This window comes from Coenobita brevimanus, chromosome 69, assembly GCF_032717465.1.
Source record: "Coenobita brevimanus isolate Jiangsu-jjx chromosome 69, ASM3271746v2, whole genome shotgun sequence".
In the NCBI taxonomy this organism is placed as follows: Eukaryota; Metazoa; Arthropoda; class Malacostraca; order Decapoda; family Coenobitidae; genus Coenobita; species Coenobita brevimanus.
The window spans coordinates 2399355-2522500 of NC_137022.1; the positions used below are offsets into that span (position 1 = coordinate 2399355).

At 42.1% G+C, this 123146-nt stretch overlaps 4 protein-coding genes across 4 annotated transcripts; 3 read left to right on the top strand and 1 right to left on the bottom strand.

Annotated features, from left to right (window-relative positions):
- The first annotated feature begins 21253 nt into the window (after positions 1-21253).
- LOC145405994 (cytochrome P450 3A41-like) lies at positions 21254-29877 on the top strand. The gene is made up of 6 exons (XM_080277177.1): positions 21254-21266; positions 23695-24379; positions 24982-25200; positions 26749-26809; positions 29374-29564; positions 29708-29877. Exons 2-6 carry the CDS (start codon positions 23695-23697, stop codon positions 29875-29877), a joined length of 1326 nt encoding a protein of 441 aa, XP_080133303.1. The 5' UTR covers positions 21254-21266.
- Positions 29878-61884: 32007 nt separating this feature from the next.
- On the top strand, positions 61885-70929 carry LOC145406037 (cytochrome P450 3A31-like). The gene is made up of 7 exons (XM_080277225.1): positions 61885-61963; positions 62323-62513; positions 64915-65599; positions 66360-66578; positions 67714-67774; positions 70444-70634; positions 70760-70929. Exons 1-7 carry the CDS (start codon positions 61885-61887, stop codon positions 70927-70929), a joined length of 1596 nt encoding a protein of 531 aa, XP_080133351.1.
- Positions 70930-85903: 14974 nt separating this feature from the next.
- On the top strand, positions 85904-100012 carry LOC145406076 (cytochrome P450 3A11-like). Its single transcript, XM_080277261.1, has 6 exons — positions 85904-86080; positions 89318-90002; positions 91986-92204; positions 96719-96779; positions 97875-98065; positions 99843-100012. The coding sequence occupies exons 1-6, from the start codon at positions 85904-85906 to the stop codon at positions 100010-100012; spliced, it is 1503 nt and encodes a 500-aa protein (XP_080133387.1).
- A 4980-nt stretch (positions 100013-104992) lies between these two features.
- On the bottom strand, positions 104993-121375 carry LOC145406038 (uncharacterized). The gene is made up of 8 exons (XM_080277226.1): positions 121091-121375; positions 116471-116702; positions 113889-114022; positions 111645-111815; positions 110023-110157; positions 106982-107170; positions 105775-105893; positions 104993-105224 (listed from the first exon to the last, which is right to left on the bottom strand). Exons 1-8 carry the CDS (start codon positions 121373-121375, stop codon positions 104993-104995), a joined length of 1497 nt encoding a protein of 498 aa, XP_080133352.1.
- Between the last annotated feature and the right edge of the window lie 1771 nt (positions 121376-123146).

Below are 123146 nucleotides of genomic sequence, written 5' to 3' on the forward strand. Positions count from 1 at the left end.
TCAACTTGGCCAAAATTTATCCTTTAGCAGTTAATTCAGTGGCAGAATGAGACAGTAAAGGCTCTACATCCTTCCCAAGGCACTTTGTGACTAGCATGGTAATCTTAGGCCAAGTTAAAGCAAAAGAGAAGCAGTTTTAACACATTACCAATCTTCTTGACACCCAAGGCATTTTCCATTACACAGCTGGGTTGATCCTGCTGTCTTGATGCATCTTCAACCATCCTGTCAGAAGTCAGCTCATCTCCTGCAAATATAGAAAAACGTTAACTGGTTTGTTTGCATCTGCTGGAACTGAACCATTCCAAAAACTGAAATATTATGCTGTGGTTGCTAAGGCACCTAGCACCCAAACTTACTAAACCACCAGGCACACAAACACTGGACCACTAGGCACCCAAATCCACTAGACTACCAGGCACCCAAACACTGGACCACAAGACACCCAAACACTGGACCATGAGGCACTTAAACACACTGACAATGTCAACACACTAACACACAACTAACTCTCAAACACCTGTCAACTGGATCACCTGAACATCCTAAGTTTAAATTCCGTACCTAAACAACAAGCGACTATCTTCACAGCCCTGTGGCAAAACTCTTGAAGCCAATTTTGTGATGTCTGAAACTCTTAGAATGGGTGAAATTGTTTTAAAATGCCTCCTTATGGCCAAAATTGAACAATGCTAAATAATCAGCTGATGTAACAGCTGACACGTCAAACTCAATTCAAGTTGAGAAACTTTGTATTTCATAAAAGAGTTTCTATAATGCCTCCTTATGGCCGAAAATGAAAATCACCTAATAGTAAACTGATGCTTCAATTGATGTAACAGCTGATGCTAAATAAAAACTTCAATCTGGGCAACTACTGTATTTCATAAGAAAATTGCTTAGCTCTTCATGGAGATATTTAAACTCTCCTTGGAAGAGAAAAACAAACAGGTGTACCATTTCTAAACCTGCCAACTTTGTGACAGGTGAAAAGACCCATTACTGTATTCCAAAGCACAGTAACTCAAAGACAAACTGCCACCCCTTATGGGATCATGGCATCTGGCTATAGACAAATATCCAGGACACCCTTAACCTACTAGACCACCAGGCACGTACAGTAAATATAGTAACAAACAACCACAAATTCCAAACATCAGCCAATGGGAGCACCTTGGCCCACTAAACAACGACTACGACGAAGACGATGATGGCCACATTTTTCAGGAAGGCAAAAACTGTAAACAATGCTGATAAACCTAAAGACAATCCACCATACTCCCTGTGCTTTATACCTACCTACATGTAATCCTGGAGACATTATTTTAAAGCTCGGATTACACGAGAAATAACAGTTAAAATCTTACCAAAAAACATGAACATTGATGCATTCACTGCGAGATGCCTGGACACTGTATTTAAGGGACTGGTCACTGGCAGAGGGAAAAACAGTCACAGGCAGGAGGGAAAAACAGTCACAGGCAGGAGGGAAAAACAGTCACAGGCAGGAGGGAAAAACAGTCACAGGCAGAGGAAAAAAACAGTCACAGGCAGAGGAAGAAAAACAGTCACAGGCAGAGGAAGAAAAACAGTCACAGGCAGAGGAAGAAAAACAGTCACAGGCAGAGGAAGAAAAACAGTCACAGGCAGAGGAAGAAAAACAGTCACAGGCAGGAAGAAAGAAAAACAGTCACAGGCAAGGAAGAAAAACAGTCACAGGCAGGAGGAAAAAAAAACAGTCACAGGCAGAGGAAGAAAAACAGTCACAGGCAGGAGGAAAGAAAAACAGTCACAGGCAGGAAGAAAGAAAAACAGTCACAGGCAGGAAGAAAAACAGTCACAGGCAGGAAGAAAAACAGTCACAGGCAGGAAGAAAAACAGTCACAGGCAGGAAGAAAAACAATTACAGGCAGGAAGAAAAACAATTACAGGCAGGAAGAAAAACAATTACAGGCAGGAAGAAAAACAATTACAGGCAGGAAGAAAAACAATTACAGGCAGAGGAAAAAGTCACATTGGTGAATTCAAACTAAGGCATACCTTCTAATTCCTTAACTCCCCTAGCACCTCTTCCTAAGTGATTTATTTTTGGTTTTATTCCTGCTACTATCAGACTATTTACAACCCAGGGAGGGCCTATGGCTCTGATGTATGAAGGAATGGGACAGTGAAGGTATAGTAAGCACATTAAATCACTTAAGAAAATGTGTTAGGGGTTAATGAGGGCTACATCTTCCACTTATGATGAATATAATCTGGAAACAGTTTAAAACTACCAATGGAACTTAGACAAGCATAAATCTGCAGAAAGATGAGGCTTTACTATCACAACACTGCTGTCTCCACAATAAATAGCTAGGGAACAGGTGTTAGGGAGCTTCCTTTAAAATGCCAGGGGCTCAAGCTTATTCTGGTTCAATCTCAGGAAATCACTGGGAAAGAGGTGTTATGGAGGTTCCTGTCATTCCTATCTATATACCTAGGCTGTTTCCCCTGTAACTGGGAGTAGCCCCATTGATTCATTCCTGCCAACCCAAAATTACTTTATCCAGTTTAGGGGACAGTTTCTTTAACGATGGGGTAATACTGGCAATATCCAGCCTACTGTTAAAAGTCTTCAAAGCTTTTAAAAGTATATAGTGTTAAAAATGAAAAGGCACATAGGGTGACAATGATCATTCTGGGGATATTGTTGTTAGCACATAATTTAACTGCTACACACACACAATTCCACTTAAAAAGGTGAGTTTTTAACATTCTGCAAGATTCTTGCAACTTTAGCTTTCTCAGTTATTAAACCACAGGCTTCAGTGCATACTAACACCCACTGAGGCAAGTTTTGCAATCAGCTTGCAATAAAGGAAAGCTAATACCATGGCAAGATTTACAAAAAACTATACAAGATGTGTAGAATACCACTAGGCCCATCAATGGTTATTTCAACAAACTGGCATCTAAGTGATTAAGTACAGTAGCTACCAGGGTTGGGGATTTTTTTGATTAAAAAAAAAAAAAAAAAAATCAAAATTAAAAAATTATTATTATTTTTTTTATTTTTTATTTTTTTCATCATATATGGTAGGAAAGATTTCAAAAGCAGTATTCTGAATACTGTTAACATCATGTCACGTCTATCCACTGATTGTTCAGGCTGAAAGTCACTGTCCAGAATCCAGATACCAGTACATACCTGTTCAAGTCCTGTCTGTACTGTATGCTACTGGTTAAGGGTGAGTTGCCAGTGATAATAAAGACAGTATATTCCACAGCTGCCTGATTAGGCTATACTGTATTACCACACACAAACATTCCTGTTCAGGTCCTGTCTGTACACTATTGGTTACGGCCGAGTTGCCAGTGGTTTTCAATACAGTATATTCCAAGGGACCAAAGCTGATTATATTACCACAGAAAAAAATCTTAAGCTAACATCATTATAACAGACAATGTAACAGTTTCAAATGGCACCATTCCTTAAAAATCTGCTTACTTAATGCCTAAGTATAAAATCAGAATAAATGAATGAAAAGTTATACACAACTTTTATAAACCCTCAGATTCTATTTGTTAATCTTTAGGTGAAAAAATAAAAAAATAAAAAATTAAAAAAATATCATGATTTTTTTAGTAAAAAAATCACTGATTTAATCACATGATTAAATCAGTTTGATTTAATCAATGCCAACCCTGGTAGCTAAAACACATTTACCACCTTTTTAGTATCCAGCAGAGTTGCTCCCCCATATCAAAGGTGGTGGATATCTACCAACAGCCACCATTCCATCAGGGGTAGCCTCCTCTGCTATTATGCTGCCTCTCCCCTCCAACAGCTCTGAAGTACAAATATGCTTTACAACTCATTAACCGTTTAACTACAATGGCACTGCTACCTCAACACTTGTTAAATCTTATGCTGAAGGACAAAACTGAAGGCTATAGATCCATACATCAACGAGTCTACCAGCTACAGTAATAGTCTGCACCTATCCCTCAAAAATAGGATGGTGGATGGCGGAAGGGCAATTTCATCCTGAAGTCCCACAGATTCATGTGCAGGTAAGCATGAACCCACAAATGAGTTAAGGGCCTCTATTAAGTAAGTAACTGTCACTGAATATTCACACCAAAATTTGCCTACTAACCAATGCATCTATTCCTGTACAATATAATGCTGCTTTCCTATTCAAGTTAATTTAATGCAAGCAGTTAATTATCTAGGAACAATTAATTTTCCTTCATCCCGATTTTTCCACCTCATGATGGGGTGAGGCAGGGTGCAGAAAACAGGGACAGGGAAAGAAACAATAGAGGAAGCAATTAAATTTATATATCAACCTCTTTATCCACACAAGGCCTCAGAAAAACAACTAATCAACATTCCCTCCATTTCTTCATTTATAAAAAACTTCAAGATGCTTGCATACATCGGCCTTGATCACCTAATGGCGGTTTTTTATGCTGCCTGATCTCTAGCATCCTCTCTATTCAGTCTCTTATCCCTGAAATCACACTGACATCATCCCAGGTCTTTTTCAGTCTTTCTCTCACAATTCTACCCTAACGTTCACACCTCTCACCCTCTGCACCCAACTGTCATCCTCCATCCTCTTCACTTTCCCAAACAATTTTAATCTACCCAATCTCATCATAACACTAATACACTCAAGTTCTATCCTTCCTCCCAAACCATCTCAATCTACCCCTTCTCATTCCACCTTTTCCTTTTAAATGTAACCTCAACATTCACACTCTTACCCTCTGCACCCAGCTGTCATCCCCCGTCCTCTCCACACTCCCAAAAATTCTCAATGTACCCCTTCCCTTCAACCCTACCCTCAACGTTCACACCTCCCACCCTCTGCACCCACCTGTCATTCCCCATCCTGTTCACACTCCCAAACCATCTCAATCTACCCCATCCTCTCAACTCTATCCTCAACGTTCACACCTCTCACCCTCTGCACCCAGCTGTCATCCTCCATCCTCTCCACATTCCCAAACCATCTCTTTCTACCCCTTCCCTTCAACCCTACCCTCATCGTTCACACGTCTCACCCTCTGCACTCAGTTATCCTCCATCCTCTCCACTTTCCCAAACCATTTCAATCTTCGAGCTTCTTACCCTCTGCATCTAGCTGTCATCCTCCATCCTCTCCACATTCCCAAACCATCTCAATCTACCCCATCCTCTCAACTCTACCCTCATCGTTCACACCTCTCAGCCTCTGCACCCAGCTGTCATCCTCCATCCTCTCCACATTCCCAAACCATCTCTATCCACCCCTTCCTTTCAACCATTCCCCCAACATTCACACCTCTCACCGTCTGCACCTAGATGTCATCCTTCATCCTCTCCACACTCCCAAACCATCTCAATATACCCCTTACTTTCAACTCTACCCTCAACATTCACACCTCTCACCATCTGCACCCAGCTGTTATCCTCCATCCTCTCCACATTCCCAAACAATCTCACTCTACCCCTTCCCTTCAACCCTACCCTCATCGTTCACACCTCTCACCCTCTGCACCCAGCTGTCATCCTCCATCCTCTCCATATGCCCAGTCAAATCGACCACATTGAATTTCTATGACTGCACCAACGTAGTTATTCTTTGCCTTCCTCCTCACTGGATAAAGCTTAGGTCTCAAGGTTTTAGTCACACCTGTCCCCAAATATTTCTTGCATAGTCTACTGTATCTTGTTACGCTGCTCAACATCAGTATCTAAATGAAGGTTAATTATATTACTCTGACTGGTGCTATGGCAAAGGTGCATGGGCAAGGTGGTGACGTTCTGGCATTAAGCTATATATATTAAAAAATGACAAAAAAATCTACAAATTAAGGCTAAAAACTACCACCATCTCAATTCAATTTCTTAACCGTGAGAAAAATTGTCTTCACTAGAAAATTCTTATCAGATGGAACTGATCTAATCCCACAACTTTAGTACGTAATTGACTATACCAAACTTCATTACAGTTATGGAGGTAGGAATGAGTCTCCTTGGTTACTATAATTTTTTTTCACTGGATAGAACTAACACTTCCACATCAATAATGTGTGGTAGTTTGAATTCAATTATCTATTTAGCACCAGACACTTTAATCCCAAAGGGGGTAGCTACAGACAAAAAGCCTCCACACTGCCCTATCCTCTACCATTTAGCTGCCTTCCCTCCAACTCGCACACCCCTCCCCTTTCTCTCCACTCCATCCTTCCATCCCATCCTTGGCTATAATGTACGAATGAGAGTCCTGAGACAAAATTTTCCCTAACCACCCAACTACACTAACTGCTGAAAATGTTAAGTCAGGTAAAAATGCATAACAGTCCTGTACTTATCTGAACAGACTTCTGCCACTCTCCTCCAAGATCCCTCGCTCCTTGAGTTCTTCAGGGAGTCTCCCATCACTCCTCTTGAACCAAAATCAGGCTGCCCTCTCTCTGGAACCAGGATATTTCGATACTTCTTTTTCACCCACACGAACCCAGGGCCACCATAGGAACACCACTGCAATGACTGTAGAAATATAGTACAAATTATTTACATTGAGAGCAGGGAATTATACAGTAAATAACACTAGTACTTCTACCTTCTATTTGGCCTTGATTTTGCTTTATCTAGTCCACTTCACCTAGTTCACTGGCAGAACAAGATATTGCTACAGCTGGTTATCCTGTCCACAGCACCACCTCATAATATAGAGCCGCGTTTTTGTGACATTAAAAGTGGAGATTTTGACTAATCTTGATACTATACTGCATACTGACTACCGTGCTGATACCAGTTTTAGATAGCAACAAAAGTCAAAATGATTTTGACTTGAGCATGACGAGTCAAGATTAGCCAATGTTCCTCCCGAGGTATTTTGACTGATATTGACTTTCCATTTTTAAACAAACCTAGCGCTACTGAAGTCGAGCCAAACTAGAAAGGAAGACAGCTTATGGCCTATTGGGACGTAAGTGGTCCCGTGTAAGTTTATTTGACATGGAATAAAACTTTTGTTAGGCGACACCTGTGGTGGCACCATCTAGCAGCAACTTAAAGTTCTTCATTTAAGTCCATCGAGGCATAAAAGTGGTCCCATATAAGGTTATTTGACATGGCTTGTTACTTTTTACAGCAAACTGTTTGAAACAAAGAGCCTTGCCACAGGCCCCAGAGCAATGATGCTCGTTTTTCCCTAATGCAACGTGAGGGTCTTGAGGATTTTGACCATTTTACCTTGTGTCCAACAACAATGGTACCGGTACAGCTGCCCTTTCATTTGACGCCAAAATTTCAAGCAAAAGCCCAGTCTGGTCGGTCACATGAATAATTTTAATTCCTCTACTTACAGTAAATCTCCCAAGGCAGCCACATGACGCACGAACGAATGTTTATAGATGGCACTAAGGTAAAGGCAATACAATCTTGCCGACCAGTTTTCGCTAAATCCACTTGAAACTAAAACAATATCAGTCATAATGGATTTCAAGATTAATCTTGACTTGAAAATGTCACCAAAATGCGCTTCTGTATTCATCTACTGTTACAACTCAAAAATCAAGATGCCGGCTAAAGTGAAGAGCACAGCATCATATTCTACTAAGTTTTTGTTGTACAGTAATTAAGTACTCAGAGTGAGAAGTTGTCACATTTCATCCTATAGCTGGTTTTTCTGACAATGGGTCACTTCCACAAAAAATATGAGGATGTGGTTGCATGGACTTACAGCCGTTGTTATGGGTTGGGAATAAGTCCTTGGTTACCATACTGCTTTTACTCTAACAGCCTAAAATTGCCATCCCTCCATCGAATACCACATTGTAATAATACTCTGACAGTCATGAAGTGTTACAGGAAGAATGTAGAGCCATACCACTGTCTTTGTGCCACTAAGCTATGTGAAATAAATTACGAAAGAATGAAAATCTATGCTGTGATTGTGAAAGTCAAAATTACCATCCCAGTCTGACTACACTTGACCATCAATGAACTGAAAAAGGGCTGGTGATCTATACGAAGTCTGTCATGAATTGCGAATGTCTCCTTGGTTACTAATCAATTATCATCCCGGGCTGAGTACAGGTGGCCACAAAGTGGGAAGTGTGGGAAGTGACAAGGGATCATTAATGAGATTTGCTGTACAATATGAGTTTTAGAATTCGAGTTAATATACCTAAACCTTCCAGAAAAGCCATGTGGAAGTACCTATCATAATCATAATCATCATCATAATAATAATAATAATAATAATCTGAAAAGGCTTAGCATACTCACCAAATCAGTATCCAGTTAAAAGTTCCCACCAAAGTGATGGTTGTGGTTGCCCTCAACAGCTAAATGCCTTGCAGCCGGTGTGGGGCAAATTTTTCGACTTCAATGTCATGCTGTTTTTCGCAATCATGCTGAAAAAAAAAAAAAAAAATTATAAGCCATCACACCAAAAACCCATAAAACAACAACATAAATATCCATAAATACATCCAAAAAATTCCACCCAAAACGTCCATCTCAAATCTCTACACACACACGCCAACCTAACTCCACACAGCTTTGTTGCCCTGTTTCAGCTATTACGATTTTGGGTATCTGAGTAGGCTTTATAAGTACTCAGGAATGTTTCGAGCACAAATTATGATCAATATTATCTTCAGAAAAGCACTTGGTGAGAAGAAAAAGGAAAAATGTCTTACCAATATCGTAGACAACCACCCTACACCAAAGCCCAAGCCAGACTGACCAAACCACCACGGTACCACCAGCCGGCGAATTCCACCTCCCTCCCTCACTCTCCTAGATCTCCCCCGCCCCCCTCCACCAACTTGCCTCTTTCCTCCACCTCCTTTCACACCTCTTCTTCCTCCTCTCCTTCTTTCCTGCACCCCCCTCCCTCTCTCCTTTTTCAATTTCCTTTCTTCCCTTTCCTCTCTTTGTCCTTCCACCTCTCGTCCTTCTCCTTCCCTCCACCTCTTCCTTCTCCCTGACAAACAAGCTTCCTCCATTCCCCCTCCCTCCTCCTTCTTCCCCTTCAACCCCCCCTCCCCCATCTCTCCCCTCTCGTTCGTTCAAACTCTGTCTTTCTAGAATGTTCGATATTTTATGAACATATTTATACACACACACACACAGCTACGTCAGAGCTGATAAAAACGTAAGGAAATTCAGTTTCCCAAATAGGGCAATTGATCAGTGGAATGAACTACCGAATGAAACAGGGTGTGCCCAAACAATAAATTTAAGGATATGTATGATACAAGTGATTTAATACATAGGACAGTACGAACTTAACTCATTCCTGTTATGATACAATTAGGTAAGAACACACACACACACACGTTCATGGTAGTCGTATTACTAAACATTTCCTTCCCTTGTAGTAGCACGAGGAAATACGTAGTTGAACTGGTATATGTTAAAAATTCTTTCCCTTCGTTAGGTGTTCAAATGAGTTTCCCTTCGAACAGCAACAGAAATTACTGGAACCTGAAGGAATTATCTGACCAGTCTTCAAAAATTCCTTCGCAGTTTTTGTGCTTTCTGTTGTGGTTCCTTGTATCATATATATTAAAAAAGTGAAGAGAAGTTACTGTTTTATTGTATTTAGATTTACAACGTTACACCAATCTTTAAGCGCTATCTGTATCTCTAAGTGTTACGCATACTCACAGCTCAGTAAAATCCTTTGACGTTAAATGAATGCAGTTGTAACGGTACAGGGAGGTAGCTAGGTAGGTGGGCAAGCAGATAAGTAGGCAATGTGGCAGATAAGTAGGTAGGTTAGTTGGTAGGCAGGCAGATAGGTAGGCACTGTGGAAGACAGGTAAGTATGAGGGTAGGTAGGCAGGTAAGTAGGTAGGCAAGCAGATAGGCAGGTATGAAAGTAGGTAGGTAGGTAGGCACTGTAGTAGCTAGGTGGGTAGGGAAGTAAGTAGGAAGGTAGGTAGGTATAACACTGCAGCAGATAGGTAAGTAGGTAGCACTGTGACAAATGAGTGAGCACAGTGAGAAGATAGGTAAATAGGTAGGTAAGCAGTCACTGTAGTAAGTAGCTAGGCACTGTGGGAGGTAGGAGGGTGGGCACTATGGGAGAAAAGTACGTAGGTAGGTAAGCAGGGAATCTGTGGGAGGGAGGTAGACAGATGGGCAGGTAGGCAGGGACTGTGGGAGGACAGGAGGGAGGTAGTTGGGTGTTTAGGTTTCTATACTTCATCCATGTACTACACCTATATGCACAAATCATTAGGCCAAGATATAAAGACATTATGACCAATTGCTCATGTGAAAAATTCTCGGATTCTGTAGTCACATTTTTTTTTTTTTAGGCTTCTTTGGCAGTGGATCTGATATAGGATGTCCAGCTTAGGTTAGTATTTAGTGTCACACCGAGAAAGTCAATATTATACGTGGGAATATTTACATTATTTAAAATTACGTGGGAGTTGGAAGAATTCTGTCGGTCAGAAATTTGAATTACTAGAAACTTCTGATAACAGGACATAGCATATTTAACCTAACAATAAACAATGAACTATAGGCTATAAGAAGCAATTAATGACATAAATCTTTATCTAGGTAAAACTTATACAGGTGCCGTATTCAATAATACAGATACCATTTTTTCTAATGCCACGAACACATAAAGGCTTAGGCAGTCTAGATCATAATAAGCCTAAATGTGGAGCATGTAGAGTGCAGCACCAAAAATCCGAAACGGCAGTTATCCCTGATGTTCAAGGAATATTCATATCTTCTACTACTGTGGTATATCATATCACTATGGTTTTGTTTCCTTACCTTTATTAACAGGATATCCAGGCTTACGCTAAGCTATGCATCCCTTAGCCAAACGAATTGGTTAAAATGACGGCTGCTGCAATTCCTCAGTACCTAGAAATGTAACTATGGATTCTTATGGAGGCTGCAGGCATAAAAAATGCAAAAACAAATTCCTAAGAGATAAATAACACGTTATAAAACAAAGAAATAAATTACCGCCCCCGACGCTTTTCTCCGATTGTAAACAATGAACGTTCTCCAGCACTCGAAAGACAAAATTATAATAATAATAATCGATTGTCTTGTGAGTCTCTTATATAGGAAAGTAACCAGTAAGAAGACCATTGTTTTATCAAATAATAATTTGGGTGACCAATTATCCAAAATAGCAGAGATACCGAAATATAGCATTCGACTTTGTATAAAACAAGATTATGGTAACCAAAGAAAACCATCCCGAACGTAAGGACGGGGGTAACCTTAATTTTCTATACAATACACTTTTAGTTAGGGAGCTAGCTTGAGTTTAATTACACAATTGCGTACGAAAGGTCTGATGACGGCAATCGATTGATATTAGCTGAGTAACAAAGAAAATCCATTTCTTGAGTTTCGCATTCCTGGCGTTATGGGGTGCGGCACCCCCCAAAACCCCAAAATTTCACCTTCAGTTACACTTTTGCGTACAAGTCTGAAATTTATGTCATGAAACTAGTGATTGTCAGTGAATCAAAATATATAACTCAAGAAAAGAAATTGTCTGGCGTTTTCACTTAAGAAGGGTCGTTTTAGGGGGATAAATAGGGGTTCAATTACACTTTTGCGTACAAAAAATTCACTTTGCTACTCTTGTCCAATTATACGTATATAAAACAAAAATAATGCTTGAGAAAGGCTCTTTCCTGGCATTTTGAGATAAGAAGGGGTCAATCCCTTGTGTCTACTTCTATTATGTGAAAAAAAAAAAAATGTGGCAGGGAATGCATTGTTAAAAGCGTTAATTGACTTCATCACAATAAGTCTATGAAATGCAAATGGGTATTAGTGCAGTGTGAATGAGTGAAATGGTAAATATATATCCGAATATCCCTCGCAAAGGCCATAGCTGTGGTCTATTATGTCAGTATAATCACATTATCTTCACGCTGTGCTTCCAGGTGTAAGGTATGTTGTCCACCCCGTTACAGGCTACATCTGACTCATTTCGGTCAATCGTTTTCAGATGCATTGGTAATTGAGAGGTCTGCCAGATTTTCATAAAGTGAGAATTTCTGCCAAGAATATATAGTCATGTGTAACCAGTAGCAGGGATGAGAATAAATAGCTACCAACATGCTTGTTGCTGGACTTTTAATCATCCGGCGCACAGATAATCAGTTCAGTATTCTGCCTGTTGACCTTAGATTGGAACAAACTGTTAAAGCAGATACAGCCTCTCGTATGACTGGATATACTGCTGCCACAAACAACTACAGTGCCCGCCTCTACTGGAGTGTCACCAAGGGTAGCAGAGCAGCTATAATTAGTGCTGCACTTGAAATGGCAGGGATGCAAGGGAGCAATGATGCTGAGGCCGAGTTATCACGAAGTCGTATCCGGCGTGACAATGATGACCTCAGAAAAGTTATGAACGTCATCATGACTTCTGCTGATCCCTTCAACTTGGAATCTGAAGTATTGATAAATATACATACTGGGAAAAGTGCAACCATTGAGATATCCAAGTCTCTACTTAGCACTGAAGAAGAGGGAATGAAACGGCACAGTGCATTCGTTCAGGAATGTGCTGATGACCCAGCTCGCTTTGAGAAGGCTATTCCAAGAAACAGCCTGAAAACCTTCGTGGACCAAGGAACAAAGAACACACGATCACATGATGCCGTCATCAGACGGCTCCGATGCACTAGAGATATGCTTGGGCAGATTGCAGTCATTGAAACAAAAAAGCGAGTTGATCTAGAGTTCCTACTTACATATCCGTTGACATCAGTGCCACTCACACTATGTAGGTCTGATGGGACAATGGTACATACAGACAAAAGTGCACTGTTTTCTCTGCTGGAAGAAAAGATTCAAGAACACGTTAACCCCAAGGAAATCTGCTCACATCTGATTGATGGTAACTTCCTGCTCTATTGCTTACCACCAAATTTACCTCCATCATATGGCGGGTTATCACGTGTAGTATTGCATACTATTTTGGCCCATCCATCAAAATGGGTGGATATCGTGTTCGATGCCTATGACGAGCCCTTAATAAAGGACTCTGAACGTGAACGTCGGGGTGCTGAAGAGACAATATACATGATTGCTGGTCCAGACCAAGTGCGACCTATTGATATCGGAAAAGCTCTCAAATCACCATCATTCAAGTAACAGCTTCCTTGCTTCCTTATGAAGGATTGGGCCTCAGAACATCATGCATCAGTATTGTGTGACAGAGAGGTTTACCTAGGTATTGATGGAGAATGCTTCAAGTACTGTGTGGTGAATGGCAGAGTAGAGAGAACCGATTGCACATTTAAACTGTAACCACCCAGAAGCAGATACCAGGCTGTGTCTTCATATGATCGATGCTGATGGTGACATGCCCAGTGGTGACAGTTGTTAGGGCGGCTGATACTGATATTTTGGTCATACTATTATACCACTTGCATAGAATCACATCAAATGTCTGGATGGATGTGGGAACATCAGGACACGGAAATAGACGTTATGTTAATATCTCAGCAATTGCCTCAAGGAAAGGTCCTGAGTGTTGCTCAGCACTGCCTGGTTTTCATGCGAACACCGGTTGTGACTACACTGCAGCATTCGTACGAAAAGAGAAGAAGCGCCCATTTGCTATACTTGAGAAAGATGAAAGATTCCTGCAAGCATTTTCTGCAGTAGCAACGGGACCTGTGGATGACATCACAAGCAGAGTAATTGACGACTATACATGCGCTCTGTATGGTGCACGGAAAACTGTTCCTATCAACCATCATCGGTTCAGAGTATTTGAGAAGGCATATGGACCAAGGGACGCAACAAAGCCATTCCAAAGATTGAAGGGGATAGATGCTAGTGGTATCCCACCTTGTGCGGCTGTTGTCAAGCAGAAAATTGCCAGAACAAGCTTTGTGGCAAGAATGTGGAATGCTGCCTGTACCAACAGTTTGCCAAAGCACCCAGCCTTCGGATGGGAACTGGTAAACAATTCCTATAATATCATATGGTTTGATGGGGCAGAGATGGCAGATTCTGTTGTTCCTGAAACAGTTCAAAATGCTGATGACAGCGAAGATGAAGAAGATTACTATACTGAAGAGGATAGTGAGGACAGTGATTAAGGTTAGCCTGACAGGATCAGCCTGAATGCAGTGGACATTGGATACCCACCCATCACACATTCATTATCAAACCAGTACCTCTTATATGTTCATTATGATAAAAGTTTGCTGAGCTGTGTGTAACTGAGGATTCATTCACTGTAAAAGATACATTTTTTATTTGAAACATAATTGTTTTTCAAACAATTTTTACTTGTCACTTATCATATGTTATCAATATTTTAAGATATTTCCTGTTGGAGATAAGAGGGCAGTACCTACTTGTTTGGCAATAAGTATGGCATTTTTTTTTCTTTAGTAGTAGCTACCAATGAAGTTCATGTATTTCAGTACATTTCATCAATATCACTGAATTAACCAAATTGATTTGTCGTCTAACCTAATATTTATTACTAAAAACAAAGAAAACTAATAAAACAGTATATATTTCTTATGTGCAAGTGAATTCCATTTAGTTTGGTCATTTATCAATTGTCTGAGCAACTTACCAAAGATGAAGTCGTTTTGTTAGTGAAATGAAACTTTATCTTGATTTTTTCAATTTATCCTAAAGTTTCATGTGTCAGTTCAAAAGACACCTTCTTATCTGAAAATGCCAGGAAAGAGCCTTTCTTAGGCATTATTTTTGTTTTATATACGGATAATTGGACAAGAGTAGCAAAGTGAATTTTTTGTACGCAAAAGTGTAATTGAACCCCTTTTATCCCCTTAAAAGGACCCTTCTTAAATAAAAACGCCAGGCAATTTCTTTTCTTGAGTTATATATTTTGATTCAATGACAATCACTGGTTTCATGACATAAAATTCAGACTTGTACGGAAAAGTGTAATTGAAGGTGAAATTTTGGGGTTTTGGGGGGTGCCGCACCCCATAACGCCAGGAATGCGAAACTCAAGAAATAGGTTTTCTTTGTTACTCAACTAATATCAATCGATTGCCGTCATCAGACCTTTCGTACGCAATTGTGTAATTAAACTCAAGCTAGCTCCCCGTCTATTTTACATTATATGTTCTTTCATTACTTACATAATGATAAAGTTATCAAATTCTTTTAATTATTGCGTATAGGTTTAGGTAATATATTTGATTATATTATACTATTTATTGCTCAGTATGAGGTTTACTTAAGTTAGGTTGAGGAGATTTCCCTAACAGGACCCCGGGGGGCCCTTTCTTGCCTGGGGGCCAAACAGTAGACACACGTGCGTCCGGTGCGTCCTCCTGGGGGCGCCCCTGGTAGGTAGGTAGGTAGGTAAGCACTGGGGGAGGCTGGCGGGTAGGTAAGTAGGTACTGTGGTAGGCAGGTAGATAGATGGGTGGGTAGGCAGACACATGGGCACTATGATAGATAGGTGGGTAGTTGGGTGGGCACCCACGACGAATGTTTACACGACCCACCATCCACTCACCTTATGTAGCACCGCTCTTATTGATAGGGTAGGCAAGGGCACCCTCCATCCACTCACCTGATGTAGCGCTATCTTCAGATGACTGTACTGGCAAACTAAATGGATTACTGTCAGGAAGCCATTTGTTACGCTGGGTGGTGACCATATAACCAAACGGGCGCCTGGTGGCCTAGTGGGGTAAGATGCTCCAATAGATAAAATGCTACGAAAAATTACTGTATATCACTGCCTGTTGACCCAGTAGAGAACCAGTGTAGGGCAAAGCTATTTTTTACTGCTGTTTTTACTGATATTTCTGTTTATCTGTCTGTCTATTGCCAGACGCCTTAATCCCGTAAAAGGTGGCCACAAACAAATCGCCTCCATGTCGCCCTGTTCCCCGCCATTTCATTGCCCTGCTCCCAGCTCACACCCTCCTCTCATATAGCCTACCTCTCCACTCCATCCCTCCATCTCATCCTTGGCCTCCCCCTCCCTGATATTTATAGTATTAAAATCTAGTCCAATTCTCCACAGGTCTGTTATATAGGAGGTAGAGTACATTTTTTTTTAGCACTTTTTGAGGTAGAGTACAATTTTAGCACTTTTTGAGGCAGAGTACAATTTTTAGCACTTTTTGAGGTAGAGTACAATTTTTAGCACTTTTTGAGGTAGAGTACAATTTTTAGCACTTTTTGAGGTAGAGTACAATTTTTAGCACTTTTTGAGGTAGCGTACAATTTTTAGCACTTTTTGAGGCAGATTACAAATTTGAGCACTTTTGAGGAAGAGTACAATTTTTAGCACTTTTTGACGTTGAGTTCAATTTTTAGCACATTTTGAGGTAGATTACAATTTTAGCATTTTTTGAGGTAGAGTACAATTTTAGCACTTTTTGAGGTAGAGTACAATTTTCAGTACATACGTAGAGTACAATTTTTAGCACTTTTTGAGGTACAGTACAATCTTTAGCACTTTCTTTAGTTCTAAAAGCGCACTTAGAGTTGACCTAGCTTTCTGAAATTTTCCATGCAGGTCACAGAGGTCAAGGAAGGTCAAGGGATTGTTGAATAAAATGGGTCTGGGTTTGTAAATAAAGTGATTTGCGGAAGGCGCCGAATTCCACGATCCGACCTTTTGAGCAGACGAATTTTCCTGATGATGATGATGATTATTATTATTATCATTATATCATTATTATTATTATTGTTGTTATTGTTATTATTGTTATTGTTACTGTTGTTATTGTTGTTGTTTTTGTTAGTTTTATTATTATTATTATTGTTATTATTATTATTACTATTATTATTATCATTATTATTATTATTATTATTGTTATTATCATTGCTGTTATTATTATTATTTTTATTATTATTATTATTATTACTACTACTACTACTACTACTACTATTATTATTATTACGACTACTACTACTACTACTACCACCACCACCACCACCACTACTACTACTACTATTACTATTATTATTATTATTATTACTACTACTACTACTACTACTGCTGCTGCTGCTGCTGCTACTACTACTACTATTATTATTATTATTATTGATATTATGATTATGATGATGATGATGATGATTATTATTATTATGATGATGATGATGATGATGATTATTATTATTATGATTATTATTATTGTTACAAGTTGTTTTTCCTCACTAAAACTAATACCAAAAATATCGTGTAACTCCCAATTGAAGATGTGACGCTAATACTTACAATGCAAAGATATGAGGCGTGATAAAAATATGTTAGAGTCACAGTGAGAGGAGCTTTGTAATCTGCTTTCTCCCCCTCCCCCCTCCACCACACCCTCCCCTCCAGTCTCATCCATTTTTCCTTCCCTCCACTATCCTTCTCTCTCCCTCCTCCTTCACTTGCATTCTCTCCCCTTTCCCATCCATCCCCATTTTCTCCCCCCCTCCCCCTTCATCTCTCATTCATACCCCCTTCCCCACTCTCATCCTCTCTCTCCCTCCCCCTCCACCTCCATCCCCCATTTCCCCTTCACTGTCCCCCCCACCTCTCCTCCCCCTCCCCCCTCCCCCCCACCCTGTACATCCAACCCACCATCTGTCCCAATCCCTATTCTTCCCCTTGCATCCTCCAATACCTTTCCTCGACCTCATTATTTCTTCTTCCACCCTTCTTACCTCCCCCTCCCCCTCCACTCCTCACCGTCATCCACTACAACCTCCCCCTGAACTCTTTTGCACTCCCCAACCACCCACCCTAGCCCCCACCCCTCCCCAGGCATCCTTCCTTCCCCTCCCCTCCCTCCTGTTCACCCCCTCCTCATCCCCCACAACTTTATCTCTTCCACTGTCATTGCCTCCACCTCCCCCTGCCCTCCCCTCCTCCCTCCCACCCCTCCATCCCCACACCACACCCACACTCTCCACCACACCCAAGCTTTGACCCTGTACCCTAAACTGTATCCTCCCCTCTCCCCCTGGCATTCCCCATCACCCCGTCAAGGTCACAGGCCAGGCAAAGTCTTCAGTGGCAACCTCTCGTGTCGCGTCAGTGCCTCTTTCACTCTCGCAGCGACAGTGCCCACCTCCTCCTCTGGCTCTCAGCGTAAGCACAACCTCGAGCAGTACTAACAGCGCGTAAGTACAACCTCTAGCAGTACTAACAGGGCGTAAGTACAATCTCTAGTAGTACTAACAGGGATACTTACAGACCCACATCACCGTTAGTATGAATGTCACCTGCTACTGACATGATGTGCGTGTAACTTGTAATCGGATACAATGTTATGACCGCTCGTGACTGCTGAACCACCATGACTCAGCGACACCATTTATGCCTCCTTCATCATGACTACAGCATCGTCTTAAGCCCCAGCACCCCTACATGGAGGGAAGGGGCTCGGAAACACCAACAGGAAAGCACAAAGGCGGAACTATCAACACAGCAATCAGGAATTACAGAACGCACATCCATCGACTCATCAGAGAACTGAAATTCTTGGATCTATTTCGTGAGAGAAGCGAGCCACACCAAACTGCGCTCCTGTGAGATGGAACCACTCAAAAAAAAAAAAAAAAAAAAAAAAGAAAAAAAAGAAAGAAAGATGGAGAGAAAGAAGGAAAGGATGACAGAAAGGATGAATGAAAGATAGATAGATAGACAGATAGAAAGAAAGGAAGAAGGAATGAAGGAAAGAGAGAATGAAAGAAAAATAGATGCACAGAAAGACAAAGAAAGAAGGAATGAAGGAAAGAAAATTAAAGAAAGAAGGATAGACACACATAAAGAAAGAAGGAAAGAAAGAGAAAGTGATGTAGCCTTCGTCACGCATATCTCCTTACCTATCTCATCCAGCCACTTCCATCGCTCAAACAATTCATAGTCACTGCAAAACCCCGTGAGAGAGTCTTTGTGAAATGGAACACAGAGGAGAGCAAACAGCAACACTCCTACAGTACTTGTCTCTTCGTGTCCATGTATGACAGAGAAAACTATAGCTGTGGTATCTTTTTTATGAGACGAAGATGGAGAAATTTAAGAATATTCCCCCACCCACCAGTCCTTCCATCAGAGGTCAGCAAGACAAAGTAAAATGATCACCATACAACATTGTATATTCTCATGGAAATATCACAGGATGGAGTGCTATATTCTTCACTGCCTTAATGTAGAAAGGTGTGACGCTAATCTCTTAATGATGTCGAGGTCTTGGCCGTGTTCTCCCCGACCTGGATGGAAGGAAAACACTTAGCTTTTGTGATAGCCAGTTGAGGATGAGAAGGTGGATATATCAAGGCCACTTTTAAATGTTGTTACTGTATCGTAGTCTCCCATATTCCTTGGTAATTAGTTCCCTGTTTACAATATCCCAGAAGAAATGCTTTGCATAATTAACTGGCAATTTTGTAACCATAACTATCTATCTATCTATCGCCAGATGCCTTAACCCCTACACACCAAGGTTTTTTCCATGTCGTACGCTCCTCCCTACAGAGGATTTCGGGATTTTGGAAAAAAATCCTAATATCTGCCAAACTATAACAGCTAGAGAAAAAAATTGAAGATACATAAGATTCACCAACTCTTCCTCTTTCAAATGAAAGTATCCCCACATCTTCAGGTGGTCTCGTCGATGAGTAAGGATAAGTTAAATTTCAAAGGGTGGCGGGAAGATGCTTGTGGCTATACACGTCAACCGGCATTGCCCCATGCCCAAAATTATGATGGCTATACACGTCAACCGGCGCATAGGGGTTAATCCCGCAAAGGGTGGCCACAAACAACTCGCCTCCACGTCGCCCTGCCATTTCTCTGCCCTCCTGCCAGCTCACACCCCTCTCTCATATACCTTTCCACTTCATCCCTCCATCTCATCCTCAGCCTTCCTCTTCCTCTCCCCCTTACCTCACTCACAAACCCTCCCCTCGTTAGTCTCTCGCTCTCCATCCTTTCCACATGGCCAAACCACCTCAGTGTTTAATTTTCTTCTACCCATATTAAAGAAATCAGAATGTAATATTATTGTGTTTAATAGCTGTGATGTGGAATGGAACCATAGATAGTACACACCACTGCTTTCCCACCTCAACCACCTGTTTAAGACTGTACTTTTCCTGTCATTACTAAATTTCCTTGCTGGTCATCAGTTTCTTTCAGCACATTCTAAAATACTTCCTTTCCTGAGGTGCTGATACTCTTTTACTTATCTTTTATTGGTGTTGTCAGTGTGTGAATGCAGGACTCCACAATCGCACCTGTCTCTCTTTGCTGTCTGGCACGTAAACACATCACAGTCCTGGGGTATGGGCAGTGTCGGGAGCGGTGGTGGTGACAGTGTGGTGATTTCAAGATTATGTACTCTAAAAATCCGTCATCTTACCGACTTGCAAGAGTATGTGCCCTAAAAATCCACTACCTTAAAGACCTTTGTGCAATTGCTAGGCTAAATCTGCACCTTTATCCTTTTATTCTCTTCTTTACCTAAAACTGAAACAGAAGCGGCGCGTAATTTAAACAGAGGTGACGCATAAATTAAAGAGTCATGGCGCGTAATTTAAAGAGAAGTGGTGCTTAAATCAACGAGAAGTGGAGCGTAATTTAAACAGACAAGTGGCACGTAATTCAAACGGAGTCATGGCGAGCAATTTAAACAGAGAAGTGGTGCGTAAATTAAACAGAAAAGTGGCGCATAAACTAAACAGAGAATTGGCATGTAATTTAAACAGAGGAGTGGCACGTAAATTAGAGAAGTGGCGTGTGATTTAAATAGACAAGTGGCGCGTAATTTAAAGAGAAGTGGCACGTAATTTAAACAATGGGCTCTCGTAGTCTAGGAGAGGACTGGAATTTAAATGATTCTCCTCGTGTACTCGATACCCATAAATACGAGCTGCTGCCTTCTAATTTCCTTCACCTAGTTGCATGTAAGGTCAATGGCTGTGTGTGTGTGTGTGTGTGTGTGTGTGTGTGTGTGTGTGTGTGAAACTTGAGGTAGATGGGACTGGGAAGTACTGACAGCCTGTTTGAAATGACCATCACATACTTGACTGGCTTATAATTCAAGCATTCTTCTTCTTGTTTTTGCCAGGTAAAGGGATCAGGATGTTGGTGACGTGGGTAATGTTGGTGCTGGTGCTGGTGACGGCGTGGTTATACTCAAGATGGCGCTACAACTACTGGGCCAGCAGAGGAGTTCCATCCCCACCAGCTCTCCCCTTCCTCGGCCACATCCACCGGACTATGTCACCCTTCGAAAATCGCTGGGTGGCCCTCGACAATGTGAGACATTAACTAGAAGAACCTGGTATCTCTCCACAGATGGTTATTTTGGCTTAACCCTTACATGTAGGGGTTTTCTGATGTTGCAGGCTCCTCCCTATGGGGGATATCGTGATTTTGGAAAAAATACCTTTACTTCAAACCCTAATATTTGCCAAATTATAACAGCCAGAGAAAAAATTAAAGATGCATAAGACTCATCAACTCTTCCTCTTTCAAATCAAAGTATCCCTATGTCAGCAGGTGGTCCCGTTGGTGAGTAAGGATACGTTAAAGTTCAAAGGGTGGCGGGAAGATGCTTGTGGCTATACACGTCAACCGGCATTGCTCTGTGCCCAAAATCGTGATGGCTATACACATCAACTGGCACATAGGGGTTAAACTTCTCATAAACCACTGATAAGTGATCCCAGTCTGTCTAGCTGAGCAAACCCATCAACCACAGACAAGCAACCACCCTCACAGAGCCATCCAGTGTAGTGAACTGATCTTCCCCTGCAGCAGACATCTCACCACAGCAAGGCACGGGGAAGATTGTGGAGGTTTGGTTTCTGGATGGATGCCGCATTTGCGTTACTCCACCCAGTTAACAAGGGCACCATAGTAGACTCCACATCACTCCGTTATGTTATGATAGGGTTACCACCCAACACCATAAATTGTTTCCTAAGATACACGAAACCATTAGACTTGTCACTCAGTGTAGAGCCACCTGGAGTGGAAAGAAGAGTGATAAAAAGTGACAGGAATGAAGGAAGAATAAGAAGAGAGGAGGGCACTCATGGAAAGAATGATACAGTTGAAGGAAGAAGGAGGCAGCACCACATCAAGTGAGTGGATGATGGCTGCCACCAGGTATCAGCAGCCTCTCTGTCTTAAATACCATGTACTGCCACACAACGTTTGAGTGTCCCAGTATGAAGACACAGAGGCTAAAGCCTTGTCCACATGAGCGGGCAATGCCCGCGGGCACAAGCGAGCTGTTTGCCTGTTGACGGGCTCACCGCTTGTGCCCGCGGGCAAATGCGTAAATTGCGCTCGCTTGTGCCCGCGGGCATTGACCGCTCGTGTGGACAGGGCTTAAGACATGGCAATATAAAGGGTTCACAACTCAAATCCACTGGTGTGTGTGTGTGTGTGTGTGTGTGTGTGTGTGTGTGTGGATAATAATCGTAGCTAGGGGTTGGGATTGTAGATGTAGGCTGGCGAGGCACCTTTGTCACCAGTAGTGTGGGCTGTTACCGATATAAGGTTATGAGGCTTTGGATAGTTCGTTGTGGGTTTTATCTTGAGGTAAGTATTTCTCTGTCTCCCTTGCCCCTCCGTCTATATTGTATCGTAAGTGAAGATGAGGTATAGACACTCTGGGGTTAAGGGGTTTTTACTGTGATGCAATTATGTGATGGACAGAGTGACCTGATCCACGTATTGTCAGTGTTATTGTGAACATCCTACTCTACCCTATCCCCTGAGCTTCCTTCCCTTGTCTCTCCAGTCCCCTTCTGCCTTCTCTGGTTCTCTCATTTCAAATTTCCCTTGATATATTACTGGTTGGTTTCTGGCAGGGAGACACGTGTGTGTGTGTATGTATGTATGTGTGTAATATCTGGTACGTTTCCATCACGTGAACTAACTGGTTTTCATCAGTTACCCCATGTCTTTGATTCACCACGAAATTCTTAATCATCTGGTATGTGTTTGTCATACATTGTGTGCTTGCATTCTGGGCTAGAGGATGTGTACGTCTTCCTGAACACCAGACATTACATAGTGTGCTGGTGTTACATATTGTGCAATGAAATATTAATGCCTATATTCCTTTCTTTCTCTCTTTTCTCCCTCTTTCCCTTTTTCTAGCTTGTATTTTCAGAAAGGCATCCGGTTTTTGGCAATACAGAATTTAAGAGGGGTAAGAATGAGGACAATCCATTACACAGTGTTTGGTTGAGCTGACCTGTTTCCGTGCCAACAATGTATTGGTCTTTCAAAGTACATACCTGAATCACCAAACTCTCTAAATTTACCTGCTGGCTACCTCTTCAGAGTTGAGAAAAGTGTAAGACAGGGTTTACAAAATATACAGTATTTATGGTTACCTCATCCCTTAATATCGCTTCTGTATCCTGCCTACTCTCACTGACATCACCTCTCGTCTGCCATGTCCTTTTAGTATCTCAATTACAAAATGCATGTTTTATAGTGCCCATGTTAAGAAACTGTATTTAAAAGAGAGAATAAGTTACAGGGAATTGTCTTAGCTAAAGGAGGTTACTAATCACAGTTGCTGATTTCCAGAGAGACGGATTAAGATATTTTTCTCCTCCCAAGGAAGCTTCTGGTGTATGGGATGTTATATAAATATTTTGTGTACTTAAATAACTATCATACTTTACTGGGGCTGAGAGTATTTTAGTTTTCTTGGTTTCAGATGTACCACACCTACAAGAACAGTCCCTACTTTGGCCTGTATGAGGGCTTCATTCCCGTACTGACAGTGTGTGACCCGGATATAATGAAGAACATTTTCGTAAAGGACTTTGATCATTTCGTGAACAGGCGGCCCTTTGGTGTGAACCAGCCTGACAGCTACTCGAGTCAGATGCTGGGAAGTAAGAAGGATCAGGAGTGGAAGGACTTACGTGCTGTCCTATCCCCAACATTCACCAGTGGGAAGATGAAAAGCATGTTCCCGCTCATGTGTGGACTTGCTGACACATTTGTATCTTCCTGCCTGAAAGGTGCACAAAAGAATCCGTCTGTTGACATGAAGGACAAAGCTGGACGGTTCACCATGGATACTATCGCATCTTGTGCTTTTGGCATCGAGTGCAACTCTCTCACACAAGAAAAACCTCTTTTTGCCCAAAAAGCAGACTCTTTTTTTGCTGCAAGTCCACTAATGCTACTGAGGTTTTTTATGATGAGGACCATGCCACGACTGTTCAACGCTTTGGGCTTCAAGGAGGACTCAGAGGAGATTGGGTTCTTCCGGAGTGTAGCGGAGGAGACCATCAGGGCCCGCAAAGCCGGCGAAAAGAGGGGGGACTTCCTTGACCTCTTGTTGGAGGCGCAGGCTGAAGACTCAGACACCACCACTGCCTCCCCTAAGCACGGTGATTGACCTTTGCCTTTTATTACTACACTATCTCTTCATAGGTCTTCTATTCTACCATATCTGTAAAAGTTTCATCTGCGGTGCAAGTGATGTAATCGGGAGTACACTAGGACCATGGACGTGAGGTCCCGGGTTCGATTCCCGGGCCAATGCTGTGATCTTTGTCCAGGGTCTATTTCATCCTGTCCTATTCCTACGTAGAGCTGAAATAGGTACCATATCGGGACCTGGATGGTAAATTTGAAAGATTGTATTTCGTTGTCTGGGGAAAATTGGGACTTGATATTTCTGAGTGACTGTCTTAATGGCTCTCCAGTTACCAACAGTCATTACACCTTCTTGTTAACACTCTAACTAGCCCAAGACAAACTCTGAATTACTAAGTTTTTGCACACCTTTATCTTTCCCAAAATCGTTGATGGCTCTCTCTCTCTCTCTTGATTTCCTCACATTCACTCTTCATTTTCTCCGAATCCATGTCTTGCTAAATTTCATCCCTCAGATTGACTTTAAGATTATATTAAGTAATGTATTCAAAACTGGATTATATTAAGTAATTCATTCAAAATTGGGTTATATTTTGATCTCGTCCACCGCCAGTCCTCACCGACAAAGTGCTGGTGGCGCAGTGCATCCTGTTCCTGGTGGCTGGCTACGACACCACCGCCTCCACTGTGTCCTTCTGCTCACACCTCCTTGCCAAGAACCCCGAGCCCCAGCAGCGCCTTCGTCAGGAACTTGAGCAGCTGGTGAAGGAGGAGGGCGAGCTGACCTACCAGGGGGTCATGGAGGCCAAGTTCCTCGAGGCCTGTGTTATGGGTGAGTTCCGTATCAAATTTGTCCTGCCTTTTAAATTTGTTCTGCCTTTTAAATTTGTCCTGCCTCCTAAATTTGTGCTGCCTTTTAAATTTGTCCTGCCTTTTAAATTTGTGCTGCCTTTTTAAATTTGTGCTGCCTTTTAAATTTGTGCTGCCTTTTTAAATTTGTGCTGCCTTTTAAATTTGTCCTGCCTTCTAAATTTGTGCTGCCTTTTAAATTTGTGCTGCCTTCTAAATTTGTCCTGCCTTTTAAATTTGTCCTGCCTTTTAAATTTGTCCTGCCTTTTAAATTTGTCCCGCCTTTTAAATTTGTCCTGCCTTTTAAATTGTCCTGCCTTTTAAATTTGTCCTGCCTTTTAAATTTGTGCTGTGTTTTCTCGTGTATTCTGTGCTTTATTTTCTCGACCCCTTGCCCCTCATACTGTCATACTGCTTCATCTTCCGCTCTCCCATCAACACTAGATCATTATCTTGCCTCACCCTATCTCAGGCAGGGCTGAGGCGATTTAACCCACCCCTCATTCTTGCAAATCAGCTGAAAGGAGTGTGTGTCTGTTGGTGCCTTCAGTTTACAAGAGGCCTTTGACGTGACTCCTAGGCCTAGAAATCATATGTGTCCTAATTATCTATTTACCTATCTATAGCCCGACGCCCCAATCCCGCAAAGGGTGGCCGCAGACAAAACGCCTCCAAGTCGCTCTGTCACCCACCATTTGACTGCCCTCCCCCCAACTCACTCCCCCCTCCCTCATATACCACTCAGGTCCATCCCTCCACTAATCCTCGGTCTCCCCCTCCCTCCACTACACCTACATACACCCTCTTAGTCAGTCTTTCGTTCTCCATTCTCTCCACATGTCCTTATAATTCTGGGTGTCTTTCCAATAGGTGAGGTTGACTGAAGAGTTAAATTGTGTGTGTGTGTGTGTGTGTGTGTGTATGTGTATACTTACTGTTAACCTAAACACTGAACTCAACTTCCTACTGGTTCACATGTAGGTGGTGTGTGTGTGTGTGTGTGTGTGTGTGTGTGTGTGTGTGTATACTTACTGTGAACCTAAACACTGAACTCAACTTCCTACTGGTTCACAAGTAGGTGGTGTGTGTGTGTGTGTGTGTGTGTGTGTGTATACTTACTGTGAACCTAAACACTGAACTCCACTTCCTACTGGTTCACATGTAGGCTGTGTGTGTGTGTGTGTGTGTGTGTGTGTGTGTGTGTGTGTGTGTGTGTGTGTGTGTGTGTGTGTGTGTTTGAAATCTACGCCTGTCTCGAGTGAAGAGGGCAACGTTTGATGTGGTTGGAGAGGCAGTCATTCAGTTTGATCTAAATCAAAATCCCAGGGAGTATATATATTATTGAAGCTGGCTTTTTGACTGCTTATATATATATATATATATATATATATATATATATATATATATATATATATAGAGATATATATATATATATATATATATATATATATATATATAGACAGATAGATAGGTAGACAGTATACCAAGGCAGTCATGGCAGTTTACATTGGTCTTCCTCTTCCCTTTACAGAGACCCTGAGGCTCTACCCCCCAGCGCTGTTTGTAGACCGGATGTGTACCAAAGATTACAGGTGAGCACAGGTGTACACGAACAAAAGGTGCACATCATCCAATATATTACCAATATGCCGGAAATCGAACCCGGGACTTTCAGGTGAGAGCCAGGCAGCATACCATTACACCACGACCAGGTAAAAGTTAATTCACATTGTCACAATCTTGTAACCAACGTCCCTCCGCCCCCCACTGTGGGCCTGAAGAGGGTGAGTCAACCCCCTGGCACTCGGCAAGTAGATGCTTTTAATCTATCCCAAGCACTTACGGCGAGTCAGAATGAAGAGAGATACCTGTACTGTACACAGGAGAGTCCCGAGTTCGATTCCCGGGATATTGGTAAATTTCCAGATGATTTTTTCTGCGTACAGTAAAGGTTTCTCTCTTCAAAAGGTGTACAAGGTGAACAAGAGGTGTACATGGTGAACAGGTGGTGTACATGGTGAACAAGAGGTGTAATGATGAACAAGAGGTGTACATGGTGAACAAGAGGTGTACATGGTGAACAAGAGGTGTACATGGTGAACAGTGTGTGGGATGAGAACTGTTGAACATTTTAAAACAAAGTGTACAGGAAATAAATAACATGAACACTTGAACAGGTACAGGCAAAGAACACAGAACAGTGAACACTTAAAGGTGAACACTTCTAGGACCACTTAGAGATGAACAGATGAACACCTGAGGAGAACTTAATGATGAACAGAACCATATGTATGTAAAATTATGGTGTACAGCTGTAGTAGTAGTAGTAGTAGTAGTAGTAGTGGTGGTGGTAGTGGTAGTAGTAGTAGTGGTGGTGGTAGTAGTGGTAGTGGTAGTAGTGGTAGTAGTAGTAGTGGTAGTAGTAGTAGTAGGGTGGTAGTAGTAGTAGTGGTGGTAGTAGTAGTAGTGGTGGTGGTAGAAGTAGTAGTAGTGGTGGTAGTAGTAGTAGTAGTGGTGGTAGTAGTAGTAGTAGTAGTAGTAGTGGTAGTAGTAGTAGTAGCAGCAGCAGCAGCAGCAGTAGTAGTAGTAGTAGTAGTAGTAGTAGTAGTAGTAGTAGTGGTGGTGGTAGTGGTAGTAGTAGTAACAGTAGTAGTAGTAGTAGTGGTGGTAGTAGTTATAGTAGTAGTAGTGGTGGTAGTAGTAGTAGTGGTGGTTGTAGTAGTAGTGGTGGTTGTAGTAATAGTAGTAGTAGTAGTAGTAGTAGTAGTAGTAGTAGTAGTAGTAGTGGCAGTAGTAGTGGTGGTGGTGGTAGTAGTAGTGGCAGTAGTAGTGGTGGTGATGGTAGTAGTGGCAGTAGTAGTGGTAGTGGTGGTTGTAGTAGTAGTAGTAGTAGTGGTGGTGGTTGTAGTAGTAGTAGTAGTAGTAGTAGTGGTAGTAGTACTAGTGGTAGTAGTAGTGGTGATAGTAGTAGTGGTACTGGCAGTAGTTGTGGTGGTAGTAGTGGTTGTAGTAGTAGTACTAATAGTAGTAGTGGTGGTAGTAGTAATAGTAGTAGTGGTAGCAGTAGTGGTAGTAGTAGTAGTAGTAGTGGTGGTGGTGGTTGTAGTAGTGGTAGTAGTAGTGGTAATAGTAGTAGTAGTTGTGGTGGTAGTAGTAGTAGTGGTGGTAGTAGTAGTAGCAGTAGTAGTAGTAATAGTAGTGGTAGCAGTAGTGGTAATGGTAGTGGTAGTAGTAGTGGTAGTGGCAGTAGTGGTGGTGGTTTAGTAGTGGTAGTAGTAGTACTAGTGGTGGTGGTGGTAGTAGTAGTGGTAGTAGGAGCCGTAGTAGTAGTAGTGGTAGTAGTAGTAGTAGTAGATAGACATACAGATGAAAGATAGACATGTAGATGGGTAGACAGATAGATAGATAGGCAGATTTATAGATAACCTAGAATGGCACTCAGTAGAGCACATACCTCCGCCAAGGCCCAACATGCAGTTCCTTTTAAATCCATCAAGTCTAATCCAGTATGGCAAAAGACCACCCCCCTATAAAAGCATACTTAAATCCGCTAGATCCGGAATTTTATATGGATCCGCGCCAAACTGTACACATTCGTAGATACCAACATCCTAAATAGGCCTGATTTTTTGCATCACGATCCATGCAATATTCACTGAAAAATTTACGAAAATGTAGAAAAACGCCCTACCTCGCAATGTTAAAGTGAAAAAAAAAAAAAAAAAAAATCCTGGATCCGCACCTTTATCTGGATCCGCACCAAAATTTAATAGAGTCTATTCTGGGCCAAGACCCATTCTTCTACCAAGTTTCGTGGAAATCCGACCAGTAGTTTTTGGGTAATCTTGCTCACAAACTAAACCAACCAACAAACAAACGGACAAGGGTGAAAACTTAATCTCCTTGGCGGGGGTAATAATTAAATCTCAAAGACAAACACAGGTATATTCAAGACCTGTCCACTCACCTTTCCTGCAGCATCCCCGGCACCAATTTACACTTGAAGGAGGGGGAGATAGATAGACAGATAGATAGACATATGACAGCAGATAGAAGGATAGCTAGATAGATAGAAAGATACATAGATAGACAGATATATAGCTAACTAATTAAATCAAAGGTGTAATAAAAACCTTTCCACCCACCTTTCCTGCAGCATCCCCGGAACCAATTTACACCTGAAGGAGGGGGAGTTCGTGCAGTTTCCGGTCTGGAGTCTTCACCATGACCCCCGCTACTGGCCTGACCCCAAGCACTTCCGGCCTGACCGCTTCCTGCCCGAGAACAAGGCCAACATCAAGAGTTTCACCCACATGCCCTTTGGGGTGGGGCCACGGAACTGTCTAGGTGAGGTCATGTGAGGTCAGAATAGGTCATAGGGTCAAAGTAGGACATGGGGTCAGAATAGGATATGGGGTCAGAAGAGGACATGGGGCTGGTTCCTTTACAGACGCATTTCAGTTGTTAAATACACGATATTTCTTCCCTAGCCATGCGGTTCGCCCTGATGGAGACCAAAGTAGCCGTGGCCAAGCTGATCCTGGCAGCTGACCTCAGGATACCACCAGGACACGAGGATATCAAGCTGGAAAGCTCACCCTTCCTGCAGAGGCCAAAGGAGGGCGTCCACATCCTCCTCACACCCCGCAAACACGAATGAGACATGTACGGCACTAGTCCAGTACGTTCGGGAAACCTGCTAACACCTCTTCCTTGCCGATTTATTTCTGATTCTGCTCCGTTGCTATATTCGTGTGTGTTATTCAGGAATCTTACTAACACCTCTTCCTTACCGATTTATTTCTGATTCTGCTCCGTTACTATATTCTTGTGTGTTTATTCAAGAAGCTTACTAACACCTCTTCCTTAACGATTTATTTCTGATTCTGCTCTGTTACTGTATTCTTGTGTGTTATTCAGGAACGAAGGGGTTAGAGACAGCCTTCAGTAACTCCTACACTACCAGACGTCTCCAAGGAACTGAAAAATTTATTGTTTGTATGTGGGAGTTGAATCAAATATACTCTCTGGGATGGAAGGGACATTTAGTGGATGGATGTTATGGGGAAAGGTTCTAGTGCTATCCTTGTCTTAAACGTTTTACTCCGATCACCATGTTTGTTATTTCATCCTTGTCTCCCCACCATATATTGTTAAAAGAGAAATATATTGTTGCTTAATCGCAGTCCGCCTGGCCAAAAACGCCCATCGACTATGTAAGCAACTGCCTTTATAGTGTTTGTCTCAGGTACCATACAGCCTTCACGTTGGGTCTGTGTTTTTGTGTTATATGTGTTCTTCAGTGCTGCATGTGTGTTATATTGTGTGGGTTTATTTCACAAGCTGGGCACTTTTCATCTAAGCTGGTAACTGAGGAAGACTGGGTGATTTCAATGAGCTAAGCCTGACTGGGTACACTCGATCAGCTCTATTTACGGATACCTCTGATGGGTGGATGCCTGGAGGGAGGGACTTGTAACACTATACTCCATTTCACCGACTCTGGCACCATCAGTGATGTCCTCAACACCTGTAGCATTGATAAGGGTCTCCAGTAGAGGATATACCTTTTTGTATTGTCTTTTCTATTGGTTCTCAAGGTAATAAGTACAAGTTCACTTAGTGCAAATGATTTACATGAACACTATAGGCGTTGAGGACATCACTGATGGTGCCAGACTTGGTGAAATGGAGTACAGTGTCGTGAATGAGGTGTTGTATTGCCTACTGTGCGTAATGAGTGTGTAGGTGTTTCGTCATAAGTGTCTGGGGATGTTATTGCAGAGGATCTAGTAATGTTTATGTGGTTACTGTGTTATGTACCTAGTTGTACTGTGTTGCTCTCATATACTGTAATGATAGTGTTGTATTACCACAGACTACCGTGTATTACTGTGTGACTTAAGATATTCTCTCTCAAGGAAGACTTCAGGTTCAATGTGTGAGCTGTGGGAGTGGTTTTAGTGCAGTCAGTCATGATGTATAAAGTGTTGTTCTATATGGCTTGTAAAGAATTATAAAGGGTGTTAGGACTTCACTGGTCTAATAAACTAAATGTATTGTAAGGAGTGTTTATCTTTCTTACCCAAAGTCTGTCCCTATAAGTGTGCAGAGTCTAAGGGTGCACTGACTTTTGATGTCTTGTATATCGTCCCCGAAGGTGAGTCTAGTGTCATATGACAGGGAAGCTAGGACAGGGGAGTGGACAGGGGAGCGGCTGGACAGGGGTGTGAGGACAGGGGAGCTAGGACACGGGAGTGAGGACAGGGGAGCATCTGGACAGTTGAATGAGAGCAGGGAAGTGTCTGTGTCTGGACAGGGGAGCGAGGACAGGGGAGTGTTTGGGTTCGTGTGTCACTTCAAGGGTCTTAGAGGAGGGTAAGTGTGAGGACAGGGGAGTGTCTGGACAGGGAAGCGAGGACACAGGAGTGTTTGGGTTCGTGTGTCACTTTGAGGGTCTCAGTGGAGGGTAAGTGTGAGGACAGGGCAGCGTCTGGGTTCATGTTGGCTGCTGGTGATGAGTGTGAGGTGGAGATTTTGACGAGCAATTTTCAGTCTGTCCTCTACCCATGTCTGAAGTGTGTTACGGTGGTCATGTTGCAGTGTGCAGGCTGTGTCTACGATGTGGTGTGAGGTTGCAATGGTAAAGCCACCAGCACGAGAGACAATGTGTGTGAGTGGTGGGGGTACATACTGATTCAGATATCATGCACAAATTTTGTTACACAGCCACTGAGTATTTGAATATTGCACAGTATTTTTCCAAGCACCACAAAAGCTTTGTTGAATATATTTCTGTGGTAGTAATCCAAGTGAAACATGTAAATATAGTGTTTTGTATTATATAACAATTACATCACTTTTCACACAGCATTTATTATTGCATTAACATTTACAAAATACCTTGAAAACTGTCCAAAATACTTTCACTATTATCACAAAATTCAATAAATATTTTTGCTTCACTCACTTCTCATGTAATTGATATTTCACTGCCCACCTACTGTGATGCCAATAAGCCGGATAGTAAAGACAGCAAGGTTGACAGACACAAATTTCCTCTCTAATCGCTTGAGGGTGACGTGGCAGTAACTGAGAAGTGAGAGTGACACAACTGCGTCCACCAAAAAGGGACATTCGGTTTAAAACACTGACACAGACAAAATAGACAATTATATTCCCTGGGGGGCTGCTCTTTCCCCATCTAAATGTACACATATATATTGCCCAATGCAGAGGGTTAATTCTAAATTGAAAACCTGTGGAGAGTGTCAGGATACCAAGCGTAGGACAAGAGCGTCAAAAAGTACCTGCAAATTAGCCATCTTTATATTTTGTAACAACAGATCATGAAAACCATCTCTAGTAAAAGTTGCAAAAATCTGTCATTGATATATATATACAATTTGTCAGCCATCGTGACAGGAAGAACTTCAATTCACCATCACCCACACTGCAGTAGGTCGGGGCGCGTAGATTTGAACAGAACATCATGATTATGTGACAGCCACGCATCATTTAGTGCTGCAGTGGTGAGGTGGGTGTGAAATACTCTTTTGTGGTAGGTGGTGGCGGCCATCATCCACTCACTTGCTGTACTGCTGCCTACTACTTCCTTCGCTTTTATCGTTCTTTTTCTGTGTCTGCCCTCCTCTCTTCCTATTTCCCACCATCATCCACTCACTTGATGTACTGCTGCCTACTTTTTCTCTCACCTTTATCATTCTTTTTCCGTGTCTGCCCTCTTCTCTTCGTATTACTCCCATCTTTCCGGTCACTGTTTATTCTTTTTTTTTTTTTTTTCAGGTGGGTTTACATTGAGTGACAAGCTTAATGGTTCTGTATAAGCCAGGAAACCATTTACAACGCTGGGTGGTAACCATACAACCAACCCATACGTGTCCCCAACGTGTCAACAAGTGGACTGGAGCAGGGTTAATTCTCCTCCCAGGAAACGACTAACTCAAAGACAAACGGCCACCCCTTATGGGATTATGGCGTCTGGCTATGGATAGACAAAGACAGAAATACTCAGTTTATTCAGAAAGATTTACCTTCAAAAAAAAAAAAAAAAAAAAAAAAAAAAAAGCGATGTTTAGGTTACTATACATTCAGCTGAGAAATGAGCGGCCTGACGCGACCCAGCCCAGCCCAACACGACACTGCCCAACAGCGATGGTTTTCAGAGGCTAATAACTTTTCTGTTATGTGGGATAGACACGAGATTCTTTCAGCAGGTAGCAGATGCATTCAGTTTCGTTTTTAGCAATATGTTTTCTCATGAGACCAAAGAAACTCCTTGAAATCTCAGGTTTCCATGGGAATGTACCGAGGGCTTCAGTTGACATGCTCCACTATGAAAGATTTCTTGTTGTAACACTATGTTTTCTTGCATGAATTCTAACAATTAGATACCTGATATTTCCCTCATAATTTTACATGAACGTTTTTTCTATGTTTAGGGGGTGAAATCAGCTGGGGTAATTGCCCTATTTCTGGGTTTTATCATTCGATCAATAGCCAAGCGTTTACCGACATAGTTCATTGACACGGCAAGTTGGGAACAGAGAACTGAACATTGCGCGTGTGATAAATGCTATGGAACCTCACTACATGCACACCCAGAGAGAAAACATTAGACACTAAAACTTTAAACTCAATTATTCTTCTGTTATTGTTCAACTACCACACAAGAAATTTTGAAAGTTTACAAGATGAACTTATAATGATAGGCATATGTACAAAAGCTCGCTTGCTCGTCACGCCTCAGGAAACGCACTTTACTGGTAGGGTAAGGACCAGATGCTAGCTTTATCTTACTTCTGTATCTTTATAAATATGTAACAGATATCTCAAGGAAATTACGGTGCTATCCTTGTCTCAGTCGTTTTTGTTTGTGAAGCGGGTAATATATTTCCAGTAACAGGTGATCTCTTTACACTGCACCTCTCCTGCCTCCTCAGCCTCCACCTGAACCTTCTTACCAGCCTCCTTTCCGTCGTGGTTAATGTCGACAAGGGTTAATATAGACCCTTGATAGTGACCAGCGGTGGATTTTCATACTCCACCTTTTCTCTCCTCCTCAGCTTCCACCTCCACTTACACCTCCACCTGCACCTCCTCCTCAGCTTCCACCTCCACTTACACCTTCACCTACACCTCCACCTGCACCTCCTCCTCAGCTTCCACCTCCACTTACATCTCCACCTGCACCTCCTCTTCAGCTTCCACCTCCACTTACACCTCCACCTGCACCTCCTCGTCAGCCTCCTCCTCATGATGGTTAAGTTCTACGTGGATCAGTTAATAGAGGTCTTCGAGGGTGACCAATGACGGCTTTTCATACTCTGCCTCGCCTTCCTGCTCAGCCGTCACCTCCATCTGCACCGCCTCCTCAGCCTCCTCCTTGTCCTGGTTAAGTTCTACGTGGTTAGGCAGGTTCTCGAGTGATGTCTTGTTCTGGTTATCCTGTCCACAGCACCACTTCATAATCTAGAGCCGCGTTTTCGCGACGTTGAAAGTAGAGATTTTGACTAATCTTGATACTGTACTGCATACTGACTATCGTGCTGATACCAGTTTTCGATGGCACCAAAAGTCAAAACGATTTTGACTTGAGCATGACGTCAAGATTAGTCCTTCCTCCCGAGGTATTTTGGCTGATATTGACTTTCCATTTTGTAAACATACCCAGAGCTATCGAAGTCGAGCCAAACTAGAGAGGAAGACAGCTTATGGCCTATTGGGACGTAAATGGTCCCGTGTAAGTTTATTTGACATGGAATAAAATTTTTGTCACGTGACACTAGTGGTGGCACCATCTAGCAGCAACTTAAAGTTCTTCACTTAAGCCCATCGGGGCATAACAATGGTCCCATATAAGGTTCTCTGACATGGCTAGTTACTTTTTACAGCAAACTGTTTGAAACAAAGAGCCTTGCCACAGGTCCCAGAGCAATGGTGCTCGTTTTTCCCTAATGCTGCCACAACGTGAGGGTCTTGAGGATTTTGACCATTTTACCTTGTGTCCAACAACAATGATACAGTTACCTTCACTTCTAACGAGTAAAGGGGGTGGTGTGTTTGGTGAAATGTGGCACCACTGTGTTTGTTTACAGCGTAGTAATAGTAAGTGAATGGGCAGACCCGGTGGAGCTTCCCCTCCGCTGCAGTATCTAGTACCCACAGAAACAATGCTCAGCCAAGTCAAACTCTGTCTGCAAATACAAGTGTTTGCCACGTATGTATAGGGGAAGGTAAAGAGAAAAACAAATAATGCCATTGGATCCCATTGTTTCTCTGACAGGAGATGACTGTGAGGCGAGGTGGAACGGAGGGGAGGGGAACAGGTAGTGGGGGAGCATGTATCGAAACTTTGTCGTGTTTAGAATGATGACGGGTGTGATTATACAGATGTTCTGAGGTGATCTGTAGCTCCGTATGTAATAACGTGTATTGGATGAATGTTGGAGTCTTAATGTTCGTCATACAGTGTGGTGAACAACTGTAGTTGAGAATAAAAATGTTAGAATGTGTGATGTTCGGCGTCTCGAAACGTGGTTCACCTGAATCTAGTGAGTGTGCAACTCAACTTCCGTAACATTTTTGTGGCTGAACCAGGGTGGCCATAAATGATTCATGATTATGCATGTGACAACGGTCATGCCACGTTGTGCATCATCCAGTCTCTTCTATTGAGGAAAAACACTCCTTATATTCGCAAACCATGGTATAAGTAGATGTCCTGTTGCATAGGATTATAGCTACTTTGAGTGATGGACAGCTATTGGCTTGTGCGAAAATGTTGTGCAGTTATCATACTGATAGATCACGCGGAGGTAATGAGATACTGAACTTCCATAATGAATGCATGTCTTGTATTATAATAATTGAAATAACGGTGTTATGGATGTTCAGTCCACAAATGATGTCGTTTTCTTCAAGGTGCTATTTCATTAGCCTGGATAGCTGTGACACAACATCCACAGACATTGATCATCGTATATTATAATCTCTTTAAAACATTCATACATTAGTTTTCATACAAGTATTACACGTTCAGGCCTTTCTTGGCTCCAAACACATTATAGTATTTAATCGTGTGTCTACACTCACTGAGTGTTCATCCAAAGGGAGCAATATTTCCTTCACCATGCATGTCTGTCCGTTGTCTGTCTTTATAACACAAGGTTTTATTATGTGGCAGCGGCTACACGAAATATATCGGTGACCTGGTGTTGCTGGGAGAGTGTAAAATTGCGTATTTGTGCAGAAAGTCTGGTAATACACATCACCGACTTATTCACACTCACGCCAAGATAGCAGCCAAAGTCGCTGTTTTGGTGACAATCCGGACTCACCATTGAACACTGTTTCACCTCCCAACAGTCTGAATGAGATTCTGTTTTCATCCAATTGAAAAACTAACAGAGTGAACAACGCAATTTTATATGTATAGTAAGGAATGTTTTATGCACCGAGTCATCATACAGGCATATAGAGTATAATACAGCCAAGGATAAGCTGGACCTAAGGTAGGATAAACGTTGAGTGCTGCTGGGGGGTCCAAGTAGACGTAAGCAACATTGGTGCACCAGCACCTGGATGGTAAAACCCAACCACCGCGCATTAGGCAAAATACCCCCGGGTTCTGACGCTGCCCCGCGACATCCAGTAGATTAATACAAGGTCAATGATAAGGCTGCAATCTAGTCGTAGTGATGCGATATGACAAGGAAGTCAATATCAGGTCTCGTTACACATTATATGAGGAAAGGCCGGAATTTTGAGAGAGAGAGAGAGAGAGAGAGAGAGAGAGAGAGAGAGAGAGAGAGAGAGAGAGAGAGACTAACACACAACAGACAGACTGGTGCATGCAACAATACAGCCTAATAGACTCAGGGAAGGATAGAGTGGTCCTTGTCTCACTGGGTGTCCTTCTACAGTGACGGTAGCCTCATAATACCCACCTGTGACAATGTGAGCATAACAAGCCTCCTTGCTTGTAGGCTACTTGAGAGAGAGAGTGTGTATCTCTCTCTCTCTAAGAAATATTATACTATTTAATCGTGTGTTTACACTCACACACTGTTCATCCAGAGAGAGCAATATTTCCCTTACCAACACCACACATAACATATGTTGGTGATGACCCTACTCCAACCTGCACACTTCCTCACTCGCTCCTACTCCAAACCTGTCCACTTCCACACACACCTTACCACCAAGCAGGGTTGTCATCCCATCCCGTCCTCTCTATTCCTGCAACATTTCCTTCCTCTTCTAATACCCCGTCCCACTGACCAACCTCTCCTCAAGTCAGCCCATACCTACCAAATATTCTATTCTATTTCTAACTGCCTTGGGAATATCGTTTTCAATGTTCAGCGCCATGGCACACGGCATCACAGATACCTGTAATATCAAAATCTGTTGTCGAACTTGAGGTTATTATGAATCTCGTATGAGGGCTCTAAACAGCTATACCATAACATTTTCGCTTCCTAGTTAATCACCACCACCACGTCATGAAAAGTCCAGCTTCCATTTGTCCTGCGATTGATATACTATGTTTGTCCATTTTCTGTCGTTGAAACTACACGAATAGTATCGGGCCAGTATTCACTGTTACAGAGACAAGGACCATCCTATCCTTCCCTGGGTCTATCATGTCGTATTGCAGCAACTTGTAATGACACCATGAATGCACCAGCCTGTCTGTCTGTCTTTCTGTGTCTGTCTGTCTGTCTCTCTCTTCTGTCCGTCTGTCTGTCTGTGTCTGTCCGTCTGTCTGTCTGTCTGTCTGTCTGTCTCTCTCAAAATTCCGGCCTTTCCTCATATAATGTGTAACGAGACCTGATATTGACTTCCTTGTCATATCGCATCACTACGACTAGATTGCAGCCTTATCATTGACCTTGTATTAATCTACTGGATGTCGCGGGGCAGCGTCAGAACCCGGGGGTATTTTGCCTAATGCGCGGTGGTTGGGTTTTACCATCCAGGTGCTGGTGCACCAATGTTGCTTACGTCTACTTGGACCCCCCAGCAGCACTCAACGTTTATCCTACCTTAGGTCCAGCTTATCCTTGGCTGTATTATACTCTATATGCCTGTATGATGACTCGGTGCATAAAACATTCCTTACTATACATATAAAATTGCGTTGTTCACTCTGTTAGTTTTTCAATTGGATGAAAACAGGATCTCATTCAGACTGTTGGGAGGTGAAACAGTGTTCAATGGTGAGTCCGGATTGTCACCAAAACAGCGACTTTGGCTGCTATCTTGGCGTGAGTGTGAATAAGTCGGTGATGTGTATTACCAGACTTTCTGCACAAATACGCAATTTTACACTCTCTCAGCAACACCACGTCACCGATATATTTCGTGTAGCCGTTGCCACATAATAAAACCTTGTGTTATAAAGACAGACAACGGACAGACATGCATGGTGAAGGAAATATTGCTCCCTTTGGATGAACACTCAGTGAGTGTAGACACACGATTAAATACTATAATGTGTTTGGAGCCAAGAAAGGCCTGAACGTGTAATACTTGTATGAAAACTAATGTATGAATGTTTTAAAGAGATTATAATATACGATGATCAATGTCTGTGGATGTTGTGTCACAGCTATCCAGGCTAATGAAATAGCACCTTGAAGAAAACGACATCATTTGTGGACTGAACATCCATAACACCGTTATTTCAATTATTATAATACAAGACATGCATTCATTATGGAAGTTCAGTATCTCATTACCTCCGCGTGATCTATCAGTATGATAACTGCACAACATTTTCGCACAAGCCAATAGCTGTCCATCACTCAAAGTAGCTATAATCCTATGCAACAGGACATCTACTTATACCATGGTTTGCGAATATAAGGAGTGTTTTTCCTCAATAGAAGAGACTGGATGATGCACAACGTGGCATGACCGTTGTCACATGCATAATCATGAATCATTTATGGCCACCCTGGTTCAGCCACAAAAATGTTACGGAAGTTGAGTTGCACACTCACTAGATTCAGGTGAACCACGTTTCGAGACGCCGAACATCACACATTCTAACATTTTTATTCTCAACTACAGTTGTTCACCACACTGTATGACGAACATTAAGACTCCAACATTCATCCAATACACGTTATTACATACGGAGCTACAGATCACCTCAGAACATCTGTATAATCACACCCGTCATCATTCTAAACACGACAAAGTTTCGATACATGCTCCCCCACTACCTGTTACCCTCCCCTCCGTTCCACCTCGCCTCACAGTCATCTCCTGTCAGAGAAACAATGGGATCCAATGGCATTATTTGTTTTTCTCTTTACCTTCCCCTATACATACGTGGCAAACACTTGTATTTGCAGACAGAGTTTGACTTGGCTGAGCATTGCTTCTATGGGTACTAGATACTGCAGCGGAGGGGAAGCTCCGCCGGGTCTGCCCATTCACTTACTATTACTACTCTGTAAACAAACACAGTGGTGCCACATTTCACCAAACACACCACCCCCTGTACTCGTTAGAAGTGGAGGTAACTGTACAGCTGCCCTTTCATTTGACGCCAAAATTTCAAGCAAAAGCCCAGTCTGGTCGGTCACATGAATAATATTTAATTCCTCTACTTGCAGAAAATCTCCCAAGGCAGCCACATGACCCACGAACGAATGTTTATAGATGGCACTAAGGTAAAGGCAATACAATCTTGCCGACCCGTTTTCGCTACATCCACTTGAAACTAAAATATCAGTCAAAATGGATTTCAAGATGATCATGACTTGAAAATGTCACCAAAATGCGCTTCTGTATTCATCTACTGTTACAACTCAAAATTCAAGATGCCGGCTAAAGTGATGAGCCCAGCATCATATTCTACTAAGTTTTTGTTGTACAGTAATTAAGTACTCAGAGTGAGAAGTTGTCACATTTCATCTTATAACTGGTTTTTCTGACAATGGGTCACTTCCACAAAAAATATGAGGCTGTGGCTGCATGGACTTATAGCCGTTGTTATGGGTCGGGAATAAGTCCTTGGTTACCATACTGCTTTTACTCTAACAGCCTAAAATTGCCATCCCTCCATCGAATACCACGTTGTAATACTACTCTGACAGTCATGAAGTGTTATAGGAAGAATGTACTGTAGAGCCATACCATTGTCTTTCTGCCACTAAGCTATGTGAAATAAGTTACGAAAGAATGAAAATCTATGGTGTGATTGTGAAAGTCAAAATTACCCTCTCAGTCTGACTACACTTGACCATCAATGCACTGAAAAAGGGCTGGTGATCTATACGAAGTCTGTCATGAATTGCGAATGTCTCCTTGGTTACTAATCAATTATCATCCCAGGCTGACTACACTTGGCTATAAACTAACTAAAAAAGGGCTAGGGAGTATTAGATGAGGCTTGTTGTACAGCTCCGTTCAGAAGTTCGTACTACACCCAGTGTGGAAGGCGCTAGTCTCTCCTCCTCCTTCCCGTACGACAGGTTACAGCTTCGGACCTCCCACGAGCAACCAGACTTTGGCTAGTATCAAAGGAGTGTCATTCGCTCACCGACTGTTAAATGAAATGAGAATTTTATTTTCATACTCACAGATATCAGTCAATCTTACTGCTGATTAAATGATGAAAGTATGTTTATATTCGCCCGCCTTAAAAAAGAAATAATAAAATAACAGCAGAAAAGCACATAACAGAAAATTAGAAGCTCGGCTATGAATCAATGTGATTATGCGAGTTAGTGAGTTATCGCATGTCTTAATCCCCAGACACGGGCAGTTTTTCAGCTAACCATCTTAGCTCAGTATTTATGAACAGTTCTACCGTTTCAGGGAAAATCTAAGCAGCCAAAAATAATGTGTATGCAGCCAAGATATTCAAACATTTACGAAGTATCTGAACAGCTAAAATTCATGTTCATACTCAAAAGTAGATGAAGACGATTGGTGGAGTCTAAGGAATAATGGAAATCATATGTTTTAAGATGAAGTAGCTAACATGATGTTTCCTCTACGTAACCGTCGGTCTCTCTCTCTCTCTCTCTTTATCTGTCTCTGTCTGTCTGTCTGTCTCTCTCTCTCTCTCTTTATCTCTGTCTATCTGTCTGTCTGTCTCTCAGTCTCTCTCTCTCTCTCTCTCTCTCTGTGGGATGTGGGAGGGGGGGTTCCACCGAGGTGTTTTGGCTATCCTCTGCTCAAAGGTGAAATCAGCACCATCACGTGCCCCACCAAGTTGACATAAATCGGCGAGACGAGAAATTAATGCTCAGAGGTCAAATTTTTCGCGCTACGTGATGATGGCTTTTCCATCAGGGCAACAGCGCATCAACTTGACCTCACTACAAAAACTGTGATGAAGTGGATAAAGAGATGGGAGGAGAGTGCCAACCTTCAGGACCAACGTAAGTCATAAGTCTTTTGTATTACTGTAATGTTATGCTAATAATGAATAATTGTGAACAATAGCTCCCCGTTATATTCCAGTGCTAATAGAAACTAAAACTAGTTTTCGGTCCCTGTGGAAGATGTCAGTGAAAACAGCTTTATACAGTGGACTGGCGTAGTAAAGGGGTGGGAGCGGGGTTGCAACCTTCTCGAGCATCAGTTTTTGGGAGAGTGGCAAATTACATCCTGAGTATTATAGTCAACGTTCCCATTTTACTTTTTGACGTGGTGTGGGTGATTAATGTAAAGCATATGCAACAGGTGTAAAAATAGTAATTATTATGCATTATTTTCATGGCCAAATATCCCCTACACTACATCCACAATTATTAGTGGCTGCCAGAGCCAGCGGGCGGGGCCACGCACGGTGACCGATGTTCACTTCGCCTCTTCTGTTGCTTTTCTCACGTTCACACGCCTCACATCCGAATATTCATTATGCCTAGTAAAGTCGTGATTAACATGCAATATATAATGTTCCGTAATACTTTCCCAGCCAATGTTTGCTAAACCTTGTCTTGATCTTTCACAAAATATCATACTTCGGTTCAGTGATGCATTGTCAACACAGTGTGTGTGTGTGGGGGGGGGGATGTGGGAGTGGGGGGGAGTGTGGGAGTATAGGGGTGTGGGGGTGTAGGCCTGTGGGTGTGGGGATGTAGGCCTGTGGGTGTGGGGGTATGGGTGAGGTGTGGGTGTGTGGGCATGGGTGTGGGTGTGTGGGTGTGGGTATGGGTGTGGGTTTGTGGGTGTGGGTATGGGTATGTGCATGTATGTGTTTGTGTCTGGGTGTGTTTGGGTGTGGGTGTGTTTGGGTGTGGGTGTGTTTGGGTGTGGGTGTGTTTGGGTGTGGGTGTGGGTGTGTAATAACTTGAAACTCTTTGTATGGCATAAGGACGAAAATTATGGAGCAATGGCACTGGAAATGGGACAGTTTTGGAATGTGTGTGGCGTGTGTAAAGTGGGTTAAATAATGAATAATAGGAACTGAGAAATTGATGGTGTGAGGAGCCTTATTGATAACATAAACAGTTGGTGTGGTCATGAAGAGAGAATGGAGAATAATAGGAACTAAAAAATTGTTGGTGTGAGGAGGCTTATTGATAACATATAATGATATACAGTTGGTGTGGTCATGAAGAGAGAATGGCTCTTGATAAGGTGGTGAAAAAGTAAAGTCGAGTTTGAAAGTCGGCTGAGGTTTGGATGTTGTAGTTGTTGTTGTTGCAACCCCAGGTTCATCTCGTTGCGATCCCAATGGAAATCAGAAGCTTCTACCCGTCGTTTCCAAAAGTCTTTGGTTGAGGTTATATTGAAAGACTGTGTTGCAATAGTGATTTGCATGTGGTGAATGAATGTGTTGTGGTGTGGGGGGCTGCCTTGCAGTGTGGGCAAAGTAACTTGTTTGTGAGTTGTATTTTGTGTCAGAACCGTAGCAGGGAACAGTGGTGACCACATCGCAGTCTGACTATATATATATATATATATATATATATATATATATATATATATATATATATATATATATATATATATATATATATATATATATATATATATATATATATATTTAGACGAAGATGCACTTGACAGGTTGATGATGACTGGCTGAATGCGACATGTCCGAGTAACATAGGTGTATTTCAAATAATTACCAAGTAATGGGACAGTACCTGGTAATTATTTGAAATACGAGGATGTTATTCGGACATGTTGCATTCAGCCAATCATCACCAACCTGTCAAGTGCATCTTCGCCTCAATTAAAAAAAAAAATGAGTATAGGTGTGTTCGTGTCTTTCTGGGTAGGGTTGATGAGGCGTGTATGTCTGGTGGTGGTTCACGAAGGATGCTGTTTGACTGAAGGGTTTGGATGGCTGTGGTGGCTAATGGCTGTGTTTATGCACTGTATGTCTGTGATTTGTAGTGTTGGGTGATCTGTGATTTGTATTATTGGGTGGAGAAGGGGGTATGTTGCCGAGATACTCTGTGTAGTGTTGGGCAGTTGTTCGTTTGTTTATTTTTGGATGGCGGTGATGCAACATGAAATTGCAAGGGTGAGATGGGTACTGAGCTACAGCAATTAACTGTCTCACGTATTCATATGATCTTTGGAAATAATTTTGCATCTTGATGAAAGTGATCTATAATAGTGATTTTGATGCATACTGTACTTATTCTTTAGGCTTTGTTCGTCTCCTTAACTCTGCTGACTCCCTTCGGTCTCTCTCTCTCCAGGGATGGCCCGACTGGGAGAGGGGGGTCACCCCCCCCCAGCGTGTGTTTTGAGTTGGTCAACGAATTACTGAGTTGGTCAAAAATCAAGAAGTCATTTAGCAGGCTTAAGCTTTTAAAAACATAGGCGTATTTGCGAAACAGAACCAAAGAAAAAACGTTACATTATCTGATGGTTCTAGCTTGTGAAAGTGACCTAACTGATCAGCTGGATCTTCAAAAAAACTGCAAATTGGTGGAAACTCATGAAAACATGAATAAAATTCTAAAAGCCATTATCATTACACAATCTGTATATACAGGTTGTTACTGCTGAATCCTTATTAATCCATTATCCACATTCACTTCAAGTTGACTCAACATTCGTTTTTCACCTTTTTCCTTATTTGACTTGTCATAAATGACTTTGCATCATAAAATACTTTGTGATTGAGTTATATATATATATATATATATATATATATATATATATATATATATATATCTATGACTTGTGGACGAGCGGTCTTTATATCTTGGAGTAGCTTCCCATTTGTCATGTAGTGACAGGAGAGGTAAAGAATAGTATGGGACTATTTTTATGTCTTGGAAATATTAACAAGTCTCTCACACAGAGCGTAAGTATAGAGTCCAGTCCCGCTAGCTATATCTCTGTCTCTCTCTCTCTCAAATTACCAAGCCCTTCTCCCTGTGACCTGTCTCTTCTAAGGCCTGTCTCCTTCTGACCTCTCTGTTCTCTGGCTAACCTCCCTCTCGACCTGCCTCTTGTATGGCTAACCTCCGTCTGAGCTCTCTTTCCTAAATTCTGGTGTAGCAGGGGTGTGTCACGTGTGTTCCTTGTGAGTGGAAAGTTCTAGCAGCCTGTGTGTGAGTATGTGTGTATGTGTGTGTATGGTCACTAGGCGCTGTCGTGTGCCTATCAAGCATTCCTCGAGTTGAGAGTGTGTAAGCATGTTTAGCACTGCTCGATTCTCGCAGACACAATACCTTCTCATCATCTGACTCCCTGCTTCTATCTGTCTCTCTATCTATCTATTTATCTATCTATCTATTATGATTTGCAATTATAATATGGAGTCCCACATACTGCTCGGCCGCGCGAAAATGGCGTACCATCGACAGTCAATAGTTCTAACATATTAATACATATTATATATATATATTATAATGAACTTATAAGCTAATTAAATGAAATACATAATATTGTAAAAGTAACATAATTGTATGAATATTGTATACATATAATATAGTAAATAGTGATTATTCAGTAATATTACATTTTAAACAAGTTGTATATATATTTGAATAAATGCAATGGTTGTTGTATAACACTTTGTAAGACATGCATGTACAACAGACGTACGCACATAATTGTGCAATGGTAATACTGCTAGGTTATACATTACATAGAGTTATCACTTTAGTAATGTCTAATATTTCAACTAACTTGTATGATGATACTGGTAATACAGAATTGTGCTATAATTGTATGACTTATATTGTGTTAATGCATAATTGTGTTGGCCTTATAACTGTAGTTACATTTTGTTAATGCAACTATTAATTGGCAAAGTGTAACATAATGCAATCGTTTGTCGTTACATAATTGTTACATATCGTTTGTAGTTACATTATTGTAGTTAAAGTTACATAAAAGTTACATCTTGTTAATGCAACTGTCACAGAAATGGTACATATTCTTTGTAGTATTGTTTGTAGTTACATAATTGTAGTTAAAGTTACATAAAAGTTACATCTTGTTAATGCAACTGTCACAGAAATGGTACATATTGTTTGTATTATTGTTTGTAGTTACATAATTGTAGTTAAAGTTACATAAAAGTTACATCTTGTTAATGCAACTGTCACATAAATTGGTACATATTGATTGTAGTTACATAATTGTAGCAAGTGTAACATAATGTAATCGTTTGTCGTTACATAATTATAATATGGAGTTACATAATTGTAATAATTGCAGTCCTAACATATGCTGCGGTCGATGATAGTGATGATGTGCCATGCCACTTGTTTGTGGAGACAACAATTTGCTTTTTTGTTTGTAGTTTATGTGGTATTTTGGCATATGTAGTGACACTTACACTTATTTTCATTTGTTTGTTATGTGATCTTACTCTATTTCTCTTTTTTCTTTCTTACTTTTCTTTCTTTCTTTTTTTTTTTTTTTGTATGTATTGATTTTCTATAGTTTGTTTTTCTTAGCTTGTGTACGCTTTTTCTATGTTGTTCATGGTTGCATAATTACTGGCTAATTTCCTTGGGATACTTTTTTAAAGTTTAGTTTATATTGCACAGATATTATTGAAAATGATATTATATAGTCCCATATTTTGTTATTTTATATAAAAAATATATACACTATATACAGTATTAACTATACACACTGACTTGTTGTTCACTTGTACCTATCGTGAGTAATATGTGTGTCAGCACTGTGTGGAAATCATTGTCTTCACGATTGTGTTGAAGATGTTCACTCTTGCTAACGTCATTTGTGTTGGCCATTTTTTTTTTTTCTAGTTTACCTTGTAACTTAATTTATATGTTTCCACTAGGTAGCTTTAATTAATAAATGTTAAATACAGTTCTTTTAATTGCTCACTGAGTAACTGTGATGGTATATTTTCTTTATTACTTTGTAGATGTAATAATGTATAGTTGTATGTATGTAACACGTATTTTATGTAGGTATAAATGGTAACACTCGCTGGTAGTAAATAAATGTTATAATAAATGAATGAATATATACTGTGTAGAATATTTATTGTTGGTGCAAGTATTTAATGACTGAATTATGAAGATAATTGAAGTAAGTATGTGTATTTAAGTTGTAACTATACAGCACGTTTTATATGTTTGTGCAGAAGCTTATTGTCTATCACTGTGTATTGTATAAATGAAGTAACTATGTAACTCACTAATTTTTACCGTGGTGGGAATGGTGTGAGTGGTGTTGCACGTGGTGATAGCGTTGTTCTTCACGGGTTGATTGGCGTGTTGTGGGGTGTCAGACACACGGCTTGGCGTCGTCTCAGCACACGTATGGTGACGTCAACTTCCCACACTGGTAGCTGTGGTGAGTGAATGAGTAGCGATGAGTAACTTGAGTGAAGATGAGTGAGTAAGATGAGTTATGAGTCGTGTCTCACTCTTCGTTTGTTTGTTCCGTTTTTCTATGTCGATGTTTTCTCGGTCCTTTTCTCTAGTGATTTACTCGTTGTGGGATGAAGACTGCCACTACTTGTAGGTGCGTGTAGAAGATTATACAGACAATGTAGAGTTGTTAATTGTAGTTGATTGTAGATGGTTGTAGTTCGCTGATTCGTCGTAGAAATTGCAAGATCGTATCAATATTTTGTTAAACTACTTGCAAGGCGTCCTGTGACCTCTTTCACCTCTGCATCAGCATGATGATCGGGGAGACGGAGGGGGCTGGGTGGAGAGAATACTGTCAGGAGCTGGTTGTAAGTTGTTGGTTGTGAGAGGTATTTTTTTGTTTTCAATCTTGATATTTTGTAGGAATTCAATGTTGATTCGTAGACGAGGTTCATATACGTTCGCTGCTACCAAATGTCATAAAATGAAAATGTCATAAAAGACTTTGTATTTACTTGTAGAGAAGTTATATATATTATGAGACTTATAGACGAGCGGTTTTTATATCTTGGAGTAGCTTCCCATTTGTCATGTAGTGACAGGAGAGGTAAAGAATAGTATGGGACTATTTTTATTTTTCTTGGAAATATTAACAAGTCTCTCACACAGAGCGCAAGTATATAGTCCAGTCCCGCTAGCTATATCTCTGTCTCTCTCTCTCTCTCAAATTACCAAGCCCTTCTCCCTGTGACCTGTCTCTTCTAAGGCCTGTCTCCTTCTGACCTCTCTGTTCTCTGCCTAACTTCCCTCTCGACCTGCCTCTTGTATGGCTAACCTCCGTCTGAGCTCTCTTTCCTAAATTCTGGTGTAGCAGGGGTGTGTCACGTGTGTTCCTTGTGAGTGGAAAGTTCTAGCAGCCTGTGTGTGAGTATGTGTGTATGTGTGTGTATGGTCACTAGGCGCTGTCGTGTGCCTATCAAGCATTCCTCGAGTTGAGAGTGTGTAAGCATGTTTAGCACTGCTCGATTCTCGCAGACACAATACCTTCTCATCATCTGACTCCCTGCTTCTATCTGTCTCTCTATCTATCTATTTATCTATCTATCTATTATGATTTGCAATTATAATATGGAGTCCCACAGACTTACCAAGTGTGATTTGTGTATGTGTATGTTATTTTTTTTTTTTTTAAGAAGTCAGTTTAAGCATCTTGTATCTCTCACTGTATGACTGAAAATCAGTGAACAGTAGTGGAATTTTGAATTAAGTTGTGTCTATATGCACTAGAAATCCAGAATGAGAGTTTGTTTAAATTTGTCACCAGTAAATAAATTACTTTCCAGGAAATACTGTAAGTCTGTTACAATAAAAATTACTTTCTCATAAATTTGGTTTGTTTTCATCTATTTAGTTGGTCAAACCGTAACGCCAAACGGATCAAATTGGTCAAAATTGTCCTTACCTTCCCCCCAATCACATACTCCTCGGGCCATCCCTGTCTCTCTCTCCCTCTACACACACACACACACACACACACACACACACACACACACACCACTGTTCCTCTGAATTCTCTGCTTGTATCTCTCCCCCATTATGACTGAAACGAGGCACTAGCCTTGCCCCATCCTCTCACCCGCTCTGTGATGCATCTGTTAACTAGTAATCTGCCTTTCTTGTATACGACTAGTTAATTGTTGAAATGTCTTAGCATGTCTTTTTCCAGTTCATAGTGCCACATTATTTCGAACGCTGTGCGTCCAGGCATCTCAATGAAATGGATATTTGTGTTAACGTTTCTTTGGATGGAACTGACAGGGTTTTGATTTATGATGATCACATACAAATCAGTCCTAGTCATTCTAAGAACGAGACTTCAATTCCCATCTCTTGATGTAGCTGTTGTTGTTGTTGTTGTGTAACCCTGGTCTGTCTGGCCAAGCAGATCCTTGAACCACAGTCAAGCAATCGCCTCTGCAGGGCTGTCCCGTGCAGTGATGGGGTGAAACTAGGATATCCGGCCTTGAGATGCATTTAGTCTCGCTACGCCACTAGCTTTATAGGCAGCAGTTTGTTTAGTACAACTGTTGCCCTTGTAACAATATTTTCATATCATACAATATATTTCAGCACAAGTATACATACTCGTAATGTTTTCCCAAACTAGACTTTCGGCGTTGATTTATATTAGTGCCATATTTACTAATAGCGAATACTTTCATGTTAGAAAGGACGGGAGCCTCTCGAAGAACCACCCAGGCTGGAGATGCTGCTATTGTCGCAGCAGCAGGGGCAACACCTCTTACGAACGCGGTGGCCATAAGGGACAGTCTTCAGTTAGAGGTGTCCGCGCTGACTGTCAGGCGAAGGCTGCATGACGCTGGTATACGCTATAGAATTCCAGCAATGATGGAAAGCCTGAATACAACAACACAGAGAGGGGAGGTTAGCATTTGCTCAATGCTACTTTCAGAAGAATCTAGACTTTTGGTCGCGAGTCATCTTCATGGATGAGAAGTGTTTCTCCTCCACCTGGCATGGCAGGGTTCACTGCTGGAGAAGAAACAACACCAGGTATATGATATTACCATTTTTATTACTGATAAAATTCCGTACTGTTATTCCCCCCTTCAAGGCTTCGTCTTCGTTGCAGTCATCTGTTTTCTGTTCACCTCGCTGTTACAATAATTAACCGATATTCAGACTTTCACCTATGGAATAGGTCAATAATGAAGCTGTCTTCCGCAGTCTGCATACCCCTCCGTCCTTGATTTCCAGTCTTTTAAAGGCAATATGACCAGGCATCTAAAATAATCAGGATCCCCTGTTTTGGTCTTATTCTGTTCATACCGTCCTCGAAAAAGATATGAGTCCTTCTACACTTTGCCTCTGTTTTCTTTGTATAAAGACATTAGTGCCGAGAAAAACTGATCAGTTCTAAATAATATAAGGTTTGAGGGGCATGTCATCAACTAGTATTCTGTCTAATGGCTGCAACAATATATATATATATATATATATATATATATATATATATATATATATATATATATATATATATATATATATATATATATATTTCGCATGCAGATACGAGTGGGTCGACATTTGAGTAGGCACGATCGGGTCACGTTACCTGTAACATCTGGGGATACCTGACTCTACATGGTCTGGGTGACATGTTCAGCATCGAGGGGCGTTTTACTGCTGACCAGTGAGTCCATATCCTGGAGGAACGTTCCCTGCCATCTTTACGTGCAAAGGGTTTCCCGTTCCAAGATGGACCTGTAATTTCCATGCATGACCGGTGCCCCATCCACACCGCACGTGTAGTACGGCAGTGGTTTCAGAGACAAGACATACTTCACCTCTCAGACTGGCCCGCCAAAGGGGCCAATCTAATTGTAACAAACATGTTTGGGCTGACATGATTAATACCTGGCAGCCAGGAGACGAGAGGACAAGAAATTATCTCCTCGACCACGTAAGCGTCCAGTGGGAACTTTGCCGGCGCAAACACGACTTCATCCGTGGCCTTGTAAGCTCCATGCCTGATAGGTTGCAAGCAGTGATTGAGAAAGAGGGAGGCTGGACCCGATATTGATGTGAAAAGTTAGGCAAAAGTTATCATTATATTAAGGATATATATATATATATATATAATCCCGTTTGGGGTGGCCACAAACAAATCGCCTCCAAGTCGCCCTGTCCCCCGCCATTTCACTGCCCTGCTCCCAACTCACACCCCACTCTCTCATATACCTCTCCACCCCATCCCTCCATCTCATCCTCGGCCTCCTCCTCCCTCTTCCCCCCTCCACCTCACTCACATACATTCTCTTCGTCAGTCTTTCACCCTCCATCCTCTCCACATGGCCAAACCACCTCAGTGTGTTCCTCATAACGCTTCCTATCACATCCACATCAACACCACAACGCTCCTTTATATCCTCATTCGTCAGCCTGTCTCTCCATGTGACTCCACATGCTCCTCTTAAATAACTCATTTCCACTGCTCTCACTCTTGACTTGTGTCCTTCCAACAACGTCCAAGCTTCACTTCCGTACGTTAGAGTTGGTATCACAATACTGTCATGTAGTAACTTTTTCACTTCCATGCTCACTTCCCTGTTTCTTATCACTGCTTTCAAAGAGCCAGCAACCTTTCTTCCCTGCTGCACCCTTTCAAGCACTTCACCCTCCAAACCTCCATCCTTACTCATCACACTACCCAAGTACTTAAACGTACTCACATTTTCCAATTCCTCACCATCCAACCTCGCTGTACATTCACTGACTTCACCTCTCTCAAAGACCATCACTTTACTCTTCCCTACATTCACCTTTAGATTCCGTTTCTTACACACTCTCAAACTCATCCACGAAGCCTATATAGATAGATAGATACTGTAGATAGATAGGTATAATAGACACAATAGATAGATATAATAGATGTAGATATAGATATGATATAGATAATTAGATATGGTATAGAGACAGATATAGAAATAATATAGATAGATATAGATATAATACAGATTATACTCGTGTATATATATATATATATATATATATATATATATATATATAAAATTATTTATATATTATATATATATATATATATATATCTATATATATATATATATATATATATATATATATATATATATATATATATATATATATATATATATATATATATATATATATATATATATATTATATATATATCTATATTATATATATAATATATATATATAATATATGTATATATATATATATATGTATATATTATATATATATAATATATATATATATATATATATATATATATATATATATATAATATATGTATATATAATATATATGTATATATTATATATATCTATATCTATATTATATATATATATATATATATATATATATATATATATATATATACGTATATTGTTGATTATAAAATAGAAATAAAAATAAAATTGTCTATTTTTTGTCTGAAAACTTGGGTATAATTATGCTTATATATTACCCACCTCCTATTAGATGCAAGATTACTCACACGTAATAAATATAATGTGTTCCTTGGCCTTCCCACACAAACAGGACGGATGAAGTAAACTATTGCAATGTCTTTTCCTCCATAATTATACGATTTGTTAATGCGTCGGTGGTGGTGGACGGTGGTCGCGGCGGCGGCGGTGGTGGTGTGTGGGTGTTGGTGGGTGGCGGCGTTGGTGGTGGTGGGTGGTTGTGGTGGGTGGCAAGTGGCGAGGACTGTGGTGGTGGTGGCTGTTGTTGTTACTGTTGTTGTTCTTATGAGTTTGTGTGTGTGTGTGTGTGTGTGTGTGTGTGTTTCATTGGGAGAATAGTCAGCTCACAAATCACTTATTGATTCATATCAGAGTTCTTCATTTCCCTCTATTTGTGTATTGTAACTTATTACTTGTATACATATTTTCATCACAACCGCATAATGTCCACGTATTTCCTTCATTAATATGTAATAATACTTGCCAATATCTGTATAAATATGTTTCATCTCAAATTTCACATTCGTCGTGTGACTGAAACTGTTCCGGTATTTGCTGCTCTGTCTGTGGTGGCGAGAGGTTCAGGGTATTAACATGTCGTCCACAAAGAGCGGACCGAGGCTTGTGCCTTCCACTTTGGGTGTAGTACGAACTTCTGAACGGAGCTGTACAATACGATTTTTAGAATTTGAGTTAATACACCTAAACCTTCCAGAAAAGCCTTGTGGAAGTAGCTAGCACAATAATAATAATAATAATAATAATGAAAAGGCTTTAGCATACTCACCAAATTAGTATCCAATTAAATGCTCCCTCCAAAGTCATGGTTGTGGTTGCGCTAGTGGTGGTGGTGGTAGTTGTGGTAGCTGCGGTGGTGGTAGCCCTCAAGAGCGAAATGCCTTGAAGCCGAAAAGTGTGGCAACAAAGTATTCGACTCAATGTCATGCTGTTTTTCGCCATCATGCTGAAAAAAAAAAAAAAAAAATCCTTACAAGCCATCACACCAAAAACCCATAAAAAACATCAACACAAATATCCATAAATACATCCAAAACAAACTTCACACTCAAAACCTTAAACTTTACACACACACAGACGCCACCCCAAACTCCACACACAGCTGTTGCCCTTCTATTGTCAGCTATATTACGATTTCAATGATCTGAGTAAGCTTTATAAGTACTCAGGCGTGTTTATAGTACAAATTATGATCAATGTTATCTTCCGAAAAGCACTTTGTGGGAAGAAAAAGGAAAAAGGTCTTACCAAAACCGTAGACAACCACCCCACATCAAAGCTCAAGCCAGACTGTCACCAAACAGTGTTGCCAGTGGAAAATTATGAAATTCCCAATATTGCTCCCCCAAAAATCCCAAGAAATCCCAAGATTCATAAAAAATCAATCTTTTACCATATCAGCTGCAGGGTATGATATTTTATATGAATAAATGGACCAATAAGACTCAAAGTCAAATGGCCACCCCTTACGGGATTATGGCGTCTGGCAATAGATAGATAGATAGATGGACCTCATCCCACAAACTGTAATTCCTGATGCAACAGAGCGATTCACTGATGATAAACAAGTACGTCCTCATCCTCCCTGGCACCTTCTTCCCCACTAAGCAGATAAGCGACATTTTTCTTTTTTGCCTGAATCTCTTTCTCCTTTTGCCATTGATAACACACCCCCTTTGACATCCTTAATCAGAAAAGATGGTTTCCATTGATAACAAGGAACACCTTGCCTAGCAATTGCCTGTTTGGATAACAAGCGGTTTGCAACTGTCTCAACTTTAAGCTTATTTTTTTGTTTGGTCTTAAGTTACAGTGACTTGGGAGAAAATTCGCTTAACACAAGCTGAGGAATGAGGCAAAGCCAAAATACAACATATGAATTTGGATAATTGGCCAAACTTTTCTTGTCCATGTCCATCTTTCACTGATCTTGGCTCATACCAGAAAGTGGTTGTTTTTTCATTCAGATTCTGAAGTGACTCGTCTTTCACAAATATTATCTTTGTCAGTAAAAGAATGAAGACAATAGTAACTAACATCATCCAATAATTTGCACCAAAGTAATCTTAATGACTAGCTGTAGAACGTTGTGTGTTTATGGTATCACAGTATACTCCAACTGAGGGTGCTCGGGCCGAGCGAGCAGCTCTCACACGCCAAGTACTGGACAGTCACACAGGAACAGTTCCTGCCAAATCTTATCCTACGTATCCATCTCGTTGTAACTTTCAGTATTTACACCTTGAATATATTTATAGATGGAAAATCTTTGTAAACTGTAGTGTTTTTATTGAAATAACATGAAATTTTCATATATATACAGAACAAACCCAAATATCCCAAGTAATGCTCAATTTTCAACAAAAATGTCCAAGATCCCAAGGTTTCCATCAAAATCCCAAGATCTTGGGAAAAATCCCAAGCGCTGGCAACCTTGTCACCAAACCACCACCAGCCGGCGAATTCCACCTCCCTCCCTCCCTAGTTCTCCCCCGCCCCCCTCCACCAAATTGTCTCTTTCCTCCACCTCCTTTCACACCTCTTCTTCCTTCTCTCCTTCTTTCCTGCACCCCCCTCCCTCTCTCCTTTTTCAATTTCCTTTCTTCCCTTTCCTCTCCTTGCCCTTCCACCTCTCGTCCTTCTCCTTCCCTCCACCTCTTCCTTCTCCCTGACAAACAAGCTTTCTCCATTCCCCCTCCCTCCTCCTTCCTCCCCTTCAACCCCCCCTCCCCCATCTCTCCCCTCTCGTTCGTTCAATCTCTGTCTTTCTAGAATGTTCGATATTTTATGAACATATTTACACACACACACACACACACACACACACAGCTAGGTAAGAGCTGATAAAGACGTAAGGAAATTCAGTTTCCCAAATAGGGCAATTGATCAGTGGAATGCACTACCGAATGAAATAAGGTATGCCACAACAATAAATTTAAGGATATGTATGATAAAAGTGATTTAATACATAGGACAGTACGAACTTAACTCATTCCTGTTATGATACAATTAGGTAACACACACACACACACACACACGTTCATGATAGTCGTATTCCTAAACATTTCCTTCCCTTGTAGTGGCACGAGAAGGAAATACGTAGTTGAACTGGTATTCGTTAAATATTCTTTCCCTTCGTTACGTGTTCAAATGAGTTTTCCCTTCGAGCAGCAGAAATTATTGGAACCTGAAGGAATTACCTGACCAATCTTCAAAAATTCCTTCGCAGTTTTTGTGCTTTCTGTTGTGGTTCCTTGTATCATATATATTAAAAAAGTGAAAGGAAGTTACTGTTTTATTGTATTTAGATTTACAACGTTACACCAATCTTTAAGCGCTATCTGTATCTCTAAGTGTTACGCATACTCACTCACAGCTCAGTAAAATCAAATGACGTTAAATGAATGCAGTTGTAACGGTACAGGGAGGTAGGTAGGTAGGTGGGCAAGTAGATCAGTAGGCAATGTGGCAGATAGGTAGGTAGGTAAGTTGGTAGGCAAGCAGGTAGGTAGGCAATGTGGAAGATAGGTAGGTATGAGGGTAGGTAGGTAGGTAATTACGTAGGGAAGCAGACAGGCAGGTATGAAGGTAGGTAGGTAATCACTGCAGTAGCTAGGTAGGTAGGAAAGTAAGTAGGAAGGTAGGTAGGTATAACACTGTGGTAGATAGGTAGGCAGGTAGCACTGTGACAAATGAGTGAGCACAGTCAGAAGATAGGTAAATAGGTAAGTAAGCAGGTAGGTAGGCAGGCACTGTAGTAAGTAGCTAGGCACTGTGGGAGGTAGGAGGGTGGGCACTGTGGGAGAAAGGTAGGTAGGTAGGTAAGTAGGGAGTCTGTGGGAGGGAGGGAGATAGACAGATAGGTAGGTAGGCAGGGACTGTGGGAGGACAGGAGGGAGGTAGTTGGGTGTTTAGGTTTCTATACTTCATCCATGTACTACCACTATATGCACAAATCATTAGGCCAAGATATAAAGACAACATTATGGCCAATTGCTCGTCTGTGAAAAATTCTCGGATTCTGTATAGGAGTCCCAGTATTTTTTTAGGCTTCTTTGGCAGTGGATCTAACATAGGGTGTCCAGCTTAGTATTTAGTGTCACACCAAGAATGTCAATAATAGCAGTGGGAATATTTACATTATTAAAAATTACGTGGGAGTTGGAAGAATTCTGTAGCTTTGAAATTTGAATTACTAGAAACTTGTGATGAACAGGGCATAGCATATTTAACCTAACAATAAACAATGAACTATAGGCTATAAGAAGCAATTAATGACATAAATCTTTATCTAGGTAAAACTTATACAGGTGTCGTTATTCAAAAATACATTTTCTTTTTTTAATGCCACGAACACATATAGGCTTAAGCAGTCTATATCATAATAAGCTTAGATGTGAAGCATGTAGAGTGTAGCACCGAAAATCCGAAATGGCAGTTATCCCTAATGTTCAAAGAATATTCCTATCTTCTATTACTGTGGTATTTCACTATGGCTGTGTTTCCCTGCCTTTAGTAACAGGCTATCCGCATCCCTTAGCCCAATGAAATGGTTGAATTGACGGCTGCTGCAATTCCTCAGTATCTAGAAACGTAACTATGGATTCTTATGGAGGCTGCAGGCATAAAAAATGCAAAAACAAACTCCTAAGAGATATATAACTTGTTATGAAACAAAGAAATGAATTACCACCTTCTCTCCTTCTCCGATTGTAAACAATGAACGTTCTCCAGCATTCGAGACATAACTTATAATAATAATAATCGATAGTCTTGTGAGTCCCTTATGTAGGAAATTAACCTGTAATAAAACCATTGTTTTATCAAATAATCATTCAGGCTATCAATTATCCAAAATATCAAAGAGATACCGAAATCCAGCATTCGACTTTGTATAAAACAAGATTATGGTAACTAAAGAAAACCAGTAAGGACAGGGGTAACTATTTAATTTTCTATACACTATTACATTGTGTGTTCTTTCATTACTTACATGATGATAAAGTTAGCAAATTCTTTTAATGATGATTGAGTATATGTTTAGGTAACATATTTGATTATATGATACTATTTATTGTTGTTCCATATGAGGTTCACCTAAGGTTGAGGACACTTCCTCAACAGGACCCCAGAGGACCCTTTCTTGGCTGGGGGCCATACAGTGGTCACACGTGCGTCCGCATGGGAGCGCCCCTGTTAAGTAGGTAGGTAGGTAAGCACTGAGGGAGGCTGGCGGGTAGGTATGTAGGTACGGTGGTAGGCAGGTAGATAGGTGGGTGGGCAGACACATGGGCACTATGGTACTGTAGGTGGGTGGGTAGTTGGGTGGGCACCCACGACGAATTTTTACACGGCCCACCATCCACTCATCTGATGTAGCACTGCTCTTACTGATGGGGTAGGCAAAGGCACCCACTATCCACTCACCTGATGTAGCGCAACATTCGGGTGCCCATACTGACAAATTAAATGGCTTACTGTCAGGAAGCCATTTGTTACGCTGGGTGGTGACCATATAACCAAACGGATGCCTGGTGGCCTAGTGGGTTAAGATGCTCCAATAGATAAAATGCTACGAAAAATTACTGTATATCACTGCCTGTTGACCCAGTAGAGAACCAGTGTAGGGCAAAGCTATTTTTTACTGATGTTTTTACTGATATTTCTGTTTATCTGTCTGTCTATTGCCAGACGCCTTAATCCCGTAAAAGGTGGCCACAGACAAATCGCTTCCACGTCGCCCTGTCCCCCGCCATTTCATTGCCCTGCTCCCAGCTCACACCCTCCTCTCATATAGCCTACCTCTCCACTCCATCCCTCCATCTCATCCTTGGCCTCCCCCTCCCTGACATTTATAGTATTAAAATCTAGTCCAATTCTCCACAGGTCTGTTATATAGGAGGTAGAGTACATTTTGTTTAGCACTTTTTGAGCTAGAGTACAAATTTTAGCACTTTCTGAGGCAGAGTACAATTTTTACACTTTTTGACGCAGAGTACAAGTTTAGCACTTTTTGAGGTAGCGTACAATTTTTAGTACTTTTAGGACTTAGCACTTTTTGAGGCAGAGTACAAGTTTAGCACTTTTTGAGGTAGAGTACAATTTTCAGTACATACGTAGAGTACAATTTTTAGCACTTTTTGAGGTACAGTACAATTTTTAGCACTTTCTTTAGTTCTAAAAGCGCACTTAGAGTTGACCTAGCTTTCTGAAATTTTCCATGCAGGTCACAGAGGTCAAGGAAGGTCAAGGGATTGTTGAATAAAATGGGTTTGGGTTTGTAAATAAAGTGATTTGCGGAAGGCGCCGAATTCCACGTTCCGACCTTTTGAGCAGACGAATTTTCCTGATTATTATTATTATTATTGTTGTTGTTGTTGTTGTTGTTACTGTTGTTTCTGTTGTTATTGTTTTTGTTGTTTTATTATTATTATTAGTTATTGTTATTATCATTGCTCTTATTATTATTTTTATTATTATTATTATGATAATGATGATGATGATGATTATGATGATGATGATGATGATTATGATGATGATGATGATGATTATGATGATGATGATGATGATGATTAAAAGTTTTCTTCACTAAAACTGTAATATAAACAAATATCATGTTACTCCCAACGGAAAATGTGACACTAATACTTACAATGCAAAGACATGAGGCGTGATAAAAATATGTTAGTCACAGTGATAGGAGCATTGTAATCTGCTTTCTCCCCCTCCCCCCTCCACCACACACCTCCCCCCTCCACTCCTCACCGTCATCCACTACAACCTCCCCCTGAACTCTTTTGCACTCCCCAACCACCCACCCTAGCCCCCACCCCTCCCCAGGCACCCTTCCTTCCCCTCCCTTCCCTCCTATTCACCCCCTCCTCATCCCCACAACTTTATCTCTTCCACTGTCACTGCCTCCACCTCCCCCTGCCCTCCCCTCCTCCCTCCCACCCCTCCATCCCCACACCACACCCACACTCTCCACCACACCCAAGCTTTGACCCTGTACCCTAAACTGTATCCTCCCCTCTCCCCGCCTCTCCCCCTGGCACTCCCCATCACCCCGTCAAGGACACAGGCCAATAAAGTCCTCAGTGGCAACCTCTCGTGTCGCGTCAGTGCCTCTTTCACTCTCGCAGCGACAGTGCCCACCTCCCCCGCTGGCTCTCAGCATAAGTACAACCTCTAGCAGTACTAACAGGGCGTAAGTACAATCTCTAGTAGTACTAACAGGGATATTTACAGACCCACATCACCGTTAGTATGAATGTCACCTGCTACTGACGTGATGTGCGTGTAACTTGTAATCTGATACAATGTTATGACCGCTCGTGACTGCTGAACCACCATGACTCAGCGACACCATTTATGCCTCCTTCATCATGACTACAGCATCGTCTTAAGCCCCAGCACCCCTACATGGAGGGAAGGGGCTCGGAAACACCAACAGGAAAGCACAAAGATGGAACTATCAACACAGCGATCAGGAATTACGGAACGCACATCCATCGACTCAACACAGAACTGAAATTCTTGGATCTATTTCGTGAGAGAAGCGAGCCACACCAAACTGCGCTGCTGTGAGATGGAACCACTCAAAAAAAAAAAAAAAAAAAAAAAAAGAAAAAAAAGAAAAAAAGATGGAGAGAAAGAAGGAAAGGATGATAGAATGAATGAAAGATAGACAGATAGACAGATAGAAAGAAAGGAAGAAGGAATGAAGGAAAGAAAGAATGAAAGAAAAATAGATGCACAGAAAGACAAAGAAAGAAGGAATGAAGGAAAGAAAATTAAAGAAAGAAGGATAGACACACATAAAGAAAGAAGGAAAGAAAGAGAAAGTGATGTAGCCTTCGTCACGCATATCTCCTTACCTATCTCATCCAGCCACTTCCATCGCTCAAACAATTCATAGTCACTGCAAAACCCCGTGAGAGACTCTTTGTGAAATGGAACATAGAGGAGAGCAAACAGCAACACTCCTACAGTACTTGTCTCTTCGTGTCCATGTATGACAGAGAAAACTATAGCTGTGGTATCTTTTTTATGAGACGAAGATAGAGAAATTTAAGAATATTCCCCCACCCACCAGTCCTTCCATCAGAGGTCAGCAAGACAAAGTAAAATGATCACCATGCAACACTGTATATTCTCATGGAAATATCACAGGATGGAGTGCTATATTCTTCACTGCCTTAATGTAGAAAGGTGTGACGCTAATCTCTTAATGATGTCGAGGTCTTGGCCGTGTTCTCTCCGACCTGGATGGAAGGAAAACACTTAGCTTTTGTGACAGCCAGTTGAGGATGTGAAGGTGGATATATAACAAGGCCACTTTTAAATGTTGTTACTGTATCGTAGTCTCCCATATTCCTTGGTAATTAGTTCCCTGTTTACAATATCCCAGAAGAAATGCTTTGCATAATTAACTGGCAATTTTGTAACCATAACTATCTATCTATCTATCGCCAGATGCCGTAACCCCTACTCACCAAGGTTTTTTCCATGTCGTACGCTCCTCCCTACAGAAGATTTCCGGATTTTGGAAAAATCCTAATATCTGCCAAACTATAACAGCTAGAGAAAAAAATTAAAGATACATAAGATTCACCAACTCTTCCTCTTTCAAATGAAAGTATCCCCACATCTTCAGGTGGTCCCGTCGATGAGTAATAATAAGTTAAAGTTCAAAGGGTGGCGGGAAGATGCTTGTGGCTATACACGTCAACCGGCATTGCCCCATGCCCAACATCATGCTGGCTATACACGTCAACCGGCGCATAGGGGAGAAAATGGGAGAAATGGAGTTCTCCCGAGCTAAGCCCTGTATTGGACTATATAGCCCCGCTAGGGTTACAGGAGCGAGCTACCACTCCCGGCACGGCAGCCCGGGCGAGGAACTGGCGCATAGGGGTTAATCCCGCAAAGGGTGGCTACAAACAACTCGCCTCCACGTCGCCCTGCCATTTCTCTGCCCTCCTACCAGCTCACACCCCTCTCTCATATACTTTTCCACTTCATCCCTCCATCTCATCCTCAGCCTTCCTCTTCCTCTACCCCTTACCTCACTCACAAACCCTCCCCTCGTTAGTCTCTTGCTCTCCATCCTTTCCACATGGCCAAACCACCTCAGTGTATAATTTTCTTCTACCCATATTAAAGAAATAAGAATGTAAAATTATTGTGTTTAATAGCTGTGATGTGGAATGGAACCATAGATAGTACACACCACTGCTTTCCCATCTCAACCACCTGTTTAAGACTGTACTTTTCCTGTCATTACTAAATTTCCTTGCTGGTCATCAGTTTCTTTCAGCACATTCTAAAATACTTCCTTTCCTGAGGTGCTGATACTCTTTTACTTATCTTTTATTGGTGTTGTCAGTGTGTGAATGCAGGACTCCACAATCGCACCTCTGTCTCTCTCTGCTGTCTGGCACGTAAACACATCACAGTCCTGGGGCTTGGGCTGTGTCGGGAGCGGTGGTGGTGGCGGTGTGGTGATTTCAAGATTATGTACTCTAAAAATCCGTCATCTTACCGACTTGCAAGATTATGTGCCCTAAAAATCCACTACCTTAATGACCTTTGTGCAATTGCTAGGCTAAACCTGCACCATTATCCTTTTATTCTCTTCTTTACCTAAAAGTGAAACAGAAGCGGCGCGTAATTTAAGCAGAGGTGACGCATAAATTAAAGAGTCATGGCGCGTAATTTAAAGAGAAGTGGTGCTTAAATCAACGAGAAGTGGAGCGTAATTTAAACAGACAAGTGGCACGTAATTCAAACGGAGTCATGGCGAGCAATTTAAACAGAGAAGTGGTGCGTAAATTAAACAGAGAAGTGGCGCATAAACTAAACAGAGAATTGGCACGTAATTTAAACAGAGGAGTGGCACGTAAATTAGAGAAGTGGCGTGTGATTTAAACAGACAAGTGGCGCGTAATTTAATGAGAAGTGTCACGTAATTTAAACAATGGGCTCTCGTAGTCTAGGAGAGGACTGGAATTTAAATGATTCTCCTCGTGTACTCGATACCCATAAATACGAGCTGCTGCCTTCTAATTTCCTTCACCTAGTTGCATGTAAGGTCAATGGCTGTGTGTGTGTGTGTGTGTGTGTGTGAGAAACTTGAGGTAGATGGGACTGGGAAGTACTGACAGCCTGTTTGAAATGACCATCACATACTTGACTGGTCTATAATTCAAGCATTCTTCTTCTTGTTTTTGCCAGGTAAAGGGATCAGGATGTTGGTGACGTGGGTAATGTTGGTGCTGGTGCTGGTGACGGCGTGGTTATACTCAAGATGGCGCTACAACTACTGGGCCAGCAGAGGAGTTCCATCCCCACCCACTCTCCCCTTCCTCGGCCACATCCACCGGACTATGTCACCCTTCGAAAATCGCTGGGTGGCCCTCGACAATGTGAGACATTAACTAGAAGAACCTGGTATCTCTCCACAGATGGTTATTTTGGCTTAACCCTTACATGCAGGGGTTTTCTGATGTTGCAGGCTCCTCCCTATGGGGGATATCGTGATTTTGGAAAAAAAACCTTTACTTCAGACCCTAATATTTGCCAAACTATAAGAGCCAGAGAAAAAATTAAAGATGCACAAGACTCATCAACTCTTCCTCTTTCAAATCAAAGTATCCCTATGTCACCAGGTGGTCCCGTTGGTGAGTAAGGATACATTAAAGTTCAAAGGGTGGCGGGAAGATGCTTGTGGCTATACACGTCAACCGGCATTTCTCTGTGCCCAAAATCGTGATGGCTATACACGTCAACTGGCACATAGGGGTTAAACCTCTCATAAACCACTGATAAGTGATCCCAGTCTGTCTAGCTGAGCAAACCCATCAACCACAGACAAGCAACCACCCTCACAGAGCCATCCAGTGTAGTGAACTGATCTTCCCCTGCAGCAGACATCTCACCACAGCAAGGCACGGGGAAGATTGTGGAGGTTTGGTTTCTGGATGGATGCCGCATTTGCGTTACTCCACCCAGTTAACAAGGGCACCATAGTAGACTCCACATCACTCCGTTATGTTATGATAGGGTTACCACCCAACACCATAAATTGTTTCCTAGGATAAACGAAACCATTAGACTTGTCACTCAGTGCAGAGCCACCTGGAGTGGAAAGAAGAGTGATAAAAAGTGACAGGAATGAAGGAAGAATAAGAAGAGAGGAGGGCACTCATGGAAAGAATGATACAGTTGAAGGAAGAAGGAGGCAGCACCACATCAAGTGAGTGGATGATGGCTGCCACCAGGTATCAGCAACCTCTCTGTCTTAAATACCATGTACTGCCACACAACGCTTGAGTGTCCCAGTATGAAGACACAGAGGCTAAAGCCCCGTCCACACGAGCGGGCAATGCCCGCGGGCACAAGCGAGCAGTTTGCCTGTTGACGGGCTCACCGCTTGTGCCCGCGGGCAAATGCGTAAATTGCGCTCGCTTGTGCCCGCGGGCATTGACCGCTCGTGTGGACAGGGCTTAAGACATGGCAGTATAAAGGGTTCACAACTCAAATCCACTGGTGTGTGTGTGTGTGTGTGTAGATAATAATCGTAGCTAGGGGTTGGGATTGTAGATGTAGGCTGGCGAGGCACCTTTGTCACCAGTAGTGTGGGCTGTTACCGATATAAGGTTATGAGGCTTTGGATAGTTCGTTGTGGGTTTTATCTTGAGGTAAGTATTTCTCTGTCTCCCTTGCCCCTCCGTCTATATTGTATCGTAAGTGAAGATGAGGTATAGACACTCTGGGGTTAAGGGGTTTTTACTGTGATGCAATTATGTGATGGATAGAGTGACCTGATCCACGTATTGTCAGTGTTATTGTGAACATCCTACTCTACCCTATCCCCTGAGCTTCCTTCCCTTGTCTCTCCAGTCACCTTCTGCCTTCTCTGGTTCTCTCATTTCAAATTTCCCTTGATATATTACTGGTTGGTTTCTGGCAGGGAGACACGTGTGTGTGTGTATGTATGTATGTGTGTAATATCTGGTACGTTTCCATCACGTGAACTAACTGGTTTTCATCAGTTACCCCATGTCTTTGATTCACCACGAAATTCTTAATCATCTGGTATGTGTTTGTCATACATTGTGTGCTTGCATTCTGGGCTAGAGGATGTGTACGTCTTCCTGAACACCAGACATTACATAGTGTGCTGGTGTTACATATTGTGCAATGAAATATTAATGCCTATATTCCTTTCTTTCTCTCTTTTCCCCCTCTTTCCTTTTTTCTAGCTTGTATTTTCAGAAAGGCATCCGGTTTTTGGCAATACAGAATTTAAGAGGGGTAAGAATGAGGACAATCCATTAGTGTTTGGTTGGGCTGACCTGTTTCCGTGCCAACAGCGTATTGGTCTTTCACAGTACATACCTGAATCACCAAACTCTCTAAATTTACCTGCTGGCTACCTCTTCAGAGTTGAGAAAAGTGTAAGACAGGGTTTAAAAAATATATTTATGGTTACCTCATCCCTTAATATCGCTTCTGTATCCTGCCTACTCTCACTGAAATCACCTCTCGTCTGCCATGTCCTTTTAGTATCTCAATTACAAAATGCATGTTTTATAGTGCCCATGTTAAGAAACTGTATTTAAAAGAGATAATAAGTTACAGGGAATTGTCTTAGCTAAAGGAGATTACTAATCACAGTTGCTGATTTCCAGAGAGACGGATTAAGATTTTTTTCTCCTCCCAGGGAAGCTTCTGGTGTATGGGATGTTATATAAATATTTTGTGTACTTAAATAACTATCATACTTTACTGGGGCTGAGAGTATTTTATTTTTCTTGGTTTCAGATGTACCACACCTACAAGAACAGTCCCTACTTTGGCCTGTATGAGGGCTTCATTCCCGTACTGACAGTGTGTGACCCGGACATAATGAAGAACATTTTCGTAAAGGACTTTGATCATTTCGTGAACAGGCGCCCCTTTGGTGTGAACCAGCCTGACAGCTATTCGAGTCAGATGCTGGGAAGTAAGAAGGATCAGGAGTGGAAGGACTTACGTGCTGTCCTGTCCCCAACATTCACCAGTGGGAAGATGAAAAGCATGTTCCCGCTCATGTGTGGACTTGCTGACACATTTGTATCTTCCTGCCTGAAAGATGCACAAAAGAATCCGTCTGTTGACATGAAGGACAAAGCTGGACGATTCACCATGGATACTATCGCATCTTGTGCTTTTGGCATCGAGTGCAACTCTCTCACACAAGAAAAACCTCTTTTTGCCCAAAAAGCAGACTCTTTTTTTGCTGCAAGTCCATCAGTGCTACTGAGGTTTTTTATGATGAGGACCTTGCCACGGCTGTTCAATGCTTTGGGCTTCAAGGAGGACTCAGAGGAGATTGGGTTCTTCCGGAGTGTAGCGGAGGAGACCATCAGGGCCCGCAAAGCCGGCGAAAAGAGGGGGGACTTCCTTGACCTTTTGCTGGAGGCGCAGGCTGAAGACTCTGACACCACCACTGCCTCCCCTAAGCACGGTGATTGACCTTTGCCTTTTATTACTACACTATCTCTTCATAGGTCTTCTATTCTACCATATCTGTAAAAGTTTCATCTGCGGTGCAAGTGATGTAATCGGGAGTACACTAGGACCATGGACGTGAGGTCCCGGGTTCGATTCCCGGGCCAATGCTGTGATCTTTGTCCAGGGTCTATTTCATCCTGTCCTATTCCTACGTAGAGCTGAAATAGGTATAATATCGGGACCTGGATGGTAAATTTGAAAGATTGTATTTCGTTGTCTGGGGAAAATTGGGCCTTGATATTTCTGAGTGACTGTCTCCATGGCTCTCCAGTTACCAACAGTCATTACACCTTCTTGTTAACACTCTAACTAGCCCAAGACAAACTCTGAATTACTAAGTTTTTGCACACCTTTATCTTTCCCAAAATCGTTGATGGCTCTCTCTCTCTCTTGATTTCCTCACATTCACTCTTCATTTTCTCCTAAACCATATCTTGCTAAATTCCATCCCTCAGATTGACTTCAGGATTATATTATGTATTCAAAACTGGATTATATTAAGTAATTCATTCAAAATTGGGTTATATTTTGATCTCGTCCACCGCCAGTCCTCACCGACAAAGTGCTGGTGGCGCAGTGCATCCTGTAAATTTTATCCCTCAAGATTGATTTTAAGACTATATTAAGTAATTCATTCAAAATGTGATTATTTTTGGATTATATTAAGTAATTCACTCCAAACTGGGTTATATTTTGATCTCGTCCACCGCCAGTCCTCACCGACAAAGTGCTGGTGGCGCAGTGCATCCTGTTCCTGGTGGCTGGCTACGACACCACCGCCTCCACTGTGTCCTTCTGCTCACACCTCCTTGCCAAGAACCCCGAGCCCCAGCAGCGCCTTCGTCAGGAACTTGAGCAGCTGGTGGAGGAGGAGGGCGAGCTGACCTACCAGGGGGTCATGGAGGCCAAGTTCCTCGAGGCCTGTGTCATGGGTGAGTTCCGTATAAAATTTGTTCTGCCTTCTAAATTTGTGCCGCCTTTTAAATTTGTCCCGCCTTTTAAATGGTCCTGCCTTTTAAATTTGCCCTGCATTTTAAATTTGTGCTGTGTTTTCTCGCGTATTCTGTGCTTTATTTTCTCGACCCCTTGCCCCTCATACTGTCATACTGCTTCATCTTCCGCTCTCCCATCAACACTAGATCATTATCTTGCCTCACCCTATCTCAGGCAGGGCTGAGGCGATTTAACCCACCCCTCCTTCTTGCAAATCAGCTGAAAGGAGTGTGTGTCTGTTGGTGCCTTCAGGAGTTTACAAGAGGCCTTTGACGTGACTCCTAGGCCTAGAAATCATGTGTGTGTCCTAATTATCTATTTACCTATCTATAGCCCGACTCCCTAATCCCGCAAAGGGTGGCCGCAGACAAAACGCCTCCAAGTCGCTGTCACCCACCATTTGACTGCCCTCCCCCCAACTCACTCCCCCCTCCCTCATATACCACTCATGTCCATCCCTCCACTCATCATCGGTCTCCCCCTCCCTCCACTACACCTACATACACCCTCTTAGTCAGTCTTTCATTCTCCATTCTCTCCACATGTCCTTATAATTCTGGGTGTCTTTCCATTGGGTGAGGTTGACTGAAGAGTTAAATTGTGTGTGTGTGTATGTGTGTGTGTATACTTACTGTGAACCTAAACACTGAACTCAACTTCCTACTGCTTCACATGTAGGTGGTGTGTGTGTGTGTGTGCGTGTACTTACTGTGAACCTAAACACTGAACTCAACTTCCTACTGGTTCACATGTAGGTGGTGTGTGTGTGTGTTTGAAATCTACTCCTGTCTGGAGTGAAGAGGGCAACGTTTGATGTGGTTGGCGAGGCAGTCATTCAGTTTTATCTACAGTAAATCAAAATCCCAGGGAGTATATATATTATTGAAGCTGGCGTTTTGACTGCTTATATATATATATATATATATATATATATATATATATATATATATATATATAGAGAGAGAGAGAGAGAGAGAGAGAGAGAGAGAGAGAGAGAGAGAGACAGATAGATAGGTAGGCAGTATACCAAGGCAGTCATGGCAGTTTACATTGGTCTTCCTCTTCCCTTTACAGAGACCCTGAGGCTCTACCCCCCAGCGCTGTTTGTAGACCGGATGTGTACCAAAGATTACAGGTGAGCACAGGTGTACATGAACAAAATGTGCACATCATCCAATATATTACCAATATGCCGGAAATCGAACCCGGGACTTTCAGGTGAGAGCCAGGCAGCATACCATTACACCACGACCAGGTAAAAGTTAATTCACATTGTCACAATCTTGTAACCAACGTCCCTCCGCCCCCCACTGTGGGCCTGAAGAGGGTGAGTCAACCCCCTGGCACTCGGGCAAGTAGATGCTTTTAATCTATCCCAAGCACTTACGGCGAGTCAGAATGAAGAGAGATACCTGTACTGTACACAGGAGAGTCCCGAGTCCGATTCCCGCCATATTGGTAAATTTCCAGATGATTTTTCCTGCGTACAGTAAAGGTTTCTCTCTTCAAAAGGTGTACATGGTGAACAAGAGATGTACTGTAGATGGTGAACAAGAGGTGTACATGGTGAACAATAGGTGTACATGGTGAACAAAAGGTGTACATGGTGAACAAAAGGTGTACATGGTGAACAGGAGGTGTACATGGTGAACAAGAGGTGTAATGATGAACAAGAGGTGTAATGATGAACAGTGTGTGGGATGAGAACTGTTGAACATTTTAAAACAAAGTGTACAGGAAATAAATAACATGAACACTTGAACAGGTACACGCAAAGAACAGGGAACAGTAAACACTTATAGGTGAACACTTAGAGATGAACAGATGAACACTATGAACACTTGAGAACTTAATGATGAACAGAACCATATGTATGTAAAATTATGGTGTACAGCTGTAGTAGTAGTACTGGTAGTAATAGTAGTAGTAGTAATGGTGATGGTTGTAGTAGTGGTGGTTGTAGTAGTGGTAGTAGTAGTAGTAGTAGTAATGGTGGTGGTTGTAGTAGTGGTAGTAGTAGTAGTAGTAATGGTGGTGGTTGTAGTAGTGGTAGTAGTAGTAGTAGTAGTGGTAGTGGCAGTAGTAGTGGTAGCAGTAGTGGTAGTGGCAGTTGTGGTTTAGTAGTAGTGGTGGCCACTAGTAGTAGTAGTAGTGGTGGCCACTAGTAGTAGTAGTAGTGGTGGCCACTAGTAGTAGTAGTAGTGGTGGCCACTAGTAGTAGTAGTAGTGGTGGCCACTAGTAGTAGTAGTAGTGGTAGTAGCAGCCGTAGTAGTAGTAGTGGTAGTAGCAGCCGTAGTAGTAGTAGTGGTAGTAGCAGCCGTAGTAGTAGTAGTGGTAGTAGCAGCCGTAGTAGTAGTAGTGGTAGTAGCAGCCGTAGTAGTAGTAGTGGTAGTAGCAGCCGTAGTAGTAGTAGGGGTAGGAGCAGCCGTAGTAGTAGCGGTAGCAGCCGTCGCAGCAGCAGCAGTGGTAGTAGCAGCCGTAGTAGTAGTGGTAGTAGCAGCCGTAGTAGTAGTGGTAGTAGCAGCCGTAGTAGTAGTAGTGGTAGTAGCAGCCGTAGTAGTAGTAGTGGTAGTAGCAGCCGTAGTAGTAGTAGTGGTAGTAGCAGCCGTAGTAGTAGTAGTGGTAGTAGCAGCCGTAGTAGTAGTAGTGGTAGTAGCAGCCGTAGTAGTAGTGGTAGTAGCAGCCGTAGTAGTAGTAGTGGTAGTAGCAGCCAGCAGCAGTAGTGGTAGTAGCAGCCGTAGTGGTAGTAGCAGCCGTAGTAGTAGTAGTGGTAGTAGCAGCCGTAGTAGTAGTAGTGGTAGTAGCAGCCGTAGTAGTAGTAGTGGTAGTAGCAGCCGTAGTAGTAGTAGTGGTAGTAGCAGCCGTAGTAGTAGTAGTGGTAGTAGCAGCCGTAGTATTAGTAGTGGTAGTAGCAGCCGTAGTAGTAGTGGTAGTAGCAGCCGTAGTAGTGGTAGTAGCAGCCGTAGTAGTAGTAGTGGTGGTAGTAGTAGTAGTAGATACACAGATAGACATACAGATGAAAGATAGACATGTAGATGGGTAGATAGACAGATAGATAGATAGATAGGCAGATTTATAGATAACCTAGAATGGCACTCAGTAGAGCACATACCTCCGCCAAGGCCCAACATGCAGTTCCTTTTAAATCCATCAAGTCTAATCCAGTATGGCAAAAGACCACCCCCCTGTAAAAGCATATTTAAATCCGCTAGATCCGGAATTTTATATGGATCCGCGCCAAACTGTACACATTCGAAGATACCAACATCCTAAATAGGCCTGATTTTTTGCATCATGCAATATTCACCGAAAAATTTACGAAAATGTACAAAAACGCCCTACCTCGCAATGTTAAAGTGAAAAAAAAAAAAAAAAAAAAAAATCCTGGATCCGCACCTTTATCTGGATCCGCACCAAAATTTAATGGAGTCTATTCTGGGCCAAGACCCATTCTTCTACCAAGTTTCGTGGAAATCCGACCAGTAGTTTTTGGGTAATCTTGCTCACAAACTAAACCAACTAACAAACAAACGGACAAGGGTGAAAACTTAATCTCCTTGGCGGGGGTAATAATTAAACCTCAAAGACAAACACAGGTATATTCAAGACATGTCCACTCACCTTTCCTGCAGCATCCCCGGCACCAATTTACACTTGAAGGAGGGGGAGATAGATAGGCAGATAGACAGATGCTAGAAGATAGAAGGATAGCTAGATAGATAGAAATATACATAGACAGACAGGTATATAGCTAATTAAATCAAAGGTGTAATAAAAAACCTTTCCACCCACCTTTCCTGCAGCATCCCCGGAACCAATTTACACCTGAAGGAGGGGGAGTTCGTGCAGTTTCCGGTCTGGAGTCTTCACCATGACCCCCGCTACTGGCCTGACCCCAAGCACTTCCGGCCTGACCGCTTCCTGCCCGAGAACAAGGCCAACGTCAAGAGTTTCACCCACATGCCCTTTGGGGTGGGGCCACGGAACTGTCTAGGTGAGGTCATGTGAGGTCAGAATAGGTCATAGGGACAAAGTAGGACATGGGGTCAGAAGAGGACATGGGGCTGGTTCCTTTACAGACGCATTTCAGTTGTTAATTACACGATATTTCTTTCCCAGCCATGCGGTTCGCCCTGATGGAGACCAAAGTAGCCGTGGCCAAGCTGATCCTGGCAGCTGACCTCAGGATACCGCCAGGCCACGAGGATATCAAGCTGGAAAGCTCACCCTTCCTGCAGAGGCCAAAGGAGGGCGTTCACATCCTCCTCACGCCCCGCAAACACGAATGAGACACGTACGGCACTAGTCCAGTACTGTCGGGAAACCTGCTAACACCTCTTCCTTGCCGATTTATTTCTGATTCAGCTCCGTTACTATACTCGTGTGTGTTATTCTGGAAGCTTACTAACACCTCTTCCTTACCGATTTATTTCTGATTCTGCTCCGTTACTATATTCTTGTGTGTTTTTCAGGAAGCTTACCAACACCTCTTCCTTACCGATTTATTTCTGATTCTGCTCCGTTACTATATTCTTGTGTGTTATTCAAGCTTACAAACACCTCTTCCTTACCGATTTATTTCTGATTCTGCTCTGTTACTGTATTCTTGTGTGTTATTCAGGAACGAAGGGGTTAGAGACAGCCTTCAGTAACTCCTACACTACCAGACGTCTCCAAGGAACTGAAAAATTTATTGTTTGTATGTAGGAGTAGAATCAAATGTACTCTCTGGGATGGAAGGGACATTTAGTGAATGGATGTTATGGGGAAAGGTTTTAGTGCTATCCTTGTCTTAAACGTTTTACTCCGACCACCATGTTTGTTATTTCATCCTTGTCTCCCCACCATATATTGTTAAAAGAGAAATATATTGTTGCTTAATCGCAGTCTGCCTGGCCAAAAACGCCCATCGACTGTATGTAAGCAACTGCCTTTATAGTGTTTGTCTCAGGTATCATACATTCTTCACGTTGGGTCTGTGTTTTTGTGTTATATGTGTTCTTCAGTGCTGCATGTGTGTTATATTGTGTGGGTCTATTTCACAAGCTGGGCACTTTTCATCTAAGCTGGTAACTGAGGAAAACTGGGTGATTTCAATGAGCTAAGCCTGACTGGGTACACTCGACCAGCACTATTTAAGGATACATCTGATGGGTGGATGCCTGGAGGGAGGGACTTGTAATACTATACTCCATTTCACCGACTCTGGCACCATCAGTGATGTCCTCAACACCTGTAGCATTGATAAGGGTCTCCAGTAGAGGATATACCTTTTTGTATTGTCTTTTCTACTTGTTCTCAAGGTAATAAGTACAAGTTCACTTAGTGCAAATGATTTATATGAACACTATAGGCGTTGAGGACATCACTGATGGTGCCAGACTTGGTGAAATGGAGTATAGTGTTGTGAATGAGGTGTTGTATTGCCTACTGTGCGTAATGAGTGTGTAGGTGTTTAGTCATAAGTGTCTGGGGATGTTATTGCAGAGGATCTAGTAATGTTTATGTGGTTACTGTGTTATGTACCTAGTTGTACTGTGTTGCTCTCTCATATACTGTAATGATAGTGTTGTATTATCACAGACTACCGTGTATTACTGTGTGATTTAAGATATTCTCTCTCAAGGAAGACTTCAGGTACAATGTGCGAGCTGTGGGAGTGGTTTTCGTGCAGCAAGTCGTGATGCATAAAGTGTTGTTCTGTATGGCTTGTAAAGAATTATAATGGGTGTTAGGACATCACTGGTCTAATAAACTAAATGTATTGTAAGGAGTGTTTATCTTTATTACCCAAAGGCTGTTCCCATAAGTGCGCAGAGACTAAGGGTGCAATGACTTTCGATGCCCTATATATCGTCTTGAAGGTGAGTCTAGTGTCATATGTCACTTCAAGGGTCTTAGAGGAGGGCATGTGTGAGGACAGGGAAGCTAGGACAGGGGAGTGAGGACAGGGGTGTGAGGACAGGGGAGTGAGGACAAGGGAGCGTCTGGACAGGGGAATGAGAGCAGGGAAGTGTCTGTGTCTGGACAGGGGAGTGAGGACAGGGGAGTGTTTGGGTTCGTGTGTCATTCAAGGGTCTTAGTGGAGGGTAAGTGTGAGGACAGGGGAAAGTCTGGGTTCATGTTGGCTGCTGGTGATGAGCGTGGGGTGGAGATTTTGACGAGCAATTTTCAGTCTGTCCTCTACCCATGTCTGAAGTGTGTTAAGGTGGTTATGTTGCAGTGTGCAGGCTGTGTCTACGATGTGGTGTGAGGTTGCAATGGTAAAGCCACCTGCACGAGAGAAAATGTGTGTGGTTGGTGGGGGTACATAATGATTCAGATATCATGCACAAATTTTGTTACACAGCCACTATGAGTATTTGAATATTGCACAGTATTTCTCCAAGCACCACAAAAGCTTTGTTGAATATATTTCTGTGGTAGTAATCCAGGTGAGACATGTAAATATAGTGTTTTGTATTATATAACAATTACATCACTTTTCACACAGCATTTATTATTGTATTAACATTTACAAAATCCCTTGAAAATTGTCCAAAATACTTTCACTATTATCACAAAATTCAATAAATATTTTTGCTTCACTCACTTCTCATGTATTTGATATTTCACTGCCCACCTACTGTGATGCCAATAAGCCGGATAGTAAAGACCGCAAGGTTGACAGACACAAATTTCCTCTCTAAGCGCTTGAGGGTGACGTTGCAGTAACTGAGAAGTGAGAGTGACACAACTGCGTCCACCAAAAAGGAACATTCAGTTTAAAACACTGACACAGACAAAACAGACAATTATATTCCCTGGGGAGCTGCTCTTTCCCCATCTAAATGTACACATGTATATTGCCCAATGCAGAGGGTTAATTCTAAAATGAAAACCTGTGGAGAGTGTCAGGATACCAAGCATAGGACAAGAGCATTCAAAAAGTACCTGCAAATTAGCCATCTTTATATTTTGAAACAGCAGACCATGAAAACCATCTCTAGTGATTAACCTGACACTGATATATATACAATGTCAGCCATAGTGACAGGAAGAACTTCAATTCACCATCACCCACACTGCAGTAGGTCGGGACGTGTGGATTTGAAAAGAGAAACATCATAATTATGTGACGGCCACGCATCATTTAGTCCTGTAGTGGTGAGGTGGGTGTGAAATACTCTTTTGTGGTAGGTGGTGGCGGCCATCATCCACTCACGTGACGTAGTGCTGCCTACATCTTCCTTCACCTTTATCATTCTTTTTCTGTGTCTGCCCTCTTCTCTTCCTATTTCTCCCATCTTTCCTGTCACTTTTTATTAATCTTTCTTTTTCGGGTGGGTTTACATTGAGTGACAAGCCTAATGGTTTTCTGTAAGCCAGGAAACCATTTACAACGCTGGGTGGTAACCATACAACCAACCCATACGTGTTCCCAACGTGTCAACAAGTGGACTGGCGCAAGGTTAATTCTCCTCCAAGGAAACAACTAACTCAAAGACAAACGGCCACCCCTTATGGGATTATGGGATCTGGCAATGGATAGACAGAAAGAAGAAATACTCAGTTCATTCAGAAAGATTTACCCTAAAAAAAAAAAAAAAAAAAAAAACACCAACGGACATCGTGAAATCATCAGTCACGTAGTTTTATTTATTTTGGAGTTGTTGTGCATGTTTGGCAATTTTAGGTCATTCAGTCCAGGATCCAACATACAAAGTCGTGGCAACAAACACTGGTAACAAGAATGAGAACAAAACTAAGAAGAAACAAAGGAAAACCAAAAATTTTCCCTTTCCAAAATGAAAAAATGAATCACTGAATTGATGGAGTTAAGTTGCATGTGTGTTTCTTTGGTTAGTACATTTCCTAAGCAGAGGTTTGGGTGATATCCTTGTCTTAGGCGCTTGTGTGTGTGTTTATGAGCAGTTGCATATTACGCGCGAGCAAGCATAGAGAAGCAATGTTTAGGCTACTATACGTTCAGCTGAGAAATGAGCGGCCTGACGCGACCCTGCCCAGCCCAACACAACACGGACCAACAGCGATGGTTTTCAGAGGCTAATAACTTTTCTATTATGTGGGATAGACACGAGATTCTTTCAGCAGGTAGCAGATGCATTAAGTTTCGTTTTTAGCTATATGTTTTCTCATGAGACCAAAAACTCCTTGAAATCTCAGCTTTCCATGGGAATGTACCAAGGGCTTCAGTTGGCATGCTCCACTTTGAAAGATTTCTTGTTGTAACACTGTTTTCTTGCATGAATTCTAACAATTAGATACCTGATATTTTGCTCATAATATTACATGAACGTTTTTTCTATGTTTAGGGGGTGAAATCAGCTGGGGTAATTGCCCTATTTCTGGGTTTTATCATTCGATCAATAGCCAAGCGTTTACTGACATAGTTCATTGACACAGCAAGTTGGGAACAGAGAACTGAATATTGTGCGTGTGATAAATGCTACGGCGCCTCATTATATGCACACCCAGAGAGAAAACATTAAACACAAACTTTAAACACAATTATTCTTCTGTCACTGTTCAACTACCACACAAGAAATTTTGAAAGTTTACAAGATGAACTTATAATGATAGACATATGTACAAAAGCTCGCTTGCTCGTCACGTCTCACAAAACGCACTTTACTGGTAGGGTAAGGGCCAGATGCTAGCTTTATCTTCTGTATCTTTATAAATAGGTACCAGAAATCTCAAGGAAATTACGGTGCTATCCTTGTCTCAGTCGTTTTTGTTTGTGAAGCGGGTAATATATTTCGAGTAACAAGTGATGTCTCTACACTGCACCTCTCCTGCCTCAGCCTCCACCTGAACCGTCTTACCAGCCTCCTTTCCATCGTGCTTAATGTCGACAAGGGTTAATAAAGACCCTTGATAGTGACCAGCGGTGGATTTTCATACTCCGCCTTTCCCCTCCTCCTCAGCTTCCACCTCCACCTGCATCTCCTCCTCAGCTTCCACCTCCACCTGCACCTCCTCCTCAGCTTTCACCTCCACCTGCACCTCCTCATCAGCCTCCTCCTCATGATGGTTAAGTTCTACGTGGATCAGTTAATAGAGGTCTTCGAGGGTGACCACTGACGGCTTTTCATACTCTGCCTCGCCTTCCCGCTCAGCCGTCACCTCCATCTGCACAGCCTCCTCCTTGTCCTGGTTAAGTTCTACGTGGTTAGGCAGGTTCTCGAGTGATGTCTTGTTCTGGTTATCCTGTCCACAGCACCACTTCATAATCTAGAGCCGCGTTTTCGCGACGTTGAAAGTAGAGATTTTGACTAATCTTGATACTGTACTGCATACTGACTATCGTGCTGATACCAGTTTTCGATGGCACCAAAAGTCAAAACGATTTTGACTTGAGCATGACGTCAAGCTTAGCCAATGTTCCTCCCGAGGTATTTTGACTGATACTGACTTTCCATTTTGTAAACATACCCAGAGCTACCGAAGTCGAGCCAAACTAGAAAGGAAGACAGCTTATGGCCTATTGGGACGTAAGTGGTCCCGTGTAAGTTTATTTGACATGGAATAAAAATTTTGTTAGGTGACACCTGTGGTGGCACAATCTAGCAGCAACTTAAAGTTCTTCATTTAAGTCCATCGAGGCATAAAAGTGGTCCCATATAAGGTTATTTGACATGGCTTGGTACTTTTTACAGAAACTGTTTGAAACAAGAGCCTTGCCACAGGTCCCAGAGCAATTCTGCTCGTTTTTCCCTAATGCTGCCACAACGTGAGGGTCTTGAGGATTTTGACCATTTTACCTTGTGTCCAACAACAATGGTACCGGTACAGCTCCCCTTTCATTTGACGCCAAAATTTCAAGCAAAAGCTCAGTCTGGTCGGTCACATGAATAAAATATTTAATTCCTCTACTTGCAGAAAATCTCCCAAGGCAGCCGCATGACGCACGAACGAATGTTTATAGATGGCAGTAAGGTTACGGTAAAGGCAATACAATCTTGCCGACCCGTTTTCGCTACATCCACTTGAAACTAAAATATCAGTCAAAATGGATTTCAAGATGATCATGACTTGAAAATGTCACGAAAATGCGCTTTTGTATTCATCTACTGTTACAACTCAAAGTTCAAGATGCAGAGAAATTTGACCTGGTTAAAAGTGAAGAGCACAGCATCATATTCTACTAAGTTTCTGACGTACAGTAGTTAAAAACTCAAAGTGAGAAGTTGTCACATTTCATCCTATAGCTGGTTTTTCTGACAATGGGTCACTTCCACAAAGAAAATATGAGAATGTGGTTGCATGGACTTATAGCCGTTGTTATGGGTTGGGAATAAGTCCTTGGTTACCATACTGCTTTTACTCTAACATGGCCAAAATTTGCCATCCCTCCATCGAATACCACATTGTAATACTACTACGACAGTCATGAAGTGTTATAAGAAGAATGTAGAGCCATACCATTGTCTTTCTGCCACTGAGCTATGTGAAATAAGTTACGAAAGAATGAAAATCTATGCTGTGATTGAGTCAAAATTACCCTCCCAGTCTAACTACACTTGGCCAGCAATGAACTGAAAAAGGGCTCGGGATCTATACGAAGTCTGTCATGGATTGCTAATGTCTCCTTGGTTACTAATCAATTATCATCCCAGGCTGACTACACTTGGCCATAAATTAACTGAAAGGGCTAGGGAGTATTAGATGAGGCTTGTTGTACAATACGATTGTTAGAATTTGAGTTATTATACTTAAACCTTCCAGAAAAGCCATGTGGAAGTAGCTAGCACAATAATAAAAAATAATAATAATAATGATACCGGTAATAACAATAATGATACCGGTAATAATAATAACAATAATGATACCGGTAATAATAATAATAATGATACCGGTAATAATAATAATAATAATGAAAAGGCTTTAGCATACCCACCAAATTAGTATCCAGCTAAAAGCTCCCTCCAAAGTGATGGTTGTGGTTGCGCTAGTGATGGTGGTGGTATAGTAGGAATCCCGGCCGTTTGCGGGTGAGGTGTGGCCCGCACCTGTGTACAGTGTTGCCACGTTTTCTATACCGTTATCTCTCTCTCTCTCTCTCCTGGCGGGAAATGAGCCACCCTGAGTACTTTTGATTCTTTTATAAGTTATTTATAATTGTGCTTTCATTTGTTAATTTGGTTTTGTTATATTTAGTAGTAGATGGAGTGTCAAAGTTACTGTCTGCTGAGAGGTTTGTTACGTTACTGATTCATACACCCCGACGTAGTGGGGTGTGGGTGTAGGTGTGGGTGGGAGTGTGGATGTGGGTTTGTTGGGGTGGTGGTCCAGGGGGGAGGGGAAGTGTGAAGGGGGATTTGACCTGAGACACCCAGGAGGGATTAAGAAGGGAGGGAAGGGGAAGGGGGGGCTGGATTCACCTACCACGTGGTCAGTATTAGAAGAGAGAGAGAGAGAGAGAGAGAAATTACGTGTATAGATATATGTGCATCAATAGGAACAATGTATATCAGTGTGTGCAGTATGTACAAAGGAACAAATGAATACAAAGAAGGCAGTGACAGACCTCTCTCTCTCTCCTGGGTGTGTAAGTATTGCCACTCACAAGAATTACATGAATTATTTCTTTTACTTTGGATATTGGCATATTTCTTCTTTTTTCAGGCTCATTATCTTATATCCATAACTGTGATATTATTACCCACCCTAAAACTACGCTAAAAACCATTAAAAGTGACTACAATATCTTTTAGCAACACTGTACAATATGTATGCCATGTTTCTGTGTCACTGTATAAATATTTTATGCATAATAAGATTACTGTTGATTCATCCATCAAAATACACAAGTGTAAGTTTTATTCATCTTGTGATGCCTTGTACATAAATAGCTTCCGTTTCACATCGCAAGTTGGGGAAACGTGGCACCATTGTACACAGGTGCGGGCCACACCTCACCCGCAAACGGCCGGGATTCCGACTATAGTTGTAGGTGTGTACTAGTAGTGGTTGCGCTAGTGGTGGTGGTAGCTGTGGCTGCGCTAGTGGTGGTTGTAGGCCGCAACAGGTAAATGCCTTGAAGCCGGTGTGGCAAATTTTTCGATTTCAATGTCATGCTGTTTTTCGCCATCATGCTGAAAACAAAAGAAAAAAATTCCTTATAAGCCATCACGTCGAAAACCCATAAAAAACATCAACACAAATATCCATAAATATATCAAAAACAAACTCAACACCGAAAACCTGAACTTCACACTGACTTCCATCTCCGCACACACACACACACACACACACACACAGACGCCACCCAAACTCCACACAGTTTTGCTGCCCTGTTGTCAGTTATTACGATTTCGGTTATCTGAGTAGGCTTTATAAGTACTCAGGAATGTTTAGAGCACAAATTATGATCAATATTATCTTCAGAAAAGCACTTGGTGAGAAGAAAAAGGAAAAGGTCTTACCAACTCTGTACACAACCTTACCATGTCAGAGCTCAAGCCAGACTAACCCACCACGAGGCACGAGCCGGAGAATTCCTCCTCCCTCCCTCACCTAGTTCTCACCCCCCCTCCACCAACTTGCCTGTTTCCTCCACCTCCTTTCACACCTCTTCTTCCTCCTCTCCTTCATTCCTGCACTCCCCTCCCTCTCTCCTTTTTTCCTTTCCTCTCCTTGTCCTTCCACCTCTCGTCCTTCTTCCCTCCACCTCTACCCTGTCCCTGAAAAATAAGCTTCCTCCATTCCCCCTCCCTCCTCCTTCCTCCCCTTAACCCCCCTCCCCCATCTCTCCCCTCTCGTTCGTTCAATATCTGTCTTTCTAAAATGTTCGATATTTTTTATGGACATATTTACACACACACACACACACAGATATGGAAAAAGAGGTGATAAAGACGTAAGGAAATTCAGTTTCCCAAATAGAGCAATTGATCAGTGGAATGCACTACCGAATGAAATAGGGTATGCCACAACAATAAATTTAAGGATATGTATGATAAAAGTGATGTAACATAGGACAGTACGAACTTAACTCATTCCTGTTATGATATAATTAGTAACACACACACACACACACACACACACGTTCAGGGAGAATAATTTTTTTTTAGCACTTTTTGAGGTATAGTACAAATTTTAGCACTTTTAGGACTTAGCACTTTTTGAGTATAAAGTACAATTGTTAGTACTTTTTTGAGGTTGAGTAAAATTTTTAGTACATTTTGAGGTAGAGTACAAGTTTAGCACTTTTTGAGGTAGAGTACAATTATTAGCACATTTAGCACTTTTGAGGTAGATTACTAGTTGAGCACTTTTAGCACTTTTTGAGGTACAGTACAATTTTTAGTACTTTTTGAGGCAGAGTACAAGTTTAGCACTTTTTGAGGTAGAGTACAATTTTTAGCACTTTTTGAGGTACAGTACAATTTTTAGCACTTTTTGAGGCAGAGTACAAGTTTAGCACTTTTTGAGGCAGAGTACAATTTTTAGCACTTTTTGAGGTAGAGTACAATTTTCAGTACATACGTACAGTACAATCTTTAGCACTTTTTGATGTACAGTACAATCTTTAGCACTTTCTTTAGTTCTAAAAGCGCGCTTAGAGTTGACCTAGCTTTCTGAAATTTTCCATGCAGGTCATAGAGGTCAAGGAAGGTCAAGGGATTGTTGAATAAAATGGGTTTGGGTTTGTAAATAAAGTGATTTGCGGAAGGCGCCGAATTCCACGTTCCGACCTTTTGAGCGGATGAATTTTCCTGATGATGATGATGATGATGATGATGATGATGATGATGATTATTATTATCATTATTACAAGTTGTTTTTCTTTACTAGAACTGTAATATAAACAAATATGTATCTCCCAACGGAAAATGTGACGCTAATACTTACAATGCAAAGATATGAGGCGTGATAAAAATATGTTAGAGTCACAGTGAGAGGCGCTTTGTAATCTGCTTTCTCCCCCTCCCCCCTCCACCACACACCTCCCCCCTCCACTCCTAACCGTCATCCACTACAACCTCCCCCTGTACTCTTTTGCACTCCCCAACCACCCACCCTAGCCCCCACCCCTCCCCAGGCATCCTTCCTTCCCCTCCCTTCCCTCCTATTCACCCCCTCCTCATCCCCACAACTTTATCTCTTCCACTGTCACTGCCTCCACCTCCCCCTGCCCTCCTCCCTCCCACCCCTCCATCACCACACCACACCCACACTCTCCTCCACACCCAAGCTTTGACCCTGTACCCTAAACTGTATCCTCCCCTCTCCCCGCCTCTCCCCCTGGCACTCCCCATCACCCCGTCAAGGGCACAGGCCAATAAAGTCCTCAGTGGCAACCTCTCGTGTCGCGTCAGTGCCTCTTTCACTCTCGCAGCGACAGTGTCCACCTCCCCCTCTGGCTCTCAGCGTAAGTACAACCTCTAGCAGTACTAACAGCGCGTAAGTACAACCACTAGCAGTACTAACTCGGATACTTACAGATCGACATCACCGTTAGTATGAATGTCACCTGCTACTGACATGATGTGCGTGTAACTTGTAATTTGATACAATGTTATGACCGCTCGTGACTGCTGAACCACCATGACTCAGCGACACCATTTATGCCTCCTTCATCATGACTACAGCATCGTCTTAAGCCCCAGCCCCCCTACATGGAGGGAAGGGGCTCAGAGACACCAACAGGAAAGCACAAAGGTGGAACTATCAAAACAGCGATCAGGAATTACAGAACGCACATCCTGCGACTCATTAACACAAAACTGAAATTCTAGGGTCTATTTAGCCAGAGAAGCGCGCCACACCAAACTGCGCTGCTGTGAGACAGAACCACTTAAAAGAAAGAAAGAAAGAAAGATGGAGAGAGAGAGAAGGAAAGGATGACAGAATGAATGAATGAAAGATAGATAGATAGACAGATAGAAAGAAAGAAGGAATGAAGGAGAGAGAGAATGAAAGAAAAATAGATGCACAGAAAGACAGAAGGAATGAAGGAAAGAAAGAATTAAAGAAGGAAGAATAGATACACAGAAAGAAGGAAAGAAAGAAAGAAAGAGAAAGTGATGTAGCCTTCGTCATGCATATCTCCTTACCTACCTCATCCAGCCACTTCCTCCCATCACTCAAACAGATGCACAGTCACTGCAAAACCCAGTGAGAGAGTCTTTGTGAATTGGAACACAGAGGAGAGCAAACAGTAACACTTCTACTTGTCTCATCGCGTCCATGTGTGGCAGAGAAAACTATAGCTGTGGTATCTTTTTTATGGGAAGAAGATAGAGAAATTTAAGAATGTTCCCCTACCCACCAGTCCTTCCATCAGAGGTGTGACACTGATGTAAAGGTATGACACTGATATCATCCTAAAATAAACACAAAAACACATGACAGTTTCCAAGACTCATGTACAGTCGCCAAACTTTCCACCTGGGCCACCCAGCCGCGAGAGGTGGGTCACGGGTGCTGGCAACAGTGTATCTGTTTGTTCGTGTGTACTGTACAGTTGGAGAAATTTCCGCGCGGGACACAGCATAGAAGGCTGCAGGAGCGGCAAATAATTTGATCTGGTAACAGTGTTGGGGTAAAGGTGGGCTAGGACGTGCGGGGTAGGTGAAGGATTAGGGGGGTAGTGGGGGGTAGCTGCGTGGTGGGAGGGGTGGGACGTGAGGGATGGGGGGGGTAGTGGGAGTAACTGTGTGTTGGGGGGGATGGGAGTGGGGATAGCGGAGTGTTGAGGAGAGACTTCGTAGCCATTTAATGTCGTAACATAATATGCTTAGATTTTAAATGAATGAGTTTTTATGGTAAGGGAACACACGAAGTAGCAACAAGCTGTAAAGTGATGGTTCATGACATGATGAAAATTGGTCAGTTCAGTGATCATGCAAGGCTGATATAAACACACAGACATCACCAACACGTAACCTGATATAATGACTCGCCCCCCTTCGGTATCTATAACATCCCTGTTGTAACACAAACTAATATCAGACGTTTACCTCAGATACGTCTCAGAAAAGTTGCTCATACATTATTAACTATAACGTAGATATGTAGTGTATAGAAAATAAAATATATGAAATATTCCATTTCTTCGTAGTTTCAGTCAACTGTCAGGATTTTTTACCCCAAAGGCATTAAAGTATGTCAGATTTTAAGACAACTGCATCTTTGTTAGCTGTCAATGTGAATATGATATATTTCCTAAATCGTAAGCACATGCTGGCTGCTTGTCAACTAATTTAAGCATACACCAGACCTAGATCTTTTCACGTCAATCAATAGCGTCTGCGTGTGTGTGTGTGTGTGTTGTGCAGTGTATAATACTGGGCCTCTCGCTGTCTAACTCTCTTCCTTAATCTCACAGAGACTCATAAGTAGGCTTAGGATAATCATGGCTTTACATATGTACATATGCAAATGCATATTCTAGCCATTCATGAGCGTAAGTGCATATTCCTCTTTTTTTTTTTTGTTTATACGACATATTCTTTGAAATTTCCTGAGTATTATAATAACTTTTTCAACCTGTAATAATATTTAAAGTCATATTATCCATCCGATCATACTGAATTACATACTGCTTGATTGGCTGTGTTTGGGAAGGCCGTGACTTGATGGTCAGTAGACAACAGCTGAATGAGATGGATTCGTGTATCACCACTTGACTCACCAGAATCTGAGACGCATGCATGGCCTGTGACTTATCTATCTATCTATCTATCTATCTATCTATCTATCTATCTATCTATCTATCTATATATATATATATATATATATATAATCATTGCCTTAGTCCCTGGTGGGGTCGGCCACTTATATATGTTGTCGTCAGTAACTTGTTTGCTGCGTCCTCTTCCTCCAGGCCTAACTGCCTCATTTCTTTCTCAGGTCCATCTCTCCCCCTAATCCTTTGTCTTCCTCTCGTTCTTCTCCCTTCCACCTGACTCTTCCATGCCACCTTCACAGGATCAACTTCCCCCATCCTGGTGACATGCCCATACCACCTCAAACGTGCCTCTCCTCCACAACTGACACAACTCCTGCCTCTGCTCTGATGGCATCATTCCTCCTCCTCTCTCTCTGTGACACTTCCATCAGTCATCGCAGCATCCTCATCTGTCCTCTCCAGCTATTTCTCTTCATTTTTCCTCATTGCCCAGGTTTCTGCGCCATACAGCATACAACAGCAACTTTTGGCAGATGGCTTCAGGTCATTCCTCCATCTACCTCACGCACCCCAAAGGGGGACGCGTTCCCCAGTTTGGAAAGTGGTTTACAAGAACATTGCCCATCGAGTGCTAACCCAACATAGTCATTGGTACTGACACATTCTGTCAGTGACGTTTTTTACTCTAGGTTCAGTTAATAATATTTGTTTATCCAAACAAATTTTAGAACGCATAGTACTAGATTAATGCATAAAGTTAATTAGAAACTCATTGGAATAGAATAGTTGGGTTGGCAAACACTTCTTGTTTAAATTTAATAGGACAAATAAGTCCTTCCTTCGACCTAATTCCCAGAAAGAATTATTATTCAGCTATATTCTCCCCACCTTTGAGTTGCATGAGACAATAAGTATATGATAATGTGTGTGGACGAAGTGGCCGGAGAGGAGGTGAACTGCCTGCTAAAATCTAATGCGTTTGGTTGAGTGTGTGTAATTCACCGGGTCGGTTAGGATAACGTTTTATTTTTTTTAATGCGAGGAAGAAGGAACCAAAGGCTAAGCCCGCATGAACGTTCCGTCCAAGAAAAAAAAAAAAAACCAAATTCAAGATCCATTCATTTCGAGATGCCTAGACACACTGCGTTTGAAAGACTGGAGGTCATAGGCAGTAGGAAATACAGACAGAGGGAGACAGTTCCAGAGTTGACCTGTTGCATAAATGAAGGACTGGGAGTAACGGTTAACTCTTGCATTAGAGAGTTGGACAGAAAAGGGATGAGAGTTTATTGCTAGACGGGCGCGTAGAGATGCAAGTAGACAGTTCAGAGGAGCAGTGACCATTGAAGTAGCGATAGAAAAGAGATAAAGAGGCAACAGTGCGGCGAAGAGACAGAGGTTGAAGGGAGCCAGTAAGAGGAGCAGTGACCATTGAAGTAGCGATAGAAAAGAGATAAAGAGGCAACAGTGCGGAGAAGAGACAGAGGTTGAAGGGAGCCAGTAAGAGGAGGAGAGTTAATGAGACGAATAGCCTTTGACTCCACCCTAATATCAAAAGTGAATTGAACGTGACAACCCATGGATAGGGAACTGCTGGATATTTTTATGACATTCACCTTTAGATTCTTCAGTTAGTGGCATGGAAATTCAGTGGCTGTGTGTGTAATTCACCGGGTCGGTCAGGATCACTTGGTCGTGATCGTCAGCTTTTACCCTCCCGGAAGGGAGCTGAGAGCTCATATAGTCCGATCTAAGGGCAAGGCTGTGACCTTCACACACACACACACACACACACACACACACACACACACACACACACACACACACACACACACACACACACACACACACACACACACACACCCGTCCCCTTGCTCAAGGGGGACAGTAACCACCCACTTCATCAGTGAAACTTTTCGCAACCTGAGCGAGGCGCGAACTCCCGTCCACCAGTTGACAAACGAGAACTTTACAACTGCACCAGCGAGCAGTGTGCGTGTGTGTGTGTGTGTGTGTGTGTGTGTGTGTGTGTATGTGTGTGTGTGTGTGTGTGTGTGTGTGTGTGTGTGTGTGTGTGTGTGTGTGTGTGTATATGTATATGTATGTGTATGTGTATATGTATATGTATGTATATAGATAGAGAGAGATAGATGTGTATGTGTGTGTGTTTTTCTGTATGTGTGTGTGTTTTTGTGTATGTGTGTGTGTGTGTGTGTGTGTTTGAGTATGTGTATATGTATATGTATGTGTATGTGTATATGTATATGTATGTATATAGATAGAGAGATAGATGTGTATGTGTGTGTGTTTTTGTGTGTGTATATATATATATATATATATATATATATATATATATATATATATATATATATATATATATATATGTGTGTGTGTGTGTGTGTGTGTGTGTGTGTGTGTGTGTGTGTGTGTGTGTGTGTGTGTGTGTGTGTGTGTGTGTGTGTGTGTGTGTGTGTGTGTGTGTGTGTGTGTGTGTGTGTGTGTGTGTGTGTGTGTGTGTGTGTGTGTGTGTGTGTGTGTGTGTGTGTGTGTTACAGCAACTTCACGTATTCCACAGCCATTTAATTCACTCCTGCTTCTTCTTCCTCAGGTAAAGGATCAGGATGATGGCGACATGGGTGTTGCTGGTGACGGTGGTGGTGACGCTGTGGTTATACTCAAAGTGGCGTCACAACTACTGGGCAAGGAGCGGCGTACCATCCACCCCCGCCCTGCCCCTCCTCGGCCACCTCCACCTCATCATGTCCCCCTTGAAGAAACGCTGGCTCGTCCTTGATAAAGTGAGAGAGATGTTGACTCCCACACACACTTGATAGCTCTCCAGTGTGTGTGTGTGAGAGAGAGAGAGAGAGAGAGAGAGAGAGAGAGAGAGAGAGAGAGAGAGAGAGAGAGAGAGAGAGAGAGAGAGAGAGAGAGAGAGAGATTTAACTCCTACAAACACTTGATTACTCTCCAAAGATGGGGTTATTTTTCTCACAAACTGACTCTTATTTACCAGTTCTGTCCATCTGTCTATCTTATCTATTGCCAGACGCCTTAATCCCGTAAGGGGTGGCCACAAACAAATCGCCTCCATGTCGGCCTGTTCCCGCCGCCATTTCATTGTGCGTTTATCATTTCAGTTCTTATAAAATAGGCAGATACATTACACAGAATGCAAAATAAAGTTCCCAGCATGCTTGCTTGCGTCGGTCTTGGTCACTTGATGGCGGTTCTACATGCTGCTCGATCTCTGGCAGCCTCCCTTTTCAGTTCCTTATCCCTTAGGTCACACTCAATGACCTCATCCCAGGTCTTTCTCGGTCTACCTCTCGCAACCCTAATCCTAAAGTTAATACTTGTCACTTTCTGCACCCAACTGTCATGCTTATCCTCTCCACACGCCTAAACCACCTCAGTCTACCCCTCCTCATCATAACACCAATACACTCCAGTCCAAACAAAAGACACCAGTACACTCCAGTCCCATCACAACACCAATACACTCCAGTCCCATCACAACACCAATACACTCCAGTCCCATCACAACACCAATACACTCCAGTCCCATCACAACACCAATGCACTCTCGTCCCATCACAACACCAATACACTCTAGTCCCATCACAACACCAATACACTCCCGTCCCATCCTAGTCCTGAACTCTTCCATTGTAAACCCAGCCCCCAAGGCCTTGCACTCTGGGACGCACTGCACATCCACCTAATTACTGTCAATTGTGTACGTCTGAACCTGCGAATATCCTCTTCCTTTACTGTCCGGGTCTCGCTACCATACAGCATTGCACTCCTAACACGTGTGTGTGTGTGTATGTGTGTGTGTGTGTGTGTGTGTGTGTGTGTGTGTGTGTGTGTGTGTGTGTGTGTGTGTGTGTGTGTGTGTGTGTGTCTGTGTGTTTGTGTGTGTGTGTGTCTGTCTGTCTGTGTGTGTGTGTGTGTGTGTGTGTGTGTGTGTGTGTGTGTGTGTGTGTGTGTGTGTGTGTGTGTGTGTGTGTGTGTGATTATCATAAACTCAAATTGTGTATCATTAACAGTGAGTGACTTAACCTGTTCACCTTCAAGTCCATACAAGCCTTCTTTTTCTCCACACACACACACACACACACACACACACACACACACACACACACACACACACACACACACACACACACACACACACACACACACACACACACACACACAAGGAGGACCTAAAGGACTGGCCAATATTACAACCTTTCTATTATAAAGTAAAGACAGTCATAAGTCAATGTTAAGAGACAGATTGACAAATGAGGAAGTGAAGGAGCGTTGTGGTGTGGATGTGGATGTGATAGGAAGCGTTAGGAGAAACACACTGAGGTGGTTTGGCCATGTGGAGAGGATGGAGAGCGAGAGACTGACGAGGAGAGTGTATGTAAGTGAGGTGCATGTGGAGTTACATGGAGAGACAGACCGATAAACGAGGAAGTGAAGGAGCGTTGTGGTGTGGATGTGGATGTGATAGGAAGCGTTAGGAGAAACACACTGAGGTGGTTTGGCCATGTGGAGAGGATGGAGAGCGAGAGACTGACGTGGAGAGTGTATATGAGTGAGGTGGAGGGGGGGGAGGGAGGGGGAGGCCAAGGATGAGATGGAGGGATGGAATGGAGAGGTATATGAGAGAAGGGGTGTGTGAGCTGGGAGCAGGGCAGTGAAATGGTGGGGGACAGGGCGACATGAAGGCAATTTGTTTGTGGCCACTCCTTACGCGATTAAGGTGTCTGGCAATAGATAGATAGATAGAAGAATGATGAGTGAATCCATTACTTTGTGTTTGGCTGAGCTGACCTGTTTCCTTGCTATCATCATATATTTCTTTCACTGCACGTATATGAACCACCAAACTTCCTAGATTTACCAGCTGGTTAGCTCTTTCACAGTACATACCAGCTGGCTACCTCTTTCACAGTACATACCAGCTGGCTACCTCTTTCACAGTACATACCAGCTGGCTACCTCTCTCACAGTACATACCAGCTGGCTACCTCTTTCACAGTACACACCAGCTGGCTACCTCTTTCACAGTACATACCAGCTGGCTACCTCTTTCACAGTACATACCAGCTGGCTACCTCTTCCACAGCACTTAGAATCACCAAACTTCCTAGAATTCCCATCTGTCTACCACTTTAGAGTTGAGAAAAGTGTGTAAGACAAGGTTTGCAAAATCTATGTAGGGTTAGCTTATTCCATAATATCTCTTCTGTATCCTGTCTGCTCCCACTGACAGCACCTCTCTTCTGTCAAGTCCTTTCAGTACAATCTTTTTACCTTTAACTACCACCAAATGCATATTCTATCGTGCCTATGTTAAGAATTTGTTTACAAGTGATAATCAGCTGCAGGAAAAGATCTTAACTTCATGAGAAATAACAAGTCTAAACACAGGCATAATTACGCCGTTGCAACCCTCCATCTGACTAAGCACATACCCCCCCACCACCTCCCTGCACACCTAACCAAGCAAATAATGCCTCCCCCCACTCTTATCTTTCAAAGGTGGACGTAGGGAGAATGCCCTGAGGACACACAACCTGGGACCTTCAGATTCCCTGCATGGTGGCATTGAAATCTCTGGATTTTTTTTTTCACTATTTTCAAAAAAATCTTCTTAAGGCACAGCATTCTACCCATCAGAAGGCACCAGTTCACTATAAGACACATAACTATGTAAAATTTCATGACTCTATACTGAATACTTTCTGAGTTCTGGCCCGGAAACGAAAATTCTACGCCCGGCCAGCCACCCATGTCTACAGCCGGACACCTACTGATCCCAGTGATAACAACACCCTCCTCTGACTCTGTAAGGTGGAGGGTAAAAGGGAAGTTACTTATCACAGCTACTTATTTTCAGAAAGATTGATCAAGATTTTTTTTCCTCATTCCAGGGAAGCTTCTGGTGTATGGGATGTTATATAAATACTTTTGTGTACTTAAGTAACTATCATACTTTACTGGGGCTGAAACTATCATAGTTTACTTCATTTCAGATGTACCACACCTACAAGAACAGTCCCTACTTTGGCCTGTATGAGGGCTTCACTCCCGTGCTGACAGTGTGTGACCCGGACGTACTTAAGAACATATACATAAAAGACTTTGATCATTTCGTGAACAGGCGGCCCTTTGGTACGAACCAATCCGGCAGCTACATGAGTCAGATGCTGGGAAGTAAGAATGATCAGGAGTGGAAGGACTTACGTGCTGTCCTGTCCCCAACATTCACCAGTGGGAAGATGAAAAGCATGTTCCCGCTCATGTGTGGACTCGCTGACACATTTGTATCTTCCTGCCTGAAAGATGCACAAAAGAATCCGTCTGTTGACATGAAGAACAAAGCTGGACGGTTCACCATGGATACTATCGCATCTTGTGCTTTTGGCATAGAGTGCAACTCTCTCACACAAGAAAAACCTGTTTTTGCTCAAAAAGCAGAAACCTTTTTTGCTATAACTCCACTAATGATATTGAGGTTTCTCATGATGATGCACTTCCCACGACCGTTCAATGCTTTGGGCTTCAAGGAGGATGTAGAGGAGATTGGGTTCTTCCGGAGTGTAGCGGAGGAGACCATCAGGGCCCGCAAAGCCGGAGAAAAGAGGGGGGACTTTCTTGACCTTTTGCTGGAGGCGCAGGCTGAAGACTCTGACACCACCACTGCCTCCCCTAAGCACGGTGATTAACCTTTGCCTTTTATTACTACATTGTCTGAAAGGCTTTTGATCGAGTCTGGCATAGATCTTTAATTTCCAAACTGCCCTCTTAAGGTTTCTATCCTTCTATCTGTGCCTTTTTCTTTAGCTTCCTTTCTGGTCGTTCTAGAGCTGCTGCTGTAGACGGCCATCGTTCTTCTCCTAGAGTTATCAGTATTGGTGTTCCTCAGGGCTCTCTCCTATCACCAGCTCTCTTCTTGTTCATCAGCGACCTTCTAAGCTGTACATCTAACCCTATCAACTCATACGCTAATGATTCCACCCTTCACCTTTCCATTTGCTTGCCACAGCATCCATCTCAGCAATTACTTCAACAAACAAAGGATGAGGCTATGGCACACCTAGTGTCTAACTTGGCTCATATCACTGATTGGGGTAAAAGTAATCTTGTTGTTTTCGGTGCATCAAAAACTCAATTCTTACACAACTACCAACCCGACAAAATCTTCCAGAGGAGTACCCTCTAATTTTCAACAACATCCTGCTTAATCCTGCATTATCTTTAAACATACTTGGGGTATCATTCTCACGGGATTTATCATGAAAAGAACATATTACCTCTCTCATAAAATCTGCTCCCAAGAGATTAGGTGTGCTAGGCCGACTCTCTACCTTCTTTACCCCTGCACAAATGGGAGAAATGGAGTTCCCCCGAGCTAAGCCCTGTATTGGACTATATAGCCCCGCTAGGGTTACAGGAGCGAGCTACCACTCCCGGCACGGCACCCTGGGCGAGGCTCGAACTCGCAATCCCCCGATTACGAGTCCAGCGTGCTACCACTGTGCTACCGCGCCCCCCTTACCCCCGCACAGTTGCTGACTTTATACATGGGTTTTATTCCCTCCTGTGTAGAGTACAACTCTCATGTGTGGGCAGGCTCCCCACATACAGCCCTTCTTAACAGGGTGGAGTCAAAAGCTTTTCATCTCATCAACTCTCCTCCTCTTACTGGCTCCCTTCAGCCTCAGTCTCTTCACCGCACTGTTGCATCATTATTTTCTTTCACTACTTCAATGGTCACTGCTCCTCTGAACTGTTTGCTTGCATCCCTTCTCTACTACTGTGGGGACATTGCACCCGTCTAGCAACAAACTCTCAGCCCTTTTCTGTCCAACTCTCTAATGCAAGAGTTAACCGTTACTCCCAGTCCTTCATGTATGCAACAAGTCAGCTCTGGAACTGTCTCCCTCTGTCTGTATTTCCTACTTCCTATGCTCTCCAGTCTTTCAAACGCAGTGTGTCCAGGCATCTCAAAGTGAATGGATCTTGAATTTGGCTCTCTTTTGTATTGTTTTTGTTTTTTTCTTGGAAGGAACGGTTTGCAGGCTCCTGGCCTATGGCTCCTCCTTCCTTGCATAAAAAAAAGTCTCTTCATAGGTCATTTTGCTATACCATATCTGTGATAGTTTCATCTGCGGTGCAAGTGATGTAATCAGGAGTACACTAGGACCATGAAAGTGAGGTCCCAGGTTTGATTCCCGGGCCAATGCTGTGATTTTTGTCCAGGGTCTATTTCGTCCTGTCCTATTCCTACGTAGAGCTGAAATAGGGACCACATAGGGACCTGCATGGTAAATTTGACGATTGTGTTTCGTTGTCTGGGGAAAATTGGGACTTGATAAATCTGAATGACTCTCTTATTGGCCTTTCTGCAGCCAACGGTCATTACACCTTCTTGTTCACACTGTTATTCGTCCAAGACAAACTCTGATTTCCTAAGTTTTTGCACCCCTTTATCTTTCCCAAAATCTTTGATGTCTCTCTCTCTCTCTCTCTCTCTCTCGATTTTCTTACATTCACTCTTCATTTTCTCCTAAACCATGTCTTGCTAAATTCCATCCCCCAGATTGTCTTTAGGATTATATTAAGTAACTTATTCAAAATTGGATTATGTTAAGTAATTCACTCCAAATTGGGTTATATTTTCATCTCGTCCACCGCCAGTCCTCACCGATAAAGTGCTGGTGGCGCAGTGCATCCTGTTCCTGGTGGCTGGCTACGACACCACCGCCTCCGCTGTGTCCTTCTGCTCACACCTCCTTGCCAAGAACCCCGAGCCCCAGCAGCGCCTTCGTCAGGAACTTGAGCAGCTGGTCAAGGAGGAGGGCGAGCTGACCTACCAGGGGGTCATGGAGGCCAAGTTTCTCGAGGCCTGTGTTATGGGTGTGTATTACAACTGTGTGTGTGTTCTTACCTTACCTAATTGTTCTTACCTAATTGTATCTTTACAGGAATGAGTCAAGCTCGTACTGTCCCGTGTCTTAAACCATATTTATCGTACATATCCTTAAATTTGTGAACTGTTTTGGCACACACTATTTCATTCGGTAGTGCATTCCATTGATCAATTGCTCTGTTTGGGAAACAGAATTTCCTTACGTCTTTATCACCTCTCTTCTTATGCAGTTTTTTGCAGTGTCCTCTTGCTGATGCTTCTCCATATGTTAAGTAATCATTTATGTCTATTTTCTCCTTCCCTGATATGCACTTATATAGCATTATCATGTCACCTCTTTTCCTTCTCTCCTGTAGTGTTGGTAGATTCAGTTTATTTAGTCTTTCTTCGTAGCTTAGGTCCCTTAAGCTTGGTATCCATCTTGTACCGGCCCTTTGAACTTTTTCAATCTTGTCTATGTGTTTTTTGAGATGAAGACTCCAGACTACTGATGCATATTCCAGGGTTGGTCAAGTGAATGATGTTATTATCCTTCTTAGCATGTCTTCATTTATGTATGTGAATGCTATTCTCATATTTGCAAGCAGTGTATACATGTTCCGTACCTTCTCGCTGATGTGGTCAGCCGGAGATAGTCTGTTATTGATAATCACACCTAGGTCCTTCTCTCTTTCTGATATGTATAGGGTTTTATTTCCTACCTTATAATCCCAATCAGGTCTTTTTCCACTTTCACCAAACTTGATTACATGACACTTGTCCACATTGAATTCCATTTGCCATGTACTACTCCATTCATGAAGTTTATTTAATTCTTCTTGTAGCTCTTTACAAGAGTCTGTGTTAGTAATTCTCCTTTGTATTTTTGCATCATTTGCAAACATATTCAGATAGCTCTCATTTCCAGTGTTACTGTTTATATCATTTATATACACTAAAAACATGATTGGTGCTAGCACTGAACCCTGTGGTACTCCACTAGTCACTTCTTTCCACGATGAGTAGTTTCCTCTTAGAACTGTTCTCATTTCTCTTTTTATGAGAAAATCTTGCATCCAACAAAACAGTTTGCCTCGAATTCCTCCTTGATGGTACAGTTTCCATAGAAGTCTTTCGTGTGGTACTGTGTCAAAAGCTTTCTTGAAATCTAAGTAGATACTGTCCACCCATCCTTCTCTTTCCTGTATTGTGTATGTTACTCTGTCATAGTAGCTGAACAGATTAGTAACACAAGATTTTCCTTTTCTGAAACCAAACTGTCTTTCTGTTATCATACTGTGTTGTTCTAGATGATTTACCCAAGCTTTTCTTATAAGCTTTTCTAATACCTTGCTTACAACACTGGTCAGTGATACTGGTCGGTAGTTGAGTGGATTTTGTCTACTTCCTTTCTTGAATAAGGGGACAATATTTGCTTTTTTCCAAATATCAGGTAGTTTACCTTGACTCAAGGATTTCTTGAAAATTAAAAATAATGGTTTACTTAACTCCTTTGCACATTCTCGTAATACCCAACATGAAATTTCATCAGGACCACTTGCTTTTCCTCTGTCTAAATTACTCAACTCCTCCTATATTACTTTTTCTGCTATTTGTATATTTGGTAGTATGTGTGGACATGCTTATTCCACATAGTCCCTCTCAAAATTTTTTTGTTCTGTAAAAACTAATTGGAAATTCTCATTTAGTGCTTCACAAATATCTTTCTCTTGTGTATAAGCGATTCCCTCGTCCTTAATGGATTGTATTATATCTTTTACTTTGGTTTTGCTTCTGATGTAGCTGTAAAACAGCTTTGGTTGATCATTACTTTTATTTATTATAGCCTCCTCAAACTGTTTTTGGGCTTTCCTCCTTATTCTTGTATAATCGTTTCTTGCCTGTTTGTAATTATTATACGCCCTTTCACTATTGTGTCTTTTGTATCTATTCCACAACAAATCTCTTCTTTCTTTTGATTTTTTACATTCTGTATTGAACCATTTCTGTATTTTCTTATCTGCTTCTTTGTGCTGTGGGATGTACTTCTGGACTCCTATTTCATAAAATTCACAGATTTTTTTTATATACAATATTTAAATCTTGTTCTCTAAGCTCATTTTCCCAATTAACTTCTAAGAAATACTTCTTTAGGTCTTGATAATTTCCCTTTTTATAGTTTAGGCTCTTTTTGTAACTTTCATTGCTGTTAATTATGTCATATGCTATCCTGAAGTTGTAATATAGTACTGCATGATCGCTTTTGCCGAGTGGAGGGTGATATATTAAACTGTCAATATCATTTTCTTGCCTAGTAAATATTAGATCTAGCAATGAAGGTACATCGAGTCCTCTTTTTCTGGTGGTTTCCCTCATATGTAGCGTTAGGAAAAACTCTTGCACGAGATCCAGGAGCTTTTGGTCCCAACAGCTTTCTTGGCTAATTATATCTAGAGTATTCCAATTTATATTTGTATTAAAATCTCCAGTTAGTATAATTCTTTCCGATTTCTCTTCCATTTTATGTAGTAATGATCTTAAACTCTGAACTGTACTCTCTGCCAGGTCCTCATATTCGTCTCTTCCCCATGTGTTTGATCTGGGTGGCATGTACAAATTGGCTACAATTACTTTCCCTTCAGATGTGTTGATCTCTACTGCAATCAGTTCTACTTGTGATGGTATATCTAGTTTTGTTTCCTTGACTTTTAGATTTTTCTTAGTTAATATTATAATTCCTCCTCCTTTTTTTAAATTTCTGTCTCTTCTCCATATATTGTATTCCTCTAAGTTTAGTATGTCATTGCATATCCTTGGTGTTAATTTTGTTTCAATTAGGCATATTATTTGTGGTTCATTTTCTCTGACGTAATCATTCATCTCTAGTAATTTAGATACCATTCCATCCACACTTGAGTACATCAACTTTATCATCTTTTTTATATACTTGTCATGACATGGTTTTACAATCTTCCTCCTTTTTATTCCATCCTGTTTGTGTACCACTTTCGTACCCGCAATCCTATTACTTTGTAAAAAAATTTCTTCTCTTCTGATCTTCCCTCATTTTTTGTTTTTGCTTCCTCCCTTTTCTCTTTCAGTAATTCCAGTTCCTCTTGTGTTAGGCATCTTTTTATCCATACATTTTTGAACTCCTCTTTTTCCATAAGATTCTTTGCATTTTTTAGTATCTCCTCCACAGTGTTTACAGTCTGGAAAGTCACCTTTAAAGGTCTTGTCTTGCTTTTCTCGTATTTCCCTAACCTTTTGTGTTCCTCTATGTCTTTACTACAGATTTCCTCTGATACTTCTTTCAGTAAGCTCATTACATTTGCCATCTCCTCTTTGTCTCTTGTGATCTTGTTTTTTACTTCTTCCTCTTCTATACCAGTGATTACTATAGATTTGTTTATATCTACTGAATCTCTGACTAACTTTGGATTGTTTTGGATTATTCTTTTCACTTCCTTTTTAATGCTTTTTTCCTCCACCCTTGTTTCTAAGTCTTTCTTTACTTTCACCATTTCAGCATACGTCGTTTCCACATCATTTTTGTAGCTTTGCACAGCTTCATTCACCTGTGTTATCTTCTCCTCAATATCACTGCTCTGGTCCATAAGACTGCTTGCTTGTCTAATTGTCTCTGTGTCATTTTTGAACTCTTCCATAATACTCTCGTGATTGACTACTGTACTTGCCATTTCACTCATTTTCCTCCTAAGTGTACTCAATTCCACTATTAGTTTACATACGGTTGTGTCTTTCTTGTTGACCTCCCATCCTAGTTTTCTTATTTCTTCCTTTTGCAAGTGCATCTGCTTCTTTATTTCATCAATTTATTTTTGAAAGCCATTTCTAGTTTGTGTACGCGTTCAACCAGTCTATTATGAGTCTCCATTTCAACCAGTTCTTGGTAGAAATCACCATTTTTCTTTCTATCTTTATCCCTTTTCTTTTCCAAATTTGCTTTACCAAAGTATCTATCAATTTTGCAATACTAAAAGTACAGAGTATGTACTTACATTCCCCGTACTGCTGTAGTCTAAACAAACCTCAGCTGACTGAGCGCATCTTTTATCTTGGTTCTCTTTTCTGTTTGAACAAGTCTTGTTTAAACTTATTTTTTTTTCTCTTTTAATAATGAAAAATTATTTAGTCTAACCTGGTACAGAGCTTGACTCATATAAAGATACTAATTTAGGTAATGCCACTGGCCATGTTGGTTCGGTACGGAGCGCTGATGTCGCACGTCTGCCTCCTTTGACTCCCTCTGTGTGTGTGTGTGTGTGTGTTTGTTTGAAATCTATGCCTGTCTGGAGTGAAGAGGGCAACGTTTGTTTTGGTTGGCAAGGCAGTCATTCAGTTTTATCTAAATCAAAATCCCAGGGAGTATAGATGATACTGGAGCTGGCTTATTGACTGCTGAGATAGATAGATAGATAAATAGGCAGATAGATAGATAGGTAGACAGTATACCAAGGCATTCATGGTAATTACATTGGTTTTCCTTTTCCCTTTACAGAGGCTCTGAGGCTCTACCCCCCAGCGCTGTTCGTAGACCGGCTGTGTACTAAAGATTACAGGTGAGCACAGGTGTACATGGTGAACAGAAGGTGTACATGGTGAATAAGAGGTGTACATGGTGAACAAGAGGTGTACATGATGAACAAGAGGTGTAGATGGTGAACAAGAGGTGTACATGATGAACAAGAGGTGTAGATGGTGAACAAGAGGTTTACATGGTGAACAAGAGGTGTACATGGTGAACAAAAGGTGTACATGGTGAACAAAAGGTGTACATGGTGAACAAGAAGTGTACATGGTGAATAAGAGGTGCAGATGGTGAACAAGAGGTGCAGATGGTGAACAAGAGGTGTACATGGTGAACAAGACGTGTAGCAGTTGTAGCAGTAGTAGTAGATAGACAGATAGATAGAATGATAGATAGACCTGTAGACAGGTAGACAGACAGACAGGTATATAGTTCGTTCGTTCGTTCGTTTTTAAAGGCTCCAACATGCTTGCATGTGTCGGCCTTGGTCACATAATGGCGGCTCTCCACGCTGCACGATCCATTGCAGCCTCCCTGTTCAGTCCCTTAACCCTAAGGTCACACTTAATGACCTCGTCCCATGTCTTTCTCGGTCTACCCCTCATAACCCCACCCCCAATATTAACACTTCTCACCTTCCTCACCCAATTATCATCCCCCATCCTCTCCACATGTCCAAACCACCTCAATCTACCTCTCCTCATCACAACACCAATACACTCCAGTCCCATCCTACCTCTCAACTCTTCCAGGTGTATTCGTTTACCTTTCCCCTCACCTTTCCTCCAGCATCCCCTGAAAGAGTAGTAGTAGTAGTAGTAGTAGTAGACAGACAGGTAGATAGACAGACAGACAGACAGATGATAGATAGACATGTAGATAAAACCTTTCCACTCACCTTTCCACCAGCGTCCCCGGAACTAATTTACACCTGAAGAGGGGGAGATAGATAGACAGACAGATAGACAGGTGATAGATAGGCGTGTATAAACTGTAGGTAGACAGAAAGATAGATAGAGAGACAGATAGACAGGTGATAGATAGGCGTGTATATACTGTAGGTAGACAGAAAAATAGATAGATAGATAAACAGATACACAGGCGTATTCATTTACCTTTCCCCCAGCATTCCAGGCACCAACTTACTCTTGAAGAAGGGTGACCTGGTTCAGATTCCGGTCTGGAGTCTTCACCATGACCCCCGCTACTGGCCTGATCCCAAGCACTTCCGGCCTGACCGCTTCCTGCCGGAGAACAAGGTCAACATCAAGAGTTACACCCACATGCCCTTTGGGATGGGGCCACGGAACTGTCTAGGTGAGGTCATGTGAGGTCAGAAAAGGTCATGGGGGCAAATTAGGACATGGGGACAGAATAGGACATGGGGTCAGAATAGGACATGGGGTCAGATTAGGCTATGGGGTCAGCTTAGGACATGGGGTCAGAATAGGACATGGGGTCAGAATAGGATTTGGGGACAGAATGGGACATGGGGTCAGAATAGGACATGGGGACAGAATGGGACATGGGGTCAGAATAGGACATGGGGTCAGATTGGGACATGGGGTCAGAATAGGACATTGGGACAGAATAGGACATGGGGACAGAATGGGACATGGGGACAGAATGGGACATGGGGTCAGAATAGGACATGGGGTCAGAATAGGACATGGGGACAGAATAGGACATGGGGTCAGAATAGGACATGGGTCAGAATAGGACATGGGGTCAGAATGGGACATGGGGCCAGAATAGGACATGGGGTCAGAATGGGACATGGGGCCAAAATAGGACATGGGGTCAGAATAGGACATTGGGTCAGAATAGAACATGGGGTCAGAATAGGACATGGGGTCAGAATAGGACATGGAATCAGAATAGGACATGGGGTCAGAATAGGACATGGGGTCAGAATAGGACATGGGGTCAGAATAAGACATGGGTCAGAATAGGACATGGGGTCAGAATAGGACATGGGGGCAGAATAGGACATGGGGACACGGACATGGCTTCCCTGTGTCCTTTTTACTCTAACTTTGCCTCAGTGCTATACCCCTGTCACTTCAACTTGACTTAAAATCGCCATCTCTCCATCTTGAATGCTGAGTTGTGGCAAGATATTCTTTTTATCTATCTATCTATTGCCAGACGCCTTAATCCCGTGTGATGTGGCCACAAACAAATCGTCTCCATGTCGCCTTGTCCCTCGCCATATCGCTACCCTTTCCCCATCTCACACCAGACTGACTGACAGATACACAAATGGACAATTATGTACCATTTAAGACAGAAAAAATTGTGGCTGTTTTGAAGGAAGGAAAGGGAATCGTAAACGTGCTCTGGATTTACACCTCCGTCTTCTCCTCAGCTGAGATCCCCTAACACAGCTTTCTTGGCGATTTAGTTTTCTTGTTACAGCTTACCACTGTTTTGTTCGTTACTTATTTGCATTTTACTTATACTGATTGCATTGTTGACATAAGCGGCATATTATTATTATTATTATTATTATTATTATTATTATCATCATCATCATCATCATCATCATCACCATCATTATTATTAGTGGTAGGTGGTGGCGACCATCATCCACTCACTTGATGTAGTGCTATCTATTACTTCCTTAGCCTTTATCATTCTTTTTCTGTGCCTGCCCTCCTCTCTTCCTATTTCTCCCATCTTTCCTGTCGCTTCTTACTGCTTTTCTTTCCTTTACAGGTGGCTTTACATTGAGTGACAGGCCATATGGTTTCCTGTAAGCCAAGAAACCATTTACAACGCTGGGTGGTAACCATATAACCAAATCATACGTGATCGTTACGTGTCAACAAGTGGGTTGGTGGAGGGTTAGTGCCCCTCCCCGTAAAACAAATAACTCAAAGTCAAATGGCCACCCCTTACGGGATTATGGCGTCTGGCAATAGGTAGATAGATAGAATTATCATCAACTTCTTTCCCACATAAGGAAGGGACGAGGTAGGGTCCAGAGAGCAAAGAAAGCGAAGGCAAATGGAACACTCATTCATCATCCAAGCCCCTGGAGTCCTGTCACAGACGCATATCAGTTCCTAATTACACGGCATTTCTTCCCCAGCCATGCGGTTCGCCCTGATGGAGACCAAAGTAGCCGTGGCCAAGCTGATCCTGGCAGCTGACCTCAGGATACCGCCAGGACACGAGGATATCAAGCTGGAAAACTCACCCTTCCTGCAGAGGCCAAAGGAGGGCGTCCACATCCTCCTCACGCCCCGCAAACACGAATGAGACACGTACGGCGCTAGTCCAGTACGTTCGGGAAGCCTACCAACACCTCTTCATTACCGATTTATTTCTGATTCTGCTCCGCTCTTGTGTGTTATTCAGGAAGCTTACTAACACCTCTTCCTTACCGATTTATTTCTGGTTCTGCTCCATTACTATATTCTTGTGTGTTATTCAGGAAGCTTACTAACACTCTTCCTTACCGATTTATTTCTGGTTCTGCTCCGTTGCTATATTCTTGTGTGTTATTCAGGTATGCAGAGGTTTGATTCTGCCTTCAGTAACCCCTACACTATTAGACGTCTCCAAGGAACTAAAAATTCTGTTGTCTGTTGGTAGGAGTTGAATCCAATATACTCTCTTAGATGGAAGTTACATTTAGTTAGTGGATGTTATGGGGAAAGGTTCTAGTGCTATCCTTGTCTTAAGCATTTTACTCCAGTCACTACTTTTTTATTTCATCCTTGCTCTCCCCATATATTATTAAAAGAGAAATTTCTTGTTGTAAATCGAAGTCTGCCTGGCAAGAAATGCACACCGACTGCACGTAAATGACTGCCCTTTTGCTGTTTGTCTCAGGTACCATACAGCCTTCACGTTGGGTCTGTGTTTTTGTGTTATATGTGTTCTTCAGTGCTGCATGTGTGTTATATTGTGTGGGTCTATTTCACAAGCTGGGCACTTTTCATCTAAGCTGGTAACTGAGGAAGACTGGGTGATTTCAATGAGCTAAGCCTGACTGGGTACACTCGACCAGCACTATTTACGGATACCTCTGATGGGTGGATGCCTGGAGGGAGGGACTTGTAACACTATACTCCATTTCACCGACTCTGGCACCATCAGTGATGTCCTCAACACCTGTAGCATTGATAAGGGTCTCCAGTAGAGGATATACCTTTTTGTATTGTCTTTTCTATTGGTTCTCAAGGTAATAAGTACAAGTTCACTTAGTGCAAATGATTTATATGAACACTATAGGCGTTGAGGACATCACTGATGGTGCCAGACTTGGTGAAATGGAGTATAGTGTTGTGAATGAGGTGTTGTATTGCCTACTGTGCGTAATGAGTGTGTAGGTGTTTCATCATAAGTGTCTGGGGATGTTATTGCAGAGGATCTAGTAATGTTTATGTGGTTACTGTGTCATGTACCTAGTTGTACTGTGTTGCTCACTCATATACTGTAATGATAGTGTTGTATTACCACAGACTACCGTGTATTAATGTGTGACTTAAGATATTCTCTATCAGGGAAGAATTCAGGTTCAATGTGTGAGCTGTGGGAGTGGTTTTAGTGCAGTCAGTCATGATGTATAAAGTGTTGTTCTGTATGCCTTGTAAAGAATTATAGAGGGTGTTAGGACATCACTGGTCTAATAAACTAAATGTATTGTAAGGAGTGTTTATCTTTATTACCCAAAGGCTGTTCCCATAAGTGTGCAGAGTCTAAGGGTGCACTGACTTTTGATGTCTTGTATATCGTCCCTGAAGGTGAGTCTAGTGTCATATGTCACTTCAAGGGTCTTAGAGGAGGGCACGTGTGAGGACAGGGAAGCTAGGACAGAGGAGCGGCTGGACAGGGGTGTGAGGACAGGGGAGCTAGGACAGGGGAGTGAGGACAGGGGAGTATCTGGACAGGGGAATGAGAGCAGGGAAGTGTCTGTGTCTGGACAGGGGAGTGTTTGGGTTCGTGTGTCACTTTAAGGATCTTAGAGGAGGGTAAGTGTGACGACAGGGGAGTGAGGACAGGGGAGAGTCTGGACAGGGGAGTGTTTGGGTTCGTGTGTCACTTTAAGGGTCTTAGTGGAGGGTAAGTGTGAGGACAGGGCAGCGTCTGGACAGGGGAGCGAGGACACAGGAGTGTTTGGGTTCGTGTGTCACTTTGAGGGTCTCAGTGGAGGGTAAGTGTGAGGACAGGGCAGCGTCTGGGTTCATGTTGGCTGCTGGTGATGAGCGTGGGGTGGAGATTTTGACGAGCAATTTTCAGTCTGTCCTCTACCCATGTCTGAAGTGTGTTAAGGTGGTCATGTTGCAGTGTGCAGGCTGTGTCTACGATGTGGTGTGAGGTTGCAATGGTAAAGCCACCTGCACGAGAGACAATGTGTGTGGGTGGTGGGGGTACATACTGATTCAGATATCATGCACAAATTTTGTTACACAGCCACTAAGTATTTGAATATTGCACAGCATTTTTCCAAGCACCACCAAAGCTTTGTTGAATATATTTCTGTGGTAGTAATCCAAGTGAAACATGTAAATATAGTGTTTTGTATTATATAACAATTACATCACTTTTCACACAGCATTTATTATTGTATTAACATTTACAAAATACCTTGAAAACTGTCCAAAATACTTTCACTATTATCACAAAATTCAATAAATATTTTTGCTTCATTCACTTCTCATGTATTTGATATTTCACTGCCCACCTACTGTGATGCCAATAAGCCGGATAGTAAAGACAGCAAGGTTGACAGACACAAATTTCCTCTCTAATCGCTTGAGGGTGACGTGGCAGTAACTGAGAAGTGAGAGTGACACAACTGCGTCCACCAAAAAGGAACATTCGGTTTAAAACACTGACACAGACAAAACAGACAGTTATATTCCCTGGGGGGCTGCTCTTTCCCCATCTAAATGTACACATATATATTGCCCAATGCAGAGGGTTAATTCTAAATTGAAAACCTGTGGAGAGTGTCAGGATACCAAGCGTAGGACAAGAGCGTCAAAAAGTACCTGCAAATTAGCCATCTTTATATTTTGAAACAACAGATCATGAAAACCATCTCTAGTAAAAGTTGCAAAAATCTGTCATTGATATATATACAATTTGTCAGCCATCGTGACAGGAAGAACTTCAATTCACCATCACCCACACTGCAGTAGGTCGGGGCGAGTAGATTTGAACAGAACATCATGATTATGTGACAGCCACGCATCATTTAGTGCTGCAGTGGTGAGGTGGGTGTGAAATACTCTTTTGTGGTAGGTGGTGGCGGCTATCATCCACTCACTTGATGTAGTGCTGCCTACATCTTCCTTCACCTTTATCATTCTTTTTCTTTGTCTGCCCTCTTCTCTTCCTATTTCTCCCATCTTTACTGTCACTTTTTATTAATCTTCTTTCTTTTTCGGGTGGGTTTACATTGAGTGACAAGCCTAATGGTTTTCTGTAAGCTAGGAAACCATTTACAACGCTGGGTGGTAACCATACAACCAACCCATACGTGTTCCCAACGTGTCAACACGTGGACTGGCGCAGGGTTAATTCTCCTCCCAGTAAAACAACTAAAAGACAAACGGCCACCCCTTATGGGATTATGGCGTCTGGCTATGGAAAGACAGAAAGACAGAAATACTCAGTTTATTCAGAAAGATTTAATCTCAGAAAAGAAAAAAATATTGCATAAACGGTCATCGTGAAATCATCAGTCAAGTAGTTTTATTTATTTTGGAGCTGTTGTGCATGTTTGGCAATTTTAGGTCAATCAGTCCAGGATCCAACATACAAAGTCGTGGCAACAAACACTGGTAACTAGAATGAGAACAAAACTAAGAAGAAACAAAGGAAAACCAAAAATTTTCCCTTTCCAAAATGTAAAAAATGAATCACTGAATTGATGGAGTTAAGTTGCATATGTGTGTTTCTTTGATTGGTTAGTACATTTCATCAGCAGAGGTTTGGGTGATATCCTTGTCTTAGGCGCTTGTGTGTGTGTTTATGAGCAGTTACATATTATTACGCGCAAGCGAAGCGAGCAAGCATAGAGAAGCGATGTTCAGGCTACTATACGTTCAGCTGAGAAATGAGCGGCCTGACGCGACCCTGCCCAACCCAACACGACACAGCCCAACAGCGATGGTTTTCAGAGGCTAATAACTTTTCTATTATGTGGGATAGAGACGAGATTCTTTCAGCAGGGAGCAGATGCATTCAGTTTCGTTTTTAGCAATATGTTTTCTCATGAGACCAGAGAAGCTTCTTGAAATCTCAGCTTTCCATGGGAATGTACCGAGGGCTTCAGTTGACATGCTCCACTATGAAAGATTTCTTGTTGTAACACTATGTTTTCTTGCATGAATTCTAACAATTAGATACCTGATATTTTGCTCATAATTTTACATGAACGTTTTTTCTATGTTTAGGAGGTGAAATCAGCTGGGGTAATTGCCCTATTTCTGGGTTTTATCATTCGATCAATAGCCAAGAGTTTACCGACATAGTTCATTGACACGGCAAGTTGGGAACAGAGAACTGAACATTGCGCGTGTGGTAAATGCTACGGAACCTCACTACATGCACACCCAGAGAGAAAACATTAGACACAAAATTTAAACTCAATTATTCTTCTGTTATTGTTCAACTACCACTCAAGAAATTTTGAAAGTTTACAAGATGAACTTATAATGATAGACATATGTACAAAAGCTCGCTTGCTTGTCACGCCTCAGGAAACGCACTTTACTGGTAGGGTAAGGGCCAGATGCTAGCTTTATCTTACTTCTGTATCTTTATAAATAGGTACCAGATATCTCAAGGAAATTACGGTGCTATCCTTGTCTCAGTCGTTTTTGTTTGTGAAGTGGGTAATATATTTCGAGTAACAAGTGATGTCTCTTTACACTGCACCTCTCCTGCCTCCTCAGCCTCCACCTGAACCTTCTTACCAGCCTCCTTTCCATCATGGTTAATGTCGACAAGGGTTAATATAGACCCTTGATAGTGACCAGCGGTGGATTTTCATACTCCACCTTTCCCCTCCTCCTCAGCTTCCACCTCCACTTACACCTCCACCTGCGTCTCCTCCTCAGCTTCCACCTCCACTTACACCTCCACCTGCACCTCCTCCTCAGCTTCCACCTCCACTTACACCTCCACCTGCACCTCCTCCTCAGCTTCCACCTCCACTTACACCTCCACCTGCACCTCCTCCTCAGTCGCCTCCTCATGATGGTTAAGTTCTACGTGGATCAGTTAATAGAGGTCTTCGAGGGTGACCATTGACGGCTTTTCATACTCCGCCTCGCCTTCCCGCTCAGCCGTCATCTCCATCTGCACCGCCTCCTCAGCCTCCTCCTCGTCCTGGTTCAGTTCTACGTGGTTAGGCAGGTTCTCGAGTGATGTCTTGTTCTCTCTCCCATTGAGGAGGATCGGGAAGCGCCTCTCCAAGCCCACGCCATACCCGACACTCTGGCCTCGCAACAACCTGGGGAGAAACGAACCTAAAACTTTTACTCTAACTTTATCAGGATTTTCGCCCTTTCGCAGCTTACTTCACGTAGATAAGGATCAAGAAAAGACTATATCCTTATTACACTTCCTCGTGACTAGCACCATAATATAATGTTAATCTAGGGGTACATCTCAGGATTCAAGATCGAGAGATGGCAATTTTGGACCAAGTTAAAGTAGAAAGAGTATAACGTATTTGCCAGATACACAGGTCTGGGTAACAATTAACTATTGTTCCTAGATCGGTTTCTTTACTGTAATTTTGTCACTTTGATATTCTCTTTGATGTATCTCCGAAGCTAACTTGCCTCTGTAGCTGTTTGAGTGAAGACAAGCAAAAAAGTCACCATAACCTTAAACTTGGCAACTAATATCAATGATCAATTTGTTTCTCGCATCTTGTCACCTCAGTATTCACTCCAGTTTGAATGAAGAGCGTCTGGTAGCTGTCTGGGTAAAGGCAAACGTATATACAAACCATCTTATACAGGACTGAAGGTTAGGAAGACCGTTAAATACGTTACCTCGCCCCCAGCACAGCGCCCACCACCACCACCACGAACAACACGCCGCCCAGTGCCCACGCGCCCGTCGTGTTGACAATCAGAGCCAGTGGGTGTTCTGGGGTGATGATCAGGAAAATCTAGAAAGAGGAATAGATGAAGAACAAAGGTGTTTAGTTTAGGTACACTCACGAGCCACGGTTTCTGCTCACCCGTTGATAATTACACCACTGTTTGGAAGGAAGTCTGTCTATCTATTGACAGACGCCTTAATCCCTTATACGGGGTGGCCACAAACAACTCGCCTCCACGTCACCCTGTCCCCAGCCATTTCACTGCCCTGCTCCCAATTCACACCCTCCTCTCTCATGTACCTCTCCACTCCATCCCTCCATCTCATCCTTGGCCTTCCCCTCCCTCTCTCCCTCTTCACCTCGCTCACATACACTCTTCTCGTCAGTCTCTCACTCTCTATCCTCTCCACATGGCTAGAATTTCTCTCGAGCTGAAGCAGGCACGGAAAAGAATGAAGGATAGTCAAACATACTGAAAAAATAATGGAAAATATAGTCTACTCTGCTGGCACATACAGGAGGGTAATGTCACGTGAACATTAGGCACAGAACTGCTGGGCTGCGGTTGTCTGTGATCTGGAGTGCAGCGAAAAACAATGCAAGTCTGAAATATTTAATTCAAGAATGAAAATATTTAGCTGAGGATCAGAAGCACGAGACTTATTTGTTAATGCGTCACTGAAAAAAAATAAAAAATACGTCTTTCATTTCTAAACAGTTATTTTCTGGGAATTTTAGTGAACGTTTTTTGAAAATTAAAACAGATGACGACTATGAAACTTGTCATCATAGATATTCACTAATTCCTTGAGAGAGAGAGAGAGAGAGAGAGAGAGAGAGAGAGAGAGAGAGAGAGAGAGAGAGAATTAGTAACACAAAACCGATTATTTCAGATTATCCCCCCCAGGTGAAGAATGACATGCGGTGAGGAATGACGTATTGTGGAATGGCGTGTGGTGTGGCATGTGGTGTTTTGTGGTGTGGTGTGGATTGGTATGGTGTGTTGTGGTATAGCAGGGTGCGTGATGGTGCGTGATGTGGTGTGGGGTGGATGGATATGATGTGATGTGTGGTAAGAACGGGCGAGTGGTGTGGTGCAGCGTGGTACGGAAGGGCGTGTGGTGTAGTAGGGCATGGTGTGGTGTGGTACGTACTTGTGGGTTGCCGCAGGAGGTGTGGAAGGGTGTGGTGGACTGGTTAAGCACGACATCAAGAGGACTGTCCACCAGGATCGTGTTGCTCTCAAGTGACGTCCGGTTGTGACACATGAACCCCTCCAGAGCGTCACCAGCCCAGGACCCGATCACGTTACGGTCAAAGTTCACTGGCCCCGTCACCTCCACCTGTAAGGCCAGATGGTTAAAACAGATGGCCGGCAGCTGGGTATGGTCACCTCTGTCTTTAATATCACCTCAAAGTACGAGATCTTTAAGCTGAAAGTGACTGTGGGAGCAAAAATGTAAATCACTTCCATCTGTAAACACAGCTTCGTAAAATAAACAGTTGGTAGTTTAAATAAAGCAGTCAGCTCATCCTACATGATAAAATACATAAAGGAGACTATATACTGCTGAAATAAAACACAGAATTATTGCTTTAAAACAGAAACCTTGATTTCCTGAGTTTTTTTTTCCTGATCTGAATGAAATAGTCTGACCGTAGCCTTTATGGAACGCAAATTTGTCATTCTCACCTGCAAGACGAAGTGAATGAAAGTGACGAAGATACAGGGCTTCAGTCTTTCTCACACTCAGTCTTTCACACACTCAGTCTTTCTCACACTCAGTCTTTCACACACTCAGTCTTTCACACACACAGTCTTTCACATACACAGTCTTTCACATACACAGTCTTTCTCACACTCAGTCTTTCACACACTCAGTCTTTCACACACACAGTCTTTCACACACACAGTCTTTCACACACTCAGTCTTTCACACACAGAGTCTTTCACACACTCAGTCTTTCGCACACACAGTCTTTCACACACACAGTCTTTCACACACTCAGTCTTTCACACACTCAGTCTTTCACACACACAGTCTTTCACACACACAGTCTTTCACACACTCAGTCTTTCACACACAGAATCTTTCACACACTCAGTCTTTCGCACACTCAGTCTTTCACACACACAGTCTTTCACACACTCAGTCTTTCACACACACAGTCTTTCACACACACAGTCTTTCACATACACAGTCTTTCACACACAGTCTTTCACATACACAATCTTTCACATACACAGTCTTTCACACACACAGTCTTTCACACACTCAGTCTTTCACACACACAGTCTTTCACACACTCAGTCTTTCACACACACAGTCTTTCACACACACAGTCTTTCACACACACAGTCTTTCACACACTCAGTCTTTCACACACACAGTCTTTCACACACACAGTCTTTCACATACACAGTCTTTCACACACACAGTCTTTCACATACACAATCTTTCACATACACAGTCTTTCACACACACAGTCTTTCACACACACAGTCTTTCACACACTCAGTCTTTCACACACACAGTCTTTCACACACTCAGTCTTTCACACACACAGTCTTTCACACACTCAGTCTTTCACACACACAGTCTTTCACACACTCAGTCTTTCACATACACAGTCTTTCACACACACAGTCTTTCACATACACAATCTTTCACATACACAGTCTTTCACACACACAGTCTTTCACACACACAGTCTTTCACACACTCAGTCTTTCACACACACAGTCTTTCACACACTCAGTCTTTCACATACACAGTCTTTCACACACACAGTCTTTCACACACTCAGTCTTTCACACACACAGTCTTTCACACACTCAGTCTTTCACATACACAGTCTTTCACACACACAGTCTTTCACACACTCAGTCTTTCACACACACAGTCTTTCACACACTCAGTCTTTCACACACACAGTCTTTCACACACTCAGTCTTTCACACACTCAGTTTTTTTTTGTGCACTGTCTTTCGCACATAGTTTTTTTTTTCGGACAATTTTTTCTCACACTCACTTTTCGCACTCAGTTTTTTGCGCACTCAAAAATTAACGCACTCAGTTCTTCACACACTCACTTTTTCACACTCAGTTTTTTGCGCACTCAGGTTTTCATGCACTCAGTTCTTCGCACACTCACTATTCTCACACCCAATTTTTACACACAGTTCCTCACGTATGCAGTCTGTCGCACACTTAGCTGTTCGCACACTCAAATTTTCTCACACACTGTCTTTCGCACACTTAAAAATTAGGTCAACAATAAGGTAATTGATAAGGTCATCAATAAGGTCATTAATAAGGTCATCAATAAGGTAATTAATCGTAACAATAAGGTCATCAATAAGGTCATTAATCTTAACAATAAGGTCATCAATAAGGTCATCAATCTTAACAATAAGGTCATCAATAAGGTCATCAATAAGGTCATCAATAAGGTCATCAAGAAGGTCATCAATAAGGTCATTAATCTTAACAATAAGGTCATCAATAAGGTCATCAATAAGGTCATCAATAAGGTCATCAACAAGATCATCAATAAGGTCATCAACAAGGTCATCAATGAGGTCATTAATCTTAACAATAAGGTCATCAATAAGGTCATCAACAAGGTCATCAATAAGGTCATTAATCTTAACAATAGGGTCATCAATAAGGTCATTAATCTTAACAAGGTCATCAGTAAGGTAATCAATCTCATCAACAAGGTCATCAATAAGGTCATTAATAAGGTCATCAATAAGGTCGTCATTAATAAGGTTATCAATAAGGTCATTAATCTTAACAATAAGGTCATCAATAAGGTCACCAATAAGGTCATGAATAAGGTCATCAATAAGGTCATCAATCTCAACAATAAGGTCATCAATAAGGTCATTAATCTTAACAATAAGGTCATCAATAAGGTCATCAATGAGGTCATTAATCTCAACAATAAGGTCATCAATAAGGTCATTAATCTTAACAATAAGGTCATCAATAAGGTCATCAATGAGGTCATTACTCATAACAATAAGGTCATCAATGAGGTCATTAATCTCAACAATAAGGTCATTAATAAGGTCATCAATAAGGTCATCAATGAGGTCATTAATCTCAACAATAAGGTCATTAATAAGGTCATCAATCTCATCAACAAGGTCATCAATAAGGTCAAAAGGACTCACACACACACTCACCTTGAACGCCCTTCGATCGAGCCTGCTAAAGACATTGTCCTTGATCGTCACCGCAATATCGCCGGCCGCCACCAGCCCCCCCGTCCCCACACGCCCCACGCGACACCCACGCACCTCAACGCTCTCCATGTCACTCTGCACAAGGCGATGAAGAGGGGCAAGATTGGCACTATCCTTGTCTTTACCGTCTTTGTCATCGTCATTGCTGCTGCTGCTGTCTTCATCGTCACCATTGTCATCATCATCATCATCGTCATTATTTTTATTATCGTTCTCATCATCATCATCATCATCATCATCATTATTATCATCATCATTATAGTTTCCATCATCATCATCATCATCATCATCACCATCATCATCATCATCATCATTATTATCGCCATCTTCATCATCATCATTATCATCAATCCCATTTAAGATGGAGTGGGAAGGAACAAAAACAACAACAACAACAACAACAACAACAACAGAGCTCCTGGTAAAAGTGACCCCATGTAACCATCCACTCATCGTACTAAGGAAGAAAAATAGTAAGCCTCCCTCCTCTCTATAAAGCAATCAACTCTTTTTCTCAGTCTTATTTTTCACCTAGAATAAAACCCGCCAATGCTCAGTCCAGCGCCTTAGTCTCTTCTTAACACCATTTCCTAAGCTACTTATTTTGCTTATTACACCTTACTGTCCTTCGTGTTAAATAAATACGTCTAATATCGCCATACACTGCATAGATAGAATGCAAAAGGGTAGTAACCCATAATAAATCGCTAAGGAAGAGGTGTTAGGGAGCTACCTTAACTGACGAGAATACTATCTATCTATCTATCTATTGCCAGACGACTCAATTGCGTAAGGGGTGGCCACAGACAAATCGCCTCCACGTCGCCCTCTCCCATGCCACTTCACTGCCCTGCTCCCAGCTCACACCCCACTCTCTCATATACCTCTCCACTCCATCCCTCCATCTCATCCTTGGTCTCCTCCTCCCTCTCCACTCCATCACTCCATCTCATCCTTGGCCTCCCCCTCCCTCTCCACTCCATCCCTCCATCTCATCCTTGGCCTCCCCCTCCCTCTCCACTCCATCCCTCCATCTCATCCTTGGCCTCCCCTTCCCTCTCCACTCCATCCCTCCATCTCATCCTTGGCCTCCCCCTCCCTCTCCGCTCCATCCCTCCATCTCATCCTCTTTGTGTGAAAATTCGGGAAGAGATTTTGAGAGAGTGAGTGAGGCTGCGTGTGTGAGTGTTGGGTGAGTGTTGCGTGTGAGTGTGGTGTATTGTGGGAGTGTTGAGAGACAGAAAGCATGCGAGTGTTGAGTTTGAGAGAGACGCTGAGGGAGGTTGAGTGTGAGTGTTGCATGCGTTGCGTGAGTGTTGAGAATGAAACTGAATGAGGTTGAGTGTGAGTGTTGCGTGAATGTTGAGAATGAGAGTGAAACTGAGTGAGGCTGAGTGCGGGAGTGTTGCGTGCGTTGCGTGTGTCGAAAATGAAGGTGAAACAATGAGGTTGAGTGTGACAGTGTTGCGTGAGTGTCGAGAGTGAGATTATTACAACTGGGGGTGGAACTGAGTGAGACTGAGTGTTGCGTGCGTTGCGTGTGGTGCTGAGTGCGTGCTGACCTGATGAGTGAGGTTGAAGGCCCCCGCTCCGACCGTAGTAAAGGTGGAATTAATTAGGCTGAGTCCATTCCAGGTGTGCACGTGACGCTTGCTGAGTGTGACGTAGCCTTCACTAGCCACAGACCCCTCCACCACACCCACCACACTCTTCTCCAGCACTATGTACCGCATCTGAGGGAGGAGAGATGGAGATTAATAACGCACAGATGAGAATAACAAACTACACAATGACAGAACAATAACACACACTACACAATAACACACACTACACAATAACACACACTACACAATAACACTACACAAAAACACACTACACAATAACACTACACAATAACACACACCACACAATAACACACTACACAGTAACACACACTACACAATAACACACTACACAATAACACACTACACAATAACACACACTACACAATAACACACTACACAATAACACACTACACAATAACACACACTACACAATAACACACACTACACAATAACACACACTACACAATAACACACTACACAATAACACACACTACACAATAACACACTACACAATAACACACACTACACAATAACACACTACACAATAACACACACTACACAATAACACACACTACACAATAACACACTACACAATAACACACACTACACAATAACACACACTACACAATAACACACACTACACAATAACACACACTACACAATAACACACTACACAATAACACACACTACACAATAACACACTACACAATAACACACTACACAATAACACACTACACAATAACACACTACACAATAACACACACTACACAATAACACACTACACAATAACACACTACACAATAACACACTACACAATAACACACACTACACAATAACACACTACACAATAACACACTACACAATAACACACACTACACAATAACACACACTACACAATAACACACACTACACAATAACACACTACACAATAACACACACTACACAATAACACACTACACAATAACACACACTACACAAAAACACACTACACAATAACACACACTACACAATAACACACTACACAATAACACACTACACAATAACACACTACACAATAACACACACTACACAATAACACACTACACAATAACACACTACACAATAACACACTACACAATAACACACACTACACAATAACACACACAATAACACACACAACGTTAATTTAAGGTAAGGATGACCACTCATTCTTCCCTGAGTAGCATTATGTGAGTAGTAAACCCTAACCACCCCTCCAATGGAAACCCTCACAGGCTTCACTCGTAAACCACTAGGCTACCAGGCGTCATTTAGTTACATGGTTACCACCCAGCGTAGTAGATGGTGTCCCGGGTACTGTATGAAAAATAAATCGCCAAGGAAGAGGAACTACGCTTTCTTCACTCTAACTTGGCCAAGATTTTCGTCCTTTTTACGTCGCTTATTCACAGAAATGACAATACTACGGCTCTACATTCTTTCCATAGCACTTCTTCGTGACTAGCATCGCATTAATCTATAGTTGCAACTCTGAATTTTAAAAAGATGACAATTTTTGGCCAAATTTGAGTAAAATGGATAGAGGAAGCCCGCTGAGTTAAGCTCCAAGTTAAGCTCTAAACGAATATCTAAGTTAAGCTCTAAGTTAAGGTCTAAGTTAAGCTCTAAGTAAAGCTCTAAGTAAAGGTCTAACTGAAGCTCTAAGTTAAGCTCTAAGTTAAGCTCTAAATTAAGCTCTAAGTTCAGCTCTAAGTAAAGTAAAGCCAGCTCTAAGTAAAGCTCTAAATGAAGCTCTAACTTAAGTAAAGCTCTAAGTTAGCCTCTAAGTTAAGCTGTATATTAAGCTTTAAACGAATCTATAAATTAAGCTCTATGTAAAGTAACGCTCTAAGTTCAGCTCTAAGTAAAGCTCTAAATGAAGCTCTAAGTAAAGCACTAAATAAAGCTCCAAGTTAAGCTCCAAATGAAGCTCCAAGTCAAGCTCTAAGTTAAGCTCTAATAAAGCTCAAAGTAAAGCTCTAAATGAAGCTCAAAGTAAAGCTCTAAATGAAGCTCTAAGTAAAGTGAAGCTCTAAATGAAGCTCTAAGTAAAGTAAAGCTCTAAATGAAGCTCTAAGTAAAGTAAAGCTCTAAATGAAGCTCCAAGTTAAGCTCTAAATTCAGCTCTAAGTAAAGCTCTAAACGCAGCTCTCCACAATAAAGTCTGCGGGATCTGCCACCCACCTGCTCAATCCTGTGTAAGAAACCCGCTCTGATGGTGTCCACGGAGCTATCTTTGATTCGAAAGCCTCCCCGGGTTCGATCACGCAGGAACTTAGACGGCACTGAGGTGATGTTACAGCTGACGATGCCCACACCTGCAGACATACACGCTGCACATCACCATACATCACCATACACCACCATACACCACCATACGTCACCATACATCACATTATTTTCTATCACCATACATCACATTATTTTCTATCATCCACCATACATCACCATACATCATCATACATCACAATACGTCACCAGACATCACCATACATCATCATACACCACCATACGTCACCATACATCACTATACATCACATATTAATTGTCTATCATCCACCATACATCACCATACATCACCATACATCACAATACGTCACCACACATCGCCATACATCACCATACATCATCATACAGCACCATACGTCACCATACATAATCATACATCACCATATATCACATTAATTTTCTATCATCCACCATACATTACCATACATCACCATACGTCACCATACATCACCATACATCGCCATGCATCACCATACATCACCATACATCATCATACATCACCATACACCACCATACGTCACCATACATTACGTCACCATACATCACTACACATTACATATTTCTATCATACACCACGCATCACATACATCACCATACAACACATACATCACCAAACATCACATACCTCACCATACATCACCACACATCACCATACATCACCATACACCACCATACGTCACCATACATTACGTCACCACACCACCATACATCACTATACATTACAATTCTTCACCATACATCACCATACATCATCATACATCACCATACGTCACCCCATACATCAACATACGTCACCATACATCACATACATCATACGTCACCATACATCGTCACCACACATCACCATACATTACATATTTCTATCATACACCATGCATCACATACATCACCATACATCACATACATCACCATACATCACATACATCACCATACGTCACCATACATCACCACACATCACCATACATCACCATACATTACATTACGTCACCACACATCACCATACATCACCACAAATCAGCATACATTACAATACGTCACCATACATTACCATACAACACCATACATCACCACACATTATCATACGTCACCATACATCATCATACATCACCATACATCACATACATCACCGTCCATAACATATATCACCATACATCACACACATCACATACATCACCATACATCACATACATCACCATATATCACATACACCACCATACATCACATACATCGCCATACATCACATACATCACCATACATCACACACACCACCATACATCACATACACCACCATACATCACCATACATCACATACATCACTATACATCACATACATCACATATTTTTATCACACTCCATACATCATCATACATCACATCCATCACATACATCACATATCTTCATCATCACATCACATACTTCTAACATACACGTGTATATCATTTCACCACACAGCCACATAATATCTATCTGTACTTAGCTATACTGATCTCTCTCTCTCTCTCTCTCTCTCTCTCTCTCTCTCTCTCTCACTCTCTCTCTCTCTCTCTCTCTCTCTCTCTCTCTCTCTCTCTCTCTCTCTCAAAATGGAAGATGTTGCGTGAAATATATTGATGTGATAACAACTTGAAGCACGAGAAGAGTTGTGAAGGAAAGACACTCCCACGCCCTTGCATGTGATATTTACATGTGATTTTTATATGTGATAGCAATATAATATGTACATGTGATATTTATATGTGATAGCAATATGAAACACACAACAAGGGAGAATGGGAAGGAAGGATATCTGACGCTCGCGGAGGAATGAGGTAAGCGGCAGGAAGGACAGTGTGCTGATAGGAGAATATTGTCGAACTTTTACTGTGCGATAATTTCAATTCTAAAGCCTAGATTCAAGCTCTTAAGATCAAATTCCCTCTCTTAGCTATGATTTGTTTACCTACGGAGGACAAAGAGGGAGCAGCATCTTCTCATGTCATTTGTTCTTCTAAAAACGAGTCTTTTAGTGCAGACAGTTGTGATTATTGCAGGAAAGACATGAAAATGCAGGTTCTTCTCGTGTCTCTCGCTGTTGCAGACAAAAATAAGAGGAAAACGGAAAGTAATTTAAAAATGCTAGTTTAGGCAGGGAGTTACGACATGATTTTAAATTGTTTATCTTGTGGCGGGATTTTCAAACATATTTACGATGGACTGCTCGTAGTAACTTAGATTTCTCTCTGTAGGAGGAGCTAGACATGGAAAAATTATGTACTCTCCTTATCCTGTTTTTCCTGTTAAAGCAAATGGACTCTCATTATTATTTTCCTCTCGTAATCATTCTACTTCTCTCATTCAAAAGGCGCAGTTTGTGTGTGTGTGTGTGTGTGTGTGTGTGTGTGTGTGTGTGTTGCGTGACTGGCAGGAAACACTGATTACTCTCTCGTTTTCCTCTCACTCTTGACAAAACATACCTCAGCCAAGATTTGAATTCTTACCAGCAAAAGTCTTGAAGGCGCTGAGTTTGGAGGGTGCCGTGGCTTCCGGCGTGGACTCTAGGGTGAGGTTGCCGCCGTGCCACACATCCAGCGCTGCAGAGGGGGCTTCGTGCCACGCCTGCATGAACGAGCTGGTTATGTGCACACTCGTTGCGTTGACCAGCCGTACATACGTGCTCGTCAGCGTTGTGTTTAGAAAGGGCGCCATCAGATCCCGCGTCAGTTGCACCGCCTGTAGGGTTAGGTTAGGTTACGTTGGGATGGGTTAGGTTAGGTTAGGTTAGGTTGGGTTTGGGTTAAGTTAGATTAGGTTGGGTTAGGTTGGGTTAAGTTGGCTGGGTTGGGTTGGGTTGGGTTAGGTTAGGTTGGGTTGGATTGGGTTGGGTAAGGTTAGGTTAAGTTGGGTTAGGTTAGATTAGGTTGGGTTAGGTTGGGTTGGGTTAGTTAGATTAGGTTAGGTTAGGTTGGGTTGGGTTGGGTTGGGTTAGATTGGGCTAGGTTAGGTTGGGTTAGGTTTGGGTTAGTTGTATGGCCTGTCGAGTTAATGTGTCTAAAACGTCAATTCTCAATCTAATGGGCAGTCAATTATTAGTTTTAAGTCATGAAAAAGAGCAGTTATAGTTTTTAGGATCGTAGGCTTAAACCTTAAATCACAAATGCAATGAAAGACCCTGGTTTTTGACGGTCATTTATGGAACGCCTGTGATTATTAGTTTTGGTTAGCCTGCATCCCACATTAGAGAGTGCAGTCAGCAACGGTACAGAAACACCAGACATATTCCTTCATCGTCACCTTCTTCAGAAATAATCGTCAAAAATGCAAGCCTGCACTCCACCTCCCGATTTCAAGTTTAAACATAGGAACGGTTAATTTACAGTTGAATAAAACCGCCTATTTACACCACATAATGAAGGTGCAAATATCCAATGTCTATTTTTTATCACTCTTAGCATTTCAAATCACGCAATGTACACAGTTAGAGAGCTACATTTGAAATCAGCTCTTTCTTCATATGCACGACTCTGGGTATACGCTTAACACCCCGTTCCATGAGGCCCAGCAGTCCTCCTCCGTACTGTGCACTTCCTCATGTCACCACTTCGGCGCTAACACCTACCGTCCATATTGAATACACGCTAGGGCTGTCTCATACAGGACTGGTGTACTGGTATTAGCGGGGGTGTTTTTACATGTCGGCGGGTCTTTGGTACATCAGTAAAGTGTGTTTCAGCGAATTCAAATAATTTAAACTGTCCCCGACCCTAATGGAGACTCGAACCCGCGTCCGCTGGAATAGTAAGCCACCCCTCTACCGACTGGGCCACCGCCTCCCCCGAATCACGTATTATTAAACATTACTTTCACTGCCTCCAGATAAGGGTCCCGAGACACTTCTGCTTCTATCCCAGTGCAATGACATCTATCCAGTGCTGACGTCATCCCGGGGGCGAGTTTAGGACAAGTGACATCAGCGTGAGGTCAGGGGGCCGTGTGACGTCACTACCCCCCCCTCCCTCTGCTTACAGCCGCTGTCAACACGAACTTCAAACCGAGGGTGCATAAGTGTGAGCAAGGCTTTGATTACTGAGTGGCATTTTTGTAACAACTGTAATTCTTGGATGTGCTAAACCTACACCCCACATTACAGGGTGTGACAGAAAGCTAACACATTACAGAAAGCTAACACATTACAGAAAGCTAACACATTATAGAAAGCTAACACATTACAGAAAGCTAACACATTATAGAAAGCTAACACATTACAGAAAGCTAACACATTACAGAAAGCTAACACAGACAGAAAGCTAACACAGACAGAAAGCTAACACATTACAGAAAGCTAACAGACAGAAAGCTAACACATTACAGAAAGCTAACACATTATAGAAAGCTAACACATTACAGAAAGCTAACACAAACAGAAAGCTAACACATTACAGAAAGCTAACACATTACAGAAAGCTAACACAGACAGAAAGCTAACACAGACAGAAAGCTAACACATCACAGAAAGCTAACAGACAGAAAGCTAACATAGACAGAAAGCTAACACATTACAGAAAGCTAACACAGACAGAAAGCTAACACAGACAGAAAGCTAACACAGACAGAAAGCTAACACATTACAGAAAGCTAACACATTACAGAAAGCTAACACAGACAGAAAGCTAACACAGACAGAAAGCTAACACATTACAGAAAGCTAACACATTACAGAAAGCTAACACATTACAGAAAGCTAACACATTACAGAAAGCTAACAGACAGAAAGCAAACACAGACAGAAAGCTAACACAGACAGAAAGCTAACACAGACAGAAAGCTAACACATTACAGAAAGCTAACACAGACAGAAAGCTAACACATTACAGAAAGCTAACACAGACAGAAAGCTAACACATTACAGAAAGCTAACACATTATAGAAAGCTAACACATTACAGAAAGCTAACACATTACAGAAAGCTAACACATTACAGAAAGCTAACACATTATAGAAAGCTAACACATTACAGAAAGCTAACACATTACAGAAAGCTAACACATTACAGAAAGCTAACACATTACAGAAAGCTAACACATTACAGAAAGCTAACACATTATAGAAAGCTAACACATTACAGAAAGCTAACACATTACAGAAAGCTAACACAGACAGAAAGCTAACACATCACAGAAAGCTAACACATTACAGAAAGCTAACACATTACAGAAAGCTAACACATTATAGAAAGCTAACACATTACAGAAAGCTAACACATTACAGAAAGCTAACACAGACAGAAAGCTAACACAGACAGAAAGCTAACACAGACAGAAAGCTAACACATTACAGAAAGCTAACACATTACAGAAAGCTAACACAGACAGAAAGCTAACACATTACAGAAAGCTAACACATTACAGAAAGCTAACACATTACAGAAAGCTAACACATTACAGAAAGCTAACACAGACAGAAAGCTAACACATCACAGAAAGCTAACACATTACAGAAAGCTAACACATTACAGAAAGCTAACACATTACAGAAAGCTAACATATTACAGAAAACTAACACATTACAGAAAGCTAACACAGACAGAAAGCTAACACATTACAGAAAGCTAACACATTACAGAAAGCTAACACATTACAGAAAGCTAACACATTATAGAAAGCTAACACAGACAGAAAGCTAACACATTACAGAAAGCTAACACAGACAGAAAGCTAACACAGACAGAAAGCTAACACATTACAGAAAGCTAACACAGACAGAAAGCTAACACATTACAGAAAGCTAACACATTACAGAAAGCTAACACATTACAGAAAGCTAACACATTACAGAAAGCTAACACATCACAGAAAGCTAACACATCACAGAAAGCTAACACATTACAGAAAGCTAACACATTACAGAAAGCTAACATATTACAGAAAGCTAACACATTACAGAAAGCTAACACAGACAGAAAGCTAACACATTACAGAAAGCTAACACATTACAGAAAGCTAACACATTATAGAAAGCTAACACATTACAGAAAGCTAACACATTACAGAAAGCTAACACATTACAGAAAGCTAACACAGACAGAAAGCTAACGCATCACAAGCGTAGACAGAAAGCTAACACAGAGAGGTAACACATTCCTATCACCAACTTATGCTTTGAATTTGTCATTGAAAAAACGGGGACTTTAATCACACCTTTGCGTTCCCGGTTTTAATTAGACAACGCTACAGGTGTGGAGACCGTAACACCTCTTCCTTGGCGATTTATTTCCTATTATAAGTATGTTTTTTTCCTTCTAATTGATGCAAACTCTATTAGTATTAAAATTATGGAAATACTGTATAAGAAAAAATTAACGTGCAATATACAAAATAAATCACTTAGGAAGACGCGTTAGGAAGCATGTGCCAAAGAGAATATGGCCAGTAAAGTCATTGCCAGGACCTTCCTTAACTCTTTCTCTTCAGCGATTCATTTTGCATTTTATTTATACCCTCTTAACATGAGCATATGTTTATATCAATAACGTAATGTATTATTGGTGACGTGAGGTGCTAACCCCCCCCCCTCACTCCTATCACCATCTCGTCCTCTACCGTTGCGTGAGATTCAGCCTGTGTGTGTGTGTGTGTGTGTGTGTGTGTGTGTGTGTGTGTGTGTGTGTGTGTGTGATTTTTTGGAGAGTCAGCCCCTCACCAAATCAAAAATTCCCAAATCGCAATGAGAGGTAATGAGAAGTAGATGAGGCTTTGATATCTTAGTACATGTTCTGAAATCGACTCTCATCCGTAATGCAATATTTGGGGAGCGACACCCCCAGCCCCCCCTCCCAAAAGTACAAGCGGTCAGGAATAGGGGAAAGTGAGCACATGGAAATCAGCGAAATCAGCATACATCTCGCTGGCTTCAGTATGCATTTTTCATTATTATTATTGTTATTATCATTATCCATCATCCAATCCTACGTTGCCCCTACGCTTCTCATGGGGCAACGTAGGATTGGATGATGGATGGATGGATGGATCATTATTTATTTATTTATATATTACGATGGAGAAGGAGGAAGATTACAAAAAGGTTTAGTAATAAGACCAAAGCCAGTAACACCCACCACTCACCTCGTAGCCTCCAAAATCACACTTGATGGTAAGTTTGGACCGCTGCTTCGAACAGCTGCAGTAGGACGCCATGGTCGAGTTCTTTGGTGCAATCTGGGGGCATTTCACCACCACCAAGGCCTCGCCACACACCGCCACCGCCACCGCCACCGCCAACACGAGCAGCAGATGACGGCGACCCCTTCCACCTCCACTGTAACTCCTCCTCCCTCTTCTCCAGCCCGCCATTTCCCCGACAACCGATCCGAAGCGTACCGAACCGAAGCGGGTCGAACCACCAGCCATGCCCAAACACCCCGCTCTTCTCTCTTGCCCACTCTCTCCTCTCTTTGTCTCTCTCTCACTTCTCCTGACCTACTGTCTTATCCCGCAGCACTTTTCTCTTAAGCCCTTAACCTTTAATGTGATGGTGTCTCTGTTCCTCTTTTTCGAAACTAGCTGAGACACTTAAGCTCAGTTTAGAACCCCAACAACATGCCCTCCTTTCCCAACCTACTGTTCCACCACACCTCTGTCTTTAGCCTTCAGCCCTTCACTACAATAGCATCTTATTTTCACACCTTCAAGTGATCTGGTCTAATTAACCTAGCCTCGAGCCCCTGAAGGGTTTCTATAGGAGGGTGTGTTACCCTTTCTGATATTGTTCTTGTTACCGCTAGGCTATGATGCTTCTTAGCCTGCGAGGGACCACTAGCAGCGAAGGCAGTTCTGTCACGACCACTTTCACGCTTCTGTCTATCTATTGCCAGACGCCTTAATCCCGAAAGGGGTGGCCACAAACAAATCGCCTCCACCTTCACGCTTAACTCTTCTAATTTGGCCTCCAACACAAACTTAATCCCAGTCAAGAGGGACGAGATAAACCTAGCCTACCGTTCTCCAGTGCTAGGATTTTAAGATTTTTTCCCTCGACTCAAATTACGTTCTTATTCAAATCACGTTATGGTTTTAGGTAATGTCTTTCCTTTGGCTCCTTAGTTTCTTTCCTCTCTATGTCTGGTTCTTGTATTGATTCTTTTACGTCTGGTATTATGGCTGCTTGTTTTGTAAATACTGTTCTGGTTGTGATTCCTAGACTTGCTTTCTTCTTCTGTGAGTCCAGTTTGGGTTACGATTCTCTTTGTGTTATTACGATTCTGTCTGCGTTTCTTTGTATTTGTTTATTACGATGATGTTTGTGTTTAGCTGAATTTTAATGTGTGTGTGTGTGTGTGTTTTTTTTTGTGTGTGTGTGCCCAGTTTTGGTTATGATTAGCGTTTGTTTTGTTTTGTTTTTTCACGGCACACAGTCTTCACTAAAGACTCACCGGACGCCCCACAGGCCACCTAGTTCCCTGGCTACAGAAAATGCCAGATGAGGACCGACACGAAGGCCAGCAAGAACACAATAACGAAGAACATCCCGGGAGCACTGTACAATCAACCCTTCTACGTATCAATATTTGTTACCGTTATTGCAGCGTTATTGCCTTTCTACACCGTTATTGCAGCGTTACTGCCTCTCTCATTTCACGCTTTATCGAGTATTTTCTTCCCGCTCACGAAAGATGATGTTATTCGGAGTCACACGAGTCTGACAGGTTTTATATTTTCACCATTATTAACCCTCTCACGCTCGCGACAACTCCAGTACGTTATTCCCGCAACACTGAACGATAATATTCATCTGAGGGTGAGTCACAGGAGCCTGAGGGTGTTAATACCGCCACCATGAACTTTCCTTTGCTCTTGACGTGTGTGTGACGACTGAATTGAGCTCAGAGTGGAACATACGAGCCTGTTTAAAGTTTCCCTCAACGCCAGACGGTTTTAGCCAGCTGAGGGGGTTATGGGAGTCTGCTGGGCTATTTGAAACAGCAGGATAGTATTGGTGGGTGAAGGAATCAGTGGAGATGGAGCTACTGGGCACAAATCAGGGTTGCGTGGCGGTGACGGGCTGTGACAAGGAGACAGTGAGTGCCCCTGTACCGTCCATGTCCTTGCCTCACACACTCACACTCTCCTCTCTCGCACACCACACTGAATCGCCTCTAGGATGGACTTGAGGAAGCTTTCA

Excerpts from the sequence above, each read along its gene's own strand:
- LOC145406037 (XM_080277225.1), top strand. The coding sequence starts at position 61,885 with ATGGCGAGCAATTTAAACAGAGAAGTGGTGCGTAAATTAAACAGAGAA. Across the intron at positions 62,514-64,914 it reads GCTGGGTGGCCCTCGACAAT|ATGTACCACACCTACAAGAA; the intron begins GTGAGACATTAA and ends TCTTGGTTTCAG. Across the intron at positions 67,775-70,443 it reads ATGTGTACCAAAGATTACAG|CATCCCCGGAACCAATTTAC; the intron begins GTGAGCACAGGT and ends CCTTTCCTGCAG.
- LOC145406038 (XM_080277226.1), bottom strand. The coding sequence starts at position 121,375 with ATGGCTGGTGGTTCGACCCGCTTCGGTTCGGTACGCTTCGGATCGGTT. Across the intron at positions 114,023-116,470 it reads CGCCTTCAAGACTTTTGCTG|GTGTGGGCATCGTCAGCTGT; the intron begins GTAAGAATTCAA and ends GTATGTCTGCAG. Across the intron at positions 105,894-106,981 it reads CCTCCTGCGGCAACCCACAA|ATTTTCCTGATCATCACCCC; the intron begins GTACGTACCACA and ends TCCTCTTTCTAG.
- LOC145406076 (XM_080277261.1), top strand. The coding sequence starts at position 85,904 with ATGATGGCGACATGGGTGTTGCTGGTGACGGTGGTGGTGACGCTGTGG. Across the intron at positions 86,081-89,317 it reads GCTGGCTCGTCCTTGATAAA|ATGTACCACACCTACAAGAA; the intron begins GTGAGAGAGATG and ends ACTTCATTTCAG. Across the intron at positions 92,205-96,718 it reads TCTCGAGGCCTGTGTTATGG|AGGCTCTGAGGCTCTACCCC; the intron begins GTGTGTATTACA and ends TTCCCTTTACAG.
- LOC145405994 (XM_080277177.1), top strand. The coding sequence starts at position 23,695 with ATGTACCACACCTACAAGAACAGTCCCTACTTTGGCCTGTATGAGGGC. Across the intron at positions 26,810-29,373 it reads ATGTGTACCAAAGATTACAG|CATCCCCGGAACCAATTTAC; the intron begins GTGAGCACAGGT and ends CCTTTCCTGCAG. Across the intron at positions 29,565-29,707 it reads GGGGCCACGGAACTGTCTAG|CCATGCGGTTCGCCCTGATG; the intron begins GTGAGGTCATGT and ends TTTCTTCCCTAG.